This window comes from Tasmannia lanceolata, unplaced genomic scaffold, assembly GCF_043159265.1.
Source record: "Tasmannia lanceolata isolate RefF3 unplaced genomic scaffold, GAP_Taslan_0.1 ptg000006l, whole genome shotgun sequence".
In the NCBI taxonomy this organism is placed as follows: Eukaryota; Viridiplantae; Streptophyta; class Magnoliopsida; order Canellales; family Winteraceae; genus Tasmannia; species Tasmannia lanceolata.
In genome coordinates this window covers 50,220,516-50,351,035 of record NW_027518683.1, presented here as the reverse complement: position 1 = coordinate 50,351,035, position 130,520 = coordinate 50,220,516, and the positions used below count along the sequence as shown (strand labels likewise).

Sequence of the window (130,520 nt, the reverse complement as noted above, 5' to 3'; positions counted from 1 at the left end):
ATATCCGTGATTCCAATAGAAACTTATAATCATCAATAGTTTTTGTCTCTAATCATATAGTAGGTACCATGTTGGGACATCAAAACGGATCACAAGCACTTTCACTACAACAGAGAACTGGAATGACACCACCACCAAAGAGTAACGCAATTCTTCCGTTAGTCTGCGTAGAAGCTTAAAATGTGAGATATACTATTTGTACATGCAAAACATGAGAAACAAGAAATATCTATTTAAGTCAAACTGCTAAAGAAACAAACCAATGTACTGCTCATAATCATCTGGGTACATCACATATATTTTTACATAGCCATTAGTCTAATAAAACATGAGATCCAAGAAATACATATTAAGCCAAACTGCTAAAAAAACAAATTGCAATTTGTTGTACACACTCGGCTAGAAGAACTTATCCTGCACATAGCGACTATTATTAGTTCTCATAAATTAATCAAAAAGCACACACAACCTGCTTTCCAAATTTCAAACCAGCTTCAAGCAAGTTGTCTCAATAACCCATGATGAATATCCACAAACAAGCAGTTGTAGTTCTTCAAGAGCTCTAGAAAGTAGGAACAAGTAAAGTCATCCATCCGGCTTTGTTCAAAGAGTTTCATGGTCTTGGCAATGACAGGAATCTTGTGAAAATTACATGCAAATGCAGCATAAAGATGCCAATTGGGTTGGGTAGCAAAGTTGATGGTTGGACATTTACATTATATAGATGCTTTGCTACTTGCTGGAATGCCTACAAATATGATATGGGTAAAACTATCAGCAAGCAGATATTCCCAGCCAAAATAATACTCAAAACTGTAATATATAAATCGTTCTAAAATTAAAACATTAAAATGCTTTTTCAAGATCACGACTCTGGTAGCTTTCATCTCAAGTCCGGATCGAAAATGGCTCAATTTTTCTAATGCATCATCTTCAATATAGCCAATAAAAAAATGAAAATAATAATTAGTGGGAAACTTGCAAAAGAATGTCCATTCTGAACTGGTGCACAAAGAAGCTCGGAAACAGAAAATTTTCTACCCGGAATCTAATGGAAATTAAGTGTACCAATGATGGAAACAACACAACAGTAAAATTTAGCTCAACAGTACAGTTCTATTCAATACATCATCATTAAACGAAACAAAACCTAACATGTGTAAATTAAAGCAATTTGCATTTAAACCTTTTTGTCAGAATTTTTTTCATGAAGTTTCATCCAAGAAATGTTTAACAAATTATAGAATAATGTTTAGGCAGAGGAAGGGAACCTTAGTCATGTACCAAAATCCGGGTTCTCCTCAATGCTCCATGGAAATGCTCTTCAAAATAAAGTGTAAGTAAAAAATCTCAGCACCTTCAGGACCTACCCGGAACTTTTTTATTTCAAGAAGGATACTCTAGGAGGGGAAAAAAGGAAAAAGAAATGAAAGATTCTAGAAATAAAAATAGGCATCCAACAAAGATGAGATATTTCTTGTATCAAGCCCAGAAGCGGCAATATTCCTCATATATATATATATATATATATATATCATCCATTACCGCTGAAAATCGCAAAAGAAGTCACCAAATCAATTTCCTATTTCCAAAACCGACTAAACCCAAAGCAGATCAACCGTCGAAGTGCTCTGCTTCCTCTTGTAATTGAGGAGGATTAGCGTAGTAGTTGGAAGCGATTTTCAGTATGAGGCCCATCTGTTGGAATGCCTGCTAGATAAATTGCCTACATCATCAAACAACTTCAGCAAATCATACTTTTGTTGCCAGTATTTTTTCTTGAAGAATATGGTAGGCACCATAACTTTCAAGCTTTTGGATGTGAGATGTACATGCATCTTATGCATAAAGAAGATATCTACAAGGTTCTGATGATACGAAAATAAACAAAAAAACATCAAACACCTTAAATCTTTCGGGCATCGTCAAAGTCAAATCAATAACCAAGAAGGTTCTGATGATACGAAAATAATAACCAAGTCTGATGATATCTTCTTTTTGATCTATTGTTGTTATTGACACCACAACAATAACCAAGAAGAAAATCTAAACAATCTAAATAGAGTACCCTCTTTAATTAACAAAAAGGGAACAAACATAAGATCATGCTTGGTTGTTTAAAACACATTCTCTTGATTTAGATAAAGAAATCTAAAAAATACACTTTATCTTAATATTTAGAGGCAAAATTATAATAGATCAAAATTTTACTTGAATGATTAAAATAAGATGTTGGTATTATTATTCATGACGTTTTAAAGGAATATAAATGTCAGTAGACCGATTTCAGAGAGGCAAGTGTGTCCTTTGATAATCAACATGATCAGTCAAGCCTACACCAAACCTAATTATCTGGTTAAGAAAACTGAATTATACATTTAATTTAAACCGAACAAATATTGATCAGAACTGCTAATAAAATCCATTAAGAGCATATATTACCAGGAAAAAAAAGCAGACACCTATCTCCGTCAAGTCCCATCAAGTCAATTTAAAAAAGAACACCTACAATAAAATAGAAAAATCAATATTTCGAGTAAAGTGAACAAATCTAAATCATAAATTTACTATTAAAATATTTGAAAGAAATAAGAAAACAGAGAATGGTGGGTTTTTTCCATGAGAAGGAAATGAATCAAATGAACAGGAAAATTGGCATAGGGAATAGAGCAATAGCATATTTATGTAACATTATTTTATTTTTTCATAGCAGAAAATATATTAAAATTATAGTAACAACATGAAAATTTCAAACAGACCACTATGTGGATGTTTGTTAGCTAATCCAATAATAATTGAACAATTTGCACATAAACAAAGATGTTTGTGAAACTAACGTCCAGTAGTCAATGTGATTGTAATTGCAATCTAAAAGAAACTTCTATTGCATGGAGTTCATACAAGGAACTGTTTTAAACATTCAAGCAGTTGCACATCTCGTCACATTCAACTACTATCTGAGCATGCCTGTGTGTGTATTAGTAGATAATCTGTTAGAAAATGTAGTCTCCAAGACAAATAAAGACATACCAAAACAAAGGGTTCAAAATTTTCTTTCCCATTTAGATAAGGTAAAGTCAGTACTCATAAAACATATAAGAACTCTCTTCTGAATTCTATTTGCCGAATTTTGTGTAAATTTTTTTTCCTTTCAATGATTTAGAGGGAAATGATATGGTTAATTGGTTATGGCTTATTTGAAGGGATATCAAGGGTTTCTCAGAATACAAATTGAACCACGCCGGTAAAGGAAAAGATTGAAAAGAATTCTACCAAAATTGTTCTTCTGCCACACAAAAAAAAAAAAAAAACCATGTAACTAAATGATAGATAAGTTACAAAGTTGAATCAAGAATCGGCCAATTCAAGTCTACCGACACCAGCTTTTAGAGACATATGAGCGAGAAAGAGAGAAGCATTTCAATTCGGGACAAATGAAGTAAAATAGTATAAAATTCATAGCTCAATTGAAAAATTAAAATTTAAAAATCGATAGGAGTAGTGCCTCATGGTTCATGCCCAAGAGTTTATGATGTAGTGGAGAATGGTTTTGAGGGTCGGTACCGGATATACCAATTTTACACCTAACACCGCTGCAGTGGGTTTCAAAGCTAAATGGCCTGAGTTGAATATGGCATATGCGTACATGGCAGGCTTGGCAGCAAAGGTCCTGGGTTCAAAACTTCTTGATATTAAAAATTCACATGTAATGGCAAACCCAAAAGATGGGCCACATATAAAGAGAAAAGATATTGGAAAATACCCCAAAAACAAAGTCACGCCAGATATTCAAGGAAAAAATAAAACAAAAACAATAGTATAAAGCCTAAGAAAAGCTCGCTTTAATAGGGAAAAATGAAAGAAAGGAAAAGAATTCACGAAAAAGAGAAATTAACAAGTATCAAAGCAAAGTAAAAAAAAAAAAAATTATATTAAATATATAAAGATGGCTATTGCCTTAGAAGCAAAATGACAAGAAAAAGAATGGAGCTCACAGAAAATGAAAATCTTCACGGAAATCGGAATATCAAATCAATACCGTCCTTTACCCCATTTTCTTATTTTGAGCACAATAAAAGAAGATAACAAAATCCGAAAGCAACGCCGTTGAGAACTCAGTTTTGCCATCGTGTTTCTGCCATAGCCTTCGAGATAGATAAAGAAAAAATCCCTTTTCTAGCAGTAGAAGTATATCACTAAAATTAAAGTCTAATAAAAAGCTCAAGCGAAAATCCCTCCACAGCAAATCTGAAACCCAACATAAAAAGAAAATTCAGATGAAGAGAAGAAAAAACACCGACCGCCAGAAAATTCCCGTAAGAGAAATAAACTTAGTAAGGGAAGCCCGAAAACCCAACCCACATCATCTTAATAGCAACCTGTCTAGGGAGACGGAGGTAAAAAAAAATTAAATTGATAAGAGCCAAACATAACAAAATCAGCAATAAAAAGAAGTAACAAAAACCCATAAAACCAAATGTAAAAGGAAAGGGAATAGGAAAAAAATAAGCTCATACCAATACATGAGGAGAGTCAACAATCTATACCCAAGAAACGAGAAACCATACTTGATAGCCGAATATCCCATATACCATAAGATAAATGTTTATTAGAACAACAATTCTGTGGTATGAAACTCCCATCGAAGTAATAAATTTTTTTGTCACTGTATGTACCTGCTTATGCAATGGACTTCCAGTATCCAATCAGATGACAAAAAATAATATATTACCATTAAGAGAAGCAAAAACAGTAATTTCAACATTGACAACAAGCATCAGGTAGGAATAAAAAAAATCAAAGATGCCTTAAAAGTTCGATGTTGAATTAATTCAAAGCATATACAAATTACAAAAATGAGAATGTAAGTCTTCCCCTTTTCATTGTAATAAGTACTGTGCATGAGGCATTTCCTCAAACAGTTTGTGTCCAAAAAAATAAGAATGGAAGTTTTTCCTTTTTGATTTTAATAAGTATTGTGCATGTAGCATTTCCTCAAACAGTTGGTGTGGAGGAGGAAAGCATGACTAAAGTTTTAACTATCTAAAAACAATAAGCCTAACATGTTTTAAAAGGGACAAACCATGAGCATGGTAAAACTTTGAAAATGAAAAAAAGAGAGAAAATAAAACAAAACAAGACTAATAAGAAAAACAAACAAACAATATTTCTCGAGAGTAATGACAACATGAAAATGAGCATCTTAAATTTAATTAAGTGAAAGAGCAATGAAATATGGGATCACTTGAAATGAAAATAAGCTCAAAGGTAATTCGGAAACGGATTTTGAAAATCCTGAAACTGGATTTAAATAACCAACACACCTACAATAATATATAATCACAGAAAAAAAGAGAGAAAAAGATAAGAGATTGAGAAAGACAGAAAGATTGAGAGAGAGAGATTGAGAGAAAGTAAGAGAGAGATATTGAGAGAGAGAGAGAGAGCACCTGGATAAATCGCCCAACCTGTGAGGGGGGAGAACTGAGAGTGGAAGATGACTGTAAAAATCGCGGGACCCGTTAGAGAAGAGAAAACGGGAGGGGGATATGAGCTTTTTAACCAGAAAAACCCTCGCGGTGAAACGGGATGATTCCCAAAGAAGGAAAGCAGCCGCCCAAAACGCTTTGAAATAGCAGACACTTGGCGGGATTGGAAGATACATGTAGCCAAGTGGAGAGCAACGCATTAAAAATGAGCGACATGTGCTTGGGTTTTTGGACTTATTCTCGAGGGCAAAGCATTAGCGAAAATGTCGTAAAAGCCAGAAAGAAAGAGGACACGGGAGTAAGTTTAACGAAAATATAAAGTGGGACATACATGGCATTTGGGGGAAAGTTGGTTGACGAAATTTCAAGGTATAGGCTTTTAGAATAGTAAGGATTTACCTTGTACATGGGCTTGGGTGGAGACTGTGGGACCCACCCTCTTAAAACATGAGGTAAAATGGTGGCCCACTCAATGGATGGGCTTGCGTGAAATGGTGAGATCCTCCCTATCAAAAAATGGTGTACAATGGTGAGCTCCACCCCCCCATGATATGCATGGGTGTAAAATGATGGCCTCACATTCTCAAAACATGTGTTGTAAAATAATGGTCTTAACCATGTATATATGCTTGAGGTGTAGAATGACCCATGTATAAAAAAATCAAGTAAAAAGTTTTCCAAGTCTGTGTTTGGCAACCATGAATTTTTTTCATGATAAATTTAGTTTCTCAAGTGGTGAGAGAGGGATAGGGTGGGTGGAAGAAGGAGATATTTAAGAGGGCACGAATGAGTAGAAGGTTAGAAATACTTGAAATCAAGGGGGAAAAAACTTTACTCAAAATATGACTGATTTTTCTTGGTTTTTAGGTGCTTCTCTAATGCAGACATGCAAGGGACTCTTCCTTCGGAGGAAAATTCTATTTTTTATACTGAACTTAATTAGGATAAATCGTAAATTGTACGATTCAACCGAAAAACATAAGATTCATAGAATTAAGATTAAACTCATGGGATTCAAATCATAATCCATAACTTGAATCGTAAACCGTAAGATTTTCAAAACATCGTATTGTCGCATCTTTTGTTACTGGATCCTGCAATTAGGACTTTTAATCTCATGACTTTCATGCTGCTAGTCTGGCTTTATCATAGACTTCAGATCCCTGTGAGTTCAGGAAGAACCAAGCTCTCCCTCACCATTTTCAATTTCCTGTTATTGCATTTCATCTCTCTAATACCTATCACCCAGTATTTGTCCATGAATACGCCTGCATCATTAGTACTTAAAGAGAGAACACTTGGAATTGTCCTCATACTCAATTAAGGGCCACTCAATAATGTGTGCATTTTTCAATGTTTGATTGGGCTGATTGCATAAACTTACCTTGGTGGCATGGGGAGTGGGCATAGGGGGAGGGCCACCACTCTTTTACACTAGAGGGGCTTGCCCAAGTAAAAAAAAAGGGGGTGAATATATCATTTCCCCTTATATTTGGATGTAATGGGCCCACTATCTTACAAGTCATGTTTTGATGGGTGGGGCCCACTACCCCGAGCATGGCATGGGTATTTTTGTCTTTTAAAAGATAAATTTCTTTCTTTTCTAGTTATCCGTCAGAGGGGGGGAAATATCATTCCCTAGCTAACAAATATAATTTTCAGGGGTATCTTGACGCGTGGTTTCTAAAACAAATATAATTTCCAGAGGGGTATAGTATCTCCACCAGCCATGAGCTACAGGACTCATCTAACGTGCGCCGGAAGCCTAAAAGCATCTGATCTGTTGGATCATCAAACGGCTATAAATAAATGTCTTCAGGCCAGTACATGTTAGCGACCTCCAAATAAAACAGATGAACTTCTCCTTCTAGAACGGCTAAAAACAAAGGGAAGAAACTTTTGTGCGATGACTTTTTCGCCCCCCTGTAGAATTTTGCGCGACACTGTTCACGTGATGTGACGTCAAAAAGCTTTAGTTTGCCCACAATTCACAGTGAAGAGTGGGGCGCATAATCCTAGATGGGGGCGAAAAAACCAGTTCCAAAACTCTTTGAAAATATCAAATTCGTTCAAACTCAGACTCACCAAGTTACCATCTATTGCCTGAATTAGAATATCGGTCGTCTCAGTGCAGCCCTTGAAATCTGTTCATTTTTCAGAGAGAGAGAGAGAGAGAGAGAGAGAGAGAGAGGCGTGGGGCATTAATTTCTGCTAATACGGGGTGGGGGACAAATTCTATACAAAATTGTACAAAGATGCTTATTTCAGGCGGACAATTTCTGTAGACGTACAATGACTACCACTACGTACGTATAACAGCTTTCACCCATTTGATTTTATTTGATGTGATATTCATTCATCTTATCCGTTTTACAAAATGGTAGACATGCGAATAAGACAAGTGTCAAGGGAATTCTTGTGTAAATCAAATGAATATAAAGACAGGTTTAGAGAGATGGCTCTACTCTCTTCAATAGGGGCGCATATCCCCTCGTTTCTTGAAAGCCATGGCTTCTGCTGGCCAAGCAAACCCACCCCATGCACCCAATCCTAACCCTATTCCACCTCCGAATAACCCACTCTTTTACCTCTATATGGCATTTAATCTCTCCATTCTTTTCTTAGGGTTGTTAATTTTCATTCTCTTTGTTGTAAAAGGTGACTTGAAACCCTTGAGCATTATCGCTGGAACTACGGCTCTCTTCCTCGGTGTCATCCCACTTGTGCTAACAATGGCCATCAATTGTTACTACAATCGCCAAGCAAACCCACCCCATGCACCAAACCCTATTCCATCTCACAACCCTATTCCACCTTCGAATAACCCACTCTTTTACCTCTATATCGCATATATTATCTCCATTCTTTTCTTAGGGTGGTTTGTTTTCAGTCTCTTTGTCATAAAAGGTACTGACTTGAAACCCTCGAGCATTCTCGCTGGAACTACGGCTCTCTTCTTTGGTATCATCCCACTTGTGGTAACAATGGCCATCAATTGTTACTACAAGTGCCAAGGAAACCCACCCCATGCACCAAACCCTATTCCATCTCATAACCCTATTCCACCTCCCAATAACCCACTCTTCTACCTGTATCTGGCGTATAATATCTCCTTTCTTTTCTTCGGGTGGTTTGTTCTCACTCTCTTTGTCATACAAGGTCATGACTTGAAACCCTTGAACATTCTCGCTGGAACTACGGCTTTCCTCTTCGGTATCATCCCACTTTTGGTATCATTTGCGATAGATTTTTACTACAAGCGCCGCAATTAATGGTATCTTTTATAAATACTTTGTTCTGTTTTGAATTCTTGCTTCATTTGGGTTTACTTTCTTTTTCATTATCTTTCCTCCATCCATATATCTTTGTTGAGAATTGGGTTTAGTACCTAGTTTTTTCTTATGTGGATTTTTCATCTTTTCTATCAGAAATGGGTTTGGATGTTTGGTTTTCATTCTCCATCTTTTGCCTCTTTTTCATTCTCGATCCTTTCAGAAGTAGTGGGTTCAGAGGGTGGTCCGTTGATGATTTCTTCTTGGGAGAAAAGAATATAGAAACCCTCTGAGATGTGTAGTTCCTGACATTTTTTAATGAAATTTAAATTCCGTGTGTTTTCTCTATGCTTATTTTTTTCTTCTATTTGTGCATTATGTAGCTGCATGTGTTGTGATTTCTTACTCCAAGTGTACTTTTCAAAAAGGCAAAAAAAAAGTAGGGCTCATTAATTTCAAAGGATGATCCAAACCGTTCATTTGTTGGACCTGCAGCCCCCGCAAATTGTTTGTACCCCATTAATCATCTCCTAACCTTCTCATCAATACAGGTTTCTACAAATTGCGTCAAGTCCAGAATATATTTTTCAAAAGGTACAGATTTCATATAGGATGATCCTGTGGCCTAACAAATGAATGGTTTGGATCATCCTGCAAAAAGTGAGCCTGGGTCGCTATTCTCTCCCGTAAAAAAGTAGGGGTGCAACTTGGGTTGGGCTCGATCAACCTGAACCCGAGGGGTTTAGCTTGATTTTCCCTCACTTCCCTCTTTAATGTATAATGATTTGAGGCGCTCGCATGCGTCATCCTGACACTAACACTTCTCGATCATGCTTAGTTTCGTTACTAAAACGCATCAAGATGTGAAGTGCTGAGAGCTCAATTATGTGTCAAAGTCCATTGTAGACGTCGAATTGTGATCTCAACCGTTGATAATGTGGGACCAAGGTCCATTGTAGACATGGAATTACCTAATCTTCCATATTTGGTAAAATCATCTGCTCTTCCTTACTCTATATAGAGATTTTCTTTTTTATAGGCGCCTCCTTTTATTCCAGCGATCTATTTAATTAGAGGTTTCAATAATGTGCGTGTAAAGTCTAGTATATTTTGAAAGGGGTGGTTTCGCTAAGGGCACTCACTAAGGAGCATTCAAAACAGAAATTTAACATAAATTTAGGCATGGTTTAAGAATTCTACACAAACATTTTCTTTTAAAAAAAAAAAAGTAAATATGGCCCACTTCATTGGATCAACCTAACCTTCCAATCTATAGAAATTGCTATAGATCATAGGGTTAAAATCATCTTACGGAAATGATTTTTATGGTGGAGAATGATATGGGCACAACCATTTTATAGTAGCACGCTCCCTCTTATATCTTTTGAATCAAATTTCATTAAGATGCTGAGGTTTTTGTAAGGAAATCCCCACGAACCTTGTACATAATAAATTTAGGCATCTTCTGATGAAACTAAAAACCATCTGCATGCATGTTCTTAATAATGAATATGTGATGACCCTTTTCTTCAATCTAAATGCTGGGCCTTTAACTCTCACTAAGCATGGCTACATTGCATACACATACCACAAATGAAGACACTCTCATTTAACACACCATAGATACAATACCAAATTGATAGAATTAGATGGCAGATGGGCAATCTCACTCTAATCTCTTCAATAGAAATTCATTCACATACAAAAGAGGGGGACATTACATAGAGGGATGCTGTGGAGAAAATGTGGGAAGAAAATTATGGTTGTTGGATCCAAGGGTACACTACTCTTAGAGATGGATGGTGGATTAAGGTACAGGATGCTCACTGCATCTTCTTCCAAGTGTTGGATGGACGGAAGGGTGCCCAATGTAGGAGATGCACTCTGCATCTTCTTCCAAGTGTTGGATGGACGGAAGGGTGCCCAATGTAGGAGATGCACTGTCTCATTACCATGGTCGGCTACACTACATGGAGAAAACAAGCAAGCATAAATCATTTTCCTTACCTAGACAAGCTACTTAGAAGCAACACAAAAGGGGGGTGCCTATATCAAATCACATGAGTGTATTACTAGTATTTCTTAGATCTTCTTTGTCCACATGACTATTGTTTTTTGAATCGAGTACGATTTCTCTTTCCATCTTCTCACTTCTTTATTTGGCATTTCTTATTTATCATTTCTTGGATCCGTCACATCACTCCTTTCCTTGGTAGTTTTTAAACCCAAAAAAAAGAAGTTCTCTTTCTACTTTTGCTTCAACTTCTCATGAATTAGAACAAAAACGACTTTCCCTAATTGTGTTAACAAATGATGATGCCAAGTGATCAGTGGATTGATGCACTGCAACTGCAACTGCAACTAAAAAAAGACACTGTGTTATTAAATAAATGATGTATTTAATTTCATACATATTAAGTTTAAAATTAATATTATTTTCCTCTTTTATAGGGCTGCAACTCGGGTCGGGCGGGTCGGGTTTTGGAGAACCCAACCCTACCCGAGAAATATCTCGGGTCGGGTCGGGTTTTTTTTTCCGGAAAACCCACGATTCCCAAACCTGGCCCTACCCATGATAAATCTCGGGTCAGGTCGGGTCGGGTTTTTTCACGTTGACGCAATTTTTTAAGGAAAATTCTTGTTTGGCAAGGCAACTCAAGTCATAGAAGCAGAAATTACACTCACATTACACTTGAATCAAACAATGATGTAATTACACTCACATTACACTTGAATCAAACAATGTTGTAATCAAACAATGTTGTAATTACAATCAAACAATGCTGAATCAAACACTTGAATCAACTCAACTCATAGAAGCAGAAATTACACTCAGATACAATAACAGTGGGTGCGTGGGTTTTCACTTTTAACTTTTAACTAACAATAGAAAAAAATGTACATACTATAACTTATGTAACTCAGGTCGGGTCGGGCCCCTTCAAACCCAGCTCGACCTGAGATTCATGCGGGCTTTTGAATGCTCAACCCGGCTCGACCCGAAACCCATGAAACCTGATCCCAACCCAGGCTATTTTCGGGTCGGGTCGATGCGGGTCGGGTAAAACCCGGCTCGAGTTGCAGCCCTACTCTTTTACATATATGGGCATTTAAATATTTTTACAAGTCAGTTAAAATGTGTTATGGGCAATTCCGTCGCAAATGATGAGATTTGCAAAATGCAAGCAGATGTAGTTTCTGCCTTGTAAATTGTGAAACTAGTTACTGCTATTTTAGTTGAGGGATGCTAAACTGACAGGCGCCCTTGTAGAAACCAGTTACAAGGGTTCCACCATTTATAATCTCTCTCTCTCTCTCACACACATTGGGTCTCTCTTTGGAAAAGAAAGTGTTTTCTTCTTCCTTACCCGTCTCAAAAACAACTGTATTTTCCCTGAAAAGTTCTCTTGAGCCCATGGGTTTGTTCTTGACCTTTTGTATCATATTATCTTTGTTGTAGGGGTGATTAAGGGTTCACATGGAGAGTTTAACGGTACATAAACAACCGGAGATGAATGCAAAAGGTGGCTGTTTCTAAACTTTTCTAATGAATAATTTTATTATTCTGATATATTATTATTATTGTTATTATTGATTGTATAATTAGTAATAATAACATAATTTCTCAGCAATAATTTTAGGCCACGTTTGGATACCGCATGTTTTTTTGTATTTGTATTTGGATTTGAGTTTTGGGATACAAAATACATCAATCATCCTCATGCTCATGTTGTACGAGGGGGAGGGAGGGCTGCTGTTGCAGTAAGGTCGAGGAGCAGCGAGGGTGAAGGTAATTGTCACAAATATTGATTTCAAAAAAATGTTTTGCAGAACAGATTTGCAAATCGGATTTTTTTTCACTGTTTTGGCTGATTTGGAAATCTAAGGATGTGATCCGGTTCCAAATCTCAATTGCAAATGTGAGAAATTCAAATCTAAATCTTGTGGGTATCCAAACGTGGCCTTAGGAAAATGTTATCAGCACGACCATATTTTGATATTTGCACAACCCAACTGTCTTTTCTTCTTTAACAGGCTCATGAGAGGTTTTTGGGAAATGTAATAACTCATAACCTTTTGACAGCCCTTTAAACACTAAATGACAAGATGAGTTAGCAAAACTATCAAAATATGGTTGTGCTGATATCATTCGCCAAATTTTATTATTTTGATATATTATAATGAGGAAAATGATTGTGCGCTCAAGCGTATATAAGCTTATATGCACTCGAGGGCCCAAACACATGGGTCCCACATTTTTTATGGTGATCCAAACCATTCATTTGCAATGCCCCATCATAGATAGGGTGTGTACCAAAAATCAGCTCCATTGGATCATCCTAACCACTCCAAAAGTGGAGGACAAAAATGGGCAGATTTGTGGCAAACGGTGTATATCCATTTTGCCCTCCACTATTGGATGGGTTAGGATGATCATCTGGAGCTGATTTTTTGTATACACCCTATCTATATAAGGGCCTTTCAAATGAATGCTTTGGATAATCCTAACAATGTGGGCTCACATGAGTTTTGTGCCCTCGAGCGCACACTCATTTTCCTCCATTATAATTGATTATATAATTACCATTCAAAAATAATAATTTATTATATAATTGAACGTCAATACTTTTCGCATGTTTGCCATACTCTTTTCATTTCCATGGAGGGTTTTGTAATATTCACGCTCGCCCTGAAGTTCAAGGGTGGATTCTCTAGTCCTCCGTCGTTATGACTCTAGTTCTTGGCGCCACCTTCACCTTTGCATTCTTAATCCTCTACTTCCATGAAAACCCACACGAAGAAAAACACCCCCCTATTTCTTGTTCTACAGTCATTTCTTCTTCCTCACAAGAAACCCATCAGGAACATTCACTTCCTCCTCAAGAACTTGAAGCTCAACGTGCCGTGTCAATGCCTCCCAATCATGCTGATGAGGCAACTATCTCAGTTAGGAGACAAAGGTCGAGATCTCAAGCCAGTTCTTCTTCCACTCATACCGACCAAGGTTTATTCTCTCTCCCACCAGTGGGGACCTCGACGTTTAGTGCTGAGATAGCGGATATCAGCCGTTCTTCCACACAAGAAGCCCTGTCCCCGTACCCGCCATTGGATGATTAGTAATGGGATGATCTTCATGCAATGGATGTGTTTTAGGTTAGCCCCACCGGATTTCTGGTATCCTCCTTTCTTTTCTTTTTTGTGGTTACATGAGAAGTAGGTTGTTCATGTTGCTTCAATTCATTTTTTATTTTTCTATCATCTTTCCGTTTCCTTTGCAACTAGGATCTTGAGAATAGCCGATTAACCAACTAGTAAGCTCACTAACTAGGGATTTGCCAGGGACCATCGCATCCCCGAAATGCCTTCTGCGAAGGTCCCTACTAACTTTTGCATGAGAAAACATCCACCTCAGATGAATAAAATTGATAAAACAAAATCTGCTGAAAATTTTCGGTCAGACGTGAAATGGCTTTCGGCGAAATTGCTAGCAAGTCAATGAATAAAATTAAGAACTTGTTGACAGGCTTTTAAATACTAAATGACAAGCTAGTAAAGTGTGATATCAAAACATTGGAGAGTTGATATCATTTCCCAAAAATTATCATCATTTTTGTCAGTTTTTACTAATTTAAGGTGGGGCCTACCTTTTTACACACTTCTAAAACTATATTTCAACGAAATTTTCTTTTGGGTTTCTAGTGCACGTGTCAGGATTGGAGGACGCGTGCTTTTTTTTTTTCCAGGACGGGATTCCGTTTTGCTACAACCCTCTTCAATTAATTTATAAAGATAGATAGATAGATAGATAGAGAGATACCGCGATGGTCATTTCCTCATTCTATTGCTCTCATCTCTTCCTTTTCTAGTTCCTTGATTGATTCTTGAAAGGCCTTATTGTTTCTTGATTTTGAAAACCATGGCTTCTGCTGGCCAAGGAAACCCACCCCCACCCAACCCTATTCCACATGAGAACACTCTTCCAACTTGGAATACCCCACTCTTTTACCTCTATATGGCATTTCTTATCTCCAATGCTGTTTTAGGGTTCTTGATTTTCAGTCTCTTCATCATCGCAGAAGATAAATTGACACCATGGAAGATTATAGGTGGAACTGCGGCACTGTTCTTTGGTGTCATCCCAATTTTGGCAACACCTGCTATAGCTGCACGTAATGGCGGCAATTAATGGTATCTTCCATTCTCTTTTACTGGTTCCATTTCATTTAGGTGGGTTTGGTTTCATCGATCTTCATGAGTATTGGGTTTGGGTAGGTTTGGTTTAGTTTAATTCTTATTTCTTCATCTTTTGATTGTGCTTTGGTTCAGTTTAATTCGTGTGTGTTGTTGCTGGATCTTTTGATCCCTTCTTTGTTTGGTGATCATTTTCTTTGTTGTTGCTGGATTTTTTTTTCATGGCATCTTGATCATTCTTTCATGAGGGCTGGATTCTTTTTGCTCTATTTTGATCATTCTTTCATGAGGGCTGGATTCTTTTTGCTCTATCTTGATCATTCTTTCATGAGGGCTGGATTTTTTTTCATGACAAGTGGGTTTGGGCCTGCTTCATTCTTTTTGCTCTATCTTGATCATTCTTTCATGAGGGCTGGATTTTTTTGCATCACAAGTGGGTTTGGGCCTGCTTCATTCTTTTTGCTGGATTTTTTTTCATGACAAACTGCTTCATTCTTTTTGCTCTATCTTGATCATTCTTTCATGAGGGCTGGATTTTTTTTTCATGACAAGTGAGTTTGGGCCTCCTTCATTCTTTTTGCTCTATCTTGATCATTCTTTCATGAGGGCTGGATTTGTTTTCATGACAAGTGAGTTTGGGCCTCCTTCATTCTTTTTGCTCTATCTTGATCATTCTTTCATAAGGGCTTGATTTTTTTTCATGACAAGTGGGTTTGGGCCTGCTTCATTCTTTTTGCTCTATCTTGATCATTCTTTCATTAGGGCTGGATTTTTTTTCATGAGAAGTGGGTTTGGGCCTGCTTCATTCTTTTTGCTCTATCTATCTTTTGATTATTGTTTCATGAAGGCTGGATATGAGAAGTGGGTTTGGGCCTGCTTCATTCTTTTTGCTCTGATCATTGTTTCATGAGGGCTGGATATGATAAGTGGGTTTGAGCCTGCTTCATTCTTTTTGTTCTGATCATTGTTTCATGAGGGCTGGATTTTTCCCATGAGAAGTGGGTTTGGGCTGGATTTTTTTTCTATGAGAAATGGGTTTGGGTCTGCTCCATTCTTTTTGCTCTATCTTTTGATCATTGTTTCATGAGAGCTTGAGATGTGTAGGACCTTACTGTAAGAACCTTTCTACCCTGCATTTTAACTGTAATCAGTCTATATCTCCAATAAAAAATTTATTCAGCGTGTGTGATTTGTCTATCCCTTTTATCATTTCTCTGTTTCACCTATAAAAAAATTTCAGAAGTGAGTTTCTTGGTGAGAAATATGATTAATTATGGTTAATTTAGAGGTACATCATCATAAATTTTAGGTACCACTAAATAAAAATTAAATATTGTTGTTTGAAGCTTTCCTTTTTCCGTTTATAAAAAAAATATGAACATTTAGGAATATTTCCTTTTCCTAACTTTTCCACGAAATTAAATCGAAACAGCCCATACAAATGTTTGTAATTGGTTTTATCTTTTAGTTGTCTCAAGCCATCTGGCTTTATCTATAGCAATAGGAGTTGATTAACAACATAGTCCATTGACCTATCGATTAGTTGATACAATAGTTAACTAGAGTGTGAGTTTCAATCTTGTTTCAAAGGATTCTGACCTGTCCAAGGAGTCAATTTCCACACCCAAATTAGGATTTTCCCATTGAAAGCTCTATTTGATCTTAACCTCTTGTTTCCAAAGTAAAAAAATGTTATTTCATTAAAAAAATCTGTCTTTGGCTATTATTAGTTCATTCCTAAGCTTAAGATATTTTTCCCATTGGGTTTAAAATAATTTTTCTAACGATCCAAATTCTATATGAAAAATTGATCTTCAGACACACCACAATACTTTTACAGTGAGCTTGTGACTTTGTATTTAATCTATATTTTAAGGAATTTTTATTTGACATTTATTTATTTACAACTCTGTGGATGTGAAGTACTAGTACTTAAAAAAAAAAAAAAAAAAAAAAGTAGGGCCCATTTCAAAGGGTGATCCAAACTGTTCATCTGTTGGACGACACCATAAATAGGTTAATGTACCGTACAATTCATCTCCATATAGGATGATCCTAACCCTCCGATCTATAATTGCGTGAAGTCCAGTATTTTCCAAAAAATACAGTGTGGCTCACTTCTTAGGCTGATCCTGAGTGTCACCCAAATCAGCCTTTTCACTCTTTGTTGAATGGCTGAGATTATTAGTCCAAAACAATCTCTGAGCTTATTTTTTAATCTCAGAGATTCAACGAAAAGTTAAGGCACGATGGAGGTGAAATCCACTCTAGTGGTTAATTATAGATAATTTTAATGATAAAAAAAATTGGTCGGATTTGGGATTGACTAGGCAATTTTGCCGAAAGCCATTTTTCGGCTGACTTTTGCACTTGAGAACAGCCACCTCATATGAATTGTAGGAATAAGACAAAATCTGCTAAAAAATGAACCTGGGTGGCTGTTCTCTCATGGAAAAGTCAGCTGCAAAAGGTGAGCCTCTGTGGCTGTTTACTCATCTAAAATTAGAGGTGAAACTTGGGTTAAAAGTTGTCTTTCATGCACGTGTCACAGTGGGATTTTATAAATGAATCGCGGTAGATTAAATAATAATAAATCTTTTTTGGAGGCGTCTTATTTTATTCTGAGAATTTATATGGTGCCCGACCGTCAAAAAAACAAGGGCAGAGAGAGAGAGAACCCCTCCACCCTTGATTTCTGATCCAGCAAAAGCCTTCCTTTTTTTATTTTTTGCTGGATCGGAAATCAAGGCCGGGGAGTTTTCTGTCTCTCCGCCCTTGTTCCTTAACGGTCGGGCATCATATAATTTCTCTTTTATTCCAACAATCTATTTTGAGGTTTCAATAATGCGCGCTTAAAGTCTAGTATATTTTCAATAGGTTCAGCTAAGGGCGCTCTTAAGGAACATTGGAAACAGAAATTTAAAATAAATTTAAACATGGTTTTAAGAATTAAGGAGATGTTCATTGATTTAAATAATCAACCGAAACTTCGAAGAGACCTTTGGAAATGTACATGGGTAGCCCATTTCATGTCCATTACATCTTGAACTAGCTACCTACCTTTGTTTTGATAACGGCACTCTTCTCTTTTTTGTTGTGGTTCAGTTAGATGTTGTTTTTCTAATACACTTCTTTAAATGCTATCAACTAACAACAACTAAGTATCTAACAGTAAAGTGAGGAGTGCATGACATAAAATGAGGAGTGCCATTATCAAATAATGGATTACGAATATGTCTCTCTCTCAAAAGAAAACAGTACCTATTCTTAATGGGAAAATGTTATATTAGCCCCCTTTTCTTCTCTGACCCACCCTCTTGTTGTGTAAAAGATAAGCATAAATGTACTAGAGGGGCTGGCCCAAGGAAGAAAAGGGCCAAATATATCGCTTTCCTTACACTTCTCATTCTTAATTTCCCCACTAAAACCAAACAAGATGTGGATTGCTTTGTTCAAATATGCGCAAAAGTCCATTCTAGACGTGGATCTCAACCGTAGAAAATGTGGGGCCATCACTAGACTGCATCTCAACCGTCCAATGCATCTCACCCTCTTGATCAACCATCAATGAATATCCCTATGCTTCTACATAACCAACGAGGGGCTGGCCCACAGGTTATAGCCTCGTCCTCCCACGAATACTGCACGTGCACATGTGACATGCCTTAGATACGAGAAAAAGCCAAATTTACCAAAACAACCCTTATTCAGAAACAAATAAGAGCTAGTCTTCTCAGATTCATTCCTATTATCCAAGGGGTAATATAGTCATTTCACTTTAAAATACGACAAAATTTGATCGCATGGACCCACTAGCGGTTAGTGTGGGTCAGATAAAATCGCCGGAAAACCGACATAACCGCCGGAATCTGACCCACACGAGTCCAATGGCGTTATCCCTACCAAAACGCCTTTCTTTTTCTTTTTTTTCTTCTGTGAACACGCTTTCTCTCTTATCGCGGATCACTCGATCCAACGGTCCATATTTAACCGATTATTTTCCTTTCTTCTCTTTCTATTTATCTCTCTTTCTAGGGCTTTCAGTGCTCCTTTTATTTCCTTTTCTTCTCCTTTCTATTTATCTCTCTTTCTAGGGTTTTCAGAGCTCTGAGAGAGGAAAAAAAAACCAGATCGAATTCTAACGATTCTCTGTTCTTCGATCGTCGATCATGACCTAAAGCTCTCTGATTCTCGGATGATTTCGCTGGAAGAACTGGTTCTTTGATCGAATCAGGTAAGATCTTTTGATCGATTTCTCTTTCTAGGGTTTTCAAGATCTTTTTTTTCCTGATCTAGTTTCTGTTGTTTCAATCAGTAGAAAGTTAGGTTTTTCGATTTTCGGTTTTGTTTGAAACTGTAGAAAACTTGTAACGTTTTGTTTTGATTTCTAGGGTTTTGTTTGTGAAAAGAAGAGAATTAGGGTTGTTTGTTTTCGGTCGGGAAAAGAAGAGAATTTGGTTAATTTAGTGGAGTTTTGTTCATGGCGATTGGAAAGAGTAACTCTAGGGTTTCAAGATTAGACAGTGATTTTTCACCGGAGAGTAGAGACAGTATCTTGAGTGATGAAGATGAGCTTCAAACTCGAAGCTCCATGTCGGAATCGGAATCGGAATTGGACGATGGTGATGATGATGTGGACTCAGGGGCAGGATCGGACGACTTTGATTTGTTGGAATTAGGGGAAATTGGGGAAGAATTTTGCCAATTAGGTAAACAGAGCTGTTATATATCGCATGAGCTTTATGATCTTCCAGATTTGAGTGGGGTTCTTTCGGTGGATACGTGGAATGATTGCCTAACAGAGGAAGAACGATTTAGCCTCGCAGAATACCTTCCCGACATGGATCAGGAGACGTTTATGCGGACCTTGAAAGAGCTCTTTTCGGGTAGCAATTTCCATTTTGGTAGTCCTCTCAATGCACTATTCAATCAGTTGAAGGGCGGTCTTTGTGAACCGAGAGTCTCTCTTTACCGACAGGGTTTGAATTTCTTTCAAAAGAGAAAACATTACCATCTTTTGTGTAAGTATCAGAACTCTATGGTTAGTAGTCTTGTTCGGATAAAGGATGCTTGGGGAGATTGTGTGGGTTATAGCATTGAAGAGAGACTTCGTCATCTGAATATACTAAGAAACCAAAGTGGTTTGATGTATGAAAGGGGCAAAGGGTTGGAATCAGAAACTGAATTGTCAGCGAAAGAGGAGTCGAGTGAAGATTTCTGGACTAAAAGGCTGAAGGACAGTAGGCCTGGATCAAAGATGAGTCATCGACCTGTATATACAGTGAGACCGGCTATGAATGTTTCATCCCGAGGAAGGCCTATGACCCTAGAGTCTGCAAAATATGGAAGACAGAATCAGAAAGGGGTTTTGAAAGTCGCTGCACCAAAGGCTCATTCCAAGAAGGGTCATACTAAAGCAGTGGGTCGCTTTACCCCTTCTTTAGCGTATGACTCAAGGGCTGCTTTCCGGATTAGGAGTCATGACGACGATGAGGATGATGATTATGATGATAATAACGTTGATGATGGTGCAAAAGAAGTTTATGAAACGGGTTTCCAGAATAACCAGAAAGCATACAGACGTTCGCACACAGGCGTTCGTATTGGGCTGGGTGAAGGAGACACTGAAAGTTACATTGGGTTGCCTTTTCCCGTGAAAAATGGGAGTCTGTATTCACACGACAAGGACAGGAATGTTAAACAGATGGGGAACTTAGAAATGCTGACAGGCAAACTTACTAATGGAAGACCACCATATGGTTATCATTCCTGGGATGCTGGGAAAAAGGCCAAGTATCCCGAGAAACTTCAGCAATCCGTGTTTGAAGATCGAATCAATACTACAAGTGAGGGGCGTCAGCATCTCTCATTGAAAGGAACTCGAGTTGACAGGTCAGGTGGAAATCAGCCCTTTCTACATCGCAAACCACAAGAAGAGGCTTTCTCCATGGATCATTTAGTTAAATTTGATGACTGGACTTCTAGAAGCAAGAAATGGAAAACATCCATGGAATCTCAGAGAGGCAAGAACAATGTGGGGCCTGATTCAAAAGTTAGATCCTCTCAGATGAATGACTCATACTTTCATTCTGACCATAGAGCCAAAAGATCACAAGAGAAGATTAAGAGAAAATTTGCAGATAACAGAGGAATTAATGTGGAAAAACAGAGATTCATGTATGCCCAAAGTGAGGAAACAGAGTCGGATTCATCCGATCAGGTTGATGAAGATGAAGATGAAGATATCAATCCTTCAGTGAGGAAGTTGGGTTATCCAAGGGGCACCTTTGAGGGTCATCGGTCTGCTCCTGTTAAATCAGTTGATGGTTCTAAAAAGGTTAGTGGACTCGTGAGAAAAAATAAAAAGGAATATGGTCAGGTTCTTGGTGGGCACATTCGCTCTTCTATAAAGGGTGGTGATCCCGGCGAACAGTTCCACATGCCAGAAATAGAAATCTACTCTTCAAAAGGAGAACAGAGGGGTAAGGCCAATAAGTCCAGTTACTTGCACGAGTATGATACAGATCGTTTGGAGGATAGAAATTTCTCTGGTTCAGCTAAGTTAGTAGACAATCGTAAACAAGCTTATAAATTGGTGAAGAGTGACCAGATGCAGGGTGATCCTGGTAAAAGGCCACACCTGCCATTTTTTAAGGTCTACTCTCCCGAAAGAAAACGGAAAGGGAAGGTTGATGTGGACTATTCTGTGCCTCAGTCAAATTATATGCCCGAATATATTAGTGGTACTTTGGAGGAGGAGGATTTGGTTACACACAATTTTGTGGACAACCAGGCAAGGACTAGTAGACCAAAGAAGGAAGATGTTGAAGCTCAGTCTAATTTTGATGACCCCACTTTCATAAAGAAACGGGGGAAAAAGAAATTGGAGGGTGAAACGAGTTCTTTGGCTGTGGTAAATTCTGATGCTATCATTCCAGAACCAGAAACAAAGCCTCTGAAGAAGCCATTTACTTTGATCACACCTTCTGTCCACAGTGGGTTTTCATTCTCCATCGTTCATCTTCTTTCAGCTGTCCGAATGGCAATGATTACTTGGCATTCCGAAGACCCCTTAGAGGTTGGCAACCATCTTGAGAATAGTGATGGAAGACTAAAGCTTAAGAAAGAAGGACATGTAGGACAGAAGAATTTGGATTTAAATTCTTCAGAACATACAGGACAAAAAAGTTTTCCTTCTCTCACTGTTCAAGAGATTGTCAACCGTGTTAGATCGAATCCTGGTGACCCATGCATCCTCGAAACACAAGAGCCACTTCAGGATTTGGTCAGAGGAGTGCTAAAGATACTTTCATCCAAAACAGCACCTTTAGGAGCAAAGGGTTGGAAGGCACTTGTATTCTACGAAAAATCTACTAAAAGTTGGTCCTGGATCGGCCCAGTTTCTTCTGGCTCATCAGATCATGATACGGCTGAAGAAGAAACATCATCTACAGCTTGGGGTGTCCCTCACAAGATGCTTGTGAAGTTAGTTGATGCCTTTGCTAATTGGCTAAAGAGTGGTCAAGAGACCCTTCAGCAAATTGGAAGCCTTCCCGCACCACCCGCAATATTGATGTTGACCAACATGGATGAGAAGGAAAGATTTAGGGACTTAAGAGCACAAAAGAGTCTCAACACAATCAGCCCAAGCTCAGACGAAGTCAGGGAATATTTTCGCAGGGAGGAACTTCTAAGATACTCAATTCCAGACAGGGCCTTTTCTTACACCGCTCTTGATGGTAAAAAGTCCATAGTTGCTCCATTGAGAAGGTGTGGTGGCAAGCCAACGTCAAAAGCTCGAGACCATTTTATGCTTAAGCCCGATCGGCCGCCACATGTCACAATCCTCTGCATTGTAAGGGATGCAGCTGCCAGATTGCCTGGAAGTATTGGCACCAGAGCAGATGTTTGTACCCTGATAAGAGACTCACAGTATATTGTGGAGGATGTTTCTGATGCACAAGTTAACCAAATCGTTAGTGGGGCTCTTGATCGTTTGCATTATGAACGTGATCCTTGTGTACAGTTTGACGGGGAAAGGAAATTGTGGGTTTATTTGCATAGAGATAGAGAAGAAGAAGATTTTGAGGATGATGGAACCTCATCTACAAAGAAATGGAAAAGGCCAAGGAAAGATGCTACAGAGCAATCTGACCTCGGAACTGTAAATGATGTGAGCTATCACGGGGCTGAAGAACAACTTTTATATAATGATTTGCGGCCTAATGTGGAGAAAATTGAGCCCTTCATCGAGTCGGCACAAGGAAGCATACATCAAGATCATCCAATGGGTTGGGAGGTTTTTGATTTGAATAATTCACGGGAGAACAAAATGGTGTGTCAGGAGAATTCAACAAATGAAGATTTTTAACCATGAAACATTCAGCAGAGAAAGGCTGGTTGGGTTTCCAAGTACAAGCCTGGTGTGATGACCAAAAAGATCCACGAATGGACATGTCATGTTTTATAGAAGTGGTCCAGGTACCCTTCAAGATCCAATATCTCTTATGCTTTCTAAATTTTTTGTTGTATTGGTCAACTCTTTTCTCATTGTAAGGGTAGAATTTTCACTGTTCATCTGATCCCTATTCATATATTCTTGTTCATTATTTATGAGGATGACAATATTAGCAGTTCCTTTTGACGGTTTTTTCTACTTAATAACCAAGTAACTGGATGTAAATGGATGATTTTATCTGTGGCCATGGACTCTGATAACTATTGACTAATGCGGACCGAGATGGTCAATACAAGGGATAACATGAACCTGTTATTTGGAGTTCAAAGATATCTTAACTGTTAGTATTGTATTATAATGACCTGACTTGATCTTGGTGAGTTTAATAGAGTTTTTTTTTTTTTTTTTTTTTTTGAAAATGGTAGCCAAATTTCATTAAAAGCAAAGAGGACCGAGATGGTCAGTACAAGGGGTAAGAAAAATAGGAAAATACATAGAATAAAAAAACAACTTAAGGGGGCTCTGAGTCAAGAGAGCTAACACTCCTTAGAAACACCAAGTCTCGCCAAACCATCCGCCATCTTGTTTGCTGATCGACTCACATGATGAAAGACAACTACATGGTCTCTCTTCCGATCAAGCATCTCATCGAAAAGGCGATCAAATCTCCAAGGGTGTTAATAGAAAATAATACTTACCATTTTAGGCACCTTAAGTGGAATAAACAGTCTAACATTGGAACCTGGAAACTCAAATGCATGTTTGTAATTCTGTATATCTATCCTTAGCACTTTTTTTTACCTATTTACAGCTTATGCGGCATTTGAAATACCTCTAGATTTTTCTCTTTTCAATGAAGGGGGAAATCAAGTTAAAAGAGACGCATTTGTAAAATGAACAGCAAGACACATATTACAGACTTAGCATATAATATCGTGTCCTTGATGAGGTATATTCAAGTTGTAAGTACCTTTCCTTGTCCTTGATGGAGTGCGTTCAGCTCCATAATAAAGTTATTTTGTCAGTGTGTTACGTTGTATCATTTTCTATCATTTAGTGGATGTTTTACTTGATCATCCGTGTCCTAAATATTGTAATTTTGGCTATATCTACTTTCAGTTACTTAAAAGGATTTTATTATTTTCATAGTATACAAACTGTGGGTGTGCTAGCTTTAGTAAGTAGTTGCAATCAAGGATTCTTAGAACCCCGATATTTTTTTATTCCCTACATGTTTCGTATTTTGACTTAACTGCATCATTTTCTGCCTTCTTTTGAATGTGACAATTAGTATACAAATGGCATGTTTTATTTAACATTCCTGGCATCCATCCCATGGATCTCTAACCATGCAGGACTCGGGTATGTTTTGCAGGGTTTAAAAAGTGCACCAAACTTACATAGCATGATCGTTCGCTTTCGAGCTTCATGTTTACGGTCAAATTAAGGTGTCAAATGAAGGTGTGACATTTTACATGTAGAATTTTTTACCGTGAAATTGTAAAATGTCTGTGACTAGGCCTTCTGCCTAGCCTGCGTATCATCATGCTTATGCATCGAAGAATAATATTCTCTTTTAATGAAATTATTTATATCATTTTGAAATAGTGAAAATCTACTGTTTTTTGTTCTTTGGAATTGGTCAGCAATCAAATTATATTGCATATATACAAAAAGGTGTTCTATTTTAGCTCTCATGTTATTTAGGATTGATGACTGAGAAGATATCTATTCATTTCTGTTTTTCAATCCTCCCTTGGGATCAATCACTGCATCTCGAAGTCCTTTTAAGGTAAACCGTATATCTGGCTGCTTGTTTAAGCAGCAAAGAAAACTGGTCTGTGACCAATAAACATAGGGTCCCCCCTTTGTGTCATTGGGTCCCATCTCTCCCACCAAAGGAAACATTTGAACTGTGGTTCATGGCAACTACTGACGTTTTTTTTTTTCATTTCTAGTAGGTACAGGTAAGGAAGAAAACCAGAAGCTTGTGACATTTTTCTCATGATCATTTGTTTGCATTGGAAAGGCTTCTGCACTCGAAGGAGTTGGTATCAAGAAAATGATGAGGTGGGTCTCTTTTCCAAACATTTTTCTTTTTATTTTTATTATTATTATTATTTTTTATTTATTTTTTGGGTGGGGGGGGGGGGGGAGGGGGGGGAGCAGAAATATAGAATAATGATGATGTGGATGTCAGATCCCTGATCTTGATAGTCCATCATCTGGACCCCACCATGGATGAAAAATTGTGTACCTGTTGGATGGTTAGGTTCATCTTATCAGAACAATCATTTGCATTTGCTGTTGGGAATCCAACATGGAACCTCGGATTGATGTTGTAGACCATGGGTTCCACCATCTACCTGTGTGCCATTTCTCTATGTTATAAAGTGTGAAAAAATGGTTCAGACCTGATCATTCAAGGCAATAAATTTCCAGTGGGCTGTTCTCCACGGGGATGGAAAGCCTTGGATAAGCTGTTTTTGGGATTTGGCTATACTCCTCTGATAAGCTTATCTAGAAATAATCTTGTTCACTGTCCCCAATTATGTTCTTGTAATATTTTATGCAAGAACTAAGGTCGACGTGGGAGTACAGCAAGTTTATCCAAGTATGATGGTTTGATAATTTGTTAACTAAATCGGACCGGATATATTATTTTAGTATTGACAGTCTTTATTTTATACTTAAAAGGTGCGAAATGAGTACTCTCAAGTCTCAATCTTGCACCTTGACAGTTTATCTGGTGGATCCCATTCTAATTGATGATCTACACCATCCTTCTACTGAGCCCAACCTTTGTTGATTAGGAGCTCTTTTCCCCAAAAACACAATCTCCTTTTGCTTTTCAATTGTGGAACTTTTGGATTGTTTATTCTAATTTTCTTTTACAAGGTATTGATATTTTAACCTCCTATCTCTAAGATACAGATTTGTTGATGAAGATCATCCAACCAGCACGAACCGTGGCCCATCCTTAACAGGAAGAAGAACAGTAGGTGTACACTATGGATCACTGTATTTACTCGAATGGTAAATCTTATTTTGGCGATTCAATCCTTCTTTTTTTTGTAAATTTTTTGTGGATTCAACTTGATTTAAGAACACCCTAAATTCTGGTTGTATGTGCATATTGAAGCTGCAACAACATGGGGGAACATTGGGGGAAAAGAGGGCTGACCAATCTCTTCAGGGGTGTAGATTATCTCATTTCAATGCCATAGATCTGATTATTAATTAGTCTTTTTTTCCCAAAATGTTGGCAATATATAGCCACCAATCTGATGTTTACAATCATGTTGATGAGAGTGTGTTTGTCCATCTTTCTAGCAGGCCTAAAATGTGGGCAGTTTGGAAGCATGCTGGTTCCATATCCTCCGTCCATTTTCAGACTCCTGATCAAATAGTCAGGATAAATCTTATGAGGATGATTTCTCAGTGAGAAATAGAATCCACCTTGGATCTCTAAAGGCCCAAAAATTACTAAACGTAAATCCCAATGATAAAAGCATGCAAATGGTTGGTGTAAATAGAAAAGCATATGCATCATTTTCAAAATTTCCCCAATATAATACCATTTTAAAAAAAAACCATGTTCCAATACAAAGCTAGCTATCTCTGAAACGATGAAGCCCCTTCTCCTGTAAATGTTTTTAGGCCCTGTTTGGATTTCAAGAAAAATATTTCAGATGGAAAACTTTTTCATGAATTTTTTTTTCTCTTTCCAGGATTTGGAGGGAAAATTGAATAGGGTTGTTCAAGTTATCTGCTCTCGTGCGGAAAAAAATAAAAATAAAATAAAAATTGAAAAGTAGGAACTTTTTACAAATATTTTTCTTTTCTGATCTCTTTAAGGAAATTCCTGTTATCTAAACAGGGCAAGAGGTCTGCTGGGAAAACGCTCATACCAAATACAATCAAAACGTAGAGGAAGACAAAACTATCTCGAGCGGTCAGATAAGTACTATCACCTAATCAATGTAATGTTGGAGGTGAGTCGATCGTGATAAGTTAATGGCTTATTCCTTGGTGGGCTTAAGCTATCTGAATAGGATGTGTCTGGTAAAATGTCCCTCGGTCAGAAATCCCTCGGAAAGTTGATCTGAAATTTATTATTTTAAAGTTTCAGATCAATTTTTGGAGGCCGGCCGGACTCTCTCCCAAGTGCACTATTGACTTGGCAGGCTTGGCAGCAACATGGGCCACTCAATACTCAAGAGCATGGTTTTAAATTTCGAATGAAATCTGAAATTTCGGGTTTCGGTGGAGCCTGAAACCGAAATCGCACGTACCCGAAACAGTGATTTATTTTGACCGAAATTTTGCTTTATTGACTTGGCAGCAACATGGGCCAGTCAATACTAAAGAGTCTGGTTTTAAATTTCGAATGAAATCCGAAATTTCAGGTTTCGGTAGGAGACTGAAACCGAAATCGTACATACCCGAAACGGTGATTTATTTTGACCGAAATGTTGCTCTATTGACTTGGCAGCAACATGGGCCACTCAATACTCGAGCATGGTTTTAAATTTCGAATGAAATCCGAAATTTCGGGTTTCGGTCTCCACCGAAACCGAAATTGCACATACCCGAAACAGTGATTTAATTCGACCGAAATTTCCGCTTATCCTGAAATTTAAGTGATTTCACCCAAAAATCTCGATATTAATTAATTATTTATTATCTTTGAAAAATTATGTACGAGATAAAATATTCTTTTATTTGATTTCGTTAGATTTCCTCCAACGTTCAGAGAGGAACGAAACGCATTCCGGAACCGAAATTTGAAACCATGCTCAAGAGTAACCCTGGAAGTTTGGGGTATTTTTGTTTGTTTCCCATCATTTTTCTTTAACCCTGGAAATGGTTTTTTTGTTCTTTTGTTACTCATTGTTTTTCTTTTCGACGTGATGTTTTACCGCCTGTTTGCATTTTCTCATATTTTAGGGAAATGATAAATGCGCCCTTTTTCATTACTTGGGACACCCAGCTACAGCGTATCTATGACTGCAAAGGTGCCAATGTACTTCACATTTGAAGGAATGAAGTGACCTGATTGCCATGTACAATGCAGCTGGGTGCCTCTATCATTTCCAAGAGTTCTTTTTTATGAATTTGTATGTTTGGGGCCAGACGACTAACCACACTTACAGCTCTCCAAGGACTTAAATCTTCTTCTTCTTCTTTGAAATGATGCAAAATAGATTAGAGTGGAGGGGAACACGACTTGGAATTTCAGCTCATCTTAAACCATCATAAGAAAACTCAGAGAAACTTCTAATGAAGAAACTTTTCAGAGAAAGCTGAAAAGCACCACAAAGAAAAAATGTCATCACACCCAACACGCAAAACTCTGATTGCTGTTAATTTCACTGAAACCATTTAAAGAAAAGAATTTCAGAGAAAGCTGAAAACCACCACAATAAAATGAAACTTAATCTGTCTCTACTGATTGATATTTATATTATCACACTATAAATCTTTAGCTCTCTGTTCAGACCCAAAACAATGAACAAAATGAATGAACATGAATATATTCTGTACATGCTCTTTAACCATAAAACTTCATATGCTCTCTTCCCCTAATTTATAGCAGTAAGAGGAAGTCTAGAGTCTCTCAAGGATTGAGATTGACCCTCAAATACCACAGGCAAATGCTTTGCATCCCCATTCGCCTGCTTCGCAGACTTTGCCTCCCAGAAATACTTCACCAACTCTTCAAAAGATGGTGTTCTCAGTTCTTCAATGGACGCCACACTCGGCAAACTGAATATCCTCTTCCTTGGCGTTGAACAAGAGGATTCATCCACCTGGTGTTAAGAGTAATAGGGAATCAGATGAGTAGAAAAGAACAGAAAAAATATAAAAACTTTCTCACAGATGATCCAACCAAACTACTTTACCATGTATTCTTCATCCAGACATTTCCCAGCATTTTCTGTAATCTCTACGACCTTGTGATAGTGACCGCTTTTCAAATTCCTTAGCTCCCCACAACAGGGAATGATCATGGAATCCATGTTTCCACATGCATCATGGTCGAGTCTCAAGGAATCTGCCAGAATGCAGCTCCTCTCATGAATAAAAAAGTTCATATAGCAACCATAATAATAATAAAAATATTAGGCTCGGAAATTTCTCGGAAAAGGGTGTATCCTGGGATATTTTAATTTTTTTTTTTGCTATTTTTGGGTTTATAACCAGAAAAAACTACAAAAATAAAATGAGGAATGATAGGATGAAAGGCGCGCCCTTGCAAAAATCAGCTACAAGGGCGCCCTCCTATTGGTTGGTTTCAGTGAAGTGCATTCAAAGCATAACCGTTTTGTATTTTTCTGCGCCATCGTAAAGGCGCTTTACTTAATCTGACCAATAGGAGCGCCCCTTTTGTAGCTTGATTTTTGCAAGGGCATCCTTCATTCTACCATTCCTCAAATAAAGTATATAAAAATATAAAATTCAAGAACAAGATTAGGGCAACAAATAATATCATGGATATTGGGATATTTTCGTGATATTTTTGCGATAAAAACAAAATACGAAGATATCTCAGTGATTTTTCATATTCTTGGAAAATTTTCGGAATTTTGTCCTTGTACCAAAAAATCACAAAAAATCACAAAATTTTCAAAAATACCGGAGCTTATAATGGAGTTAGGTATCTTACAGTCAATTGAGGACAGGAGATTCTTGTTTGCAACATCGACGTCTTCAAGAGCAGTGGTGGCAGCAAATGACAGCCTATCACGGAGCGCCTGATTGGCTTCCAGTCCACCCCTACCAAAAACCCAAACCCACATGAAAAATCATGAACTACCCAAACTTATTTATAGTTGTAACGCCATTTATCACCTCTACAAATTACCTGACAATGGAATCCACTGATGCAACATTTCCTTTTTCAAGACTGATAAGGGACTCTTGTGCATTTTTCCATTGTTGGGCACTCACTCTTGCCTTTGTCATACTGCACATTTCATAGGACAAATTCATAATAATAAAAAAAAAAAGATATAAGATTTCCAGCATAGCTCTTGCATGCATAGATTTAAATTTCAGTTTCAGCTGCCGAAACCGAAGTTTCGGTTGAAATCCGGTACAAAAAAAAAGTCCATATTTTATTATTTACCAAATTTCAGTAATTTCGGCCAAATTTTTGGAAAAAATACTATATTTAAAATAAAAAAATCAATTCCTCCAAATTTCGGGCCGGTCAGTCTGAAATTTTGGATTTCAGGAAATTTCGGGTTTCGGTCCCGGACGAAATTTAAAACCATGCTTGCAAGTATAAACAACATTCAAGTTTGATTTCGATAATTATCTAGTTTTTTTTTTTTGTAGATACGCTGGGATCGAACCTGCGACCTCAAGGTTGAGAAACAAAGCATCAACCATTGAGCTACAGGCCCAACCCTGATAATCAAGTGACACTTACCAGTGTTGAAGGCCTTCTTCCAAGCAATGCTTGCCGCTCTCCACTGTTTCAGTATCCTCGAGATAGTGGCTCTCGGTTTTTGTCATGTAACCCGTCCACTGATGTTTAACAGAAAATGTGAAATCTTGCACTGATGAAATTTCTTGTTGTAGCTCACTGGTTCTACTGGCAGCTCTCTCTCGAAGACTGTCTACTGCAGTTTGAACCTAGAAAACAAGAATATGCATCTTTAACTATTAAACTTTCCATCTCCAAGAGGAAAGATTTGTAAATGTTCACTACAACTAAGCTGACTAAATTTTTTCTAGTATGAACAACCCTACTCTACCACAACTAACAAGATGGGCATCATATACCATCTCTCCATGAGAGAAGATCATTTGCAAACATTAGCTCCAACCGTGCTGAAGATGTGATTTTCATCTTTATGAGCAGGTTTACTATCCCAACCCACAAAGGGTTTTGCATCATATGTAGATCTTTGATCATTTTTAAAAATGAATTGACAATGTTGGAACTAATCTGAGGCAAGGTTTTGAATGTCAGTATCGGTTTCGTGCACTGCAAAAATGAAACATATAGATTCCGGTCGGTCAAAAGTTTTGGGAAAAACCATATGAAATCACAGAAACATATGGAAACATTTTAAGATGAAAGTTCAGGCAATGCCAGAGTAAGCACAATTATACACTTAGAAACCATAACATAAGCTGAGGTCTTGAGGTGCGGGGTACATGAGTTGCCAATCAGATATTGTTCCTCTTTATGTGCAACAGTACGCTGAGGTCTTGGGGTGCAGGGTACATGAGTTGCCAATCAGATACCTGGTATTACCGCTTGGTTTTGGCATCCCAAAAACCTCACAGTGGGACTCGGTTATTGAAAGAGTCGAAAGAAAACTGGCTACATGGAATAGAAATTACCTATCACTTGGTGGGAGGGTCACATTGATTAAAGCGGCCTTGTCCAATATGCCCCCGTACACTACATGTCCCTATTCAAGATTTCAGCCAAGGTGGCTTCTCGCATTGAAAAGCTACAGCGGGACTTTCTTTGGGAAGGGAGGGAGCCCGGCAGTAGCAGATACAAACGTCTTCTAAAATGGAGTAAAGTATGCAGAGCTAAAAGACGTGGAGGCCTCGGCATTGGTAGATTAAGACTACGCAATAAGGCTTTGTTGGGAAAGTGGCTATGGAGATTCGGAACGGAGAAAGACGCATTGTGGCATGGAGTCATAGGGGGAAAATATGGAAGAAGCTGGGGAGATTGGGAATGCGGCACTCCGTCGGTAGGCAGGGGTTCTGGTTCATGGCGTTCCATCTGTACGGCCAAGCAGGAATTCAAACCCTTAGTCAGATTCAAACCGGGGCGTGGAGATGAAGTCAGATTCTGGATGGATTTATGGTTAGGGGAGGTCCCCATTTGCACTGCTTTCGGTGATCTATTCAGGCTTGCGCAGGAACAGGAGGCAAAGATTGCAGATTATTTGTGTAGGGTGAACGGCGAGCTCTTTTGGGGTATCAGACTACGCAGGAATCAAAAGACGAAGAGATAAATCACCTTGCTTCACTTCTTACTCGGCTTTCAGATTGCTATCTATCTGATCATGAGTGTGACAAGTGGATTTGGATGCCGGAGTCATAAGGAGGTTTCTCCGTGAAGTCTTTCTTTCAAAAACTGAATGAGGGAACAGAGCGGGCCTCCAGCCAGCTTCGTCTATGGAAAGTTAACGTCCCGCCTCGGATACAGTGCTTCGCTTGGACAGTTTCCCCCAAAGGTGCATTAATACTTGCGATCGCCTTAAGGTAAGAAAGCTACAATGTACGAGCTCGTGTGTCTTCTGTCGCCACCACGAAGAGACGCTGGATCACGTGCTTTTATTATGTCCTTTCTCCTTTGCTGTATGGATGGGCATTTTCAATTTTTTCGAGATCTCTTGGGTGTTACAAAACAGCCTCACAAAGACCTTGATGAACTGGACAGGAGGATTCCACGGTTGTCTTGGGAATCAGTTGTGGTCTTCCATGCCGTGTGGCATCTCCTCTGGTCTGAGCGCAATGGGTGTATATTCAATGGGAAATCCAAGCACCTACACCACATCATCCTGGATATCAAAACATCCATCATTAATTGGGCAAAAGCCAAGGGTGGATGCCTTATTCACTGACGGAGGTTCTACGAAATGGACTGTCGATTGTTTAGGAAAGAAAGTTTTCCTCCTGTTATGCCTAAATGGGTCCCTCTTCCAAGCGGCTGGGTAAAATTTAACTTTGATGGGTCGTCCCTTGGCAACCCCGGGGATGGCAGGTCTTGGGGAGGGCGCTTTGCGATCCTGGAGGTTTGACTATAATGATGTTTTCAGGTCCGGCCGAGATATGCGATGCCAATGAGGCAGAAGCAAGAACACTATTATTCAGTCTCCAATGTCATAGCTTGGCTGCAAATAAATATGCGGGGCCATGGCGTCTCTCTCATAGTGTGGACGAGAATAGGGACTTAATTCGCTGTCTAGAGTCGCAATTGGTTCATCGAAGAAGATCAGCTAACACAATAGCTAATGAAATTGCGAAGGGGGGTTCACTCGGAATGAAACTTTAATTGTCTTCAATGAAGATGTGGCATAAATCTTTCCAAGGAGGCTTGGATTTGTTTTTGTTTTTCTGGGTACATCTTGTCCCTGGTTTTTGGTTGTACTCATTTTTGGGCGGTATAATAATACTGTTAATTTTCATACTGTTAATTTTCAAAAAAAAAAAAAAAAACATAAGCAAGCCATCCATCATCCCCTCAAATCTCACTCTTTCATACCCTCTCTACTCGTTTTTGGGCGGTATAATAATACTGTTAATTTTCATACTGTTAATTTTCAAAAAAAAAAAAAAAACATAAGTAAGCCATCCATCATCCCCTCAAATCTCACTCTTTCATACCCTCTCTACACCTCTCTTAAGCTATGACCATGTTTGGCATCCATGAAATTTTTTTTCATGGAATAGTAATTTTTTCAGTGGTGGGAAAGGGGCAGGGAGGGTGTGAGAGGGACAGAATTGACAAGGCATGAGTGAGAAGTGGCTGAAAACAGGGAAAATAAAAGATATACTCAAAATAGTTGTTTTATTTCCCATTTTCCAGTACATACCACATTTCACATGTAAACCATATAAATGTTTATACATAATACATACGCTACATTTCACATGCAATTCATTTAAATATATAGTCTATCACTAACACACTTATAATTTTGGTTTCGGTATGGTTTTCGGTGTGGATGGAAATGGAAACATTTTGGTCGTTTCGGGTCGGTTTTTGTAGAAATTTAAAACCTCAGAGGTTCTTCAGGAAAATGTTTGGAAATTTTGATATTGTCAAAAGAATATTAAGGTTGAGATGGGAACTTGGACTCATACATATATCAACAAAATGAAATTTAGCAAGATTGCCGAATCACTCAACATCGTAAACCTCTAAAAACATCTACTATTTTCCAATCATTTCAACTAGACCATTAAATTCAAAATTGATAACATGGTAATAAAATATGCAATGGGTCTTGGTTGGACACACCACCAAAAGTAAACCAGGACACACATACAAAATGAAATCTTTTCTGCAAGTGCTCAAAGTTCTGCGTAATTTGGACAGTACACTTAAGTATGCTGGAAATAATTTATCCAAAATATTTAACCCCAAAGAAACATCAACCATAGAAGACAAACCCCAATGTTGAAAACAGAACACAACTACAGCATACCATAGAAAAACTTAGTGAAAACCTAAGTGGATTAAACACTTAATGTGGATCAGAATTCCAAAACTTGAGATTTGGAGTCACAAGTATCAACCAAAATAAATCGTGGAACACACCGAAAGATTATGTCAAAAACCTCAGCTGGATTGAACCCATGATGTGGATCGATACTAAAAGTTTAAGTTGAAAGAGACACAAATATTAACCAAAATGAATTGTGGAACACACTGAAAGATATGGTCAAAAACATCAGTTGGATCGAATCATGATGCAGATGACAATTACTGAAAGAGCCAGAGACATCGAGCTGATTTCCATAACTGAGAAATCGGTATCAAAGAGAAAAGGAGTACATAGATGCCCAACACCCCAAAAACCCAAAACAAAACCTATTATCTTTTCCAAGTGTGAGGATATATGATTGACAGTAAGCATTGATGATTTTGATGTGGATCAGCGTACCAAAAGTTTCATTGAGCATCAAATATCAAATCTGATATTTTTTAGCACACCCCAAATAAACTAAGTCAAATCTATGTCAGAATGAATTGTGATGCACATCATGCTGATATGATAGCTTCCTTTGGGAACTCAACTCACATACAAAGAGAAAAAGAGTATATAGAAACTCTCAACACGTAGTGTGAGAGTTTATCTTCCACGGCAACTAAGCCAAATTTTACATGTCAAAGAGCAGGTCTCACACTTGCTCTCTGATGTGGACTAGGTCCCCGGTCAAAGTGTTTGGGTGTATGTAGTATAGCTTCTTACATTTTAGTATTGTGTTGAGGGCAATCTTGTAATTCATTGTTAAATGTTGGGCCAAAGTACGGGTATATCATTGGAATATTGTGTGAAATGAGCAAGGTTTTAAATTTCGGTTTCGGTGTCGAGATTTCGGGCTGAAATTTTTGGTGAAATCATGTAAAAATATGATTATGATTTCGTTTATTTTTTTAATTTCGACTAAAATGTCTAAATTTTGGTGTCAATTTCGACGATTTCGGTTGAAATTTTGGCTATTTCGGTGGAAATTTTGTAAAAAATTCCAAAAATGAAATTTCAACCGAAATTTCGAAATTTCGGAATTTCTGTAAAATTTCTGCGAAATCTTGTAAAGAAACGACTTCATTTGAATTTCGTTCGGTTTGTGCCGAAACATAAATATTTCGGCCGAAACGAAATGTTTCGGCCGAAATTTAAAAACATGGAAATGAGAGGTTATTGTAGTGAGAGGTATTCTTGTAATGGAGAGAATAAAGGGGTGAGATAAGGTGTGACTTGGTGCGACCAAGGTTTTAAATTTCGGTTTCGGAATGCGTCTCGATCCTCACTGAAACCGAAATTTTCGGCCTAAATTTCAAAATTTTGGACGAAATCCACGAAATCAAATAAAATAATATTTTATTCCATAGAAAATTTCGGCTGAAATTTCTGAAAAGTATTAAATAATGAATAAGTTCCAGATTTTTTGGTGAAATCCCTTAAATTTTGATCAAAATAATGTAAAGTTTCAGCTAATATGGATTTCGATTTCGGTATTGACCGAAATCCGAAGTTTCGGATTTCATTCGAAATTTAAAACCTTGGGCGTGACCAAGAAGGACCACAACAACCAGCCCTATCCCATGGACGATACTTGGCATAGGGGCCTACAATGGCTAACAAGCATCTAGCCCCCTGCTTGTTTGAAATTTAAAACCTTGGGTGTGACCAAGAAGGGACCACAACAACCAGCCCTATCCTATGGACGATACTTGGCATAGGGGCTACAATGGCTAACAAGCAGACCCATCCTAAGGTTGACATTTGGCATTGGGGCGACAAGGCCTAAAGACAGGTGGCAACAAGAGAGTTCATCAAGATTTCTTAGAGACACAAGTGTCGTTGTGGACCACATCACAAGATGACAGCACATCAGCCCCTCCTCAAGGACCACCCCACCTACCTCTATAAATAGAGGTGAGGGGGCCTCATTTCTGAGAGTTTTTTATAGACCAGAAATTTTTGTGAATTTGGAGGACGTTTTATGTAGAGCTGTGACTCATCAAGGAGGATTTACACCTCGATGGAAGAGGAGAGGATTTCTCACGTAAGATCTTCTTACCTCTTGATCTTTTGATATCTTGTAATTCAGTCCTTTGTATCAATGATAGTTCCAAGTTTCAGCTAAATCTTACTTTTATTTCATTGTCCAATTCCTGCCTCTCTCTCTCTCTCTGCGTTTCTTATTTCCAATAGGAAACTACAAGTAGAATCCTGCTCCATTTGCGTGGAAACAAGACATCAATCTCAATGGTCTCCACCCTGCCTTGCATCCCAGGCACCAGAAGATATTTTCATCAGCATCTCCATCTGTTGGGTGTAACCACAAACATCCATCGGCCGTCAAAGGTAACAATTACAAAACATTAAAATCATCGTGGTCCTGAATCCACCCGACTCGATCAACACTGCCAATGCTCATGAGTAGTCTCCCCAAGTCAAACTCATCTAGTCAACCGTGGGGATAGACCTCAGTCTGTCCTCTCTAACTTATCATTTATATTCTCGCAACCCGGAGATTACACTTGAGAGTGCACACAACGTGGAAGCGAACCTCCTCCTGCCTGCCTCCCTCCCCCTCCCCCAGCCCAACTAGGATATACAAGAGAAATCTCACAGTTTGGATCAATCTAAGACCTATTTCCAATAGAAAACTATAAGCTCGCTCCACTTGCGTGAAAACAAGACACCAATCCAAACAATCATTAAGCTAGGAATACTACTAACAACAACTAATTTGGAATTTGTTTTGTCCATAAAAGAATCTTTTAGCCTACTAGGAATGTTATCACATGCCAGAGGTTGTTATGCACATTGTAAAATATATTGACTCCACCTTTTCTTTCGAAACTTTTCCCATTAATATTTTTCATGGTTGGTACTGTGGATAAACTTTTCCCATGAACAGAACCAACTGTTCTGCTGTTTCTATTCAAGGCATTATAGTGTTTTTATTTATTACTGCATGTTAAGCCATGTAATGGAGTTGCATCACAGTAATCCCAAGAAGTACCACTTACAAGACAAGTGATACATACAGAGTTCATAATTGTTTTACATTTAAGAAAACAAGGATCCTTACCAGGATTTTCTTCCTAGCACTTGAACTTGCTAGCATCTCTGCTACTTTATCTAACAGCTGTTTTTCTTCATTAGCAGCACACTCCTGCAGATACAGAGCGCAAAGTTACATAAAATATGCCATGAATTAAGAGCTCATATAATTCTAGCCAATAAGTTGTTTGAAATGGCAAATGAGAACTACCTCAAATTTCTTTTCAAGATCACACAATTTCTGGTCATGTGCAGCTTGTGTTTCTTCCACAATTTGGCTCAATTTGGATGCATGCAAATCTAGGGTCTTGAAGAAGTTGACAGTAATTTTTGAAATAGATCGTGTGGTCTCCACGGCTCTGAAATATCCCTGTATATTGTTGAAATGAAGAATTTATTCTGTTAGAAAGAAATAGCCCCCTAAAGACCTCAATTGCGGCTGATGAAATATATGAATTGCCAGTTCCCAGAGATCATTTTCCCAACCTCCCGCTGTTGTTTTGCATATGCAGATAGTTTCTCCCCTTGTGTACAAAGGCCACTTTGAAGTTCATTGAGTATCACATCAGCCTCCAAAGCAATTCTTCTAAAAAGCTGTGTTACAGGGGGTAAAGGTATCAGAACAGAAAAAAGAGGTAAATTACTGAAATAGAGGTGAGTTAAAATTAGTAAGAAAGACTCACATCCTCAAGGGCAGATGAGTGCATCGATACTTCAGAATTTAGATTTCCAAAAGTCGATCGAGAGTTACCGTTAAGTTCACCTGCTAAATCGTCTAAAGCTCTGATCCCAGAGCCATACATGGTTTTCAGCTTTCCTACCCTCTCCCGAAGCTCTTCACTGGCCTAGGGAAGCAAACAGATTCAAAAAGACAAAATAATTAAGTTCTAAGGTCAACTAGATCAATAGAATGGAATCAGATTGTTTTGCAAATGTTAAATTATACTTCAGCCTTTGTAGAGACAAAAGAATGCATGTCTTCCTCCATTCCTTTCAATTGATGCTCCTGTTGCATAACAGAAGTTGCAACAGTCCTATGCAATAGATCAAGCTGCTGAGTTAATTGGGACTGGAATTTCTGGACAAGAGACCTATTTCCATCTTCTATTTTCTCTTTACGGTCTGAAAACCAAGCATACAGAGAGTATTAGTACTGGTATTATCATACCTCGATCTACTGTGCAACAAAATATCCAAAACATATGGACTTTTGAGAGCAGGAATACCAACCAATTTTGGCAAACAAGCCCGACACATCTGATGATGCATTCTCTAGCTCAGAACGAAGCTCAAATGCACGTTCAACAAGTGCTTTCTCTGAAACAGAAACCAAAGGCAAAGAAAACATAGAGATGGCTTTCAGTATAAAAGGGTATTGATTTCAAACTATATAACATGTCATGGGCAAAACTCTATAACATATATAGAGACATGAAAATGATGTCAGACATGGGAATCTGAGAAACCCCAATACGCCAACACACAACCACACAACCAAGTCACATTCTTAATAAACTATAGCATAATTAGCATTATATAAGTATTTATGCACAAATATGCAACATAAATAAAATGTTTCACTAGCACGCATATGTAATGCATATCGTATCAGAAATAAGGAAAATAAGTAAACTGAGGCCTGTCCCAATATTAGTGGCTCGAATCCTCGACACAGTCAACAGTTATTTCTGACATGGCAGTTTTTTTAGAGAAAATCTGTAGTTGTTTGACGGTGTCAATTGGATCCAAGAAAGAATAGTGACACTTTACTCACCTGATCTAAGGAGGTTAGAGATTAGGTATTCCTTTTCTTTGATTGTTGAAATTGCATGTCTGTATCTTTCTTCTAGGTCGCATAAAGCATTTTCTGTGTCCTCAAGTTTTTTCTGTTGTACAAATGAGAGAATTATGATATAAATTGCATGTCATAAAATAAGTTGCACATAGCCCAACTAAATAGGTAAGGAAACATGACCATACAACACTATTACCTGAGTCTTGTCAAGTTTCTCACTTAAGTCAGCAGTCAACAGTTGCTGGGAGTTGTAAAGTTCCTGAAGCCCAATAACTCGCTACTCCCAACAAATAACTATTTAGTCAAAAACCTCTACACAGCAACATGAAACAACATGAAATAGATCGGTGCAGAACCAAATAAATTGATGTTATATACCTTGTCCTTGGATTCTGAGTCAAGTTCCATCCGTTCTATTTTTTCCGCCATGGCCTGGGCAAAGATGGGAAGAAAAAAGTGAATTTGTCTGATTCACAAAAGAATGATTTAATGTTATTTCTATTGGAAATAATAACATGCATGGTCCATTAGAAAATGTAGGGTCCAACCTTCTTCTCAGCTTCTTCTTGCAGGTAACGATCCCGTGGAATATAGATGCCATTCTTTTCTCTTGCAGCATAAACCTCTGGTTGGAGGTGAAAAACATAATACCCAATTATGACCATGTAAATTTTGATATTAGAATGTTCGGAGAGAATTAAAGCCTAGTCTATATTTTGTTTAGAAAAAAATCAATCACCAAAGCACTCAACAACCTTGTTTAAGGCGGTCAATTTCAGAATATAAATCCTTGATTACAGCTGATTTCATCATCTTCTGATTGACCTGAAAATGATAAGAAGACCTTGGAGCTAAGGTGAAGGTGGAAGGATAATTCGATTGCAAAAGCATATAGAAAAAAAATTGCATTGAACAATAAAGTTGACCTCTGGCTTATTCTTGATATTCTTTGCACGGTGTGCATAATCGAGGGTGCTGAGTGTCTCCTCCAGACAGTGAATGGAAGGTGATATAGTGGCAATGATGCATGTTTTTGTTTTTCCTCCCAAGGAATCCCTCAGCAACCTTGTTAATTTGCTATCCCTGATGTAAAAAAGCAACACATTCATGACATCCTAAATTCCAATATTAACATAACCTAGAAGTCAATAAAAAATACGTCAACTGAAGTAGTGATCCGCACCTGTATGGAATATGACCAGAGTGCTCAACAAGTGCATTAATGACACGACCAAGCGTAAGCAAGCTTTTATTGATCTCCCCGGCTTCCCTTGCTCTGCCCTGCAAGTGTAGATATCTTTACAGTCAAATCCAAAGAGCATATGTTCAAAATTTTTAATATAAGAACTTAATTCAAACATGGAGCATTAGGATAAGTAAACCCTAGTGTCATATTTTTACTACACCAGGTTGTCTTGAGCCATGCTACCATATTTACGAGCATGCTGCTAATATACAATATAATCCATTATATACATCAACATATATAAAAAAAAAAAGGCGGCCCAGTGCACGAGGCTCCGCAATGGCTTGTTCTGGGGAGGGCTAGATGTACGCAGCCTTACCCCTGCTTTGCAGAGAGGCTGTTTCCGTGACTCGAACCCGTGACCACCGCATCACAAAGGAGCAACCTTACCGTTGAGCCAAGGCTCGCCCTCGTGAACATACATCAACATATATACTAGACATTATCTTTCATACAACATATAAAGTTAACTATTGGTATAATACCTCTCTAGCGCCAGAACGTGAGATGTTCTCAGAACCAGCAAGGTCGACAAGATTAAGCTTTCCACATTTGATCATCTCTTCTCCCTCAGGAGTGCACTCCTTAATGTGAATTGTGATAGAGAATATAGAATGCGAGCGGCTGCTTTGTTTGTTAAGAAGAGTTTCTGCCGTTCGCCTTTTGGAAGACCCTTTATCCAAGATCTTATATATCTCATTCGCAGTGGTAACTATCTCCTCTTCCAAGCCTCTCACAAAAACACCTCCTTTTCCATCTTCCATAAGCGCTATTGGTTTCTTTGATTTATCATCTATGAATTTTGAACATTCATCCAGGGCCAAAAGATCTGTTATTTCCTCATTGTAAAGCTCTAAAAAAGTAACTTTCATGCTGTATTCAGCATTTTGAGCTTCAAGTATGTCGAAAATTTCCCGAACAGCTCTAGGTATAACACCAGCATCAGTCGTGAATTCCCCACTCTACATAACCACAAGAGTCAAGCAAATAAACACAGAGAATATGGCATGAGATACACTCTCATCTAGCTCTAATTCATTTGCTAGATTAGAAACAAACCTTGTTTCTCTTTCCCCCTCCTTCCATGGTGTATGTTTTACCCGTTCCCGTCTGACCATAGGCAAAAATGGTGCAGTTATACCCCTCAAGAACTTCAGTCACAATAGGAGACACAGCTTGTTCATACAAATCCTTTTGCTTGGATGCCGGACCAAAGACCTACAATGGAAGTATGATAAGCACATGTTATGGTGTATATGATGCTGTTACAAAGTAGTTATTGTAGGATTGTGCATTTTAGATTTTGGGTGTTAGTTACTTATTATGTGTCACGTATGTGAGGCTAGGTGATGTGCCACACCTTTTGTGTTTGTATTTTAGGAGTTGTGTATTAATGAAAATGCAAAGAATTTGCAACCAAAACAGAAACTTATGTTTCATGAGAGTTATGGTTCCTCTTGAATTGAACAGTTAGGAGGTCTGGTTGCCTCAAGTCAACAATTCCCTTCACATTTTCCATCTTTATTTTGTCGCTATGTTAAGGCCAATTCAGCATGTAATAAGTGGTATTAGACGTCTTGGGAGATTTTGGATTCCATGACTGATGATTTTTAGAAAATCAAAGCACTTGTTTCGAAAATAATAGAGCAGCGATGATTTGTGAAAAGGCTTGAACAGAGAATCAGCATAGCGATCGAGGAAATGCACAAAAATGAAGAAAATTTAAATCTTAAAATGTTGATGATCAAGTAGAGAAAATGCGAGGATTAATGATAACGAAGATACTTCAGTTGAACAGCATACCAAGGATCATATTAATATTGTGCAACCATTTAATCATTCCACGCTTCATGAAAAATCGTTTTTCTTTCAAACTTTGATCACAATGGATTTTGAAGGCAGGTTCAAATGGTTGCGACAATTGAGATTTGGGACCCTTGTGGAATAAAGTTTTTCTCCAATAATTCAACCTTGAGGACAAGGTCATTTTTAGGGGGGAGAAATGATAAGTACATGTTATGGTGTATATGATGTAGTTGCAGAGTAGTTATTGTTGGATTGTGCATTTTAGATCGAGGGAGTTAGTTACTTATCTCATGTGTCATGTAAAGTAGGTAAATGGGTTGGTGATGTGGCACACCTTTTGTGTGTGTATTTTATGTAGTAGTATCTTAAAGAAAAAAGGGGAGAATTTGCAACCAAAACAGAAACCTATGTTTCAAGAGAGTTATATTTCTTCTCGAATTGTACCGTTGGGAGGTTCGGTTGCCTTGAATCAACCTCTCTTCCCCTCTTTATCTATCTTTTGCTTTGTTTATTTGTGTTAAGGCCCAATTGGGCACATAACAAAGCATTTGAAAATAGAACCTCTGCTACAAATTCCCATAAATTTCAATCTAACAAAAAACTAAAAGAAAAGCTGAGTTTCAAACCTTATCAAAATTAAAGGTTCTATCAATCTGCTTGTTGGCTATATTCTGAACTGCTGCTACTTCTCTCCTATGATCATTGCAAGAAATGACCACAGGCGTGTTCAACTTAATCTCATCATCGCTTAAAGGCCTGTAAAGAATTTCTATAAAATGTTAAAAATTATCATAAAAAAACTTCTAACTCTCCTCCTAGTAGCTTATAAACTTAGGGATGAATCTGAATTTCTCACCTGCAACGAACGATGACCTGAACATTCACTCCCTTATCTTTATCATACTTACCATTTGAGTTCCCATCGCCCAATCGCAAATCTCTTACAGATTTTTCATTCGACCGTGGCGTTTGAGAAGGTGAAAGAGAGACCAATCCCCCTTTTCTTTGCTGCTGTGACTGTGAGTAATCCATAGCTTTACAGGTCCAAAAAAATAACGAATTTCCTACAAACCATTAGAACTAATAAGATCAACTACATAGAATGTACTGAAACCAGACTCTGAAATATAAAATTTGGAAACCTAAGAAAAGCTACACGCAGAAATCCAAAAGCGGCTTGAACGATCGGAAACTCAGACCAAGCATCTGAGAGTCCAAGGTTTAGCAAAAAATAACGAATTTCCTGTAACCAGTAGAACTAAGAAGATCAACTACATAGATTGTATTAAAACCAGACTCGAAAACCTAAAATTCAGAAACCTTGGAAAAACTACACGCAGATATCCAAATGAGGAAAACTCAAACTAAGCATCTGAGAATCCAAGGTTCCGCAAAAATTAACAAATTTTCTGCAACCAGTAGAACTAAGAAGATTAACTACATAGATTGTACTAAAACCAGACTAGAAAACCTAAAATTTGGAAACCTTGGAAAAACTACACGCAGATCTCCAAATGCGGAAACTCAAATTAAGCATCTGAGAATCCAAGGTTCCGCAAAAAATAACAAATTTTCTGCAACCAGTAGAACTAAAGAAGATCAACTACATAGATTGTACTAAAACCAGACTAGAAAACCTAAAATTTGGAAACCTTGGAAAAACTACACACAGATATCCAAATGCGGCTTGAACGATCGGAAATCAGACCAAGCATCTGAGAATCCAAGGTTCCGCCAAAAAACAAATTTACAAAAGCCAGTAGAACTAAGAAGATCAGCTACATAGAATGTACTAAAACCAGATTCTGAAAACCTAAAATTTAAAAGCTCTAGAAAAGCTATCCAAACGCGGCTCTAAAGATCCGAAACTCAAATCAACAAGATTCCGAAAAGATCCACAAAAAACTTACCACATCCGCCAAAAAAAAAATCAAACAAATACACAAACTCAGCGAATCGATAATGATCGAATGAAAATCTTGATCCAGAAAAAAAAATTACAGAAACTCAGTAAAATGTACGTGCAATTCGAAAAACAAACCTAAAAATCATCAAAATCACAAATGCCCAAAAGACGAAGAAGATGCAGTAGAATTAAAAAGTTAGATCGGAAATAAAAGATGAAATCTACGAATTTACGAAGAGATAAAGAGAAAAGAAAAATAAGCAAAACTTACAGTAAAATCGAAGTGCTGAGAGCTCGAAATCAGGAAGAAGAAGAATCCAAAAAATGTCTGTAAAATAATCAGAAAAAGAGGATTAAAAAAACAGAGGGGAGAGAATCTAGATGGAGCGATGATTTCTAAAGAGCAGAGCACTCGTTCAGACGATTTTTTTGGTTTTTGTTGAGGATCTCGTGTTTTTTCATGAGGTTAAAATAAGAGGAGGTAGAGGAGAAAAGAGATGCGATCTTTAAAAATGAAATAATTATAAATTAATGAATAGACGTGCCGTTAAATGAACGTTTAAAATCAGAGCCTCAGAGGAGGACCTCTTTTTAACGGCGTTAGAGAGAGCCGTTTACCAACATCTATCTGGCCGTTGGAGGTAGGATAGAAACAGGAGAAAAAGCTGAAACGGGAAAAAAGATTTTGATTTTTGAATTAGAGGGGGCGAAAATTACAAAGAAAAATGACATTGATTTTTCAATTATGTATGAATATCCCCCTCGATCTTTTAAAATTTACTGGGAATGCCCTTAAGTTTTAATACCGGAAATACCCCTGTACAAAATGAGATGGTATTCACTATTGAAGGATCTTAACCGTCCATTTAATCGGCTACACTTTCGATCACGTGGTTTTTTTTAGTAAACAGAGGGTGGGGGTAAAATTTTCATTTTTCTTTTAATTTACATTTTACATTTCCTACATAATTAATCATATATATTAAGTAAGAGTTTAAGGAATTTAACAGCCACCCTAAATAGGTATAAAACCTTGAAATAAATGGTAAGAAACGGAAACGCGTGGGGCCCTTTCTGGGTGAAATTTAGAACTAACCCGGCTGGTGGTTCGCATGACCTTACGAAATTGTGACCCGCAAGGTCTAGATGCATGGAGATGGCGATGGGAAGTAATCTGACTCATAAATAGAGAATCGAACTGATCGGAAGATCATAACCGTTGGATCAATGGCCTACAACTGAATGGTGGAGATGAAGAATAATCATACTCTTTGCAGACAAAACTCCATCAATTGAACGGTTAAGATCGTCCCGATTGGTATGATCTGCGGGCCATCTGCCTCATCCAAAGTGTAAAATGGTTGTCACAGTGGGTGCCAATATCAATATGGACTACTGAATTGATCCTCAGTTGCACCCATACATTTGATATGAGAAAGCCAAAGGAGAAACTCTCTCATGCATAAGAAATAGTAAGGAGCGTTACGTGCAACCGTCACTGAAAAATTGAAGACAATGTCATCTTTGTAAATTTTTTAATTTTCAGGGGTAAGCATTGTTTCACTTCAAATTATATCATTGGAGATTCTTGTGTGGTGTGGGGGGTGCCCCACGTGAAAAAGATTGATGGATGTGGGCACGTGCAACCTCACTTGCCTCCCTGTGATTTAATTTGCCTTTCCTACCAATTTTCCATGATTGCCCTTCTATGTGTTCAAAATTACCATTGTTTCACTAACATATTTAAAGTAAAATTCTATTACCTGTTAGGTCCCACTTGTGCCATGTCGATGCTCCGTTTGGTTGCAAGTAAAGTTTGTGTCCTCCGAAGTTTTAGTAAAATTTTGGTCCCATCCCATGTTTGGTTGCCTTTTAACACTAGAATTTTTTTAATCCCACTCTTGTAATGATTGCCTTTTCATCCCAGCCCAAAATAATCCCAGGAACCAAAAATAAGCTTGAGAAGAATTTATTTCTTCCCAACAGTTCAAACAACCAAACAAAGTTTTATTTTTTCCCACCATAGTCTGGTAAACCAAACATGGGTTTTTATTTTACCGGGATACTTCTAGGGCTTTTTTTTCCCACCAATCTCCTTGGATTTTTTTTTCTCTCACATAAATCCCAGGAACTAAAACAAACCCGGTTTTAAGAAACAGAGCCTTAATGTCTTTATGTCCATGGTTTTAAATTTCGGTTTCAAAATGCATTTCGGTCCTCACCGGAACCGAAATTTTGAAATTTCGGCTGACGAAACTATTAAAAACAGTATTTTATCTCATAACTAATTTTGGCCGAAATTCTGAAAATATTAAATAATGAAAAAATCCAGATTAATTTCGGTCGAAATAATGTAACGTTTTAGGTATTACGGATTTCGATTTCGGTCTCGTTCGGTCAAATTTAAAACCGTGCTTATGTCTATGTGATTAGATTTGTTGATCTGACCCGGACTACAAGTCCGGCCACATCCCACCGTGAACATCTTGATCGGATGATCCTATGCTCCTATATAATCTATTAGCCCTATTCGTTTTGGATTTTGAAAATTGATTTTTCAGTCCAAAACTGATTATTGAACTTGAAATTGTGGCACTCTATGGGCTGGGAGGAGAAATTACTGCCAGCATTGGTTTGACACAGCATTGGGTGATGATAGCATTTCTTCAAACATTTAACACTTGAACAAGGATATTTTGGATATTTCAACCCATCATTTTTTTTTTCCCCTCAAAATAAACATCCATTTTGGAAATGTTTTTATTGTGGATGAACTTTGGTTGCTTGTAAGTAATGTTGCCCAATAATACAAGTTTCTAAAACAATTTTTTTAGATCATGCAAATGACTATACTGTAAATGACTTTTGCTGATTATGATGGACTAAAATTTAATAGAGAAGCGTTCTGCGCTTAAGTGGTTTATAAAGCCTCACATTGGTTCCTTGCTTGTGGACCCGCTATACGTTTCAAAGGGGGACCCACTGTACGGTTCCTTGCTTGTAGACCCGCTATACGTTTCAAAGGGGGACCCACTGTACGAACCAATGGGAGGCTTTATAAACCACTTAAGCGCAGTTAAGCTCCCTATGCTGCAACGTAGGAACGCTTTTTTCAAAATTTAATATAATTTAATCTTAAACATTTAAAATATCCTGAAGGACACGATGAGACACCTAGAGGCACCGCTTACAAATATATATATATATATATATATATATATAGAGGAAAGTGTTTCTACTCGGTCCCCTAGATAAGCTTATCTACTCCTCCCTTTAAAAAAATACAGTGGGCCCACGCTGTTTGGATGATCCAAAGCATTCATTTGATAGGTCTTAACATAGATAGGGTGTGCCCCAAAAATCAGCACCAAAGGGTCATCCTAGCCCTTCGTTTTGTTGGGCACACCGTGTCCAAAATGGACGCATATAAACATGGACGTTTATATGTGTCCATTCTGGGCACCACAAGGCACTACAAAACAAAGGGCTAGGATGACCCTTTGGTGCTGATTTTTTGGGCACACCCTATCTATGTTAAGACCTATCAAATGAATGCTTTGGATCATCCAAACAGCGTGGGCCCACTGTATTTTTTTAAAGGGAGGAGTAGATAAGCTTATCTAGGGGACCGAGTAGAAACACTTTCCTCATATATATATATATATATATATATATTACAGTAGGGAAGACATGATTTGATTATCCAAACCATTCATTTGTTGGGCTCCCAACCTGAAAACTATCTCCATAGGATCATCTTAGCCCTTCAATCTGAATAGGTATAGCACATTATAGAAATGTCTACAGATCCAAGGGTTACAATCATCCTATGGCGATGATTTCAGGGGATGACCTATCTAAGTCAGGCCCCAATAAAATGAATGGTTTGGATCATCAAACCATGTGGGTCCCACTATGATATAATATAAAAAGCCTTATCATGAGAAGCATAGACCTCACTCACATGACCTCATTATGATAGAAACCCTCTATGTAAATTTTCAAATCTTCTAATCAAATGATTATGAATGTTCAATTGAATTAAGTTTCAGGTCACATTCTTATTTGGTGGAGTTGCCTTCCAATTAGCAGTTTCCAATCATGCTAATGTCATGTGAGTGGGGTTTGATTCCATCAAAATTGATCTTTACAAAGTAAGATTATTTTAAGTTCATCTTATTTTCAAATGGATCATTGCAGCCCTTTTAAGCCATCAATTGCATCATTTCTAAAACTATTATAAATATTATTTGTAACATCATATTTAACTTCAAAACTATTTGCACATAAGATTAAGATTTAAAAATTTGATAATCTATGTATGGTGATCAGGTCTATGAATATTGTTGGCCTTGACATGTCCGGCCTATTAAGCTTGATCCAAAGGGATGATTCTAGGTCAGGCTGAAGATCTGAGGGCCGCGTGTTCAATCCACACGGTACCGCATGCCAAGTAATGTTTGATTAGGTTCGTCACCTTTCCGACGTGGATTTAAGTTTTTCTATCTTGTAATCCTTTCTATCTTAATAAATTTGGTATTTGCTTAAAAAGAAAAGGGATGATTCAAAAGATGCATTTAAGCGCCCCCCCCCCCCCCCCCTCTTTTTTTTGTATACTTCAATCTTGTATGCAAATGAGATTTCCAATCAGGATAAGACCTTAGCCCATTAAGTTCCCTATGGTGGGCCACCAAATCAACAGTTCTGGTCACCAAGCACATATTCCATGTGTGCATTGGATCATAGTTATTTTCAGAGGGAACCTCACATTAGGATTGGTGTCTTCTTTCCAAGCAAGTAGTATCTTCCTTATATCTTCTTGAAACCTAATCCATATTATATAGTGTTATAGCTCATGCAAAGTGAGGAGAAAAGTATATAGAGAAGTTCCGCTTGGACGTCGAGTGCTCTCTGGTTTGATCTTTCATGTTGTAAGCATTGAGCATGTAGGAATTAGGTTATATGATTTGGTGTGAGCATTTTCACCTCTCGTTTGCATCTTGTGGGTTGTTGCTTGTTTATTTTCATTGTATTTGTATCATGTGGCTGGATTGGATTTTGCCCATCTGTTGTTCTAAAAATCTTGTGATCTTCATAAGTTTACATGCATATAATTTTTTGAGGTACCCGTGAATCTTGACACCTAAGACCCTGTTCCTATTGAATTTTCAATTTTCAAAAGGAGCAAAGCCTAAATAATTATTTAAACTTTTTTTTTTTTTATCAAAGAAGGTTATGAAAATAGAGAGTTATCTCTATATAATTACACATATCATGTGAATATAAACAAAAAATCCATCTTTTTCATATAAGTATTGAGAGAGGAACAGTTACTTGAGTTTCACTCCATGTGATATGCGGCTTATGCTTTACTTCAAATCCCTTTTCCCATCCACACACCGTGCCTCTGACAAACTCCTGGAGAAATGAAAGATACTGTGATTCTATCTACTTTGCCTTTATTTATTTTTGTTTTTGTTTTTGTTTTTGTTTTTTCTTCTCTCTCAAATACCTAATATACCCATGTTTTCTTTTGAAATAACAATGACACCCAAATACTATGTGAAATGACATGCATGGGACCCATTGAATTGGTATGGGTCCCACAACTGCACCAATGAGAGCAACATTCTACAGTTAATTTGAGATGAGACTTTGGTGGACTCTTAAACCAGCCAATCAAGATAATTGGGTTACTTTCATCCTCTCCTCTCTTTTTTTGAAAATTTGGGCCATATGAGTGGATCTGTAGAAACCATGGTTTAAAATTTCGGTTTCGGTAATTGTTTCGGACCCCACCGAAAACCGAAATTTCGGAATTTGGTTCGAAATTCTGGACCGAAATTCCAAAATTTCGGTCGAAATTTTGTAACACTTTTTTTTTTAATAAATAATGCCATTTAATTGAAATTTTGGTTCGAAATTTGGTAAATGGCAAAAATGTAATTTTGGAAAATTTTGGTTTCGGCCCCCACCGAAATCCGAAATCCGAAATTTTGGATTTCGGAATTCGGTCGAAATTTAAAACCATGGTACTAGAAACATCCCAGCTCGGACGACCCATAAAGAAATGTAACCAACTTTTATTGGAAAAAGCAACCCCAAAGATTTGGGTCCCACGGTTGCACCAAGAGCAACATTCTACAGTCAATTTCAGATGAGACTTTGGTGGACTATTAAACCAACCAATCAAGATAATTGGGTTACTTTCATCTTCTCCTTCCTCTTCTTTTTTTTTTTTTTTTTTTCCTTTTTTTAGCTTTTATAGATGTTGTGGAAGCCTATTTGTGGGAAAACATGTAAAATAATAAACAAGGATTTTTTTTCCTGTGATTTCTAGCACTATCTCATGCTTTTCTCACTCATCAGCCTCTTAAATCTCTCTCTTATCAGCCATGTATGCCCCTCTTTCACTCAGGCTAAACAAATATTCCATGGATTTTTTTTGTCATGGTTGTCAAATCTGGAATCAGTTTCTTCTGAGGTAAAACAAATTTACAACCATTTTTAATTGGTATGTGGAAGAAAATGATGATCGTTTGAGAAGATTATTTCTGATAATAAATCTGATTAAATTGTAATTTGAGGGTCTGGATTAGAGACCAACTGTATGTGAGGGGTTGATGAAGGGTACATGTGCCTATGCCCAAAAAAAGGAGGCAGTTTTATAAAGAAGTCACCCTAAATCTTACATATTTTGTAAAAATTATAATTGAGCACCTCCTTTTTACATAATTCAATGAGTAAAATACCTTTATTTTGCACTTGCAAAATCTCTGTGCACAATATGTTCTTGCAAAATGATGATGCAAACTTTAGAATTACCATGAAAATATGTGTACAGACTTACTATAAAATTCTGTATGCTCCCCTTTGGCTTTTGCATTTCATATAGTTTTGGTTGATTAAAGATTTCATGTTTCCTTAGGTAAGGGCATGTTCAGAATTAAGTAAGAAAAAGCAAGGATTTAGTTATAATTTGTAAGGATATTCTTACAATATGAAAGGTTTGTAGAGACTTCTTTATAAACCCCTCCCTCCCAAAAAAACAAGGTAGGGTTAGACTAATGTTGCTTTAAGAGAAAAGGAAGAAGGTCCCATTGCTCATGTGTGTTTCTGACAATGTTCTTTGGCAAGCATATCTTAGAATGCAATTTAGTTCTTTTCTTTTTTCTTGTGGGAAATGATATATTCGTCCCCTTACAAAAGGAAGAAGGCCACCCCCTCGAGTGTATTATGACAACTTTTTTTACACTACAAGGGGTGGGCCGAGGAAGAAAAAGGGCGAATTTATCATTTTCCTTGTTAGCTCTTTTGACACATACACACAAAAATTCTTTAATTTTTGTCAGGTTGTGTGATTGAGACAATTACACTTTTAGCCAATGAACAAGCAAAAAATGCTATTTTAGCCCGTGAACAAGGGAAAATTTACACACATGTCGACATGAAAGACCAATATGAACAAGCACATACTTGGAAGGATCGATCAAGCTAGTGGAGTAGATTTAATCATAGAAAAGACAGTGCAAAATAAGCAATGAGAGAGAGAGAGAGAGAGAACAAGGAAACAACCCGACATGTGACTAATGGGACAAAGTCCTTGACATAGAAAAATATCCATGCTTAGATGCTCTGTTTGGATGCCGGTAATTCATTGGGAGATCTATATCCCTGCGGTCAAAGGGAAGATCTAAAGCAGATCAGTCAACGGGGAGATTAGGGGTGGAAGAAAGAAACATTGTTTGGTTTGTCTTGCAAATATTGGGGGGATTTGGGATAAGGGCAAAAAGATCTCCTCAAGATCTTCTCCACAAATTTCATCGATTTGAAGAAATTTGGAGAGAAAATCTCGAGAGCGCCACATCACCGACCGTCGCTCGACAGCTCTAGTGGTCAAAGACCTTAAAAGGCAACCAAACAATATAAAGAAGATCTAAAGAAGATGTTCTCCCCTCAATCTCCTTAAAAATAGGCAACCAAACAAAGCATTATTTTCATCAATTTGAAGAAATTTGGAGAGAAAATCTCGAGCGCGCCACATCACCGACCGTCACCCGACAACGCTAGTGGTCAAAGACCTTAAAAGCCAACCAAACAATATAAAGAAGATCTCAAGAAGATGTTCTCCCCTCAATCTCCTTAAAAATGGGCAACCAAACAAAGCATTATTTTCATCGATTTGAAGAAATTTGAAGAGAAAATCTCGAGCGCGCCACATCACCGACCGTCGCCCGACAGCGCTAGTGGTCAAAGACCTTAAAAGGCAACCAAACAATATAAAGAAGATCTCAAGAAGATGGTCTCCCATCAATCTCCTTAAAAATCGGCAACCAAACAGAGCATAAGGGAAGAATTGCAAGAAAAACATTTCTGATGGTAATTTATTTATTTATTTTTTCTTGGGAAGCCATTGTACGATATTCTGCTTCAACAAAGAATCGGGATATTGTGAAACAATCAATTACTCCATATGGTAATTGGTTGTTTCACATGGTATTAGAGCTATTGCCTCACGGCAGGTCTTGAGTTCCAAACCCAACAACTCCTTGATATTAAAAAAATCCACGCGTATGACCAACCCAAAAAAGAGGGGTCACATGCAGGGCGGAGCTAGGAATTTACATTTGGAGGGGTCAGACTAATTTACACTTTGCCTGCATTGGTCATTAGGAAGGCCCGCTTACTAACTTTTTGTAATAATTTCTGCACATATCAGTACTATAAAAGAGATTTTGCATGTCATTGGGGGCTGTGGCCACCCCACGCTATGTGTCCCTCCGCCCTCGATCACATGTGAGGAGGAGTGTTGAATTATAAATGATTAAATAACACGAGCTTTAACAGCTTAAGTTTTTGGAGTGACTGGTTGTTTCACAGTAATTGGTTGTTTCACAGATACTATAGTTCGCTTCATAGCTTTCCATGAAATCAAGCAAGTTCCAAGGAGTGTATGGTAGCTTAGCTGGTTGTAGAACATTGTATAACAACTGGCCCTGTCTGAATCGCAAAAAGCCTGTAGGTACAATGAGTTATTAGCTAGCATGGAGAGGCCTTGCCAAGCGATTTGAGGTAGCATGGGACTTGGAGAGAAGCTTCGATGTGAGGCTTTCGGGATTGATGCATGAATTGACTACGGATATGAACATGGTACACAGTATCTAGTTTATTGATGGAGAGGTAAATGAGGCGACCAATAGGTAATGATACAGAGTGAGATAAAAATAGAGTTCACCATCGATAGAAGCATAAATTTTGTTCCACAGGAAAAGTTACGGTCGTGCACCAAGTAAACCCATGTTTTCTAAGATTTATAGGGTACATATTTCTCTTGTGAAACAACTGTCTTGGTGCAAACTAGCAACTTCAATTTCCAAAAAAATACTTGAGGGGCCAAGGTCTGTTATGTAAAATTGGAGATTAAGGAATGCTTTGAGAGTGTCAATGACTTGGAGATTGTTCTCAGTGAAAATGATATCATCAACATAGACAACTAACGTTATGAAATTTGATGTAGCATATATGTCGAGTGAAGAGGGAGTATTTGCCCATACGGGTGTTGGCTCTTCCGGATAAGTCACGGGTTTGCTTCCCAGAGACTTGTGATCCAATCCACCCGGGATTACCTGATGCACGTGGTTTATGGGCGATTGCGCGCATCCGTATGGAATAGTCCTACTTCCAAAGGGGGTGGGGACACCCTGTGTTACCAAAAAAAAAAAAAAAAAAGGAGTATTCTGAATTGTATAAAATTAGCTATAGTAAGGGCCATGAAGAATTTGGCAAACCATTGTCTAAAGGCTTCTTTAAGCCCTAGAGGTAGGTTTGAGAATAGAATACACAACTAAAGCAAAGAAGGTGAGGGGGGCAAGCGACTATATGAAATGAAGTTACAAAATGGATCATGAACACCTTATATGGGACCTATTGTTGAAAAGGACAAGGAGTAGCCTAGAAATGTGGGGATGTGGTGGACACCATCAGTGCTAGTCAGTGGGGCTATGGGGTTGGCATGGTTGTCTTTATTGACAGCAGGTGGGCCCAAATAAGATGATTTATGAGACACGTAGGGAAGAGACGAGTGCGTGCAAAAGAAGAACGAGGGCCCTCAACCATGAGGTCGGAGGTTCAATCCTAGCTTACATATAAAGAAAAGAAAGGAAAGAACAAGCGGAGAAGGGACAAGAGAACTGTTGTTGCTGTATGGAAAAAATGGTTTCATGAAATACGAAATTTCGACTAGTGAAAATAGTCTTGGCCGGTTTGGAGATCAAATATTTGATAGCCTTTTGGCCAAATTGGTAACCAAAAACCACCCTTGTGGGCCCGCAGGTTGAATTTGTCAAAATAAGAAGTAAGAATGGTTGAATATCCTTAAACGTATGTATATGGGTGGTTTATGAAAAAGTATTTCATACAGTATTTTTGGTAACAAAAGGTGTTGGAATACAATTAATTAGGTATCCATTCACCCCAAAATAAATGGTAAATTGGCTTGAAACCTTGATGCATGAGCTATTTGTAGGACAGGTCAATATGTTCTTTCTGCAACATCATTTGGTTGTGGAGTGGCAACACATCTATCTTATTGAATTATACCATGGATCTAAAAATATTGCGTCATGTCATTGGAGAAAAATTAGTTCTATTAACTATGTATGTTTGCTTGATCTAATAATTGAAATGAGTATTAAGTAATGATGATCAGATCGAATGAAATAAATGAGTTTGACATCAGATTTGAGATGCAAAGGACACACCAAATGAATCAAGAGAAATAATCCATAATAGCTAAGGAAACAACAAATATCCCAGTGTGATGTGTTGAATAACCACCTCAACCATCACAATGAATCAGATCAAATCAAGGGGAAGAACTAGAACTAGAAGTAAATGGTAATCTAGTTTGTTTTGCAAGTGGACAAATTTTCACAATGGCAGGAAGATCAAATTGAAATGTGGCCGGTATGGACCGCGTTAACCTGCCGTCTCCATCCATTCCTGATCCCAGGGCCTCTCACGGCAGCTTCCCTACTTTCCGACAAGTTAGCCGACTCAGGTTCTGACTTCTCGGGATCATCAAGGTCGAATTCAAATTTTGAACTAGGGCCCGCCAAGGCTCCCTGACATTGCCAGGAATCACAACACTATTCATGACCACCTTTTCCGATATTGTCCCCATCGCCGGCGAACCCTTGTCCACGGATTTGGATTCAAAACCGACAGAAAGTAGTGAATTGTCTTTACTGCTGGATTCCCCCACTACCGACATCGCCAGGCTATTTATGCCTCCTTTGGAAACCACCTTAACTCTCACCGAATAAACAGAAGAATCAATTCTTAAACTCAGGGAGGAGGGCATGGACTTCCAGAGGGATGTCATTACTAAGGTTGAAGCATAAGTCAAACAATGATCATGATTGCCATAAAGCTCAGTTTGAAGGACCTGACCCAGGTGATTTCCAAGAATCTCCACGATTGCAGAGGCCCAAGCGTGAAGGGGAATATCGTAAAATCTGACCCAGATAGTTCAAGCGCCAATATTATACGCCAGGAACCAAGGTTTCAGAGAGGAGAGATACTCACCCCGCATCTCTCCACCCCGCCTCAGAATAGTACTAGCCTGGCGCTCTGTTTCAAAACAAAATAAGACATCCATGGCATTAATAGAGAAAGGCTTTGGAAGATCGTGAAGGTTCCATTGTTTTTTCGCCCATTCCCACACATCTTCAAGCATCATGGACCCTGATTTAAGAATTAAAACTACCAATCAGGCATCTCTTCAAGTATCCTTTCCTTTCCTCTATTAGACTGCCTGGGATATCAATTTCTAAGGCACCGTTCTTGACCGCCCCTGCCGCGGGTATCGTAGGTCTCCATATTAAATTAGAGTTATTGCTACTCTTAGGAACACCTACTTTATTTCTCTTAGTCGAGCATTTTCTACAAATAGATCGGGTTCCAAAGTTTCAGTAGTTGCAGTTTGGACACATCCAATCACTAGCATTTGCCGTTGTTCGTCTCTTACACTCAGTAGGCTGATGACTCGGGGCGCTTCTAGGCCCAAAGTCCAACTGTCGCCCCTTCGTGTCTTTGTTCTCAATGCTTCCCAGGGATCCTGAATGTGATCTTGGACCAGCCCAACTCGGACTAACCACTTGACCATGGGCGAATATCAATCTCCGGCAACAGGGGTTAGAGATCCCCAATGCTGTGTTCTCATATTTTCTTTCCCTTCACTTTTCTGCGGAAAACCCCCTTTTTTTCCACGGAAAACTGGATTTTGGGTGTTTCGTTGTTTTCCGAGTAAACTTTTTTAAGTGACGTGGAAAACCCAAAAAAATTACGTGGAAAAAACGTTTCCGCGACTTTTGCGTGCAAAGTTTCCGACCTTTTGCATCGGAAAGGGGTTTTTTTCCCCGACTTTTCCCAGGCCTTTTTCACTCTCTCGACTATTCTCTGCCCTAGCTCTTCCACCCAAAAGGTCAAAACTCTCCCTCATCTTCGAGAAGTCTCCCCGTGGCCCGCCGGCACGACCACCTACACTCGTCCGGTAAGTCCCTTCCCCTCTTCTTCTTCTTCTTATTCTTCCGTCTTTTTTTCTTCTTCTTCAACCATTTCTTTTCTTCTTCTTTTTTTTCCACTTTTTTGCCCTAACTAGACCTCCATTTTTATTTTTCTTCTTCGTTCTCCTCCTCTTTTTTGCCCTTCTTCTTCAAAATCATAAATATGAGGGTTTAGGGTTTCAACAGTCCCCTTACTGGGTTAGGGTTTCGAATTTTTTTCCTCCTATATTGATCCACATATCTTTGTTTCAAAAAAGCTCTATATGAGCTTTAGATCTTTGCAGGAATACATTTGTTGTTCCAAACGGATTTTGCAGGAATACATTTGTTGTTCCAAAAAAGGAATACATCTTTGCAGGAATACATCTTTTCTTCAGGAATACATTTGTTGTTCCAAAAAAGCTCTACACATTTATTTTTTGGTTACTTTTGTGCCCTTCATTTTGAAAGTAATTTTCTCTAATTTTTAAAATGAAAGTTCGAAACGGATCTCTTCATGATTTTTTGATACTTGATTAAGTTCATTTGATACTCAATTGATTTTAACAATTTGAACACTTGATCTATTTGATTTTGGGTGGATTTAGGATTCCACAAATATGATTTTTTCTTGTTATTCATGTTTTTTTTCTCCTTCTGCACGTAATCACCCTATTGAAGTGATGGGTATTTTGACAGGGCGACATGATTTGTTCGAGGAATCCCTGGTTGTTTTTTGGGATGATTAAGCAACTGGGCAATGGGCCTGCTCAATAGGATCTATTAGCATACATATGTAGTTTTTATGTCAAGTCTATGTTGGTTGACTGATTTATATCTTGGCAATTCTATCTTCGCAACTCTATATTTGTGACAATTTGATTGGCATTGTTATTGTTCAGCTTCTGTTTGTCATGATTTTCTTATTTTGATTGACTTTAGAGGGTTGGACCCACTTATTTTAGACTAGGTTCTATGTTGGCATAATTCTGCATGTTAGTTCTCACAGTTTCTGTTTAAACGTATATTTCTGTAGTTTCTGTTGAGTTTCCCTGTAATGAAAGGCATATTTTTGTAGTTTCTGTTACTTTATGTGAGATTTATGTGCAAAGAAACGCTCATCTGGCAGGTTTTTTATGAGGTTTCTTTTCCTTTCACACTTTCCTTTCTGCCACATCAGTTTCCCGACGAGAGAACTGAGCACAAGGAATCAAATATTTCCAGAGTTGAGTAACCTCCATCAAGACAAGCTAGAAATAGGCCTGATAATCTCTCAAGATTGAGAACACAAGGGCATAAGAACGATTCGGGTGGGAGATCAGTGTCAATAAATCTCGGAGGGCTGGATCGACGGCTACTAAAAAAGTTCCTGATGATCATCTTTTTCGGAATACACTAACCGGGGGATAAATCTTAGGTTTGGACACAAGAAAATGCTCAATTTAGGGTTTACAGGTTTTGATCCAGGTTCTAATATAGCAGATCTAGGATTTGTGAAGCTTCAATCAAGGGTTAAAGGTATGGAAAGAATAAATCTGAGGAATAGGAATACAAGTCTAGGGTTTGTAACTTTGGATCTAGGGTTTTAGAGAACTTTGAGTTAGGGTTTGTAGCTTCAAAGTGATGAAGATGAAAGGCCAGTGAGGTAAAAAGGTAGAAATGAAGTTAAAGATTTGCCGGCGGTAAGGTATGGCCGGAATCCGGTACGGATTCAACAGGAGAAGATAAAACCCTTCCGCCAAAGCATATTTAACACTTCCAGACAGAGGAATTCAATCCTCTGGTTCAATTTCTTGTCTGTTAGATTTTGAAAACCGGTAGTTTTTAAAACTGAGGAGCTTGCTGGGTTAGTTTATTTGCATGCAGCTTTGTGTGAATCGCTGAGATTATTTCCACCAGTTCATGTAGAACACAAGGGTGCTTTGGAGCCAGATGTTCTTCCCAGTGGTGAAAAGGTTAGACCAGGGATAAGATGGGTTTTATGTTTAATGAGCTTACTCTGCAACTACAGTTGGTTCCCAAGATGGGTTCCTTATAACTTCTAATAACACCCATTTCACTAAAAGCATTTCTTATAAGCACACAAAGTACAGAGGAGATACTTCATTTTATACAGAGAGGAAGAGTAAAAAAGATCAATGGGAGCTGGCTAACAAGGCTTGAGATTGTCGCTCATAACGAAAGCCATTTCCCTTAGAGTCATCTGTAGACCAAATGAAGATTCCATGAAGCTTGCCCTCATTCTTGAGCCTACTGCACGCGCTAAAGAACCCGCCATCCGGAGACAAACCGCCGCTGCCATCGCTAATGAAGCTAGCCAAGACTTTACCCCCATTGTAATTAGAGCTCTGAGTATTGAAATAGCTCAAAAATTGCGTTACAGTCGTCCCCTTATCATACGCGTAGAATTGGAAATTGACATAGTCTATAACATGCCCATATTTCCTCCACAAAGCCAGGTAATGGCTCTGAACTTGGTCATCATCAAAAGGAGCTATAGAAGCAAAAGAGATAACACCATTGTTCTTTAGAGTCGTCACGAGCCGTCCGATGCACTCCGCGAAGGTGTTGGGATCGGCTCTAAAGTGCTCATAGTCAATATCTATACCATCTAAATGATACTGTTTCACGATTCTTGTTAGGGAGGAAACTGCATTTCCAACCCAAGAATCTATAGTAGAAGGGTTGAAATAAGCAGGGCCTCCGCCCACACTATCCCCACCTAAGCTTAAAGCAACCTTCACATTCGAATGCATACTCTTTATTGAACTAACTTGTGATGGACTAAGGTTGCCTGAGTCCCAAAACACATTGAATTTTCCGTTGGTGGGGGAGGGAGAACTTGAAGTTGTGTAGTCAATGGCGAAGGAGAGAATGAAATGGAAGTTGACTCCGGGGTTTATTGGGACATCGGAGAATTTGACATTTTTGAATTCCGCTCCGATGTATTCTCGGAAGAGATTGGAGGGTGGGGCTGCTTGGGTTGTGGAAAGAGCTAGGAGAGCTTGAAGAAGGAAGAGAGAGGAGAGGAGCTTAGAGAAATCCATGGTAGAGACTGCTTTTGTGCTGTGTTTGGACTAGTGCAATGGAAATGGATATGGTAACATATGTATTTATGGAGTTCTGATAAATAGGAAAGTTTTTGGTTCTAATGGAAAGTGACATGTAGCGTGCCGTTTGAGTTGTTCAGAGTGGTCTTATTTATGTATTGGAATGGACACATCTCTAAAATTATTTTTTTCCTTGGTCCTATGTTTGATTGGTTGAAACTCCTCCATTGACCATCTTATCTTCTTATCTTTGGAGATTAAGATTGGCTCATATTTTCTTGATTCTTCTCTGGGCAGCCATGATGCTTGTTCCCTTGACTAATATTTTGTGGAATAATGGTTAGTTCTAGAAGGATTGAATTTTCCTATAAAACAAAGAAAATTTTAGGCCATGTTTGAGTGTTTGACCACCATGAAAAAATATTCCATGGATTGTGGGGCCTGTTTTGAGAGATGCGAGGGAGATGGAGAGACTTGGGAGGGTAAGGGTGAGGAGGGGGGCTTAGCTCTGGACCCCCCTGCTTGCAGAACTATTTCCGGCATACGGAGATCAAATCATTTCTGGCGGTCGGGCTCCTAAGGATAAGAGACATAGGGCTGAAGAGAGAGCCAAGGGAAAGCAATCCAAGCAATACTACAACAACAAAGGTGGGGGAGAGAAGTCCAAGAAGGACTAGTCGAAGAAGGGGAGCCACGACGGGGACAAAGTCAGTCCCATGACAAACCCTTTTAAGTCTTTCCTATGCAAAAGAGAACATAAGGCTAGAGATTGTTTCCTCTTAAAAAGTCAGGAAAAACAAAAAAATCAATTCTAAATATGGATCTTCTTTTCACTATTTTTAGGAATTTTTTATGCTATATCCAGTCCAGCCAACTCATGCATTGGCCCGCGGATATTCCATGGAATAAGTTTTCATAGTTGCCAAACATGGCATTAATAGATTGGAAAAAAAAGGTGCAATGGTAATAGATTTATTCAACACAAGATAACTGAATTTTCAAAGAAATTAACTTTCAATAAAATGTTTCCTTACATCCAAAGAGCCCCTTAGAAAGCCTCTTGGTCAAGGGGCTAGGATCATCCATTTGGAACCCACCAAAAACAAAGGATCATCCATTTGGATGGATTCACAGACATGGCACGATCTCATGGTGACCCACGAGATGATGGTTTTGAGCACCCTACCTGCAAGCCACATGTATCATAGTCTTCAGTGGATGAGAAGGATTCTTGAGCAAATGATGTGTAACTTCAATAAAATTCAAAGGGGAGCTTATGTGTTACACGCTGCACATTCTTGGCTTCTGAATGGGCGACGTACTTGTGTTGAAAACATCAGATTCCATTACTTTAGGATTAACTACAACACTAATAGATATTTTCTATCTATTTTTTCTAAGTACTACTATAACAAATTTACAATTATTATCTTATAACCATGTTATCATTATCATGTTAAAGGAATAAAATTTGAATTGGACTAAATTACCACGCTAACCCCCCCAAGATAAAATTCCCCCCTTTAACGTTAGTCGCTAAGTTTTAAAGGCAAAGAAAAACATTCAAAGGGTGAATTTATCATCAAGCAGCAAACCATTCTCACAGAAACCGTTGAAGGAGGGGATTTTATCTGTTTATGGGGTGGGAAATGTCATTCCCCTAAAATATATTGATGAATCAATGAGTCCTTTTTCTCGAGGTTAGTCAAATCGGACACTGAGATCTCGTAAGAGTACTCATGTACTCACGCGACAGGGAAACTATATGATGAATGGCCATATAAACACTGTATTCATCTTCCCATCCTTGATATTTGTTGGATCAAATATCAAGGGTGGTACTTCCTTTACGTGTTTATACCATTCATCTTATAATTTCTCCATGCAACATTGCCTCTAAGTAATATTCTCTCTCTTTCTCTTTGTCTCTTTCTCTGCCCCCAAAGAATAGGTGGTCAAAGGAAAAATTCAATTAATGAATCTAAGATGCGGATGTGGCCAAGGACAACAAAGAGAAGTGTCTAAACCCTGCCGGAAATCTGGAGCCTTTTGAAAACAAAAATATGAACACAGAATAACTCGAACGGCACACATGTCTCTTTTCTTCTATAGCCCAATCTATCACAAGTCTATAAATACAGACATTTCCATATCCATTTCCATTGCACTCCAAACTCAACACAAAAACAGCCTCTACCATGGATTTCTCTAAGCTCCTCTACTCTCTCTTCCTTCTTCAAGCTCTCCTAGCTCTTTCCACAACCCAAGCAGCCCCACCCTCCAATCTCTTCAGAGAATACATCGGAGCGGAATTTAATAACGTCAAATTCTCCGACGTCCCAATAAACCCCAGCGTCGACTTCCATTTCCTTCTCTCCTTTGCCATTGACTACACCACGTCGGGTTCCCCCGCCCCAACCAATGGAAAATTCAATGTGTTTTGGGACTCAAACAACCTTAATCCATCGCAAGTTCGTTCGATAAAGAGTAAGCATTCGAATGTGAAGGTTGCTTTGAGCTTAGGTGGGGATAGTGTGCGTGGAGTCTTCGCTTTTTTCAACCCTTCTACTATAAATTCCTGGGTTGCAAATGCAGTTTCCTCCCTAACAAAAATCATCAAACAGAATAATTTAGATGGTATAGATATTGACTATGAGCACTTTAGCGCCGATCCCAACACCTTTGCAGAATGCATCGGACGGCTCGTGACGACTCTCAAGAAAAATGGTGTTATCTCTTTTGCTTCTATAGCTCCTTTTGATGATGAACAAGTCCAGAGTCATTACTTGGCTTTATGGAGAAAATATGGGGATGTTATAGATTATGTCAATTTTCAATTCTATGCATATGATCAGGGGACGACTGTATCACAATTTTTGGACTTTTTCAATACTCAGAGCTCTAATTACAATGGGGGAAAAGTCTTAGTTAGCTTCATTAGTGATGGTAGCGGCGGTTTGTCTCCAGACAACGGGTTCTTTAGCGCGTGCAGTAGGCTTAAGAGTGAAGGCAAGCTTCATGGAATCTTTGTTTGGTCCGCAGATGACTCTATGGGAAACGGATTCCGTAACGAGCGGCGATCTCAGGCCTTGTTAGCCAGCTCCCATTGATGTTTTTACTCTTCTACTTTGTATTTTGTGCGGTTATAAGCTTATAATTAATTATTTGTACTTTGTGTGGCTATAAGAAATGCTTTTAGTGAAATGTGTTGTGATAAAAGTTGTAAGGAACCCATCTTGGGAACCAACTGTATTCGCAGAGTTAGCTCATTAAACATTAAAACCTTTTCAATCAAGTCTAAGTTACTTTCTGAATTTCTCACATCAGCTGATAAACTATCAACTGTAGGAAAAAATCTCAGTTACATTGGGGCTTGATGTTCTTCAAGTGTATGCTTGTAAAGCCTCATTGGTCATTCTCAATCCTGCTAGTGGCTGGATTGATTAACATGTGACAAGAAGGATCCCTTGGAGTTATATAGGACCTTAGACAAGGAGACCCCTCTGTTCTCATTGTTAAATTTCTTACAAGCTTTGGCTATCAGGCTGATAGATGGAAAGAGGTTGGGGCTGCCTAGTTAATTTCCCCAGGAAACCTGGTTTTTCCTCTAGACTATAAGTTTTCAAAAATCAGTTGTGGACGCTGTTTGGGGTTCCATGCGAAAGCAAAGATCTAACATTGGGAAAAGTGAATGGATGTGGTAGAACTTATAAGGACTTGGGCACCCTCCCCTTAATAGCTAGCTTTTACAGGTGAGTCCTACTTGGGTCCCACCAAGTGGTACCACAGCCAGGGCATGGTAACCCCGGTATACTCTCGAGGAAGGAGAAAATCCCTCGGAGAAGATCTCTTAATTCAATATACCCTCAAGGATGGAGAAAATCCCTCGGGGAAGATCTCGTAATTCCCACATTGCTTCTACGCAGAGGGGGAGATTGTTGGAGTTCTATGCGAAAGCAAAGATCCCACATCGAAATAGTGAACGGCTGTGAAGGGCTTATCAGGAGTTGGGCACCCTCCCCTTAACGGCTAGCATCTAAGCGTGAGTTCTACGCTGTTCCCAAGAAAAGCTCTTCAAAACAGTTTACCATGTCGGTTATTGAATTGCAGGACAAAGATGCGGAGTCAATTAAGAACTAGTCTTTATATTTTTGGAGGCAGACTTGAGAGAATCTTCTTGCAAGCCATATGATCCTTCTGGTAGGAAACGAAAATAAAAGGCAAAAGTTTATGACGCATAGAGTAATGGTAGAGAGACTGAGAGTACCACCCAGCAGGGGACTGAACAAATGGGTTGTCGCCAAAAAATCACAATCAACAAAATATTAAATTTTTACTGCACACATGGCGCATTCTCATTGTTGGTCTCTCCATCCGTGGTACTCTCGGTCTCCATATCATTTTCCTAATATTAAATTGTTTTGCTTCTGTGATGCTATCTTACCTTTAGCCTTTGTCACATTATACCCTTCTAACATTGTTTTGTCACATTATACCTAGGGCTGCAACTCGGGTCGGGCGGGTCGGGTTTTGGAGAACCCAACCCTACCTGAGAAATATCTCGGGTCGGGTTTTTTTTCGGAAAACCCACGATTCCCAAACCCAGCCCTACCCATGATAAATCTCGGGTCGGTTCGGGTCAGGTCGGGTTTTTTCACGTTGACGTAAATTTTTAAGGAAAATTCTTGTTTGGCAAGGCAACTCAACTCATAGAAGCAGAAATTACACTCACATTACACTTGAATCAAACAATGATGTAATTACACTCACATCACACTTGAATCAAACAATGCTGTAATCAAACAATGTTGTAATTACAATCAAACAATGCTGAATCAAACACTTGAATCAACTCAACTCATAGAAGCAGAAATTACACTCACATACAGTAACAGTGGGTGCGTGGGTTTTCACTTTTAACTTTGGGATAATTACATTTACACCCCCTCTAGTTTCTGACACATCTACTTCCACCCCTATAGTTTAGAACGTGACAAATACACCCCTGTAGTTTCAATTTGTTTAAGGTTTCCCCCCTCAGCTGAAGGTTCGTCCATAGATTGAAGGGTTAGGATGATCCGATGGAGCTGATTTTTTGGGCACACCATATCTATGTCAGGACCCATCAAATGAACGCTTTGGATCATCCAAATAATGTGGGCCCCTACCAGAATCCAAACACTACCAAAAAATCATCTAAATAATGTGGGCCCACATTGTTTGGATGATCCAAAGCGTTCATTTGATGGGTCCTGACATAGATAGGGTGTGCCCAAAAAATCAGCTCCATTGGATCATCCTAACCCTTCAATCTATGGACGAACCTTCAGCTGAGGGGCCTACCTTAAACAAATTGAAACTACAAGGGTGTATTTGTCATGTTTTAAACTATAGGGGTGGAAGTGGATGTGTCAGAAACTAGAGGGGGTGTAAATGTAATTATCCCTTTAACTTTTAACTAACAATAGAAAAAAATGTACATACTATAACTTATGTAACTCGGGTCGGGTCGGGTCGGGCCCCTTCAAACCCGGCTCGACCCGAGATTCATGCGGGCTTTTGAATGCTGAACCCGGTTCGACCCGAAACCCATGAAACCTGAACCCGACCCAGGCTATTTTCGGGTCGGGTCGATGCAGGTCGGGTAAAACCCGGCTCGAGTTGCAGCCCTAATTATACCCTTCTAACATTTTTTTGTCAGCATTTTGGGTAAATGAGGACTTGGGCACAACAATAATTAAAGATTACATGAGCGGGAAATTATATGGTGCCCGAGCGTCAAGTCCTATGTGGCTGGTACGACAAAAGTACAACCCTTGATGTTTGATCCAACAGCAGCCTCTGAAAAAATGAGCTGCTGTCGGATCAAATATCAAGTGCGGTTGTGGGCTCCGGCACCATATAAAAACTCTTACAAGAGCACTCGCTCACATACTGTAATCTTTGTGTTCAATTCATCATGTAAGAACGCTAGATTAGCCGATAAAGAGAAAACAGAAACTAAAGAAGCGTTTCAATACAAAATCCTTTCCATCTACATAGACTTATACAAACACTAGGCATTGAATGAACCAAACATGATAAGCAGGGTCAGTGATAATAGACAAACTGTAATATAATAAAGGAAAAAAAAATTCTACATCCAAGTACAATATTATTATCAAGGAAACCATCCATCTGCTTAGTGAGCATCACCTTACAATATTCCAATTATTTGACTTCATCTAAACAATTTTCTGAAGGTTTGTGTCCAGAGTTTTATATTTTTCTGTGGGATAAAATTAGGCGTCCTCTGGAAATTCCAGGCGACTGAATTTTTGTGCTGTAAAAAAAAATAGTGGCGAACTGAGATTAGTGCAGTCTGCAGGCTGAAATTTTAGAATAGTGAAGTTTCAAGTGTAGGAAAATTCTAGCAAGGTAACAGACTCCTAGGTTACTCATAACATGTTTAAATTTCGGCCGAAATCCCCTTAATAGGTAGATTTTACAGGTGAGTCATACTTGGGTCCCAACAATTGGTACCAAAGCTAGAGCATGGTAACCCTGGTATACCCTTGAGGATGGAGAAAATCCCTCGGGGAAGAACTCGTAGTTTCGACGTTGCTTCCACGTGAAGGGGGGGATTGCTGGTGTTCTATTCGAAAGCAAAGATCCCACATTGAAAAGTGAACAGATGCGGAAGGGCTTATCAAGAGTTGGGCACCCTCGGTCATGAGAGAAGCTCTTCAAAACTGTTTTAGTTATCCAATGTTTTCGGCGACCATGTCAGTTATGGAATTGCAGGACAAAGATGCGAAATCAATTAAGAACTAGTCTTTATATTTTGGAGGCAGACTTGAGAGAATCTTCTTGCAAGCCATATGATCCTTCTGGTAGGAGACGAAAATAAAAGGCAAAAGTTTATGACGCATAGAGTAATGCTAGAGAGACTGAGAGTACCACCCAGCAGGAGACTGAACAAATGGGTTGTCGCCAAAAAATCACAATCAACAAAATATTAAATTTTTACTGCACACATGGCGCATTCTCATTGTTGGTCTCTCCATCCGTGGTACTCTCGGTCTCCATATCATTTTCCTAATATTAAATTGTTTTGCTTCTCTGATACTATCTTATCTTTAGCCTTTGTATTCAATTCATCATGTAAGAACGCTAGATTAACCGATAAAGAGAAAACAGAAACTAAAGAAGCGTTTCAATACAAAATCCTTTCCATCTACATAGACTTATACAAACACTAGGCATTGAATGAACCAAACATGATAAGCAGGGTCAGTGATAATAGACAAACTGTAATATAATAAAGGAAAAAAAAATTCTACATCCAAGTACAATATTATTATCAAGGAAACCATCCATCTGCTTAGTGACCATCACCTTACACTATTCCAATTATTTGACTTCATCTAAACAATTTTCTGAAGGTTTGTGTCCAGAGTTTTATATTTTTCTGTGGGATAAAATTAGGCGACCTCTGGAAATTCTAGGCGACTGAATTTTTGTGCAAAATAGTGGCGAACTGAGATTAGTGCAGTCTGCAGACTGAAATTTTAGAATAGTGAAGTTTCAAGTGTAGGAAAATTTCAGCAAGGTAACAGACTCTTGGGTTACTATAACAAATTTACAATTATTATCTTATAACCATGTTATCATTATCATGTTAAAGGAATAAAATTTGAATTGGATTAAATTACCACGCTAACCCCCCCAAGATAAAATTCCCCCCTTTTAACATTAATCGCTAAGTTTTAAAGGCAAAGAAAAACGTTCGGGTGAATTTATCATCAAGCAGCAAACCATTCTCACAGTAACCGTTGAAGGAGGGGATTTTATCCGTTTATGGCGTGGGAAATGTCATTCCCCTAAAATATATTGATGAATCAATGAGTCCTTTTTCTCGAGGTTAGTCAAATCGGACACTGAGATCTCGTAAGAGTACTCATGTACTCACGCGACGGGGAAACTATATGATGAATGGCCATATAAACATTGTATTCATCTTCCCATCCTTGATATTTGTTGGATCAAATATCAAGGGTGGTACTTCCTTTACGTGTTTATACCATTCATCTTATAATTTCTCCATGCAACATTGCCTCTAAGTAATATTCTCTCTCTTTCTCTCTGTCTCTTTCTCTGCCCCCAAAGAATAGGTGGTCAAAGGAAAAATTCAATTAATGAATCTAAGATGCGGATGTGGCCAAGGACAACAAAGAGAAGTGTCTAAACCCTGCCGGAAATCTGGAGCCTTTTGAAAACAAAAATATGAACACAGAATAACTCGAACGGCACACATGTCTCTTTTCTTCTATAGCCCAATCTATCACAAGTCTATAAATACAGACATTTCCATATCCATTTCCATTGCACTCCAAACTCAACACAAAAACAGCCTCTACCATGGATTTCTCTAAGCTCCTCTCCTCTCTCTTCCTTCTTCAAGCTCTCCTAGCTCTTTCCACAACCCAAGCAGCCCCACCCTCCAATCTCTTCAGAGAATACATCGGAGCGGAATTCAATAACGTCAAATTCTCCGACGTCCCAATAAACCCCAGCGTCGACTTCCATTTCCTTCTCTCCTTTGCCATTGACTACACCACGTCGGGTTCCCCCGCCCCAACCAATGGAAAATTCAATGTGTTTTGGGACTCAAACAACCTTAATCCATCACAAGTTCGTTCGATAAAGAGTAAGCATTCGAATGTGAAGGTTGCTTTGAGCTTAGGTGGGGATAGTGTGCGTGGAGTCTTCGCTTTTTTCAACCCTTCTACTATAAATTCCTGGGTTGCAAATGCAGTTTCCTCCCTAACAAAAATCATCAAACAGAATAATTTAGATGGTATAGATATTGACTATGAGCACTTTAGCGCCGATCCCAACACCTTTGCAGAATGCATCGGACGGCTCGTGACGACTCTCAAGAAAAATGGTGTTATCTCGTTTGCTTCTATAGCTCCTTTTGATGATGAACAAGTCCAGAGTCATTACTTGGCTTTATGGAGAAAATATGGGGATGTTATAGATTATGTCAATTTTCAATTCTACGCATATGATCAGGGGACGACTGTATCACAATTTTTGGACTTTTTCAATACTCAGAGCTCTAATTACAATGGGGGGAAAGTCTTAGTTAGCTTCATTAGTGATGGTAGCGGTGGTTTGTCTCCAGATAATGGGTTCTTTAGCGCGTGCAGTAGGCTTAAGAGTGACGGCAAGCTTCATGGAATCTTTGTTTGGTCCGCGGATGACTCTATGGGAAACGGATTCCGTAACGAGCGGCGATCTCAGGCCTTGTTAGCCAGCTCCCATTGATGTTTTTTACTCTTCTACTTTGTATTTTGTGCGGTTATAAGCTTACAATTAATTATTTGTACTTTGTGTGGCTATAAGAAATGCTTTTAGTGAAATGTGTTGTGATAAAAGTTGTAAGGAACCCATCTTGGGAACCAACTGTATTCGCAGAGTTAGCTCATTAAACATTAAAACCTTTTCAATCAAGTCTAAGTTACTTTCTGAATTTCTCACATCAGCTTCTAAACTATCAACTGTAGGAAAAAATCTCAGTTACATTGGGGCTTGATGTTCTTCAAGTGTATGCTTGTAAAGCCTCATTGGTCATTCTCAATCCTGCTAGTGGCTGGATTGATTAACATGTGACAAGAAGGATCCCTTGGAGTTATATAGGACCTTAGACAAGGAGACCCCTCTGTTCTCATTGTTAAATTTCTTACAAGCTTTGGCTATCAGGCTGATAGATGGAAAGAGGTTGGGGCTGCCTAGTTAATTCCCCAAGAAACCTGGTTTTTCCTCTAGACTATAAGTTTTCAAAAATCAGTTGTGGACGCTGTTTGGGGTTCCATGCGAAAGCAAAGATCTAAAATTGGGAAAAGTGAATGGATGTGGTAGAGCTTATAAGGACTTGGGCACCCTCCCCTTAATAGCTAGCTTTTACAGGTGAGTCCTACTTGGGTCCCACCAAGTGGTACCACAGCCAGGGCATGGTAACCCCGGTATACTCTTGAGGAAGGAGAAAATCCCTCGGAGAAGATCTCTTAATTCAATATACCCTCAAGGATGGAGAAAATCCCTCGGGGAAGATCTCGTAATTCCCACATTGCTTCTACGCAGAGGGGGAGATTGTTGGAGTTCTATGCGAAAGCAAAGATCCCACATCGAAATAGTGAACGGCTGTGAAAGGCTTATCAGGAGTTGGGCACCCTCCCCTTAACGGCTAGCATCTAAGCGTGAGTTCTATGCGGTTCCCAAGAAAAGCTCTTCAAAACTGTTTTAGTTATCCAATGTTTTCGGTGACCATGTCAGTTATGGAATTGCAGGACAAAGATGCGAAATCAATTAAGAACTAGTCTTTATATTTTGGAGGCAGACTTGAGAGAATCTTCTTGCAAGCCATATGATCCTTCTGGTAGGAGACGAAAATAAAAGGCAAAAGTTTATGACGCATAGAGTAATGCTAGAGAGACTGAGAGTACCACCCAGCAGGGGACTGAACAAATGGGTTGTCGCCAAAAAATCACAATCAACAAAATATTAAATTTTTACTGCACACACCCTCTTCAAAAAAAAGAAAATTTTTACTGCACACATGGCGCATTCTCATTGTTGGTCTCTCCATCCGTTGTACTCTCGGTCTCCATATCATTTTCCTAATATTAAATTGTTTTGCTTCAATGATGCTATCTTACCTTTAGCCTTTGTCACATTATACCCTTCTAACATTGTTTTGTCAGCATTTTGGGTAAATGAGGACTTGGGCACAACAATAATTAAAGATTACATGAGCGGGAAATTATATGGTGCCGTCAAGTCCTATGTGGCTGGTACGATAAAAGTGTTGAAGAAATTGAGGGTACAGTTGTTAATAGAAAACAGAAACTTGTTGCTTCAAGGAGTGATATCACTTCCCTTGAGACAAGATTCGCCCCCACTAGTAGTGTGCAAAGGGGATCCGCGAATTGCCTCCAAAATATAATGAAGCCTAGTAGGGAAGCCCTACTAATGTTTGATGACGCGTAGCACTAGCGGAATCAAACGCGAAATGCCCTTTCGAAATTTCAAGCCTTAGAGAAATTTCTAGATAATGTTTCTGCAGAAAAACAGTATCTAGAACAGTAAACAAAAGAAAAACAGTATGTAGAAATACTTGGGGATTTTGTAGGAGTGTAGAAGAGAGTGTAAAGTCTGTCAGAATTTCCAATTCGTTTTTTTCTATTTGAAATGATCGAATTCTGCACATTTTGTAGACCACCTGGTGTCTTTTCAGTGTGAAAAACACCTCTACAGGGCACCTTTCCAGAATGTTTGAAATTTGACCGTTAGATCGTACCCATTGATATTGAACGGTCCTGATCGATCCTAGATGTGACTGTTGGTTTGAGTAAAACCTCTCTCCAACCCAGTCATCGTTAGATCAACCATCTATGGTGTGGATCGCACCCCCTTGGCACTTGACCGTTGGGGGAAGGGACACAACCCATTTGATCACACCCTTTGACCGTTGAAGTTATGGGCCCGTTGGGCCAACCATTAGGCCCGAACCGAAGCCCAACCCAACCGTTCAGCTTGATAGGCCTACGAACCATTTGACCCACCCATCCAACCGGTCCACCTTCATAAGTGCAAAGTGCGCCTAAAAAAGCGCCAATAAAGCGCCACTATGCGCCCTATAGCCCATTGCCCACGCGGCGCGCACGCGCGTGCGCGTGTGCGAACGGTGCGTTGCACCGTCCCGCTGGTCCAACCATGGGTTCAACCCAATGTGCAATCAAACAAGTAATAGAAAAGTGTAGTGCTTTATAAGCCATTCTCTTTCTTTTCTCTCATCCTGTACGGGACTATCTTTTCAACTACACTTCTATATCCTTTTGTAAAAGCAAATCTTTCCAAGAAAACATTTTTTTTTTCTCAAACGCTTTTGATAAAACATTTTCCAAAACACTAATACATGATTTTGAAAATCCAAAATCACTAACAAAAAGTACAACCCTTGATGTTTGATCCAACAGCAGCCTCTGAAAAAATGAGCTGCTGTCGGATCAAATATCAAGTGCGGTACCGCCCACACAGGCTCCGGCACCATATAAAAACTCTTACAAGAGCACTCGCTCACATACTGTGATCTTTGTATTCAATTCATCATGTAAGAACGCTAGATTAACCGATAAAGAGAAAACAGAAACTAAAGAAGCGTTTCAATACAAAATCCTTTCCATCTACATAGACTTATATAAACACTAGGCATTGAATGAACCAAACATGATAAGCAGGGTCAGTGATAATAGACAAACTGTAATATAATAAAGGAAAAAAATAATTCTACATCCAAGTACAATATTATTATCAAGGAAACCATCCATCTGCTTAGTGACCATCACCTTACACTATTCCAATTATTTGACTTCATCTAAACAATTTTCTGAAAGTTTGTGTCCAGAGTTTTATATTTTTCTGTGGGATAAAATTAGGCGACCTCTGGAAATTCTAGGCGACTGAATTTTTGTGCAAAATAGTGGCGAACTGAGATTAGTGCAGTCTGCAGACTGAAATTTTAGAATAGTGAAGTTTCAAGTGTAGGAAAATTTCAGCAAGGTAACAGACTCTTGGGTTACTTATAACATGTTTAAAATAATTTCGGTTTCGGCTATAATTTCGGGCTTCACCATAACTGAAATTTCGGTAATTTCAGCTGAAATTCCGTAAGAAATAAAATAATAATATTATATTGAAATTTCGACGGAAATTTGGTTAGTTTCTGGGAATTTCGGTTTCGGAACTTTTCGGTTTAGGTGTTGACCGAAATCTGAAATTTCCGATTTCGGTCTAACTTTAAAATCTTGCAGCGAAATCACCTACATCCTAAATTTCGGCACAAGTTTGAAATTTGAATATTTTTTTACCGTATTTCGGCCGAAATTTCAGTTTCAGCTATGTCCGAAACCGAAGCTGAAATTTTAAACCTTGCTTACAACAGGGAGGAGGCTGTGAATTAATTCAGAGTTTTTGCATCAAACACACAACATATGAGAACTCATATTCCAAGTAAAGTTTTTTTCCGACAAAATCGAATCCATGGATACTTTAATCCACGATTGCTGGAAATCAGGAGCCTCTTGAATAAAAAATAAGAACATTCAGAATAACTAACGGCAGAGCCTTTTGAATACAAAAATAACACACTCACAATAACTCAAACGGCACGCTCCATGTCTCTTTCCTTCTACAGCCCAACACATCCCTGTGTATGGCCTTCACTTCTATCACAACTCTATAAATACATATGTTCCCATATCCATTTCCATTGCACTCCAAACACCACCCAAAAACATCCTCTCCATGGAGTTCTCAAAGCTCTTCTCCTCTCTCTTCCTACTTCAAGCTCTCCTAGCTTTTTCCAAAACCCAAGCAGCCCCACCACCCTCCAATCTCTTCAGAGAATACATCGGAGCGGAATTCAATAACGTCAAATTCTCCGACGTCCCAATAAACCCAGGAGTTGACTTCCATTTCCTTCTCTCCTTCGCCATTGACTACACAACTTCGAGTTCTCCCTCCCCAACCAATGGAAAATTCAATGTGTTTTGGGACTCGGACAACCTTAGTCCATCGCAAGTTCGTTCGATAAAGAGTAAGCATTCGAATGTGAAGGTTGCTTTGAGCTTAGGTGGGGATAGTGTGGGTGGAGGCTTCGCATTTTTCAACCCTTCTACTATAAATTCCTGGGTTGGAAATGCAGTTTCCTCCCTAACAAAAATCATCAAGCAGTATAATTTGGATGGTATAGATATTGACTATGAGCACTTTAGCGCCGATCCCAACACCTTTGCAGAATGCATCGGACGGCTCGTGACGACTCTCAAGAAAAATGGTGTTATCTCTTTTGCTTCTATAGCTCCTTTTGATGATGACCAAGTTCAGAGCCATTACTTGGCTTTGTGGCGAAAATATGGGCATGTTATAGACTATGTCAATTTCCAATTCTATGCATATGATCAGGGGACGACTGTATCGCAATTTTTGGACTATTTCAATACTCAGAGCTCTAATTACAACGGGGGTAAAGTCTTAGTTAGCTTCATTAGTGATGGTAGCGGCGGTTTGTCTCCAGACAGTGGGTTCTTTAGCGCGTGCAGTAGGCTTAAGAGTGAAGGCAAGCTTCATGGAATCTTTGTTTGGTCTGCCGATGATTCTATGGGAAATGGGTTCCGTAACGAGCGTCGATCTCAGGCCTTGTTAGCCAGCTCCCATTGATCCTTTTTACTCTTCCACTTTGTACTTTGTGTGGTTATAAGAAATGCTTTGTACTTTGTATGGTTATAAGAAATGCTTTCAGTGAAATATGTATTGATAAAAGTTATATGGAACCCATCTTGGGAACCAACTGTATTTGCAGAGTAAGCTCATTAAACACGAAAAGCTTCTTCAATCAGGTATAAGTGAATTCCTGAATTTCTCATATCACCTACTAAGCTATTGATTTCAGAAAAAATAATAATAGTTATATTCGTGCGTGATGTTCTTCAGCTCAATGATTATAAAGCTTCATTGGTCTTTTTCAATCCAGCTAGTGGCTGGATTGATAGACATGTGATGAGAAGGATGCTTTGGAGTTATATAAGGCCTTAGACAATGATACTTCTCTGTTCTCTTTGGTAAATTTCTTACAAGCTCTGGCTATCAGTCCGATAGAGGGACAGAGGTTGTGGCTGTCTAATTCTGGGTCTTTCACTCTTTCTCAAGGGTGTCCACCTAGTCTCTCTCTTCTATAATGAAGATGGAAAAACTGGAAACCCATGTTAGAAATCCTTTAATAATGAAGTTAATGTGGTTTTTGCCAAGCCCAATTTCTCCAAAAAGCTTTGTTTTTTCTCCGGACAATGAAGTCTTCAAAATGAGCTGCGGAAGCTGTTGGGGGTTTCCACGCAAAAGCGAAGATCCCACATCGGACAAGTGATTGGATGAGGAAGGGCTTATAACGACTTGGGAACCCTCAACAGCTAGCTTTTACAGGTGAGTTCTACCTAGGTCCCAACAAGTGGTACCAGAGCTGGGGGCATGCTAATTCCGATATACCCTTGAGGATGGAGAAAATCCCTCAGAAAGATCTCGGTGAGGTAACTTCAATGCACCCTCAGGTGGAGAGAATCCTTCGGGGAAGGTCTTGTAGTTCCCACGTGGCTGCCGCGCACGTTTGTCGGTGTGTGTGGGTGGGGGAGGGGAGGGACTGTTGTGGGTTCTACGCAAAAGCATCCCACATCGGAAAAGTGAATGGACACGGAAGGGCTTATCGACTCAGGCGTTCGTAAACATGGCTTCACCCGAGTATGTGGACCAGCTCTAGGGATAACGTGTCTCACAAGCCCCACCAATTGTACAATTCCAGCTTGTGTATTTTCTTTTCCCTTGCCTGTTTTTTGAGTTTGTCTTCAAGGGTGTCATAACCCCGGTTGTTCTACGCTCTTCCTTAGATATTGCTCTAAGGATTGGGCAGTGATCTTATTCTTGTTCCTGAAATTGTATCATCCTTCTTTATTTACTATATTGTTAGGGGTCCACCTAACCCCACCTTACCACTCAAAAAAAAAAAGTCGAACACCCTCGCCTTAGCAGCTAGCTTCTAGGGGAATTGCAGGACAAAGACGCGAAATCAATTAAGAACTAGTCTTGTTGTATTTTTGGAGGCAGACTTGACAGAATCAGCTTGGAAAACATATGATCTTTTTAGTAGGAGACGAAAATAAAAGGCAAAAGTTTGTGCCGCACCAAGAATATTTAATTGTTTTGCTTATATAATTCCATGTTCTTTAGCCTTTGCCATGACATTTTTGTCTGCATCTTTAAAAAAATAACATTTTTGTCAGCATTTTTGGGAAAGAAATTGATATTAGCTACCCTTTTTCATCTTGAATTTCTCTTCGACAGTTACAGTGGTTAGTATCAACAACCTGTTCAATGGAGTTTAAACAAAGAGTAGGACCCAAGTGGTCCAAAATAAATGCATGGCTGAATTTGAAGAGGGTATTTTGCATTTGATTTTAGGCTTACAAGACATTAAAAAATTGCATGTGTAGAAATTTTGATAATCTTTACCGTCACTTCTCATGTAATCTGTGTGTTCAATTCATCATGTAAGAATACCAGATTAACCGACAAAGAGAACAGAAACCAAAATAAGTGTTCAATACAGAATCCATTCGTTCACCATTTATTACTGCTAGATTATCCTACAATGAGATGACAGAAACAAAATAAGTTTTTATTACATAATGCTTCTACATAAGAGTTATGCAAATACTATGTATTGAACGAACCAAACACCAATAACCAGTGTATTGGTATTTGGTTGTACCAAACAAGCTTTAACGAAGAAAATTAAGAAAATTCAACATCCAAAGAACCATTTTTTTTTATGGAAAGTATAGTATTATCATAGCAAACATCCTTCTGTGTAATGACCATCATCACCTTACGCTGATCCAATTATTTATTTTGGCTGCAAAAGAAGTAAAAAGGAAGATTTAGCTAACTTTCTGTGGTAAAAACCAATATGATCTAGAGGGGTGCAACTTGGGCTGGGTCGGGTTGAGCTTTTTGTCAAAAAATGAATCGGAATCAACCCAAACCCAACCCAATTTTATGGAAAAAGCTCAACCCAAATTGATAAATTTTGACCCAAATTGCACCCCTAATATGATCTCTCTTGCACCCATAATAGGATCTCTCTTTGTTTTTACGTATTCTTTTGACATCAACTTGAAGTTACCAATGTGTATAGTAAAGAGGAATTACCGCGAACCGTGTCTTGATTATTTCAAGCAACACCTGAGGGTCCCATCGGGTTTGTGCATAAGCTTCAATCTTGTTCAGCTCCTAAAACAAGTTTCACACATCATTAATGCCAACTCTTGTGAAAAATTGAGAGAACCCAACATAATGTGGTGTAAGTGAAATAATTGTCATGTATGGTAAGGGTGCGGTGTTTGTTCTCTGCCGCAAGAATAACAGAGATCTGGATCTTTATTCTTTTTTTTAAGGATTAGGACTAAAGGCTGTGTAAACTTTTTGTTGCTACTATTATTTGATAGTTGCATTTCCATGTTAGAAAAGGAAAATATTACTTTCCATAACCCCAGATAAAATACCTAACAAAAATCAGTATTCCATGTGGAACTACACTTTCTAGACTTTACAATGATGTCCCCTTATTGCTCCAATTATGCTAGATATCATGTAACTTGCAATTTGACTATAGCATTGCATCAAAAGCTTTTACCATCCCGAAAGAGACAAGAATAACATGCATTCTAATCATTAAAAATTAAAAATACAGAGCCTAATTTTCAGAGTCTAGATTACTTGAATGAGAAAAAACTACACATGTGCACTGTCAGTCAGGAACCTAAATATCAAGTCCAAAACATATTAGTAGTCCAAATTCACAAGATGGCTAGCACAAGTCAACAAGAAGATTCAGTTATGAGAAAATAGTTTGAAAATTTTCAAGGATTGACGAAATTTGACAAGAAATGCAACCAGAGTTCTACACGGTGTTGTCAATGTAGGAGCCCTGTTCCAACATTACTGTAACCACAGATTCACAACGATAATGGTCTGTGACGGGGACCACGTTTCAAGATCACCACAAACTTAGATTTTAGTCTATAGGCATGTTCTTAAGTTAACAACAAAAAAATTATTTCTTAATTTTATTTTGCATCAGTTTTAGATCCCTCTCATGTTAAGGTTGACCAATAATTGAAACTCTACTACAAGCGTAGACGTGTAGTCATAAACTGTGATCAGGAGTGCCAAGGGTTTTTAAGAGGGGGAGTTTTATGGGACTGAGCCTCTAGCTCAATGGTCAAGGCTTTATTCTTAAACCTGGAGGTCGGAGGTTCGATTCCCAGCTTACCTACACAAAAAAAGAAAGAAAGGGGGGGGTAGCGTAAATTTTTTGAAGATTGTTAGAAGGCTTTAGATTGGGTTTTGAACCATTCCTCTTGGAGTGCAACTCTGCAAAACTAGATCAAACACTAAAGGCTTGTGGAGGATTGGAGTTTTATTTGGACTGTGGATTAAATCCTCCTTGCATAGGGTCAAGCAAGTCTAGGAGTTTTGAGGAGTATTTAAGAAGGTCAGATCTCTTCATGTCTGACTAGGAATGCTCAGTGACAACCTCTCAATTGCCACCTCCTAGGGTGTTCTAGGCTTTGAGTTATCGGGTTGCATCAGGATACTACATAGTTGAAGTTGTCAAATTTATGTAGAGATGGGACTTTGGATGTTTGTCTATAAATAAGGACGGACAGCCTCCCACACATATTTCAAAATTTTACTTTTTATTTGCTTGAGTTTTTCCTGAATATCGTTTTCTTCTTCAAATTTCCGAGTTTCAGAACTTGAACTTCTTTGGCTGCTGGTTCTTCTTCAGTGTGCGAGTTCTTGCAACTTCTTTCCTGTGCTGCTTATCCAAAAACTATTCTCCTCCATGTGACGTGAGGTCTGTGAGAAAAATTCTCAAGATTTTCTGTTTAGATTGCATAAAAATTTTGGAGAAGAATTTTTTGTCAAAATTTCATGCTTTTCCATTGTTTGATTACATATGAAATAAAGTAATTTGACCAGCCAGAATTCAAGTTTTATTTACAGAGACCTTTAATTTTAAGGATATCATTAAAATTTATCATTTTCTTCTAAGAATAGTAGAGATCTGGATCTTTATTCTTTTTTTTATAGGATTAGGACTAAAGGCTGTGTAAACTTTTTGTTGCTACTATTATTTGATAGTTGCATTTCCAGGTTAGAAACGGAAAATATTACTTTCCATAACCCAGATAAAATACCTTACAAAAATCAGTATTCCATGTGGAACTACACTTTCTAGACTTTAGAATGATGTCCCCTTATTGCTATAATTATGCTAGATATCATGTAACTTGCAATTTGACTATAGTATTGCATCAAAAGCTTTTACCATCCCAAAAGAAACGAAAATAACAGGCATTCTAATCATTAAAAATTAAAAATACAGAGCCTAATTTTCAGAGAGTCTAGAATACTTGACTGAGAAAAAACTACACGTGTGCAGTCAGTCAGGAACCTAAATATCAAGTCCAAAACATATTAATAGTCCAAATTCACAAGATGGCTAGCACAAGTCAATAAGAAGATTCAGTTATGAGAAAATAGTTTCAAAATTTTCAAGGATTGATGAAATTTGACAAGAAATGCAACCAGAGTTCTACACAGTGTTGTCAATATAGAAGCCCTGGTCCAACATTACTGTAACCACAGATTCACAATGATAATGGTCCGTGCCGGGGACCACGTTTCAAGATCACCACAAACTTAGATTTTAGTCTATAGGCATGTTCTTAAGTTGACAACAAACAAATTATTTCTTAATTTTATTTTCATCTGTTTTAGATCCCTCTCATGTTAGGTTGACCAATAATTGAAACTCTACCACAAGCATAGTCATAAACTGTGAGCAGGAGTGCCAAGGGTTTTTAAGAGGGGAGTTTTATGGGACTGAGCCTCTAGCTCAATGGTCAAGGCTTTGTTCTTAAACCTGGAGGTCGGAGGTTCGATCCCAGCTTACCTACGGAAAAAAAGAGGGGAGTTTTATGGTAAAATTTTTGAAGACTGTTAGAAGGCTTTAGATTGGGTTTTGAAGCATTCCTATTGGAGTGCAACTCTGCAAAACTAGATCAAACACTAAAGGCTTGTTGAGGATTAGAGTTTTATTTGGGCTGGATTATATCCTCCTTGCATAGGGTCAAGCAAGTCTACGAGTTTTGAGGAGTATTTAGAAGGTCAGATCTCTTCCTGTCTGACTAAGAATGCTCAGTGACAACCTCTCAATTGCCACCGCCTAGGGTGTTCTAGTTTGAAAAAGTCTGCAATTTCTAGGCTTTGAGTTATCGGGTTGCGTCAGGATACTTCATAGCTGAAGTTGTCAAATTTATGTAGAGATAGGACTTTGGATGTTAGTCTATAAGAAAGGACAGACAACCTCCCACACATTTTCAGAATTTTAATTCTTTTTTGCTTGAGTTTTTCCTGAATATCGTTTTCTTTTTCAAATTTCCGAGTTTCAGAACTTTAACTTCTTTGGCTGCTGGTTCTTCTTCAGTGTGCAAGTTCTTGCAACTTCTTTCCTGTGCTGCTTATCCAAAAACTAATCTCATCCATGTGACGTGAGGTCTGTGACAGAAATTCTCACGATTTTCTGTTTAGATGCATAAAATTTTTGGAAAAGAATTTTTTTTCAAAATTTCATGCTTTTCCATTGTTTGATTACATAGGAAAGAAGGTAATTTGAACAGCCAGAATTCAAGTTTTATTTAAAGAGACCTTTAGTTTTAAGGATATCAATAAAATCTATCATTTTCTTCTAAATTTTGGAAATGAAAAAAAAATCCTATGAAAAAATTTTCCTTCCAGACTCCGGAACATGCATTGCATTTTTTACATACCTCAATCCATGTTGCCAACTTAGGCCTGCCTGCTGTGATGTCATGCTTCTTCACATCCGAAAAGAAGAGCTGGGCTCTATCAATAAATGGAGCGTATGCAATATCCACCTGAAGGATAGACATTTATTAATGAATTAGAAGTAATTCTGGATCATGGAAAATATTAAAATAAGAGGAAACTGCATTCCACTAATTACACATTTATGTTTGAAATGATCAATTCACCATTGTATTTTGAAAATAATAGCCAACAACCTTTTGAAATGATCAATTCACCATTGTAATTTGAAAATAATGGTTAACAACCTGTTCTACTTGCAATAACAGGAGAACTCAGACTGTGGAGAAAATCATGGAACAATATAGGAAACTGTTTTGTAATATACAATTTGAAACTCCCATGATAGCATGTGAATTAATATTACATAATCTTCCCCAAGTATCCATTACCTAAGATGGCTACAAGCACACATTCACAAAAAGAGTTTACAATATGCTTTTGTTGTGAGTCATTTTTTACAAGACAAAACAATTACATGTGTATGTTAACAAAAAAAAAAGAAAAAGAAAAACATAAAATACATGGCATAAAAACAATCATATATGAACAAATATAGGTTCTATTTCGCATATCTTGGGCCTTCTGGCCTCCTATGAGTTCTTAAATTACTATTTCTTAACATTTTAAACTGACATTTCAAATTATTAAATACCAAATCTTATATTCTTACGTAAATCATGATGTTTAGCAAGAAAACCAAGATATCTCACAAAGAATATTATTGTGAAAGACGCAAATTAAGATTCAGGAATCAAGATGTTGCAGAACTTTACAACAAAAACTGATGTGACAGAACATTTAGGCACTTTTATTAATTTTACTAACATAATTTAGATAAAAATATATATCATCATGAAATAGAAAGTTGGAATCTAAAATTCGGATTGATTTCCCAATTCCAATAAATAGGAAAAGGGGTTCTTAATTGTTTTTTGAAGTGCTTCTGAAGCAGGTACAAGTCAACACTAAATGTGAAATTAAGCATCAACGCACTCTCCTTTTCGGAATAATCCATCCAAAATTAGAGTACTTAAAAGAAAAGGTTCAAATCCGCCAGACCGCCCCAAAGATTGGTCCCATTGTTTCAGTGGATCTTATCATTCCACCAATGGGAGCCACAGGATTGGGCTTTTTGGCCGACTACCATCCCTTTGCCTTAAAAAATATACCTACATTACAAGTGTTAAATTCTCAAACTGAATGAGAGGCAAAATGTAATGCAGAAAATAAAACTTATGCCTGACACTACGTAGTTGAACACAGTTAGACAAATGGAGTCATACGCACTTATGTTAGCCTTTCAAAAAAATTACAGAACAAAAATTGCAATTGGAAAAAAAATGAATGAAAACTAACCTAGAAAGAGTAACATGATGAAGGTATTACTTACCAAACTAAATTGTCCAAGGAAAAAAGGGCCGTCGCCAAATTTGGAAAGTGCACTTTCTATGTAATCAAAAGATGGTCCTGACATTTTATGAAGAAAGTAGTTTGTAATTAGATGTCATGCTTTGTTTTAAGATTAAATGCATATAAGAAAAAGTTTTCAATCTCACCAATTTCATTGACTGCATCTCCCTTGGAAGCAAATACTTTAAAGATGGAGCTATTGAAAGTGTCGCTGTAAGAAAGCAACTCTTCTGCAAACACTCTTTTGGCAGGATCCTACAGTCATTCGGAGAAACATTTTTAAAATCTTGAAGCTATATAAGGATTAAAATCAAGGTTCAAATAGAGTTCCCTCATCTTACATCAGGCAGAAGCGCAGGGCCTTTGAAGTGGCTATCAATATATTTAATCAAATCCAAACTCTCTCCTCTAATTTCGTTATTGTGCTCCAATGCAGGTACCTGCAAAAATAATTGAAGATAATCATCTCAACATGTGGACTTTATTTCTTTCTCTACAGACTTATATCACCATGTCTTTTGGTCATTATGATCTTCATGTATATATCACCATGTATTAGCTGTTTATGATGAATGGAATTGATTTTCAGCTTGTCCCACACAAAATCAATTTCCTTACTTTTAAATAACCAAAATCACATTATCACCCACATATACGGGAAGGGCAGTTTAAGCATGGGTAGATGAGATCATATTTTGAGAAAAATTAGAGCTTGATTAGTAGTATCAAAAGTCATAATTAAGGTTAGGTCTATCTATATGGACTGCAGTCAGTGTTACTGTTCACGATCTTATTTCTTCTACCGTATTTTCCTCTCCAGTATTGTGCTGTGTTGTGCCATATTTGAATTTTCTGCAGTTTGACATCCTTGACAGATATTCCAGTTAATAATTTCAAAACTGTGAGATTTTCTGAGTTGCATTGCTTAATTTCAAAACTGCAGTTTGACATCCTAGACATTAGTTGCTTAATTCTCTGCATAAGTTAAATTGATCTGCGCCAACTTGTCAAGGCCTTTGCGCAAGCAGCAAACAAGATTAGCATTATGAAGTTGTAGAAATAGAGAACGACACAGATAAACTTCCTCATGGAACATACAATTTAATTTATTATTTTGAATATTGTAACCATAGTTGCCAGAGTGGGAAGCAAGTGCGAAAAGCGAACGTAGAATGCGAAGGCTTTAGAAAAGAGAAAAGTGAAAAGCTCTAAAGAAAGTAAAGATGAAATGTGCGGGAAGTGCATGAAGCATGCATGGTTTTAAATTTCCCGAAGTATTTCGGTTTCGGCACAAACCGAAACGAAATTCACATGAAGTCGTTTCTTTACAAGATTTTGCCGAAATTTTACCGAAATTCTGAAATTTCGCCGAAATGTTTTTGGACTTTTTTTACAAAATTTCCACCAAAATTTTAAAAATGCACACCGAAATGTTATAATTTCCACTGAAATAGCCAAAATTCCAACCAAAATCACTGAAATTGACACCAAAATTTTAGAGTTTCGGTCGAAATTAAAAAAATAAACAACATCATATTCATATTTTTACATGATTTCGGCCGAAATTTCGGTCCAAAACCGAAACGTTTCGGTGGTGGCCGAAACCGACACCGAAACCGAAATTTATAACCTTGGAAGCAAGCAATAAGCCTCATTGGAAGTGAACAACAAATGTGTAGGATGAGTAGTGTCATAGTAGTTTAAGGTAGAAAGGTTGACGTATGTAAGGATTAAAGGTAATCAGAAGACTTTATGACAGATTAGAATTACATGTTTTAGGAATTTATAGTTTCAAATGTTCTATTCATGTAAATTTAATGTAAATTTTTTGGGAAAAGATTCACAAAGGTTTTATTGAAACTTCAGATGTTTTTTTAAATTTTACACACTCTTATTTAAATAAGCTCCTTTAACGTTATAAATACTCTTTTAGAAGAAAAAAAATACCCTAAATAGGAAGCATACTCTTAACTGAGAGGAAGGGTGTGGGCAGCGTGTTTCCGCTCAATTTGGGAAGCGAGAAGAATTTAGCTTACGAAAAGAGTTTCTGGTATCTTCCTATCCAACTAGGAAGTTTTTGGTAATTATTGTTTTAACTATTAAACAAGTTGAAGGGCAAAAGATACAAGATATTAAAACCAGACAAAAGAACACGAAACACGATGGTTGGCCAGACAATCAGCCTAGGAAATTCCATCATGGAGAATGTGTGCCACCTTGAATTCAGTCAAGAATAATAAAATTCCCTACATCTCTCTGGAAAGGTCAACGAGAAAACAAGGGGGCTTAGAGTTTCCTTTGAGCTACGTAATAGTAGTAAGAAAATCACCTTTTATCGACACCCTAAAGTAGCCAATAGCCACTCAAGTCTTTAACCCTAACCAAACAGCTTTAACTCCTGCATTTTTTTTTTAAATATGACAAAAATATATTAAAATCATACGAAGAATACATGCATGTGGGACCAGTAGTCCCCCAAGTATTACAATGTATGAAGACCTAGGACAGTCCAGGACGGAGAAAACAAAAAAAGAAAACTATAAACCCAGCGATTGGCCCTCCCAACCGGCTTCCGGTTCCTCCCAAAAACAGCTCTGAAATCATCAAGTCCCATCCACCTTCCAAAGTATTCTTTCCTACTCCATTCATTGGAGATGTAGTCACCTATGGAGAAGTTTTGCTAAGTCCTTTGCAGGCCTCCACCAAAATCTTGATGACCGATGAGGCCTCTATTCCTTTAGGGAACTTCTTCTTCACCCATCCTAAAAATGGCCCCCTAGTATATTTGTGACCTGGAACTCCTAATTGATGAACACAATATATGCTTCCTCATAGTTGTTTATGTATTCGATTCATAGTCCCTTCCCTCCATCAGATCATAGGGAGGCTTGATTCCGCCAAATCTCATTACCACCCCAACCATGCAGAGCTCAACTAAGAGGAGCATTTTTCAAGTTTGTCCAGTAGACTTTGAAGGTGGGTGATCGGCAGATCCATGAAAACCGCATCCGGATTTCTTTCCAAAAAGCCAGGACTTCTTCGAGTTTCAATTTGTTCCTCCAGATGAGAAATAACCACCTCCCTTAAACATTCCCATAGTCTCTTCCGCCTACGACTTTCCTCTAGTAATTTTCCAGAGATTTCTTGATGCGTGAGGTCGTTGATGGAGACTCTCCTTTCGTCATAAATCATCCTTCTCATCATGGTTTAAAATTTCGACCGAAATCCGAAATTTCGGATACCGGTGGGGACCGAAACCGAAAATTTTCGAAATTCCATTTTTCGCCCTTTACCAAATTTCGGTTTAATGACATTATTTATTTTTTAAAAAAATGGTTACAAAATTTCGTCCGAAATTACGGTTTTTTGTGGGGTTCGACACAGTTACCAAAACCAAAATTTTAAACCTTGCTTCTCATCCAGTGAAGAATTTTTTTCCAGCACCATGATCTCCATAAACAACTTCCTCTTGCGCCCCCTGGGCATGAGTATGATTCCTGCTGCAAGGGCTCTTGTTCTTCCATTTTTACTTACTTAGATGTGAAAGATACCCATGAAACCCTGCGAATTCCAGTCAGTTCATATTATAATTTGTATCACCGCCATAAGGCCACTGACCTGAACCTAGGTGTCCCAACCCGAACTCCTTTTGTAGTTACAATTAATTATTACTTTTGGCGAGCCATCCCATCCGAGGGAGCCTTCTCGCCTTCCCAAGATAAGGTTTGAAAGCAATTACATGGGTCAAAGATTTGAAGATAACTTACACATTTTCCAAAACACAAGCCCCCCTGCCCATCCCACCTTTGACCCAATACTAACTAAGGAAAATGATTTTATCAGTACCCCACGCTGGATCCAACCCCCTATCCGGCTCTAGGGTATCACGGATGACTTTCATCCAAGGGCCATGCAAACCTTAGAGGATTAGGGGAATCGACCAAAGCTGGCCAAGGAGGCCGCAATGGAATCCATTTTATTTATCAAACCTTCAGGAGGGAATTTGAGGCGGCCAGGTACCTTAGATTTAGAGCTTAGCTTTTGTGCCAAGCTATGGGTCAAATTTCGAGGTTTGGACCCTGGCCCGAATGATATCCCTTTTGAGGCTATAAGCGCTTTCCTTAGATTAACAAGTCTGTCCTTTCAAGCTACCAAAACCAATCTATCATGCCCAAAACACCTAGTTGACTGATAGACGCCCTCTATCCAGAGAGTGGGGCCCATATCAGGGCGGGACGATCCCAAGAGACCTCCACCAAGTTTGAAATTTGAATTCAAATTCAAAGGGGCAGATCCCAAGGGTTAAATGGATCTCCATCCCAGATTCTTCAACAAGGGAGAATCTGACCCAGTTGCCGGTGCCTGTCTTCCCCAGGGCAAAGATTCCATTCCCGGGAGGGAGCCCAAGCAAGTGCCTGAACCAACTAGAACTTGGCCAGAATCAGGGAGAGAAATCTGGATTTCAGTACGAATTGGGAACACTTGCCCCCAACCCGAACTAAGATAAGAGGGGGAACAACCTGCCACTGTGGGGCAGCGATTTTGGCAGAGACGAAGCTCATACATTGGTTATCGCTTTCTTCCATTTTCACCTCCAAGACTCGCCCAAATGTGTTTCCCAGGGCTTCAACCGTTGAGGTGGCCCAAACATGGAGAGGGATACCATAAAAATTAACCCAGAAGGTTACCTTGTCTTGAGGGAATTTAAAGTTCCAAAGGGCTAGCGAAAGTAATTGGTCTTCCCAAACTTTTGATCCTAAAACAATCTTACAGCCTCCTCTTCTAAGTTGAACATAAATAACACTTTGTTTTTAGCTAGAGTACATGGACAAGGGAGGAAAGGAATGTCCCAAACCCCTTTGGCCCATAACCACAGGTCAATGAGTGTCCCAGAGTTTTCCTTTCTCCTTCCTATGAAGCAAGCTTTTAGATATTCCATCCTCCTTTCCACTTCCTTGCCCGAGATAGATAGAAGAGAAAATCCACGCTCAGTCATTAAAGAAATCAACCCAGAATCCGGCCATCGACAATCTTCCGTAGAGGATTCTAGATTGGTATGGTTTTCGATAAGATCTGAGTCAATCTTTTTTCTTTTTCTTTTTTTTCCCCGAAAGGCGCCATCGACACTTCTCCCTCCATCTAAAATTGATCATGCTTTGTTTGTTGGTGCTTACACCAGCGACAACACCTCCGCCATTGGAAGTTGCAATATGCACAAGATGGGCAAAGCCAATCTCCCTTTTTTCCACCTTCCATCCCTTCTCTCTGACATGTATGTTTTGCTTTAGACGGATTGAACTAAAACCACTGTTTGATATCTGTAGAACTCTGCATTGCACGTCTAAACCTGAGCTTAAGTACTTCTTTTGACATGACATGACATGACAACATGAGATCTCTTCCTTAAATATGATCTGAAATACTACTTTTCATCATCAGCCAAAAACAACAGAATAATGTACGAGATACAGAGTAACAGAGATCCTATAATGCATCCTTGCCATATCAGATGTCTTTGTATCTGGGTAATACATAGTATCTTAACTCCTGCATTTTTTGCATGACCCTTGCCACACAATCATCCAAATCTAACAAAACCTCATCACCAACATCAGAAACTACCCAAAAGGTTATTTTAAATCAAAGTGGTGACTCTCAGAAAGGAGACTTCTAAAGGTTATTTTAAGCAGATTTATTCTAAATATATATGCCCACATATGTTGCAAAATCAATGGCTCGTTTGCTTTTGGCCTTGTCTGTAGCCATAGATGATCAGTTCCATTTAATGTTGTGATTTAATTTGTCCTACAGAAATCATAAAGTGAAAGAGGTCTAACACCCAATCTATTTTAGAAAAGTAATATATCATCGACAAAGGCAAAAATAGAGCAGAAAACGAGAAGAAACATACTGATTTATATTGTTCAATTCAAGAAGAAAATTACAAAGAATAAAATGACTAGACTGCATAGAACTTTTTACCAAGTGTGAAATAAACAAGTTTCCTATCATTATCCCTTAACCAAATCAGGAAATAACAATTTACATGCCAGAGATAAAGTCTCATTTTTGGTAGGTGAGGGACACAGCGTTAGACATAACCACAACACAGGACACTGAATCATAACAAACGCATAACACAATAAAGTGGATCATAACATCCCTTTTTTTTTAAATAGTAGCCAAGTATACATTAAAAAGAGACCGAGATGGTCAGATTACAAAGAGAGAATGCAGGAAACGACTCTTCCCAAAAAGACAACAAATCAAGGAGGAAGATAATAAAAAAAGGCTAAAGATTCTTGGGATACACCCTCTCTAGCCAAACCATCCGCCACCGTGCTCGCAGATTGTCTCACATGCGAGAAAGGTATGGATGATGACCCAATCCGATCAAAAACTTCATCAAAATAACTATCGAATCTCCATGGGTGATTTTGTGATCTTTTTAACCAACGGATCACATTTAGTGAATCCCCTTCCACAACCAAGGAATCCAATTGATGATGATCCACTAGCTTAATCCCTTGGTAGACCGCTCGAACTTCTGCTTCCGATGCATCAGTTACCCCATGGAGATGGATACGCTGTTATGATCCAATTGTTATGATGGAGTAACTGGATCATAACAACCTATCCATCTCAATCTTACAAAATTCACCAAGGAAATCACGTAATGGCTGGATTCGACAAAGTTAGAGGCCTTAGGCAATCAAATCTTGTTCGATTCAACCAGAGTCAATAGAAAAAAAATCACCGAGTGAATCATTGATCACTGGAGTGGCTTGGATTTTGCAATGTATGAGTTCTAGACTGAATATGAGTTTTTAGACATTGAGTTATCCTATCTATCACAATAAGACAAACCCTATAAGTATAACCGGAGAATAACTAAATAACTACAACAAAAGGGCCAATACTCCCATCAGTCTCTATTATATATTAAAGAAAGGCACCTTGTTTGTAGGGTAGACCTTCTCCTTGTACCAAGCAGGCCTATTTTGCAAATCAATGGGAACCAATTTTATGTCTTCCTGCAATCCCTGCTCTCTCAATAAAGAAAGAGAAAAACAAGTAACTCAAATTAGAAATGAATGATAACCCAATGTAGTTCATAAAGATTTTGAATTCAGTACAATTACAAGAAAGTCGCGAAGGGAACTGAGAACGAACTCACAAACCTTATAATTTCTAGTAATCCATGCACGCTGCGCGAAAGGGCATATATATGATGTATACAGCCTTCAAAAAAAAAAACTTTGCAAGTCAAAATGTCAAATAATGAAAAGAAGAATCTGAAAATAACCCAGTTTCACAAATAATGTCCCACGCAGGGAAACCAAAAAAGAAAGAATAAAAGAACAGTTTGAAGATCCTTCCACAGACCAAAATCAGAAAAGTGCTTGCTGACTACATCAGAGACATTGATTTTTTTTTAGAGAAATGTTATCAGCACTACTGTATTTTGATGAGGGCACTCCTCACTTTAGTAAAAGTACAGTATGGCCCGCAACATAGGATGATCCAAACCTTCCATGTGATGGGCCACAGCCTAAATAGGTTGTGCCCCAAAAAACATTTCCATAGGTTGATGATCCTAACCCTCCAATCTGAATGTTAGAGGGTTGATACTAACCCTCTATAGATCCGAGGGTTAGGATCATCCTATGGAAATGCTATGATCATAGCTATTTTAAAGGGATATTATCAAAGATCAAAGGCTCCTCCTCTAAGTAAAAATTGAATAGGGTTGGTTCAATTCTTTCTTTTTTTTGTGTGTGTGAAAACTGTAGGAGCTTTTAGAAATATTTTTTCCGTCCACATTTTTTGAGAAAATTCTTGCAATCCAAACATGGCCTTAAAGCAACAAAAACCCTGAAAGTGAAACAAGTAAAACCCATAAAAATCAAAGAAAGACAACAACAAATTACAGTAAGAACAGATCGACCTCGTGGTTCCATCAAAAAGAATGGGTTGCTCTGAGGTAGAATTCAGAACCTCCGGGAGAACCTCTTGAACTTTTCTAAACAAACAAACAAGAGAAAAATGCATAAGAACAATAACACCATTAGCCCACCAATTGAATAAAACTTAAATATACAGAAATTTTAAAGCAAACCCGTGAAATTAAGAAAACCCAAGAAAAAATTGGAGAATGGAAGAGATTCATGAAATTACCCTGTTGCCATTGAGGGATTTAGAAATGGAACGTGGGTTTTAGAAATTGGGAGGACTAATGCTGTTGCTCCAAATCAAGTATATACGTATATATAGCCTGGGCAAATAGATTGAAACGTCAGTAATGACGTATGAAAGATGCAGAGGTGGATAAATGACTTAATATTTAGAACTGAGATTTTATGTACCTGGCTGTATATCCAGCATTGTTCATAAGGTGTTCTATGGACCTCCTTGGGATGATCCAAACTGTCTATAAATAGGTCCTACGCAAAAATCATTTTCATAGGATGATCATAACCCTCCGATCTATAAAGGGTGCATATTAAGGGAACCTCTACAGATCAGAGGGTTAGGATCATTCTATGAAAATGATCTTTTGGGTACAACCTATTTATATTGTGGCCCAACAAATGGAAGGTTTGGATCATCCTATGGAGTGGGCCATATAGGGACTATACTACCACACACCATATAAAAGGGAAATAATTATTTTAAAAAGGGAAATGATATCAGCACAGCCATGTTTTTATAACTGGTAAAATATTTATTAATGAATTAGTATAACTTTTTAAAAATATTGTTCAATATTACTACGTAATTATTGTTAATTTCAGAAGAAATTTTATATTAGAATAATCAAAGAAATGGCAACATGATCAATTAGTAGAAGAAACAGGAAAAAAAAAATTTTGAAAGAACAAATAAACTTCTTTGATTTATTGGAGGAAGAAATAAATGTTGTGGGGTGGCATGGATCGAATGTTTGCCTAAAACTGAATTTTTCCAGAGGCTCCCTTCAATTCAGCATTCTTCTTGAAAGAAAGGGGATATTTTTTTGCAAGGAGGAGAGAGTGTTTGAGAGGCAGAGAGATAAGACTGTAAACGTATCATATACATATCACAAACCTAAGCAAATCTGCATCAAGTTTCGAATCTATAAAAAATCAAATCATAATGATAGTTCCAGCAGAACCTAATTCTATCATTTCAGCAACCTATCAACATGCAATTCTCCAATTGCCAGCTTCCACCACTGAATAAGATCTCGCTATCTAGCGGTTTCTAAGAACCAAAGAACAAAAAGCATGATAAAAATCTCCAAATCTTGTTTCAAAACATTAGCAGAACACGCACAACTCTTCCCGAAGCTTTTGATCCATCAGAGAGACTGGGCTCTTAGTAACAATTTTACCTACTAAGATTGATAAAAATAAAATGTAAATCAAGTTAGAATAGATATTATACAGTCTATACGGATTTTCTTTTGAAAACCATAGGCACCTGATCAGGATTTCCGACTGAGAAATAAAAAAATATACAGAAATAGGAATTCCCACAAATAACATGGCAAATGGCAGGGACATTGCAGCAGTGAAATGGCGAAAATACCCTAGACAAATTTGACTTAGTGAAATGGCAGGGACATTGCAGCATTGAAGGCAAGGGCCCCGTGCAATGCACGGGCCGACAAAGAATTGTACAAACCACATCATAGGTTGATCCAAACCGTCCATGTGATGGAACAGAACATAAATAGGTTGTGCCAGTAAAATCATTTCCATAGGCTGATCCTAGCCCTCCAATCTATAAAGGTTTTCATAATTTTTGTTCATCTTAAGGTGCCCAGAATTCGTCAATATTTTTACAAGTGTCCTGCATTCGTAATATCAAACTTTCCGTAATTTGACCCTCACATAGTGAATAAGGAAAAGTAATTTTTTTGTCATCGTTAGGGGTGTAACTCGGGTCGGGTTGAGACCAACTCGAGGAACCCTTTTCTCCAACCCAACCCGACCCAACCCGATTTGCAATTTCCTCAACCCGACCCAACCCGATTTCCAATTCGGGCTGGGTTGGGTCGGGTTGACCCAATTTGATATGGTACCAATTGTTGACCACCTCAACTCAAGCCGGGTTGTTTTGGATTTTGGGAACCAATAGTGAGTCACCAATAATCAGTTTTTAAGTCACAATCGGTTCTCAAAATCCAAAACAAACAGGGACTAACAATTAACAAAGGGAAATGTTATCCGCGGTACTATATTTTGATGATCACAGTCCTCACTTGATTAAAGTAAGGTATGGCCCGCACCATAGGATTATCCAAACCGTCCATTGTGGACTATGGAGACTATTTCAATGTTGAAAAAGAAAAACACATATACAGAACTTCTTCAGATGGAACCCAAATTCGGGTTTCGGGTCGGGTCGGGTTGCCCGACAACCCAACCCTACCCAACCCGATTTCCAATTCGGGTTGATTTTTCCCAACCCAACCTGATTTGCGAAAAATCTTAACCCGACCCAACCCAAATTCGGGTTGAGCCCGACCCTCGTGGGAATATCTAAGAACATCGATGGTTTCAAATTATATATAGTGCTAATGTCGTCACTACCATATTTTATAATGACACTACTCACCGTATGTTGATGATCACACTCCTCACTTTGTTAAAATGTACGGTATGGCCCATACCATAGGATGATCCAAACCGTCCATTAGATGGGCCACTGCCTAAATATGTTGTGCCCTAAAAATAATTTTCATAGGTTGATCCTAACCCTCCGATCTATAGAGGGTTATAGGTTGATCCAACCGTCCATGTGATGGAATACAACATCAATCGGTTGTGCCCGTAAAATCATTTCCATAGGCTGATCGTAGCCCTCCAATCGATAGAGATTTCCATAATTGTTGTTCCTCTTCAGGTGCTCGGCATCCGTCAATATTTTGTAACTTGTCCCGAATGCGTCATATAACGTAGTTTTTTCGTCATTGTCATATGTCTATACCTCTTTTTGGTAGTTTTTTTCCGTAATTGTCATAGACAGGTACCATATGTCGGTACTTTTCGTATGCAATTGACGATTGTACCCTCAAATCATTTCTCGTTCGGAGAAACTTCTAGCATCAAAATGACTTAAATGCCCCCAGCTAATAGGATACAGTAGGAAGTTTTTCTAAAAGAAGGGCATGGAATTATCATATATAATTATTTTTATGGGTACAATCAATTTATATTGTGGCCTATTAAATTGACAGTTTGGATCATCCTATGATACAAGGCGTACGATTCTTTTGAAAATACTTGATTGTACGGACTTACACCATAGGTTGTATGTCAAAAATCATTTCCATAGGATGATCCCAACACAGTTGCGGGGTTTCCAAATTATGTCATTTATCTATAGATTGTAGGGATGCGATCATCATTTCGGAATGATCAAATGGACGGTTTGGATCATCCTATGGTGTAGGCGGTAAAATATTCACTCCAATTTTTGATAGGTAAGTTGGGGTTTTGTGGGGACCCCTGCCGGCTTATTAAAAAATAGTTCACTACATGGGCTTACACCATATATATTGTAACAAGAATTTTGTGACAAAGCTTGCAAACCAAAAACATATTTCTTACACTCCCTATTAAAAAAAAAAAGTAGTGTGTAACTTACACCATAGGATGATCCAAACCGTCAATTGATGGGCCACATCGTAAATAAGATGTTCCCAAAAAACACATTTCCATGCGATGATCCTAGCTATGCAGTGTATAGAGGAATGGCATATTTAGGAAACATTTATTGATTGGAGGGTTGTAATTATCCTATGGAGATGAATTTTGGCACACAACCTACTTACATTGTGGCCCATCAAATGGACGGTTTGGATCATCCTAAGATGTAAGCCATACAGTGCTTTTTGAAAACCAATACTCACTGTAAGGACTTACACTATATATAAAAACTCTCATAATCACATCATTTCCCTCTAAATCATGGGGAAACGGGTCAAACTGGCCGGGTCAAAGTGACGCGAGAAATTTTACGGGTCATTGGGCCTGGACCCGCAGCCAGCCCGCGGGTCAACCGGTTTTTTCACGTATGTTTTTAAGATTTTGTTTATAGGGATTTGCTAGCCACCTTCGCCGAGCGTACTTTTCTGCTTGTTGGCACATCCTTTGCTGCAAAGTAGGTTTGTGCAAAGGTGGCTAGCAATACATAATAGCAATAAATAATAATCAAGATTTTTTTTATAGGGATTTACTAGCCACCTTCGACGAGCGTACTTTTCTGCTTGTTCGCCCATCCTGCTAAGTACGGTTTGTGCAAAGGTGGCTAGCAATACATAATAGCAATAAATAATAATAATCATGCGCGGGTACTAAGTTTTAAATGAAAAATTACGAGAAAATGGAAAAATTACGAAAAAAATACCGAACGAGGGTATTAAAATATGACAATTACGGCCAAAACTACAAATAAAATTGAAAAAATTATGACAATTAGGGGAAAAAAAAGGCAAAAAAGGAGCAGCCGGCGTCTTTTTTTTTTTAACTCTTGTGGAAGGGCATATGAGACGCGGAAATGACAAAAAAGAAGCAGTGAAAAAGTACATACTCGGGAGTTTTATGGAAATTAAGGCGAGACGCATATGAAAATAGCAGGAAAGAAGCAAACGATTTTTCAGGTATTTTCCCTTTTAGTAGTAAAGGATTGCACTGACCCATCTTTTCATGTATTATTTAAGAGCTGTTGAGGGTTATTACAGTTCCCAAAAACCTCTTACTAACCAATTAGAAAGGAAAAGCCAAGCTGCATTTGTGGAATTATTAAAGAATGGTTTGTGCTGATATCATTTCCCTTAAAAAAATGGGGAGGAAAATGATCAAAATATGGTCCGAAGATTGAAAGTAATCGGATGATAATCGCAGCCATCAGAGATAAACCTAGAAATATCAGTGATACAAATTTCCAATGGCTGACTACAATATCACATGTGGTGTTTGGTCTTGGTCATCAAGGCCGTTGATCTGATGAGCTCGCTGGGCGACCTAATGGTTCAGGTGCCGAATAGAGATCTCGTACACCAGATTGAGGCCCAAAAAAAAAATCAGCAGCTTAAAGACATCTTGAAGGACCTCTAACAAATTGCAAAAACCTTCTTTTCATTAGTGTTGATTTCTTTTGGGAGGGAAAGCATGTATCTGTTGCATAGTGTAGTGATTTTAATCGATGAATTGTAGCGATTTTATTTTTAACTTTAGATGCGAGCTGGATCCCTGAATTTTAGTATGATCCAAACCATTCATTTGTTGGGCCACCATGCAAATAGGTTGTTCCCTAAAATACATCTGCATGGGATAATCCTAACCCTCTGATCTATACCATAATGTGCAGTCCGTCTGCAGATTGGAGGGTTAGGATCACCCTGTCAAAATGAATTCTGGGGCACAACTTATTTACGTCGCGGCCCAACAAATGAACGGTTTGGATCATCTTATGAAGAATATGAAATTTCTAATTTGATGTAGAATATGTCATCCCTTGAATAAGCCATAATCAATTCCCTCCAAATCCCGGGAAAGGAAAAGAAATCCCGAGAAAAGAATGCGTGAGAAATTGATGTGGCAAGAGGAAAAGAAATCCCAAGAAACTGTGCAAGAAAAAGTTTCCCGCGCCTGTTCACTTGCCAATTAAACATTTGTGGCAAAAGAGTGGAATTTAGTTTCTCACACTTGCGGGAAAAGAGTCTTTTCCACATCATTTGTGACATTTTTCATGTCATTTTTTGACATTTTCCACCTCATCCTACTAGTTTCTCGGGAAAATAAGTGAACACCACTATTTTAGCTTTCTCGGAGAAAAAGGAGATGTTTTCCCAGGATTCGATTTTCCCAGGACACAAGTGAACAGCCAGAGACGAAAACTATGGGCAGTGATAAATCGCACCCTGTGGAGGTTAAACCGACACCTTTAATGTGAATTACATGAAAAGCGTGCCCTATTCTTTGACCGGTTTGCCTTTAATGTGAATTACAAGAAAAGCGTGCCCTATTCTTTGACCGGTTCACATCTCTCTCTCTGTCTCTCCTTTCAGAGCCTTGGTGGGCCTAACATCACTCTCTCCACACACTTGGTGGGGTCCAACAGCACACTCTCTCTCTCTCCTTGGTAGGCCTAACATCACTCTCTCCACACACTTGGTGGGGTCCAACTAGACCTGGCAAACGGGTGGGTCGGGCCGGGTCAACCCGCGGGTCACCCGCAAATTCAAACAGTTGTTTATTTTGGGAAATGTTATCACTGGATTTTGATGAGGGCGGTATGGCCTGCACCGTGGGATGATCCAAACTGTCCATTAGATGGCCCACAGGCTAAATAGGTGTTGCCCCAAAAATCATTTCAATAGGTTGATCCTAACCCTCCGATCTATAGAGGGTTAGGATCAAGTGATCAACCTTCTAACATTCAAATCGGAGGGTTGGGATCAACCTATGGTGCTAGCCATAACCTATTTAGGCATCAAACCCTTAAAAATAGATTAGCATGACAAAATCACCATCCTTTGCATTAGAAAAAAAAGCCATCTAACTAGATTAGCATAACAAAATCACCACCCTTAAAAAAGCCAAGTGACCCGCGGGTTGACCCGACCCGACCCGTGTTTTTGCGGGTTGGGTCACCAGCAGGTTAGTTTTGACGGGTCACTAAAACTCAGACCCGTGCCCGCAAATTTGCAGGGTCGACCCGCAGGCACGGGTCGCGTTTGCCAGGTCTAGGTCCAACAACACTCTCTCTCCACATCCTTGGTGGGGCCAACATCTCTCTCTCTCTCTCTCTCTCTCTCTCTCTCTCTCTCTCTCTCTCTCACACACACACACACACACGCGCGCGCGCCACAAAGTGTATTTAAAGCAACTCACTTTGGTCACCTTATTTTAAAAGATCCAAACAGTTCATTTGTTGGCATCAACATAAATAGGCTTGCCAAAAAAATCTTCTCCATAGGATGATCCTAACCCTCCAATCTGTAGACGGACAACACCATACGTAAACCTCTACAGATCAAAGAGTTAGGATCATCTGATGCAGCGCACATCTCTTGAATTCGACAACAATATTCTGGAGAAGCAACATATCTTGCTACTTTCTTTCTTTAGTTAGAAAAAGCTTATCATCAATAGATTTTAGACAATATTTTAGGAATTTTACTTTTATTATCAGTCCAAAAGTAGTAGTTTTCTATTTTTTAGGAGTAGTAGTTTTAGGACTCTTATTTTGGTTATTAAAAGAACCCTATGTTACTTTGAGAGGGACTTTTTTGATTGAATAAAAAATCATACTTTTTGTGTAGAGAAGATTGAGCTTCTTCTTGGGGTTTGTTCCCTATTGTGTTTGGATTATTGATTTCTTCTTTCTTCCGCTCACACCAATTTAGTATCAAAGCCAGGTAGTGTACATGACGAAGAGAAGATCAGTTCTTGGGAAAAGATGAAGAAGAAGTTTTTGCCGGAAAACTACCCTCAAGACAATTATATGAAGTTGTATAATCTTCGGCAAGGAAATCGTACCGTAGATGATTACACCGAAGAGTTTGATTTACTAACAATGCGTTGCGTTGTGACGGAGCCTGAAGAGCAAACTATTGCTCGTTATGTGGGAGATGTGGTGATGCTACACCCCTATTGGAGTTACAACGACGCGTATAAGTTGGCCATTAATGTCGAGAAGCAACAGAAACAATGGTCAAAGCGTCCAATGATTTTTGAGCCCGAGATCATGCTTCGAAACCCAGTATCAACTGGAAAGGCAACCAATATGGGTCAAAGCTCTAACACTTCCAATAAGCCAAAGACTTGTGGCGGGCCTAAGTGCTTCAAGTGCTCGGGTTTCGGCCATATAGCAATAGAGTGCCCAAACCGTCGGTACGTAAACTTAGTCGAAGAACTTGACGGGTGGATGAAGTGGGTGTTCTAGATGACAATAAACGGTCGGAAGACTTGATTCATCAGCCGCATAAAAGTACTCGGTGCATTTGATAACCCAAACGGCATTACCAACCACTCAAACAATCCATCTCGAGTTTTGAAAGCAATCTTCCACTCATCACCTGGTCGAATTCTAATCTGATGATAGCCACTTATAAGATCAAGCTTAGAAAAGATTTTAGATCCCGAGAGCATATCTAACATATCATCCAAGCGGGGAATCAGAAATCTGTACTTGACCGTAATCTTATAAATCGCTCGACTGTCGATACACATACACCAAGAACAATCTTTCTTTGGCGTTAATAATGCTGGGACAGCACATGGGCTCATGCTCTCTCGAATTAGCCCTTTATTAATAAGCCCGGCAACTCGCTTATGGAGCTCTTCATGCTCACTAGGGCTCATTCGATAGGCTGCCTTATTTGGTAAACTTGAGCCCGGAATAAGGTCTATATGATGTTGAATGTCCCTCATCGGCGGTAATCCAGCCGGTAGTTCATGTGGAACAACATTAGAAAAGGCTCAAGTAATAGTGGAATCGACTTCTCTTCGTTAGCCTCTTTAACAAACAACAAGTAAATTCCATTATTTTCTTTTGATTCCTCCAAAAATTCGGCCATGGATAGAAAGTTACTTCCCTCCCCTTTTGAAGGCTTAGGAATACTTTCCATCTTAGATGGACCCAAAATCACTCTCACGTCATCTTTAATAAATGTGTAAGTGTTTTTGTACCCATCATGGACAGCTTTTCGATCGTATTGCCACGGTCGACCCAACAACAAGTGGCAAGCATCCATCGGCACCACATAACACCATTGAGCATCTTGATAATTTTTTCCAATAGAAAAGGAAACTAAACAACGTTGATTAACAAGTACCTCATTTCCTTTCTTGAACCACGCAAGCTTGTAGGTCGTAGGCCTTTTCTCGGTCTTGAGATTGAGCTTGTCAACAACAAATCAAAGAATCGATCAATTAGTATGAGTCCATTTGAAGCAGTGTACGGTCAGAATCCAAATAGCCCATTGGATTTGGTTCCTTTACCCGTGTCAGATCATTTTAGTGGGGATGCAAATGATATGGCTAAATATATCAAAAAATTGCACGAGCAGGTTCGAAAGAAGCTTAAGAAGAGCAATAAAAAATACAAAGAAGCAGGTGATAAGCATAGAAGGCGTGTGGAATTTAAAGAAGGAGATCTTGTTTGGATCAATATGCGCAAAGAGAGATTTCCAAGAGGCAAGCATGGAAAGTTGCAAGACCGAGCCGATGAACCGTTTCGTGTGCTCAAGCGCATTGGTGAGAATGCTTACAAGCTTGATCTACCTGGCGACATGGGAGTTTCCGCAACTTTCAATGTGGCTGATTTGGAAGCTTATCATGGAGATGGTGGTGATGATATTTCGGCCTCGAGGACGAGTCCTTTTCAACCGGGGGAGATTGATGCAAACACATCCTCTATAGAGGGTCCCACACCAACGTTTCAGGAAAAAAAAAAGGTCTACAAAGAAACCAGATTATCTAAGAGATTTCATTCTCTGATTTTATCTTCTTTTAGTCGGTAGCTTGGTATCTAAGTTTACTTGTGATAGGTGATTTTAGTAGTTGTTATTTGGTAGGACTTTAACTGATAAGTACTTTTTATTTGAAAGCATTTAGGACTCTTTTAATTGGATCTCTTATACTATGTATAAAAGGAGAATGAAACAGAACGTGAGGGGGACTTTTATTATTCAAATTTGATATGATATTTTAAGGAGCAATAGCAGCTTTCTTCTGTTACCAGTTCTTCTGTGTTACTGTTTTCACAAAAGGAGTAGCTTCTGTTGGATATTATCTTTCTTCCTACTTCAATCCCATTATCATCCAATGGAGATTATTTTTGGCAAAATGATTATTTACATTGGGGGCTCAAAAAATGAACGGTTTAGATCTTTGAAAAAAGTGGGCCGAGATAAATTTTCTACTAAATACATGTTATTTGAGGTCTGAACGTAGGTGCATGTATTTAAAAAATAAAATAAAGTGGGGTCTACATTATTCAAAGATCAAAACCTATTTACGTTGCGGCCTAACAAATGAACGGTTCGGATCTCTAAACAAAGATCCAATTGAATGGTGTAAATCTTTGAAGGTGGGCCTCATTGTATTTTTTAAAAAAAAAACACACACACACACCTACTTACAAACACCTTATAAAGTGTAGCCCATCTGCATATCGGAGGGTTACATAGGATCATCCTTTAAATTTGGTTGCAAATCGTTGATTCCATCCCAGCTTACTACCAAAAAAAAGAATAAAATGAAAAAACAAGGGATGTTGTTTTGTCAATAATCCGAATCCTCTTCGTTTAGTTAGTAACATACTTAATGTGAGCTTTACTTTATGGCTGTGTAGACAGGAAATTCCTCTGAAAACAAAAATAGACCCCTTGGGAGTTAGATTCTTCTGAAACCATAATCCAACTTGCATTACTATATCCATGTGGTGTGAAACAACCAATTACTCCAGAAGCTTAAGCTGTTAGAGTTGGTGTTATTTAATCATTTATATTTCAACATGTAGGACCCGGTGCGTGTTTGGCGTACCGTTTAAAACACCGTTTGGCGTTTGAAACACCGTTTTGAGGCTAAATGGCCGTTTGGGAGTGTTTGGGTGCGCAGCCACCGTTTGAAACGCCGTTTGAAACACCGTTTTGAACCCTCAAAACGGTGTTTTGCAAACGGAGGGGGGGAGATCCATTTGCAAAACGCCGTTTTGAACGGAGTTTTTGGGCTTTGGGTTTTTACATGTTTGCCCTCACTAAAACCCATTTTTACGTATATGCGCGCGATTTTATGCGTTACGTCAAATACCAAAAAAGTGGGGGTGTTAATATCATTCTTGAGGACACAAATTTGTTAAATTGTTAATATTTAATTCAAAACAAGGGGCTGCTAATATCATTATATGATCTCTTAATTTTGATTTTCTAAAGACAAAAGAATTAAAAGAAACCCTAGTTTCTTACTTTCTTCATCTACTTTGCAAAATTGCAAATCCTCTCACGCCTCACTGCCTCAGCGCCTCCACTCGTCCGTCAAATCCGGCAAATCCGGCTGTTGAGAAGAAGAAGGAGAAGAACCGCAAAGGTATAGCCATTTATTTTTTTAGCAATGATGTTTAATTTTAATAGTGTTTGAATGAGATCCTAATGACCTTTTAATATTGTGCCTAATGAGAGAGTAGTTGAGTTACATTGAGGCCAACCAAACAATGCCCTTTTTTGTCATTTTACCACTAAAACTCCGTTTTGGGGCATTTGCAACCAAACACACAATACCTCATTTTGCCGTTTAAAACGCCGTTTTGATCTGGCCAACCAAACATGAAAACGCCGTTTGGCAAAACACCGTTTTGAACCAAAATGCCGTTTTGCAAAACGGCGTTTTAAACGCTATTTCAAACGGTACGCCAAACACACCCTTAAAAAGGATTCATTAAGGCTAAATTGTCCATCTTTCAAGCATGCCACAACATTGTGCCTTAGGTAAAGTCAAAGAGATGTATAAGAAGACAACAAAGAAAATTCACTAAAACATACACAAATATTTGAGAGAGAGAGAGAGAGAGAGAGAGAGAGAGATTTTCACTTGACCTGCAAAAGAAATGGAAAACAGGGTCAGCTAGTTTTGAGTAGAAACAAGTTCCTACTCTACTAGTTTGTCGTGCTATATTTTTTTTCTTCTTTCTGTAACTAACATGAATTTAAAGTTATCAAGGTTTGGTACAGAGCTCACCGAGAACCGTTTCATCATCGTTTCAATTGTCTCCTTAGGGTCTTGTCGGGTTTGTACATGAGCATCGATCTTGTTCATCTCCTACAATAAGTTCTAGCAGATTATAAATCCAATTATTATTATTATTTGAATGATATATACCAATGTGATGTATGCAAAGCATTGCAAGACTTGATAGATCAGCGCATCTTATGATAATCCAAACACAATGAGACCAAAGGCAATGCATTTAAGTAATGGCGGTCCACTTGATCTATGGATACAATCAGTATGAAGCGCACTCAAGAGTGATAAGAGGGGAAGCGTATGACAGTAAATAGTACAAAGAATAATAAACAGTACCAGGTATGTTAGACAATATGTAAACAATAAGAATGTGCATGGATAAACTGAGAAAGGCTGAAAAAAAGTAGATGAATAATAATAACAGAGCTTGGTTATGAAACCGTTGTAGAGATACTTAGGGTGTACATATATCATTTCTTTGCATATAATACTTGCTCAATAATGTACTAATTAATATGTCTTGAATTCCTCCATGAGTGATCACCCATTACAGTACTGTACAGTTTTACCCAACTAGTGGGATCTAGGCCCATGGTTGTGACCCTGGCTGGCGGGTGCAGGGGTAGTGCACCCCTTGCCCGACCTAGAGTCTTGTTCAAATTGGACAGTCTATTCTTTAATCCCCACAGAGCTTTTGCAAGAGATAAACACTGCAGTGAAGGTTTCTATGCCTAGCAAAAAATCTTTCATCTCCAGCAAAGCTAGAATTCATCAAAATCCTTAGGAAAATTCATGTTTTTAATCACTCCCTGGCGGAGTCAATGATGGTTCATGGACAGAGCCCCAGACCACTAGGTTTACTATGCTATTAAGGGTATTTTAGTTATTGTAGGGTATTTTAGTTATTGTAGCATGTATTTATATTCACTAAGGAGCTCCATTTTAAGGTTATGGGAAACATGTTCATTTTGGGTTTTGTGTTTCTAATTTATTTTATCTATTGTTTTCGTTGTTTCATTCGGATTTTCATTCACAACTAAGTAGAGATATATTAAAAGATATAAAATTAAGCTGCAACGAGGAGAAACTTTGTAGTGAAGGAGACAAGAAGATGACAATAAGAAAAATGAATTTAGCTATATCAGTATCAGCTTTGTCACACTATGTTTCAGAGAATGATGTGCATCTATCAAAAACATACAAAAGGTCAGAACATACATGGTTTAATTTAGGAACATGCTTTGATTTATAACAGACATTGCTTGAAGGATGCAATTTGTAAACTACTTTGGGTGGTGAAATGGTAACAATCCCATAGCATATAAAATTCTCTATTCAATTTCCTTTCCACGATATTTTACATATGAATCTACCAAAATCTATTCACTTAATGATGAGCTTCCAATACTTTTCTGTATTCAATTTAATGATGCCTTCGTTTCCTCTTCATGTCATGGGATGGAAACAATTGTAGCATAGAAATTATTTTTCCGTGAGAACAAAACATGATAATGATGAGCTTCTGAAAGGAGAATGGGAGATATGATTTGGAGTCAGAGCAATAAAGATGTAAAATATTAGGGAATTGAGAAACAAAAGGAAAGAGATAGGAGATCTTTTTTTCCTAAGATTCCCAATTTCCCATTTGGTCCATTTACATCATACCTCTCCAGTCAATATTCTATTTGTATTTGTCCAGTCAATTACGATTACGGTATTACTATTCATAATTTGAATTAGAATTGTTGTTATTCTCATCTCACGTTCGCCTAAACAACAACAAAAAACCACGTTCTATATAACCATTCTCATTTCGTTTGATTCCAATCAATTCAACGGTTAAAAAAAATTGTCTGAAATTGGATCAATCAAATCATGATATTATAGCATACCTCTATCCACATCACTAGATTAGGCCTGCCTGTTATGATGTCGTACTTCTTCACTTTTAAGAAGAAGATCTGAGATCTTTCAATAAATGGAGCACACACAATATCTACCTGATGGTTACATATTATTCATGAATCAAAACATTTGGCCATGGAAGTGAGATTTAGTAAATAACAAAATCTCTTTACTACATATTTCATCTCTAGCTAATGAGAATAAAAGGAAATATATCTTTTGTTTGTTAAGAAAACAACTAATGCAGTTGCAGACTTGCAGTAACATAGAGATCTAACAGTGTGAGAATCATGGAATACTAATTGAACTATGCAACAATAAATCTCATCAAGGCATGTGAACTAAAACAACATATTTTCTCTATAAAACTTGAATCTGTACCCCATGAGTTAGAGGTTAGAGGTTCCACAAACTCCATTTCTTCAACAATTCCCGAAAATACACACTGTCAGTGACAAGTAGGTTACTAGAGTAGGGACACGACCTCCCATAATACAATAAGACATGCCCACAACAGCATAGTGGACCCACTTTTGATTCATCAGGAGCATCCATCTGATAGGCCCTACGTTCAATTTCCATTGGCCCAAAAGTCATCCAAATCAGACAATCCTAACATCCAATAATATGTATTTTTGGTCATTGAATGCGGACCGCTGCTTATACATAGTTTTTGACCATTTGCGTTCAACAACCAAATATACCCATTATTGTATGTTAGGATTGGAAGATAAGCATGAATTTTGTGCCATTGGAGATCGAACATAGTTCCTATCAGAGAGATGATTTAGATGCAATCAATGGTAGGGAACACCATGAAATAGTGAGCATGTCTCATTGTATTACAATGAAGTCATGCCCTCTGAAGCATTCCTCTTTCAGCACGAACTATTTGAACCCATAGGGGCTGTTCTCCACGGGGATAGAAATCCTTGGATAAGCTGCTCTTGGGATTGGCTATCATACTTGGATAACGATAGCTTGAATAAACCCCTAGGATTAGCTACCCTGCTTGTATAGTATACCCTACTTATTGGGGCTGTTCTCAACGTTAACGAAGGATAGTCGATAGCAAGCCTATCCAAGGATAAAATAAAGATCGATGTTTATTGCAATCTGTAACACTCTGAAAAATTGCAAGCATCAGTTGTATTTGGTAAACAAACATATAAAGGAGAAAAGTATTGGAATCTAAATGAAAATGAAGAGAATTCTAGCCTATAAAGAGTAACAAAGTAAAGTTATTACTTACCATACTAAATTGTCCTAAGAAAAAAAGGACCATCATCAAATTTAGAAAGTGCACTTTCTATGTAATCGAAAGATGCACCTGAAACAGATTATTGTTGTCAGTCAGTCTGTGATTAAATTTCTTGCATAGTCAAATAAAATGCATAGAAAAAAAAGTTTCTAATCTCACCAACTTCAGATTCTGCATCTCCCTTGGAAGCAAATGCGCTAAAGATGACTTTAATGAAGGAGTCACTGTAAGAAAGCAACTCTTTAGAAAGCTCTCTCTTGGTGGGACCCTACAGTTTTCAGTGCGACATTGTCAAAATCTTGAAGATAAACAAGGATTAGCATCTAAGTTCCAAATAAAATTTCCATCTTACAACAGGGAGAAGTGCAGGGCCTTCAAAGTGGGTATAAATATATGTAATTAGATCCAAGCTCTCCCCTTGGATTTCGTTATTATGCTCAAGTGCAGGAACCTGTAGAAAAAAAAAATTATAAATATGCAGTGTTTGGGAAAAGCATTTCATCAGAGGCAGTGTTTTTTTTCCTTTCTAGATAAAAATTGTTGTTAAGGATGTCAATAGAAAATGAACGGAGGAATTTATGCAGATGTGATTAGAATAGTAATCTTGGCCAGAGGTGTTACTGTGTCAATGAGTGGTAAGCTTCAAAACAGAACTTGGAGGTAACCATTAAGCCCAAACAGAAGAAATCTGGAATAAAGGAAATACTAAATACCTTTTTTGAATGGTACTAAATACTAAATATCTTATTGTGCATAAATATAAGTTTCAACAAGTTACTTCCTTGAGAATTAGGCTATACCAAGTACAAAATCAAAAATATTTTGGAAAAGTATGGCTGTCAATAGCCATAGATGTAGGAGATACACAGGTAAATATCTGCAAATGCCAAAATAATCTAGAAAACTAGTAGCATCTAACTGATGTCATTTAACAAATCATCAATATCTGCAAAATGATGTGTCTTTGTTGAGCTTTAGATATAGCCATTGATGATATCTGATTGCTCCGTGGCTCGTCTGCTCTTTTTTAAATTTGGATTAATACGATGTGGCTGAGAATTTTCAAAGAATTCTGGTTAAGAACACAATACATGGCAGCATTAGATGTAGCCATTGATCAGAACATTTTAGTATTCAGAGGCTCCACTTGTGCTTAAGATAAAATCACAACAAATCTAACTACTATATATAAAGGCAAAATGATGGATTAAGTTCTTCCACCCTTTGCTGTTATTTCCGCTTGTGTCCCACTGCCATAATTCCAATTGTATCCCACAAGTAAGGGCATTTGTGTCATTTGCCGTATTTCCACTTGTGTCCCAACTTTTGATCCACACGTCAGCATTACATATGAAAAGTACCGACAGAGGGTACCTGTCTATGACAATTGCGGCAAAAAATTACCAAGAAGAGGTAAAGAGATATGACAATGACGAAAGAACTACTTTATATTACTCATGCAGGACACTTGCAAAATATTGATGGATTAAGGGCACCTGAAGAGGAACAACAATTATGGAAAAGCCTATCGATTGGAGGGCTAGGATCAGCCTATATCGATTGGAGGGCTAGGATCAACCTATGGAAATGGTTTTACGGGCACAACCGATTGATGTTGTGTTCCATCACATGGACGGTTTAGATCAACCTATAACCCTCTATAGATTGGAGGGTTCAGAGCAACCTATGAAAATTATATTTGGGGCACAACCTATGTAGGAAGTGGCCCATCCAAAAGAAATTTCTTTTCTCTTTGTCTGGGATTTACACGTCAGCATTACTCTTTTACCATTAACCCCTTTGCTGATATCTAACATCTCTCTCTATGAGAAATTATTTCAAGATAAAATCGTAATCTACATACGAAAAGTACCGACACAGGGTACGGGACATACCATACATTTTAATAGAGTGAGGAATGTGATCAGCAAAATACGGTGAGTAGTGCCATTATAAAATATGGTAGTGAGAACATTAGCACTATATATAATTTCAAACCGTCGTTGTTACTTGGATGTTCCCACGCAGGTCGGGTTCAACCCGAATTTGGGTTCGGTCGGGTTAAGCTTTTTCGCAAATCAGGTTGGGTTGGCTTGGCTTGGGAAAAATCAACCCCAATTGGAAATCGGGTTGGGTCGGGTTGGGATGTCGGGCAACCCGACCCGACCCGAAACCCGAATTTGGACTCCATCTGAAGAAGTTATGTATATGTGTGTTTTCTTTGTCAACATTGAAATAGTCTCCACAGTCCACAATGGACGGTTTGGATAAACCTATGGTGCGGGCCATACCGTACTTGAATAAAGTGAGGAGTGTGATCATCAAAATATAGTAGTGCGGATAATATTTCCCTTTGTTAATTGTTAGTCCCTATTTGGTTTGGATTTTGAGAACCGATTGTGAATTAAAAACTGATTATTGGTGACTCACTATTGGTTCTCAAAATCCAAAATAACCCGGCTTGAGTTGAGGTGGTCAACAATTGGTACCATATCAAATCGGGTCAACCCGACCCAACCCAACCCGAATTGGGTCGGGTTGACACCCAAGTTGCACTCCTAACGATGACGAATAATCTACTTTTCCTTATTCACTATGTGCGGGTCAAATTACAGAAATGTTGATATTACGAATGCAAGACACCTGTAAAAATATTGACGAATTCTGGACACCTTAAGAGGAACAACAATCATGGGAACCTCTATAGATTGGAGGGCTAGGATCAGCCTATGGAAATGATTTTACGGGCACAACCTATTGATGTTGTGTTCCATCACATGGACGGTTTAGATCAACCTATGATGTGGTCTGTACAATTTTAAATGGATAGCACGTGCATTTTTACTAGTATGAAATAAAAAAGAGAAAAATAAATAACTTGCAACAAAGGTAGTGTGTTGCAGTGAAAAGTTCTAGCATTATAAAGAGCAAGTTATGTCTGTGGTTACTTGTGCATATTTTTCCAAGTATCTGCTACTACTTGTGGGGTTCCTATATCTGTTCACATATCAAAAATGACGCGGTGGGAGAGGGATAACTCAAAGTGGTGTAGTCAATGGCGAAGGAGAGAATGAAATGGAAGTCGACTCCGGGGTTTATTGGGACGTCGGAGAACTTGACGTTTTTGAATTCCGCTCCGATGTATTCTCGGAAGAGATTGGAGGATGGGGCTGCAAACACAACACAAGAACAGCCTCTACCATGGATTTCTCTAAGCTCCTCTCCTTTTTCTTCCTTCTTCAAGCTCTCCTAGCTCTTTCCACAACCCAAGCAGCCCCACCCTCCAATCTCTTCAGAGAATACATTGGATCGGAATTCAATAACGTCAAATTCCCTGACGTCCCAATAAACCACAGAGTCGACTTCCATTTCCTTCTCTCCTTCGCCATTGGCTACACCACGTCGGGTTCTCCCTCCCCAAATTCAATGTGTTTTGGGACTCAGACAACCTCAGTCCATCGCAAGTTCGTTCAATAAAGAGTAAGCATTCTCATGTGAAGGTTGCTTTGAGCTTAGGTGGGGATAGCGTAGGTGGAGTCTTCGCTTTTTTTCAACCCTTCTACTATAAATTCTTGGGTTGGAAATGCAGTTTCCTCACTAACAAAAATCATCAAGCAGTAGAATTTAGATGGTATAGATATTGACTATGAGCACTTTAGCGCCGATCCCAACACCTTTGCAGAATGCATCAGACGGCTTGTGACGACACTAAAGAAAAATGGTGTAATCTCTTTTGATTCTATGGCTCCTTTTGATGATGACCAAGTTCAGAGCCATTATTTGGCTTTGTGGAGAAAATATGGGCATGTTATAGACTATGTCAATTTCCAATTCTATGCATATGATCAGGGGACGACTGTATCGCAGTTTTTGGACTTTTTCAATACTCAGAGCTCTAATTACAATGGGGGTAAAGTCTTAGTTAGCTTCATTAGTGATGGTAGCGGCGGTTTGTCTCCCGATGGTGGGTTCTTTAGTGCGTGCAGTAGGCTTAAGAGTGAAGGAAAGCTTCATGGAATCTTTGTTTGGTCTGCTGATGATTCTATGGGAAATGGATTCCGTAACGAGCGTCGATCTCAGGCCTTGTTAGCCAGTTCCCATTGATCTTTTTTACTCTTCCTCTTTGTACTTTCTGTGCTTATAAGAAATGTTTGTACTTACTGTGGTTTGAAGAAATGCTTTTAGTGAAATGTGTTTTGATAAAAGTTATTAAGGAACCGAACTGTATTTGCAGAGTAATCTCATTAAACATGAAAAGCTTCTTCAAGCAGGTCTAAGTTAATTCCTAAATTTCTCATAACGCCTACTAAACTATCAATTTCAGAAAAAAATAACAGTTATATTGGTGCTTGATGTTTTTCAGTTCAGTGAGTATAAAACCTCATTGGTCTTTTTTCAATCCAGCTAGCGTCTGGATTGATAGACATGTGATGAGAAGGATGCTTTGGAGTTATATAAGGCCTTAGACAATGATACTCCTCTGTTCTGTTTGGTCAATTTCTTACAAGCTCTGGCTATCAGTCCGAGATGGAAAGAGGTTGTGTCTGTCTAATTCTGGGTCTTCCACTCTTTCTCAAGGGTGTCCTCCACCTAGTCTCTCTTCTATAATGAAGATGAAAAAACTGAAAACCCATGTTAGAAATCCTTTAATAATGAAGTAAATGTGGTTTTTGCCAAGCCCAATTTCTCCAAAAAGCCTTCTTTTTTCTCAGGACAATGAAGTTTTCAAAATGAGCTGTGGAAGCTGTTGGGAGTTTCCACGCGAAAGCAAATATCCCACATCGGAAAAGTGAATGGATGTGGAAGGGCTTATAAGGACTTGGGCACCCTCAACAGCTAGCTTTCACAGTTGAGTTCTACCTAGGTCCCAACAAGTGGTCGTACCAGAGCTCGGGCATGGTAATCCCGATATATCCTTGAGGATGGAGAAAATCCCTCAGAAAAGATCTCGGGAAGGTAACATCAATGTCCCCTCAAGGTGGAGAGAATCCCTCCGGGAATGTCTTGTAGTTCACACGTTGGTTCCGCGTGCGCGTGTCGGTGTGTATGTGGGTGGCGAGGGGAGGGATTGTTGTGGGTTCTACACGAAAGCATCCCACATCGGAAAGGTGAATGGACATGGAAGGGCTTAACAGGAGTTTGTAAACATGGCTTCACCTGAGTATGGGGACCGGCTCTAGGGATAACGTGTCTCACAGGCCCCACCAATTGTACAATTCCAGCTCGTGTATTTTGTTTTCCCTTGCCTGTTTTGAGTTTGTCTTCAAGGGTGTCATAACCCTGCTTGTTCTACCCTCTTTCTTAGATATTGCTCTAAGGATCAGGCAGTGATCTTGTTCTTGTTCTTGTTCTTGTTCCTGAAATTGTTTCATCTTTCCTTATTTACTATATTGGTAGGGGTACACCTAACCCCAGCTTACCCATCAAAAAAAGTTGGGCACCCTCCCCTTAAAGGCTAGCTTTTAGGGGGATTGCAGGACAAAGATGTGAAATCAATTAAGAACTAGTCTTGTTGTTTTTTTTTGGAGGCAGACATGACAGAATCTACTTGGAAAACATATGATCGTTTTAGTAGGAGACGAAAATGAAAGGCAAAAGTTTGTGCCGCAGCAAGAATATTTAATTGTTTTGCGTATGTAATGCCATGTTCTTTAGCCTTTGTCATAACATTTTTGTCTGCATCTTTAAAAAAAAACATTTTTGTCAGCATTTTTGGGAAAGAAATTGATATTTGCAACCTTTTTTAGTCTTGAATTTCTCTTGGAAAGTTACAGTGGTTAGTGTCAACAACCAGTTCAAAGGAGTTTAAACAAAAGAGTAGGACCCAAGTGGTCCAAAATAAATGCACGGCTGAATTTGAAGAGGGTATTTTGCATTAGAGTTTAGGCTTATAAAACATTAAAAAATTGCATGTGTAGAAACTTTGATAATCTTTACCTTCACTTCTCATGTAATCTGTGTGCTCAATTCATCATATAAGAATACTAAGATTAACAGACAGAGAGAAAAGAAACCAAAATAAGTGTTCAATACAGAATCCATTCCATAACCAAATATTACTGCTAGATTATCTTACAATGAGATGACAGAAACAAAATAAGTTTTTATTACATAATGCTTCTACATAAGGGCCATGCAAATACTATGCATTGAACGAACCAAACACCAATAACCAGTGTTTGGTGATAACAAACAAGCTTTAATGAAGAAAATTAAGAAAATTCAACATCCAAAGTAATATTTTTTTTATGGAAAGTATTATCATAGCAAACATCCTTCTGTGTAATGACCATCATCATCTTACGCTGATCCAATTATTTATTTTGACTGCAAAAGAAGTGAAAAGAAAGATTTAGCAACTTTATGAGGGAAAAACCAATATGATTTAGGGGTGCAACTTGGGCTGCGTCGGGTTTTGCTTTTTGTTAAAAAATGAATCAGAATCAATCCAAACCCAAACCCAATTTAATGGAAAAAGCTCAACCCAAATTGCTAAAATTCAACCCGAGTTGCACCCCTAATATGATCTCTCTTTGCACCCCTAATAGGATCTCTCTTTGTTTTTACGTATTCTTTTAACATCAACTTGAAGTTATTAATGTGTATAGTGAAGAGGCATAACCACAAACCGTGTCTTGATTATTTCAAGCAACACTTGAGCGTCCCATCGGGTTTGTACATAAGCTTCAATCTTGTTCAGCTCCTAAAACAAGTTTCACACATCATTAAGCCAACCATTGTGAAAATTGAGAGAACCCAACATAATGTGGTGTAAGTGAAATAATTTTCATGTATGGTAAGGGTGCGGGGTTTGTTCTCTGCGGCAAGAATAGTAGAGATCTGGATCTTTATTCTTTTTTTCTTTCTTTTTTAAGATTAGGACTAAAGGCTGTGTAAACTTTTTGTTGCTACAATTATTTGACAGTTGCATTTCCATGTTAGAAAAGGAAAATATTACTTTCCATGACCCCAGGTAAAATACCCTACAAAAATCAGTATTCCATGTGGAACTACACTTTCTAGACTTTACAATGATGTCCCCTTATTGCTACAATTATGCTAGATATCATGTAACTTGCAATTTGACTACAGTATTGCATCAAAAGCTTTTACCATCCCAAAAGAGACGAGAATAACAGGCATTCTAATCATTAAAAATTTAAAATACAGAGCCTAATTTTCGCTGAGTCTAGAATACTTGACTGAGAAAAACTACACGTGTGCATTGTCAGTCAGGAACCTAAATATCAAGTCCAAAACATATTAATAGTCCAAATTCACAAGATGGCTAGCACTAGTCAATAAGAAGATTCAGTTATGAGAAAATAGTTTCAAAATTTTCAAGGATTGACAAGATTTGACAAGAAATGCAACCAGAGTTTGACACGGTGTTGTCAATGTAGGAGCCCTGGTCCAACATTAGTGTAACCACAGATTCACAATGATAATGGTCCGTGCCGGGAACTACGTTTCAAGATCACCACAAACTTAGATTTTAGTCTCTAGGCATGTTCTTAAGTTAACAACAAGCAAATTATTTCTTAATTTTATTTTGCATCTGTTTTAAATCCCTCTCATGTTAAAGTTGACCAATAATTGAAACTCTCCTACAAGCATAGCCATATAAACTGTGATCAGAAGTGCCAAGGGTTTTTAAGAGGGGACTTTTCTGGGACTGAGCCTCTAGCAATGGTCAAGGCTTTGTTCTTAAACCTGGCAGTTGGAGGTTCGATCCCAGCTTACATACCAAAAAAAAAGAGGGGAGTTTTATGGTAAATTTTTTGAAGATTGTTAGAAGGCTTTAGATTGGGTTTTGAAGCATTCCTATTGGAGTGCAACTCTGCAAAACTAGATCAAAGACTGAAGGCTTGTAGAGGATTGGAGTTTTATTTGGGCTGGATTATATCCTAATTGCATAGGGTCGAGCAAGTCTACGAGTTTTGAGGAGTATTTAGAAGGTCAGATCTCTTCCTGTCTGACTAAGAATGCTCAGTGCCAACCTTTCAATTGCCACCGCCTAGGGTGTTCTAGTTTGAAAAAGTCTGCAATTTGTAGGCTTTGAGTTATCGGGTTGGTTCAGGATATTTCATAGCTGAAGTTGTCAAATTTATGTAGAGATAGGACTTTGGATGTTTGTCAATAAGTAAGGACGGACAGCCTTCCACACATTTTAAGAATTTTACTTCTTTTCTGCTTGAGTTTTTCCTGAATATCGTTTTCTTCTTCAAATTTCCGAGTTTCAGAACTTTAACTTCTTTGGCTGCTGGTTCTTCTTCAGTGTGCAAGTTCTTGCAACTTCTTTTCTGTGCTGCTTATCCAAAAACTAGTCTCCTCCATGTGAAGTGAGGTCTGTGAGGGAAATTCTCAAGATTTTCTATTTAGATTTCATAAAATTTTTGGAAAAGAATTTTTTTTTCAAAATTTCATGCTTTTCCATTGTTTGATTACATAGGAAATAAGGTAATTTGAACAGCCAGAATTCAAGTTTTATTTACAGAGACCTTTAATTTTAAGGATATCATTAAAATTGATCATTTTCTTCTAAATTTTGGAAATGAAAAAAAAATCCTATGAAAAAATTTTCCTTCCAGACTCCGGAACATGCATGACATTTTTAACATACCTCAATCCATGTTGCAAACTTAGGCCTGCCTGCTGTAATGTCATGCTTCTTCACATCCGAAAAGAAGAGCTGGGCTCTTTCAATAAATGGAGCATATGCAATATCCACCTGAAGGATAGACATTTATTCATGAATTAGTAGTAATTTTGGATCATGGAAAATATAAAAATAAGAGGAAACTGCATTCCACTAATTACACATTTATATTTGAAATGATCAACTCACCATTGTATTTTGAAAATAATAGCCAACAACCTTTTGAAATGATCAATTCACCATTGTATTTTGAAAATAACGGTTAACAACCTGTTCTACTTGCAATAACATGGAGAACTCAGACTGTGGAGAAAATCATGGAACAATATATGAAACGTTTTGTAATATACAATTTGAAACTCCCATGATAGCATGTGAATTAATATTATTTATCTTCCCCAAGTATCCATCACCTAAGATGGCTACAAGCACACATTCACGAAAAGAGTTTACAATATGCTTTTATTGTGAGTCATTTTTTACAAGACAAAACAATTACATGTGTATGTTAACAAAAGAAAAAAGAAAAACATAAAATACATGGCATAAAAACAATCATATCTGAACAAATATCGGTTCTATGTCGTATATCTAGGAGTTCTTATATTACTATTTCTTAACATTTGAAACTGACATTTTCAAATCATTAAATACCATATCTTATAGGGCAGTGATAAATCGACTCCCCAAATGGATAAATTGACTCCCCATGTGTCTATCTCTCTCCTCTTTCTCTCTCTAACCTAGAGGAGAGAGAAAGAACATGGGGAGTCGATTTATCAATTTGGGGAGTCAATTTATCACTCGAGTCGATTTATCACTCCCCATCTTATATTCTTACGTAAATCATGATGTTTAGCAAGAAAACCAAGATATCTCACAAAGAATATTATTGTGAAAGACGCAAATTAAGATTCAGAAATCAAGACGTTGCAGAACTTTACAACAAAAACTGATGTGAGAGAACATTTAGGCACTTTTATAAATTTTACTGACATAATTTAGATAAAAATATATATCATCATGGAATAGAAAGTTGGAATCTAAAATTCAGATTGATTTCCCAATTCCAAATAGGAAGAGGGGTTCTTAATTGTTTTTGGAAGTTCTTCGGAAGCAGGTACAAGTCAACACTAAATGTGAAATTCAGCACCAACGCACTCTCCTTTTCGGAATAATCCATCCAAAATTAGAGTACTTAAAAGAAAAGGTTCAAAATGGTGATCCGCCAGACCGCCCCAAAGATTGGTCCCATTGTTTCAGTGGATCTCATCATCCCACCAATGGGAGCCACAGGATTGGGCTTTTTGGCCGACTACCATCCCTTTCCCTTCAAAATAATATACCTACATTACAAGTATTAAATTCTCAAACTGAATGCGAGGCAAAATGTAATGCAGAAAATAAAACTTATGCCTGACACTAAGTGGTTGAACACAGTTACACAAATGGAGTAATACACACTTATGTTCGCCTTTCAAAAAAAATACAGAACAAACATTGCAATTGGAAAAAAATGAATGAAAACTAACCTAGAAAGAGTAACACGATGAAGGTATTACTTACCAAACTAAATTGTCCAAGGAAAAAAGGGCCGTCAACAAATTTGGAAAGTGCACTTTCTATGTAATCAAAAGATGGTCCTGACACGTTATGAAGAAAGTAGTTTGTAATTAGATATCATGCTTTGTTTTAAGATTAAGTGCATATAAGAAAAAGTTTTCAATCTCACCAATTTCATTGACTGCATCTCCCTTGGAAGCAAATACTTTAAAGATGGCTTTATAGAAAGTGTCACTGTAAGAAAGCAAATCTTCTGCAAACTCTCTTTTGGCAGGATCCTACAGTCATTCGGAGAAACATTTTCAAAATTTCGAAGCTAAATAGGGATTAAAATCAAGGTTCAAATAGAGTTCCCTCATCTTACATCAGGCAGAAGCGCAGGGCCTTTGAAGTGGCTATCAATATATTTAACCAAATCCAAACTCTCTCCTCTAATTTCGTTATTGTGCTCCAATGCAGGCACCTGCAAAAATGATTGAAGATAATCATCTCAACATGTGGACTTTATTTCTTTCTCTACAGACTTATATCACCATGTCTTTTGGTCGTTATGCTCTTCATGTATATCACCATGTATTAGCTTTTTATGATGAATGGAATTGATTTTCAGCTTGTCCCACACAAAATCAATTTCCTCACTTTTTCACCTTGTATAGCATTAACAAATCCAATAGATAACTTTTACAAGTGGATGAGGTGTTGAGCACGTCTGGACTGACAGTGGATGTAGCCAAGCCGAAACCAGGCAACCTCTATGTCAAAGAAATATCTGAGGTGTCCAAGACCATTCATATGTGGTGTAGGTGCATCTCAAGATGAAATAAATTGAGCTCATTATCTTAAATATCCAAAATCACATTATCACCCGCATATACGGGAAGGGCAGTTTAAGCATGGGCAGATGAGATCATATTTTGAGAAAAATTAGAGCTTGATTAGTAGTATCAAAAGTCGTAATTAAGGTTAGGTCTATCTATATGGACTGCAGTCAGTGTTACTGTTCACGATCTTATTTCTTCTACCATATTTTCCTCTCCAGTATTGTGCTGTGTTGTGCCATATTTGAATTTTCTGCAGTTTGACATCCTTGACAGATATTCCAGTTACTAATTTCAAAACTGTGAAATTTTCTGGGTTGCATTGCTGAAACCTAGACATTAGTTGCTTAATTCTCTGCATAAGTTAAATTGATTTGTGTCAGCTTGTCAAGGCCTTTGCGCAAGCAGCAAACAAGATGAGCATTATGAAGTTGTAGAAATAGAGAACGACAAAGATAAATTTCCTCATGGAACTTACAATTTAATTTATTATTTTGAATGTTTTTAACCATAGTTGCCAGAGTGGGAAGCAAGTGCGAAAAGTGAACGTAGAAAGCGAAGGCTTTAGAAAAGACAAAAGTGAAAAGCTCTAAAGAAAGTAAAGATGAAATGTGCGGGAAGTGCATGAAGCATGCAATAAGCCTCATTGGAAGTGAACAACAAATGTGTAGGATGAGAAGTGTCATAGCAGTTTAAGGGAGAGAGGTTGACGTATGTAAGGATTAAAGGTAATCAGAAGACTTTATGACAGATTAGAATTACATGTTTTAGGAATTTATAGCTTCAAATGTTCTATTCATGTAAATTTAATGTTAAATTTTTGGGAAAAGATTCACAAAAAGTTTTATTGAAACTTCAGATGTTTTTTTAAGTTTTACACACTCTTAATTAAATAAGCTCCGTTAACATTATAAATACTCTTTTAGAAAGAAAAAAAATACCCTAAATAGGAAGCATACTCTTAATTGAGAGGAAGTGTGTGGGCAGCGTGTTTCCCCTCAATTTGGGAAGTGAGAAGAATTTAGCTTACGAAGAGAGTTTCTGGTATCTTCCAATCCGACTAGGAAGTTTTTGCTAATTATTGTTTTAACTATTAAACAAGTTGAAGGGCAAAAGATACAAGATATTAAAACCAGACAAAAGAACACGAAACACAATGGTTGGCCAGACAATCAGCCTAGGAAATTCCATCATGGAGAATGTGTGCCACCTTGAATTCAGTCAAGCATAACAAAATTCCCTGCATCTCTCTTGAAAGGTCAACGAGAAGACAAGGGGGCTTAGAGTTTCCTTTGAGCTACCTAATAGTAGTAAGAAAATCACCTTTTATCGACACCCTAAAGTAGCCAATAGCCACCCAAGTTTTTAACCCTAACCAAACAGCTTTAACTCCTGCATTTTTGGCATGATCCTTGCCACACAATCATCCAAATCTAACAAAACCTCATCATAAACATTAGAAACTACACAAAATGTTATTTTAAATCACAGTGGTTACTCTCAGAAAGGAGACTTCTAATGGTTATTTTGATCAGATTTATTCTAAATGTATCTGCCCACATATGTTGCAAAATCAATGGCTCTTTTGGTTTTGGCCTTGTCTGTAGCCATAGATGATCTGTTCCATTTAATGTTGTGATTTAATTTGTCCTAAGGAAACCACAAAGTGAAAAAGGTCTAACACCCAACCTATTTTAGAAAAGTAATATGATCATCGACAAAGGCAAAAATAGAGCAGAAAATGAGAAGAAACAGACTGATTTCTGTTGTTCAATTCAAGAAGAAAAATACAAAGAATAAAATGAATAGACTGCATAGAGTTTTTTACCATGTGTGAAATAAACAAGTTTCCTATTATTATACCTTAACCAAATCAGTAAATAACAATTTACATGCCAGAGATAAAGTCTCATTTTTGGTAGGTGAGGGTGTGCTCTCCTCATCTCCGAGAACTCTCTAAGGGCACATGGTTAGACATAACCACAACACAAGACACTGAATCATAACAAAGGCACAACACAATAAACTAGATCATAACAACCTTTTTTTTTAATAGTAGCCAAGAATATATTAAAAAGAGACCGAGATGGTGAGATTAGAAAGAGCGAAGGCAAAGAAACAACTCTTCGCAAAAGACAGCAAATCAAGGAGGAAGGTAATAAAAAAAGCTAAAGATTCTTTGGATACACCCTCTCTAGCCAAACCATCCGCCATAGTGTTCGCAGATCGTCTCACATGCGAGAATGGTATGGATGATGATCCAATCCGATCAAAAACTTCATCAAAATAACTATGGAATCTCCATGGATGATTTTGTGATCTTTTTAACCAACGGATCACATTTAGTGAATCCCCTTCCACAACCAAGGAATCGAATTGATGATGATCGACTAGCTTAATCCCTTGGTACACCGTTCGAACTTCTGCTTCCGATGCATCAGTTACTCCATGGAGATGGATAGGTTGTTATGATCCAGTTGTTATTGTTAGAAATGAGATTAGGGTTAGAAGAGAGGAAGAAGAAGAGGAGTGAAGGATGGAGAGTCTCCACTAGGGAGCTCCTCATGAATATGATGTATATATAGGCCCAAACTAGGGCAACAACATACAATGACTACAATACCCCTAACTAATACAAGTAATGTCTAAACTAACCTAATACATTATTCAACAGTTATGATGGAGTAACTGGATCATAACAACCTATCCATATCAATGTTAAAAAATCCACCAAGGAAATCACGGAATGGCTGGATTCGACAAAGTTAGAGGCCTTAGGCAATCAAAACTTGTTCGATTCAACCTGAGTCAATAGAAAAAATCACCGAGTGAATCATTGACTCACTGGAGTGGCTTGGGTATTGCAATGTATGATTTCTAGATTGAATATGAGTTTTTAGACATTGAGTTATCCTATCTATCACAATAAGACAAACCCTATAAGTATAACCGGAGAATAACTAAATAACTACAACTAAAGGGCCAATACTCCCATCACTCTATTATATATTAAAGAAAGGCACCTTGTTTGTAGGGTAGACCTTCTCCTTGTACCAAGCAGGCCTATTTTGTAAATCAATGGGAACCAATTTTATATCATCCTGCAATCCCTGCTCTCTCAATTAAGAAAGAGAAAAACAAGTAACTCAAATTAGAAATGAATGATAACCCAATGTAGATCATAAAGAGGTCGAATTCAGTACAATTACAAGAAAGTCATCAAGGGAACCGAGCACAAATTCACAAACCTTATAATTTCTAGCAATCCATACACGCTGTGCGAAAGGGCATATATATGATGTATACAGCCTTCCAAAAAAAAAAAATTTGCAAGTCAGATAATGAAAAGAAGAATCTGAAAATAACCCAGTCTCACAAATAATGTCTCATGAAGGAAAACCTAAAAAGAAAGAATAAAAGAACAGTTTGAAGATCCTTCCAAACAGACCCAAATCAGAAAAAGGCTTGCTGACTACAGCAGAGACATTGATTTTCAAAACAGATGAAGACAGTTAGGCCCTGTTTGCATTGGAAGAAAAACATTTCTGAAGGAAAATGATATTATTATAACTAATTTAAAGGGATATTATCATAAATCCAAGGCTCCTCTAAGTAAAAATTGAATAGGGTTGGGTTCCATGCATCTTTAGAAATATTTTTCCTGTCCAAACTTTTCCAGAAAATTCTTGTAATCCTAACATGGCCTTAAAGAGAAACAAAAACCTAGAATTCAAAACAAGTAAAACCCATAACAATCAAAGAAAGAACAACAAATTACAGTAAGAACAGATTGACCTCGTGGTTCCATCAAAAAGAGTGGGTTGCTCTGAGGTAGAATTCAGATCATCAGGGAGAACCTCTTGTACTTTTCTAAACAAACAAAAGAAGAACAATGAATAAGAACAATAGCACCATTAGCCCACCAATTGAATAAAACTTAAATATACAGAAATTTTAAAGCAAACACATGAAATTAAGAAAACCCAAGAAAAAAATTGTAGTATGGAAGAGATTCATGAAATTACCCTGTTGCCATTGAGGGATTTAGAAATGGTATGTGGGTTTTAGAAATTGTGAGGAGTGATGCTGTTGCTCCAAATGAAGTATATATATAGCCTGGGCAAATTGATAGAGACGTCAGTAATGACATATGGTATGAAAGAAGAAATTTGGATTTGCATTAGCATTTTACTCTTGCATTCCATGATCGACAAATCCAAGATGCTTAGAACTGAGGTTTTATATTGTATCATGTATGTAGCCGTTTTATCTAGCATTGTTCAAAAGGTGCCGTATCATGTATGTAGCCGTTTTATCTAGCATTGTTCAAAAGGACCTCCTTAGGATGATCCAAACCGTCTATTTATTGGAACACAACATAAATAGGACCTCCTCAAAATTCATTCTTTTGGGTACAACTATTTATGTTGTGGCCCAACAAAAAGAGAGAATTTATAGGCAGATTAATATTGGGAAATCATTTCAGCACTCCAAGTTTTTGATGAAGATGCGCAAGGGCTTAAACATGGGAGCGCTAAAATTCATTTTCATAGGATAATTGAAGGGCTTAAAAGAGCTTTTTGAGAACCGTAACATTATACTGACAAACCCTTTAAATACAACACGACAAGATACCTCATGCATTTTTGTCACGGGAAATGATTTCTGCACTCCATTGTTTTGATAAACAAGCGCTCCGCTTGTTTGCCGTGTAGTATTTAAAGGTCTTTAAGAGCTTTTTGAGACCATAATATTCAGCCCTTGAGACCATAATATTCAGTCCTTTAAATACTACATGATAAAAATTGGAGCGCCTGTTTATCAAAACAATGGAGCACTGAAATCATTTCCCTAAATATTTATTTCTAAAAAGGGAAATGATATCATTAACCATGTTTTTATAATTGGGCTGTCCAATCTTGTCATTTATTATTCAAAGAGCTGTCAGGTTTTGTTACAGTTCTCAAAAGGCTCTTACAGACCATTTAAAAAGGAAGAGAGTGGGGAGGAAAATAATCAAAATATGGTCCGAAGAGTGAAAGTAATCGGATGACTACCGCAGCCATCAGACATAAACCCGAAAATATCAGTGATACAAATTTCCAATGGTTGCCTACAATACCACATTTGGTGTATGGTCTTAGTTATCAAGGCCGTTGATCTGATGAGCTATCTTGGGCGACCTATTGGTTCAAAGTCTGGTGCCGAATAGAGATCTCGTACGCCAGATTTAGGCCCCAAAAAAAATCAGCAGCTTAAAGACATCTTGAAGGATGTCTATTTCATCATGCTCGATTAAAAGTCTCGATTCAATTGATAAGGGTGAGACCATGATGCCCCTTTCATATAAGGGCACTCAGGGTACATTTGATTGCATAAAAAATTGGGAGAATCAAAGTAGAAAATGTCCACATTTTCCTTTAGGGAGTGATAAATCGACTCCCCAAATTGATAAATCGACTCCCCGTGTGTCTTTCTCTCTCCTCTAGGTTAGAGAGAGAAAGAGGAGAGAGATATACACATGGGGAGTTGATTTATCAATGCCCTTTCCTTTTCCATCGCTGTTTGGTTGTCATTTACTATTCACAGTTCTTGTGAGTTACAGATTTTCCAAACGCAAGCCTTTTTTTCTCCCAAATCCGTTGGAAGAGGAAAGCAAGCAAGTGAAAATTTACAAACCCCCAGATACAAACAAAAACAAACCAAAAAATGGCTATTCTAATTCTAGTGTTTGGGCAAGCATTGGAATTCAGTAAGGGGATTAGTCGTGATTCCGATTCTGGCACCTGGTAGCATTCAGACCAACATCGGAATGGAACCAAATTTTCAATAAACTTTCCAGTGTATTTCAATCAATCAAATTTTTGGTCTAGCAGTTATGGTTGCAACTCGGGTCGGTCAAGTCGGGTTTTCCATAACTCTAAACTACATGAGAAATTATCCCGGGTCAGATCAGGTCGAGTCATTGTGAAAAACCTGAGAGATTCATTAACCCGAATAGAATCAATGGGAATTCGGATTCACAAGAAGCTACCATGATGAAGATCCGGATTCAAAGCTAGGCGGGTGTGGTCGAACGAAAAGGGGTAATGACAGCTATTAGCAATGATGCAGCTGAAGATTGGATCGAGAAAGACTATTGGAACTGCAGTAATGGAGACAAAATGATTTCAAAAGGCTGAAATGGCAACCCGAAGCTCAGATACCATGACAAAGTTTGAATTGTCTTTTTTGTATTGATTTCTCTCACAATCTATACATAGAGAAATTATATGATGAGTGGGCGTACAAACACCTACTCATCATCCCCTCCTTGATATTTGATCCAACAACAACTCACTTTTTGAGAAGCTGTTGTTGGATCAAATAACAAGGCTGGTACCTCCATCCAAGGTTTTAAATTTCGACCGAAATCCAAAATTTCGGGATTCGGTTGATACCGAAATCAAAATTGGGTTAACTTGAAACGTTACTTTATTTCGACCGAAATTTTGAAATTTCAGGCGAAATTTTGTTTTCCTGAAATTTCTGTTCGAAATTTTAGGGAAGATCACGTTAAACTCAACTCAACAAAGCCTTTGTCCCAAACTAGTTGGGGTCGGCTAAAATGAATCCTTTAGAAAAATTTCGTGAAGAAGCTTAAAGGAATCTACCCGGCTCTAGTTGGGTTCTTCTACGTGGATTATTTTCTTCCATTCTATCCTATCGAATGTCATGTTCTCCGTTATGTTCCTAGCTATCAAGTCTTTCCTCACTATTTCTACCTAAGTTGTTTTCGGTCTGTCTCTATCTCTTTTTACTCTATCAATTTGGCACGAGTCGCCTCTTCTCACCAGAGCATCCAAAGGCCTACGTTGGATATGTCCAAATCATCTTAAATGGTGCTCTCTCATCTTCTCCTCAATTGGTGCCACCCCCCCTTTTGACAAATGTCTTCATTTTTAATTCTATCTAACCTTGTGTGGTCACACATCCATCTAAGCATTCACATATCCGCTACACTCATCTTATGCACATGCTGCTTCTTGGTGGCCCAACATTATGAGCCCTACAATATGGCTGGCCTCACAACTGTCTTATAAAACTTTCCCTTCAACTTGGTAGGGATTTTACAGTCGCACAGAACTCCTGAAGCAAGCTTCCACTTCAACCAACCTACTCTTATTCTATGGTCAACATCCTCTTCAATCTCTCCTTCCTTACGTAGAATTGAACCAAGATAGCGAAAGATATCCCTCTTAGGTATCTCATGTCCAGTCATATTTACTACAATCTCGTCTCGCCTGTTTTTCCTACAATCCAAACAGGCTATAAAAAAAACAATAGAAAGATCAGAAATAGAACCACCTTCTATGCCATCCATAAGTATTGCTTGCAGTGCTTCAATTTCCATCTCTTTCTCTTGGTCATAGTCTGTACACAAATATTTATGAGAAACATGAAACAGAGAAGATTTTGTAAACCAAATTAACATGAGTTGTGTAATGAACACAGACTATATGTATTGTGTGTTTGAAGTGATGACATCATGCCAGTTAATCTTTAAGATTAAGCAGCATCTGGAAAACGATAAATAAGCATGCATGCGAAAACAAATTAAATTTCAAAAAAGATATCCTGGCCCTCTATTAAACATAACAGCAGAAAATTTATCTATGAATTAATTTTTATAGTAGTCAGAAAAATCCCACATATACTGAGAAATTTGCAGAAACATCTGAAATAAGCAAACAATCAAACTCTATATATTTCATTCAGAACTATGATGTCCAACACTTTATTAAGTAGACAGCGAAGAGAAAGAAGAGTCAGCAGTCCAAACCTAAAAATTGGAAGTTTTATATCAGTCTAGATTTTATATGATGTGTGGTCGTATGAACCCGTATTTTTTAAAATGTACGGTACAGCCCACATTGTAGGATCATCGAAACCGTCCATTCATCTATAGATTGGAGAGTTAGGATCGATTGCCCTATGAAAATGATATCTGGCCAACAAATGAACGGTTTGGATCATTTTATGAAGAATATGAAATCTCTGACTTGATGTAGAATATGACATCCCTTGAATATTCTACAACCCCCACCCACCCGCACCACAAAGTATCTATAGCAACTCACTTGGGTCACTTTCTTTTAAGGGAACTGCTGGCGTCCATCGCGGAATGCCACGTCAGACCAGCCACCTCTTGAATGGAGACAAAAGCTGTTTTCTTCGGTCACTAGGTGGCTGGTCAGAGATGTGACAGACGAGCCGTGAAATGCCTTCTGCAATGATGGACGCTAGCAAATCCCTTCTTTTAAAAGATCCTGACCATTCATTTGTTGGCATCAACGTAAATAGGCTTGCCCGGAAAATCCTCTCCATAGGATGATCCTAACCCGTCAATCTGTAGACGGACAACACCATAAGTAAACCTCTATAGATCAAAGAGTTAGGATCATCCAATGGAGATTATTTTTGGCGAAATGCTTATTTACAATGGGGCTCAAAAAATGAATGGTTTGGATATTTGAAAAAGGTGGGCCAAGATAAATTTTCTAATAAATACATGTTATTTGGGGTAGGTAACGTGGGTGCATGTAATTTTTTTAAAATAAAGTGGGGCCCACATTATTCAAAGATCCAAACCATTTAGTTGGTGGTTAGGATTATCCTTTAAATTACCCTAAATGAAATTTATGTATAGTTTCATCTGTACACAAATTGAAGGGTTAGGTTTACCCTATGGAGATGGGTTTTGGGGCACAATCTATTCTCATTGTGGCCCAACAAATGAACAGTTTGGATCTCTAAACAAAGGTCCAATTGAATGGTGTAAATCTTTGAAGGTAGGCCTCATTGTATTTTACAAAAAATACATACACCTACTTACAAACACAGTATAAAGTGTTGTACATCTACATATGGGAGGTTACATAGGATCATCCTTTAAATTTGGTTGTGAATAGTTGATTCCATCCCATCTTACTAAAAAATAAAAGAAAATGAAAAAAAAGGAACGTTGTTGTCAATAATCCGAATCCTCTACCTGTTGTTAAGAAACATACTAATGTGAGCTTTAGTTTATGGCAGTGTAGACAGGAAATTCCTCTGATAACAAAAATAGACCCTTACTTTAAATTCTTCTGAAACCATAATTCAACTTGCATTACTATATTCATGTGGTGTGAAACAACCAATTACTCCAGAAGCTTAAGCTGTTAGAGTTGGTGTTATTTAATCATTTATATTTCAACATGTGGGACCCAATGCCTCAAGTATTTCAAGAGAAATATAACACATGTCCAACTAAAATGGATTCATTAAGGCTAAATTGTTCATCTTTCAAGCATACCACAACATTGTGCCTTAGGTGAAGTCAAAAGTGATGTATAACAAGACAACAAAGCAAAATTCACTTAAACATACACAAACATATGTGAGAGAGAGAGAGAGAGAGAGAGAGAGAGAGAGAGATTTTCACTTCACCTGCAAAAGAAATGGAAAACAGGGTTAGCAAGTTTTGGGTAGAAACAAGTACATACTCTCCTAGTTTGTAATGCTATATTTTTTTCTTCTTTCTGTAACTAACATGAATTTAAAGTTATCGAGTTGTGGTACAGAGCTCACCGAGAACCGTTTCATCATCGTTTCAATTGTCTCCTTAGGGTCTTGTCGTGTTTGTACATAAGCGTCGATCTTGTTCATCTCCTACAATAAGCTCTCACATATTATTATTATTATTAATTGAATGATTTATATACCAATGTTATTTATGCCAAGCAATGCAAGACTTGATAGCTCGACGCAGCTTATGATAATCCAAACACAATGAGACCAAAGGCAATAAATTGAAGTAATGGCGGTCCACTTGATCAATGGATACAATCAGTATGAAGTGCACTCAAGAGTGATAAGAGGGGAAGCGTATGACAGTAAATAATACAAAGAATAATAAACAGTGCAAGGAAAGTTAGACAATATGTAAACAATAAGAATGTGCGTGGATAAACTGAGAAAGGCTGAAAAAAAAAAACGTAGATGAATAATAATAACAGAGCTTGGTTATGAAACCGTTGTAGAGATATTTAGGGAGTACAGAGTACAGACATCATTTCCTTGCAAATAATATTTGCTCAATAATGTACTAATATGTCTTGAATTCTTCCATTACAGTACTGTACAATTTTACCCAACTAGCGGGGTCCAGAGCCATCGCTGTGGCCCTGGCTGGGTGGGGGTGCAGGGGTATTGCACCCCTTGCCCGATGGTTCGTGGACCGAGCTGCAGACCACTAGGTTTACTATGCTATTGGGGGTATTTTTAGTAATAGTACCAAGTATTTATATTCTCTAAGGAGCTCCATTTTAGGGTTATGGGAAACATATTCATTTTGGATTATGTGTTTCTTATTTATTTTATTTATTGCTTTCTTTGTTTCATTCAGATTTTTGTTCACAACTAAGTGGAGATATATTAAAGGATATAACAACAGGCTGCAAGGAGGAGAAACTTTTTAGTGAAGGAGACGAGAAGATAACAATAAGAAAAATGAATTTGGCTATATCAGTACCAGCTTGGTCACAATATGTTTCAGAGTTTGATGTGCATCTATCAAAAACCATACAAAAGGTCAGAACATAAATGGTTTAGTTTAGGAAAATCCGAACATGCTTTGATTTATATCAGATTTTGCTTGAAGGATGCAATTTGTAAACTACTTTGGGTGGTGATATATATATATATATATATATATATATATATATATATATATATATACATATGAGAAAACGGTTCCTACACATATGTGTAGAGAGTTCTCTACACACTAGCTTAAAATACAGTGGGGGCCCACATTGTTTGGGTGATCCAAGCCATCCATTTTAAAGGCCCTCACATAGATAGGGTGTCTACAAAAAATCAGATCCATAGGATCATCCCAACCCTACGATTTGTGGAGGTAAAATGGATGTCTTTGAACCTTCACAAATTAGTCCATTTTTTGCCTCCACAGTTCGAATGGTTAGGATGATCCTATGGATCTGATTTTTTGTGGACACCCTATCTATGTGAGGGCCTTAAAAATGAATGGTTTGGATCACCCAAATAATGTGGCCCCCAATGTATTTTAAGCTAGTGTGTAGATAACTTATCTACACATATGTGTAGGAACCGTTTTCTCTCTCTCTCTCTCTCTCTCTCTCTCTCTCTCTCTCTCTCTATATATATATATATATATATATATATATGAGTTAAGTGAAGCTACACATACGTGTAGCTAACTTAGCTACACCGACGGCTTAAAATAGAGTTGGCCCACATTATTTGGGTGATCCAAACCATTCATTTGATAGGACCTCACATTGATAGGGTGTGCCCAAAAAATCAGCTCCATTGGATGATCTCAACCCTTCAAACTGTGGAGGCAAAAATGGACAGATTTGTGAAGGTTTTTACACGTCCATTTTTGCCTCCACAAATCGTAGGGTTGGGATGATCCTATGGAGCTGATTTTTTGGGCACACGTATGTGTAGCCACACTTTTCTCTATATATATATTTGAATCTATTCAATTTCCTCTCCAAGATATTTTACATATGAATCTACCAAAATCTATTCATTTAAGTGCAGAATGATGCCCTACATTTCCTTTTCGTGTCATAAGATGGAAACAACTGTTGCATAGAAATTATTTTCCCGTGAAAACAAAACATGATAATGATGAGCTTCTGAAAGGAGAATGGGTGAAGTGATGAAAAGAATAAATTGGAACTCTTCAAAATGGGAGAGGAAATGATTGTACATAGAATAACTAAAACCAAGAGGATACACAACAGAGCAGTAGGCTTAAATGCAGACCAAAATAAAATCAGAATGGCATATGTATGGCAGAGTTTAAAAACTGGGAGTCTGATGAAAACTCGGTCAAGAAAATGAACGACTTGGGAGCCAATGATTGATAGTCAGAGGAGTTTTTGACTGGCTTGATAGGGCAGAATTTGGATTTGGATGAGAAATAGCACAAGGTAAAAAGGAGTTGACTTGGGAGAGTCGATGATTGACTTGGGGAGTTTTTAAACAGTGATATATAGTGCTCTTCGAAAAAAAGAAAACAAGATTATCCCAAGTTCCCAACTCATGGGTGGCTCAAGATAATCTATTTGAGGAACATGATGGATACCTACAAATATGGTAGATATGATTTAGAGTAAGAGCAATAAAGATGTGCTTAGGGAATTGTGAAAAAAAAAGAAGGAAGGATATAAGATATTTTTTTCCTAAGATTCCCATTTGGTCCATTTACGTCATACCTCTCAAATCAATATTCTATTTATATTTGTCCAGTCAAATACAATTACGGTATTACTATTCATAATTTGAATAAGAATTGTTATGTTATTTTCGAGATTTTATATGGTGTAGGGGCTTACAACAAAACGGTAGGGGTATCGCCCTTGATATTTGATCCAACAGCAGCTCACTTTTTGAGCTTTTTGAGGAGCTGCTGTTGGATCAAAAGTCAAGGGTGGTACTTCCACCATACAAAAGGCCGTATTGTTGTAAGCCTTTACACCATATAATTTCTCGTTATTTTCATCCAACGTGCGCCTAAAAAAACTATGTTCTATAGAACCATTCCCATTTCATTTGATTTCAATCCATTCAACGGATGACCAAAATTGTCAGCAACTGGATCGATCAAAGCATGATATTATAACATACCTCTATCCAAGTCGCTAGATTAGGCCTGCCTGTTGTGCTGTCGTACTTCTTCACTTCTAAGAAGAAGATCTGAGATCTTTCAATAAATGGAGCATATGCAATATCTACCTGATGGTTACATATTATTCATGAATCAAAACATTGGGCCATGGAAATGAGAATTAGAAAATAATAAAAATCTCTTTACTACTTATTTCATCTCTATCTATTGAGAATAAAATGTAATATAATTTGTTTGTTAAGAAAACAACTAATCCAGTTGCAGTAACATGGAGATCTAACAGTGTGAGAAATCATGGAATACTATTGAACTATGCAACAATAAATCTCATCAAGGCATGTGAACTAAAACCGCATATGTTTCTCTAAATACCTTGAATATCTGTACCCCATAAGAGGTTAAAGTTCAAACACAACTCTTCTATACAGTTACACAAACTCGATTTCTTCAACAATTCCCTAAAATACATACTATCAGTGACAAGTACAGTTACTCGAGTAGGGACACGACCTCCCATAATACAATGAGACATGCCCACAACAGCATAGTGGACCCACTTTTGATTCGTTGGGAGCATCCATCTGATAGGCCCTACGTTCAATTTCCATTGGCCCAAAAATCATCCAAACCAGACAATCCTAACATCCAATAATATGTATTTTTGGTCATTGAATGCAGACTGCTGCTTATACATGTTTTTGACCATTTGCATTCAACAACCAAATATATTTATTATTGTGTGTTAGGATTGGAAGATAAGCGTGATTTTTGTACCATTGGAGATCCAACATAGATCATATCAGAGAGATGATATAGAAGCAACCAATGGTAGGGACCACAATGAAATAGTGAGTATGCCTCATTGTAGTATAAGTCATGCCCTCTGAAGCATTTCTACTTCAGCAAATACTATTTGAAGTTTTGAACACATGGGGCTGTTCTCCAAAGGGATAGAAATCCTTGAATAAGCTGCTCTTAGGATTGGCTATCATACTTGGATAATGATAGCTTGGATAATCCCCTAGGATTGGGTAACCTGCTTGTATCGTATATACCCTATTCATTGGGGCTGTTCTTGACGTTAACGAAGGATAGTCGATAGCAAGCCTATCCAAGGATAAAATAAAAAACCCTGATCGATGTTTATTGCAATCTGTAACGCTCTGAAAAATTGCAAGCATCAGTTGTATTTGGTAAACAAACATATAAAGGAGAAAAGTATTGGAATCTAAATGAAAATGAAGAGAATTCTAGCCTATAAAGAGTAACAAAGTAAAGTTATTACTTACCATACTAAATTGTCCAAGAAAAAAAGGACCATCATCAAATTTAGAAAGTGCACTTTCTATGTAATCGAGAGATGCACCTGATACAGATTATTGTTGTCAGTCAGTTTGTAATTTAATTTCTTGCATAGTCAAATAAAATGCATAGAAAAAAGAAAAAAAAGTTTTTAATCTCACCAACTTCAGATTCTGCATCTCCCTTGGAAGCAAATGAGCTAAAGACGACTTTAATGAAGGAGTCACTATAAGAAAGCAACTCTTTAGCAAGCTCTCTCTTGGTGGGACCCTACAGTTTTCAACGCGGCATTGTCAAAATGTTGAAGATAAACAATGATTAGCATCTAAGTTCCAAATAAAATTTCGTCATCTTACAACAGGGAGAAGTGCAGGGCCTTCAAAGTGGTTATCAATATATTTAATTAGATCCAAGCTCTCCCCTCGGATTTCGTTATTATGCTCAAGTGCAGGAACCTGTAGAAAGAAAATTTTATAAATATGCAGTGTTTGGGAAAAGGATTTCATCAGAGGCGGTGTTATTTTTCCTGTCTAGATAAAAATTGTTGTTAAGTATGT

The 130,520-nt window shown here is 38.0% G+C and overlaps 4 protein-coding genes, 1 long non-coding RNA gene and 6 pseudogenes across 14 annotated transcripts in view; 5 read left to right on the top strand and 6 right to left on the bottom strand.

Annotated features, from left to right (window-relative positions):
* LOC143880484 (uncharacterized) overlaps window positions 1–5,759 on the bottom strand; it is a 6,035-nt gene extending 276 nt beyond the window's left edge. For 2 of the 4 annotated variants that reach the window (XR_013251718.1, XR_013251719.1), the window contains exons 1-4: window positions 5,451–5,759; window positions 2,443–2,505; window positions 470–748; window positions 68–163 (exon numbers count right to left, since the gene is read on the bottom strand). This is a non-coding gene — a long non-coding RNA (uncharacterized LOC143880484). Of the gene's footprint in view, window positions 164–212; window positions 749–2,442; window positions 2,506–5,450 lie in introns of those variants that run through there. The other 2 variants (XR_013251717.1, XR_013251716.1) reach the window with 2 other exon arrangements.
* Window positions 5,760–18,927: 13,168 nt separating this feature from the next.
* On the top strand, window positions 18,928–26,654 carry LOC143880483 (uncharacterized). Of its 6 annotated transcripts, none has more exons than XM_077383525.1 (6): window positions 18,928–19,187; window positions 19,345–23,434; window positions 24,787–24,872; window positions 25,373–25,481; window positions 26,346–26,447; window positions 26,554–26,654. In XM_077383525.1, exon 2 carries the CDS (start codon window positions 19,434–19,436, stop codon window positions 23,322–23,324), a length of 3,891 nt encoding a protein of 1,296 aa, XP_077239640.1. In that variant the 5' UTR covers window positions 18,928–19,187; window positions 19,345–19,433; the 3' UTR covers window positions 23,325–23,434; window positions 24,787–24,872; window positions 25,373–25,481; window positions 26,346–26,447; window positions 26,554–26,654. The 6 variants fall into 6 exon arrangements, with proteins under 6 accessions (XP_077239640.1, XP_077239643.1, XP_077239638.1 ...); XM_077383528.1 differs by having other exon boundaries at window positions 25,370–25,481; window positions 26,340–26,447; XM_077383523.1 differs by having other exon boundaries at window positions 26,346–26,654.
* A 2,183-nt stretch (window positions 26,655–28,837) lies between these two features.
* Window positions 28,838–44,949, bottom strand: LOC143880482 (kinesin-like protein KIN-5D). Its single transcript, XM_077383522.1, has 23 exons — window positions 44,724–44,949; window positions 43,403–43,610; window positions 43,173–43,302; window positions 41,800–41,958; window positions 41,226–41,702; window positions 40,678–40,775; window positions 40,421–40,577; window positions 40,250–40,319; window positions 40,043–40,119; window positions 39,873–39,926; window positions 39,691–39,771; window positions 39,474–39,585; window positions 38,930–39,016; window positions 38,646–38,821; window positions 38,383–38,544; window positions 38,186–38,293; window positions 37,911–38,069; window positions 37,728–37,811; window positions 30,850–31,055; window positions 30,280–30,381; window positions 30,082–30,191; window positions 29,318–29,469; window positions 28,838–29,224 (listed from the first exon to the last, which is right to left on the bottom strand). The coding sequence occupies exons 2-23, from the start codon at window positions 43,576–43,578 to the stop codon at window positions 28,997–28,999; spliced, it is 3,165 nt and encodes a 1,054-aa protein (XP_077239637.1). The 5' UTR covers window positions 43,579–43,610; window positions 44,724–44,949; the 3' UTR covers window positions 28,838–28,996.
* Window positions 44,950–59,036: 14,087 nt separating this feature from the next.
* LOC143878688 (chitinase 2 pseudogene) lies at window positions 59,037–60,171 on the bottom strand (annotated as a pseudogene).
* Window positions 60,172–62,245: 2,074 nt separating this feature from the next.
* LOC143878687 (chitinase 2 pseudogene) lies at window positions 62,246–63,157 on the top strand (annotated as a pseudogene).
* Window positions 63,158–68,447: 5,290 nt separating this feature from the next.
* On the top strand, window positions 68,448–69,359 carry LOC143878686 (chitinase 2 pseudogene; annotated as a pseudogene).
* Window positions 69,360–73,374: 4,015 nt separating this feature from the next.
* On the top strand, window positions 73,375–74,312 carry LOC143880480 (chitinase 2 pseudogene; annotated as a pseudogene).
* A 1,984-nt stretch (window positions 74,313–76,296) lies between these two features.
* Window positions 76,297–90,272, bottom strand: LOC143880481 (glutathione S-transferase L3-like). Its single transcript, XM_077383521.1, has 10 exons — window positions 90,189–90,272; window positions 89,959–90,033; window positions 89,192–89,252; window positions 88,967–89,053; window positions 82,352–82,450; window positions 82,157–82,265; window positions 81,991–82,067; window positions 80,540–80,647; window positions 76,851–76,931; window positions 76,297–76,554 (listed from the first exon to the last, which is right to left on the bottom strand). The coding sequence occupies exons 1-10, from the start codon at window positions 90,197–90,199 to the stop codon at window positions 76,546–76,548; spliced, it is 717 nt and encodes a 238-aa protein (XP_077239636.1). The 5' UTR covers window positions 90,200–90,272; the 3' UTR covers window positions 76,297–76,545.
* Window positions 90,273–101,444: 11,172 nt separating this feature from the next.
* On the bottom strand, window positions 101,445–120,182 carry LOC143880478 (glutathione S-transferase L3-like; annotated as a pseudogene). Its single transcript, XR_013251713.1, has 15 exons — window positions 119,981–120,182; window positions 119,751–119,825; window positions 119,204–119,264; window positions 118,979–119,065; window positions 115,502–115,600; window positions 115,307–115,415; window positions 115,141–115,217; window positions 113,539–113,646; window positions 111,538–111,618; window positions 105,268–105,366; window positions 105,075–105,183; window positions 104,907–104,984; window positions 103,642–103,749; window positions 101,744–101,824; window positions 101,445–101,601 (listed from the first exon to the last, which is right to left on the bottom strand). The product of XR_013251713.1 is annotated as a glutathione S-transferase L3-like (transcript).
* On the top strand, window positions 108,117–109,019 carry LOC143880479 (chitinase 2 pseudogene; annotated as a pseudogene).
* Window positions 120,183–125,241: 5,059 nt separating the features above from the next.
* LOC143878685 (protein IN2-1 homolog B-like) overlaps window positions 125,242–130,520 on the bottom strand; it is a 7,112-nt gene continuing 1,833 nt past the window's right edge. Inside the window, exons 4-9 of the mRNA XM_077380943.1 lie at window positions 130,320–130,418; window positions 130,125–130,233; window positions 129,951–130,027; window positions 128,661–128,768; window positions 125,568–125,648; window positions 125,242–125,426 (exon numbers count right to left, since the gene is read on the bottom strand). Coding sequence (XP_077237058.1) covers window positions 125,418–125,426; window positions 125,568–125,648; window positions 128,661–128,768; window positions 129,951–130,027; window positions 130,125–130,233; window positions 130,320–130,418 — 483 coding nt within the window. The 3' untranslated portion in view covers window positions 125,242–125,417. The remainder of the gene's footprint in view (window positions 125,427–125,567; window positions 125,649–128,660; window positions 128,769–129,950; window positions 130,028–130,124; window positions 130,234–130,319; window positions 130,419–130,520) is intronic.

Coding starts and splice junctions, on each gene's coding strand:
- LOC143880483 (XM_077383525.1), top strand. CDS start 19,434: ATGGCGATTGGAAAGAGTAACTCTAGGGTTTCAAGATTAGACAGTGAT.
- LOC143880482 (XM_077383522.1), bottom strand. CDS start 43,578: ATGGATTACTCACAGTCACAGCAGCAAAGAAAAGGGGGATTGGTCTCT. Junction 38,545..38,645: donor TTGTCTCTACAAAGGCTGAA/GTATAATTTAAC, acceptor TTGCTTCCCTAG/GCCAGTGAAGAGCTTCGGGA. Junction 29,225..29,317: donor GTCTGGATGAAGAATACATG/GTAAAGTAGTTT, acceptor TCTTAACACCAG/GTGGATGAATCCTCTTGTTC.
- LOC143880481 (XM_077383521.1), bottom strand. Junction 89,253..89,958: donor CTTTTTGATGGAACCACGAG/GTCGATCTGTTC, acceptor TTTTTTTTGAAG/GCTGTATACATCATATATAT. Junction 80,648..81,990: donor TCCTTGGACAATTTAGTTTG/GTAAGTAATACC, acceptor TCTATCCTTCAG/GTGGATATTGCATACGCTCC.